Raw genomic sequence first — 140,712 nt, forward strand, 5'->3', positions numbered from 1 at the left:
GTAGCTGAAATGTAAGCCTCTCATCACTCTTCTATTTAAAATCTTCCAGTCTGCTGTATTAGCTAGCTATTTCTGCATAACAAATGACCCCAAAGTCTAGTGTTATAAAACAATGAACATTTATTATCTCACACAGTTTCATGGCTCTGGAAATGCTTCAGTGGGTGTTTCTGCCTCAGGATTTGCCCATAGCTGGTGCCAAGCGGCCCACTGGACTACAGTCATGGGACAGAGGCTGGCCTGGGACAGAGGTCCACACCGACCTCTCCGCAGCACTACTCCTAACATGGCGCTGGCTTCCCCCAGAAATAAGACAGCAACAAAGATGGGAGTCTTTCACAGCCTGCTTGGAGGTGCAGTCTGTGGCTTCTTCCCTATTCCAAGGGACAACGAGGGAGGGACTCCACCAGACGTGGTACCAGAAGGCAGGCTCACTGGAGGCCTTCTTGTAGGCCGGCCGCCACAGCTGGCTTTGCTCCCGCAGGTTCTTTACCACTAGTGCTACCTGGGGAACCAGCTTTGTTCATGGTTTCTTTCAGAAGAACTTTAGAGGCCTTAAACAAGTTTGCCTCTTCTCAATCCGAGCACTGATGTTCAGAGCGCTTACACTGCTCCCGTATTCATCCTCCTCGGGAGAAAAGACGGCGTTCTCTCACCTCCTATTCATCCTCCTCAGGAGAAAAGAAGGCCTTCTCTCACCTCCTTGGGCACAGCGTTTTCTTTGCGTTTGTCCTGCACACATTTACCATGGGCCAGGGAGAGAAACCAGGCTCCCCTTCTCCAGTACCTTCCTGACTCTTCTGGAAGCCCCTGGTTCTGCACCTTGTTTTGTGTCTGGTCATCTCACTGAAGTCTGCACCCTCTGGATCCCTAGGTAGGGGCTCTGCAGTCCTCAGTGGGGTTTTGACAACTGGACACCAAGATTAAATAGCCCTACAGCTGAGTGTGGCCTTGCGGGGCCAGCCATGGCAGTGGACACCTGCTTCCCACAGGTGAGTTTCTAGCGGGGTTCCAAGGTCACTGAGCAGCAGAATCACTTGGAACATCTTTTAAAAAACAAACTCGCTTTCTCTGGTCTAGCCCAGGCCAAGGGACTCAGGGTCCCTGGGGTGCTTTCAGGATACTGTGTATTTATAAGGAGGCCCCCAGGAAGCAGAGTGCCTGCAGAAGGGCATTTGGGGAGTCACCCGCGTGCCCAGCAGAGAGGTCCTTTCCCTGTGCTAGGCCTCACGCTGGGGTCTGAGCATCCCCCTACCTAACCCTGGAGGCCCGGTCATCCTGGAGTCCTGGATGCTCATGGGAACATGAGACTGGGGGCCGTGGAGGGCCTTGCCCAAGGCCACAGTGAGTGGGGGGGGGGTACCCCAACTTGGGTGTGCAGGCCTCCTGCTCATGGTCTCCTGAGCAGCCCTGGCCAGCAGGCCACCTCTGGGGCTGGGCTCTGAGTCTGCCGTCCACCCTGCTCCCGCCTCCTCGGACAACAGGGTCCTATGGGTGGTCCAGGGGAGGGAGACCTCAGAGCACCCAGCACCTTCTACCCCCCACCTCCAGGCTCACCCTGCGAGCCCGGGCAGCAGCAGCGTCCTGCGGACCAGCCCTTGTCTGGCTCCAAAGGTTGAGTTTCGGGGCCAAGAGCCAGGGCCTCAACGCTGGACGGGATGCTTGCAGCTGCCTGGGGCGAGGGCCATGCTCCTTAGCACAATACTGACGCGGCTAGAGAGCGTCACCATCATCCCAGGACAGAGACCCCCATGGGGGGCCTCAGTCCACCCTCGCCAGGACCCTGGGGATGGGCGGGTCAACACCACAACCCCATTTTGCAGATGAGGACATGGACGCTCTGTGAGGTAGGACGCTGACTCTGGGGCTTTGGCTGAGCTGAGCCCTGAGGTCTCGGTGTCACCCCCGGCAGGGCCCTCTCTGGGTTCAGGGGCAACAAGCACACACAGGAAGGCCGGCAGGAATGGGTCTTTATTTAGCAAACTCATGTCGGGTGTCGACCTTGCAGGAGGGCCTGGAGCCGGAACCCAGGCCAGCACTGCACCCTTGACCGCCCTGGGGAAGCCCCAACGGCCTGACACCCCTCATTTTATTTCTTCCTGAGCATCTCTCCCTGAGACGTCAAGCAGGCTGGCTGGGAGGACTCCCTGGTCCCCTACAGCTGACCTGAGCCCTCCAAGCTCTGCAGGCAGGGAGGGACAGGCAAGAGAGCTGTCCCGGAGGGCTTCTGCAGGGAGGTGAAGGCTGTGGAAGGTTCCTGAAAGGTTTTCCCCACTCCTGCTTGTGGGGCCATCGCACAGCTGCAGGACACCTCTCCCTGAAGCCCCCTAGGCACCGTGCCCTGACTTGGAGAATTCGGGAGAGAAGGCCAGTCTGACAGGAAGGCCTCCTGCCCGTCAGATCCTATTTTCCCAGCTCCTCCCTCACTTCACAGGTGGCGGAGGGAGCCATGGAGGGGGAGGGGGGCTGAAGAGTGGGAGGGCCACGACCCAAGGTCACCAGAAGGAATGGAGGCCCCACTGGAGGAGGGCAGACAGAGGCTCAGAATGTGACCAGAGCCACGGGCACGGGAGGAACTGAGAGACGGGATGTCCTGGAGACTCAGCAGGGGCTGGAGGACAGCCAGTGGGGAACAGGCTGACATCACAGGCTCCCAAGGGATGCGCAGGCCGAGGGCAGGGGCGGTGCCGGTGAGTCATCCGAGGGCAGGGCAACCAGGGTCCTGAGAGGGCTTCTTGGGTGCGGCGGTGACAAGGCGGGCTCTGAGCGCAGTATTGCAGCCTAGGAGGAGGCTGTCGGGGGGCAGACACAGAGGCGGCAACTAGCGCGCTGAGTCCCTGCCAGCCTGGCCTCAAGGCTCACCTGGCCACCAGGTGGGCGAAAAGGAAAAGAGAAGAGAAAAACCGAAACCACCCCAAACCCACTCTGGGAGGAAGGCAGGCCCATGTCACTCCCCAAAGCTGAACATCTCAGCTTCCTTCTCCTTCCAGAAGGCGAAGCTCCGGTCGATGTAGCCACAGATGTCCTCGCTGTTGAAGCTGCCCCGCTGGGGGCCAGACCCCAGCCTCTGCACTGCGGGCTCGGAGCTGCTGGGACTGGGGTGGGGCAGGGGCCCGAGCGGGGTCAGGCCCGACTTGCGGCCGGGCTCCGCGTCCCGGGCGGGACTGCGGCTGGAGCCAAAGAAGCGGGCTTTGATGTCCTCGAAGCCGTCGGTCCAGGCACGGCGGCCGGCAGCCACCTCGTCGGTCACGGCCTTGTGGAAGGCGCGGGCTGCTTCCCAGCCGTGGGCGCCCAGGTGCTCGAAGACCTCAAAGCACAGCAGGTGGCGCGTCTTGCGCTCCGCGGCCGGCAGGTCGCACTCCAGGAGCTGGAAGTAGCCCAGCATGAAGAGGTCCAGCGTGAGGCTGCCGTAGGGCATGGGCGCCCCGTCCACGTGGGGCAGGAACTGCTCGGGGGACAGGGGCCCGCAGGGCCGCCGGCTCAGCCGCCGCAGCTGCCGGGCGGGCACGTGGGCCAGGACGGCCTTCCAGTGGCCCAGCAGCTGGGTGATGACGCTGCGCTGCTGCCAGAGGCGGCCGGACCGCGGGCTCTCGCTGGGCAGTGGGGAGGGCGGCGGAGGGCCCCTGGCCGCCTCCTGCCCCCGCAGCCCCGTGCGCTGGGCCTCTAGGGTCCTGCAGGCCGCCGTCTTGAAAGCCGGCATGTAAGCCGACTTCTTCCAGTGGCTGAGGAAGAGGGTGACGATGCGCTCCTTGCGGAGGCTGGCCAGGTCCGGGCCCAGCACGGCGCCCACCTCCGATGGGGCCTCCTCGCAGCTGATGCCCGAGTCGCTGGCCTCCTCCGTGTCGCCCAGCCTGGGATTCCCTCTGATCGGGCCACCGCAGGGCGGGATGGGGGCAGGCCAGCAGCCCCTTGGGCACGACCCCGGCTGGGCCCCCACCTCGCAGGGGCCAGGGCTTGGGGTGCAGGGCCGGCCGGGGGCTGACTCGAAGTTGCCGCGGAGTGTCCGCACAGACACCCCACACTCTTGGATCTCACGCTGGGCCTCACTCCTTGGGGGGCTGGCCGGGGCTGGCCTGTGGGCCTTCCTTTGGACCTCCAGGGGGGCCCTCTCCTCGCCCTGCACCAGCCCGTTCACGCCCTTCAGGAGCAGGGACAGGCTACGCACCAGCCGGGCGACGTGGCTGCACCAGAAGGGCAGGGGTTGCCCACCGGGCATGGCCTGCAAGGCCCCTTCCTCAGAGCTCTGGGGCTCGGCCTCCGCGGCCTCCAGCCCGGGCCCCGGGGACAGGAAGCGGCTGTTGACGGTGATGCTGACCAGGGGCGCGGGCAGCAGGGCCTGCAACTCCGCTGCCAGCCGGCCCAGCTCGTTCTCATACTCCTGGCAGCGGCGCTGGAGCTGCAGGTTGGCAATCTGCTTCTCCAGGTACACCAGATCGTCCTCGGTCAGCAGCTCCCCAAAGGGGCCCAGGATGGCCTGGTGTGTCTGTGAGTACCGCCAGGCCGCCTGCTCCATGGGGTCTGCGCACCCGCTGTCGTCCTGGACACAGGGAAGACATGTCAGCGGGGACGCAGCCCATGTGGCGCGCTCCTGCCAGACACAAGCTCCCCTGGGTGGCCTGGCCCCAGGGAGCTCTGGGGACCCTGGCTGGACCCTGCCTGGGCTCAGAGAGTAAAGAAGCTGACAGGCCAACCCCAGCCCACAGCCCGAGGCTCAGGGCAGTTCTCACCCTGGGAAGAGCCAGGCTTGCCGTCAGAAGAGGCAGGGGTGCCTCTGCTCTGCCACCCCCGAGTCCTCCTCCTGTCCTCCGTGGTGAAGTCAAAGACTGTCCCCAGAACCCTCTGGATCCCTGCACAGGATGTCCTGTGGGTGTGCAGTGTCCCTGAGGAAGGGCAGCATCCGAGTTCCCATGGCGTGTTCACCCCAGAAAACCACCCCTCAGGGCTTCCCTGACACCAGGATACAACCTGATCCCCATGCTTGCAGTCTGTGGGAGACAGACACAGAGCCTCCCAGCTGGGGTCCCTCTGGGTGGCTCCGTGCCCACCCAGTCACTCCCCCGAGACCCCTGAGCAAGGTCCTATGTCTGCCCCATTTCACAGGTGAGGGGCGTGAGCTCCTGCCTGGTTGCCAAGAAGCCCAGGGTCATCTGGTGCAGGTGGGCACTCGGCACAATAAGCCCTCACGAGGCCCGGGGAAGAGAGGGGAGACTGGGGAGGTTTTGGACCACAAGCGTCAGGCCGGGAACTCACAGCCAATGGCCGGACTGTGCCCGAGCCCATCCCCTGCCCCTTCAGCCTGTTTTCTGTGTTTCCCTGAGTTCTTCACACACCCTTGGCTCTGCCCTATGGTCAGATTCTAAAGGGCCTCCTGGCTGTGGCAGGACGCCCCACCCCCAACCCCACAGGCATCCTGACAGCAAGGATGGGCTGGGCCATTAGACCAGAGTCGCCCAACACTTCTGAGATGAGGGGGAAGGCATGCCGAAAACCCTGCAGGAGCCATTCCTCAGAAGTGCAGCTAACTCAGGAGCAGGGGGTTTTATTTCATTTGAAATCCTTTAAATAGCCGCAGCTGCTGGGACAGATTGAAGGCAGGAGGAGAAGGGGACGACAGAGAATGAGACGGTTGGGTGACATCAGCGACTCAATGAACATGAGTTTGAGCAAGCTCCGGGAGTTGGTGATGGACAGGGAGGCCTGGTGTGCTGCAGTCCATGGGGTCACAAAGAGTCAAACAAGTTTGAGTGACTGAACTGAACTGAACTGAAATAGCCACAAATGGGTGGACTTATGGTACTGGCAGGGCAGCTCTAGACCAAGGGTTGCAGAATACATCATTCAAGAGAAAGCTGCACCCCTTCAGGGTACAACTCTAGAACAGCTGTCCACAGGGTGGCCGGAGGGAGCCTCTTAAAATCCAAGTCAGACCAGAGCCCTTCCTTGCTCAGATTCTCAAAGGCTCCCCAAAGGTCCTGTAATGCCTGCCTGTCCCCTCTCTGACCTCACCTCTGCACCACTTCCCCCTGCTCCCTGCTTGGGCCAGCCCACCCTGCCTTGGGACCTCTGTGCTCACTGTTGCCTCCACTCACAATTGCTTGTTCCTCATCCCTGGAGGGCTTGGCCCTCACTTCCGCCTGACTCCTGCTCAAGGACACTCTCCAGAGAGGCTGCCCCTGAGCACCCGGACAAAGCAGCCCCCTCCCCTTTCCACTGCCTTCTCTCTGTAGCAGTTGGACCCTCCCTCCCCTCCTACCCCCCCACACCCCCAGCACAGTTGCCCAGTCACCCCGCCTTCCCTGATGGAATGGAAGCATTAAGGGGCAGGGCTGGTCCCCTTCACTGCCCAGAACAGAGTCTGACATGCGGTGGGCACGACATACAAATCCTGAGATCAAAGAACACTTGGGCAACACATCCCCAAGGCAGGTGAAGGGGCACTGCTCACAATCCTCTGATCTGGTTCAACCTCATCGTCCGGCAGAAGAGGAAGCTGAGGCCACAGAGGGACACGCAGTAGGGTACCCGGGTTTCAGGACTCAAGGTGTGGGCTCAGGAACCCACCTTCCACGTCCACCTGCCTGTACTAAGCCTCCTGCCCCGCCTCTGCCTTCTACATCCAGGTCCCACTCGGGCCCCGCCCACCTCCGCGACGCCACGCCCCTTGTATGGCCACGCCCTACCCTGGCCCCGCCCCCACCTTGCCGGACCTGGGCCTCTGGCGCTGCTGGAGCTGTTCCCAGGCGCGCCTGCAGCTTCCGCACCATCACCTGTCGCTTCCACTCGGGGATGGGTCGGCCGCGCTCATCCCGCGTGGGCACCAGCCCATCGAGGTCGCCCAAGGGCATCCCGTCCAGCTGCAGCGCGACCAGGCTGTCCGGGGCGCCCCCCGCTGCCGTCTCTTCCCGCTGTGTGCATGCAGGCAGGTCATGGAGGAGGCCCATAGGAGCCTGCAGTCCAGGAGCGAGAGGAGGGGAGGGCCTGCCCGGAGGAGCGCAGCTGCGCGAGGAGGGGCGTGGGGGCTGACCACTAGCGCACCCCCAGCCTGTTCAAGTGTGAGGCTTCGGAGAGCAAGGGCCCCTGTCCCTGTAGGACCCTGGCATGTGTGGGGAGGCTTGCAGGCTGAGAGATTCCCCCTTCTTGGTACATGACTGACAAGAGATTGCTCAGAGCATGCCATGTGGATGGGGAAACTCATTTGGGGAACAGCTGCATAGACAAAGTCTGGTGGTCAATTGTGGACTGCAGAACTCGTCAGAGCCTTTAATGTGCTGTGTGCACTGTGACTGCACTTGCCAGACTTGCACAGAGCATCTGGGAGCTCTTAGCCCCCGTTCAGTGAAAGGGTGGCCTGGCGCAGAGAAAGGAGGAGGAGGAGGAGGTGTGGGCCAGTGGGAATCACCAGGGGGTGGGGGGGGCAGACAGCAATGGGCGCCAGGCCCAGCCTTCCCATGGACGGATGCTTTCCTGTATGGTGACAGCAGCATCTGTCAGGGTGAGGGGCTTGACCCACTGGGACCCCCCTGGGATCAGAGACAGTGGCACGTACACTCTGATGGGTGGACAGTTGCTTGTGGCCTTGAACTCCCATCTCCCCAGAAGCTGGGTGTGCCCCCCACCCCGGGCCAGCCAGTCACCCCAGGGACCTCCTGGGCTCCACCTGGAGGGAAGGGCCTGGCTGCCCCCAGAGTGACCTGGCCAGGGCCAGGTAGGAGACATGCTGAGAGGCCAGATGCGCTTGGGCTGGGGGCCTTGGAAGACAGCGACACGGCGAGGGCACTCACCGTGGGAACGACCGTGGCACTGGTGGTGACCCTTGGGGTGGCTGTGTGGGCTGTGTGCTCCATCGGAGGAGGCTGGTCTTGCTGGCCAGGCCAGGCTAGGCTGAGAGACGCTGCCGCTGGGAGGAAGCGGGAGCTGGTGTTGGAGAGGTGGGGGAAGGTGGGGCAGAGGACCCCAGACCTGGGCACAGCCAGCCTTCCTGAAGGACCACTGGCCTGGGAGCCAAAGGCCCAGCCAGCCCTCTGACCAAGTGCCTGGGCAAACTCACTCATCGCTGCGATCCCACAGGTGTCCATGGGGCCAGCTCCAAGCCTGGCCAGCTGGGGAGCCTGCATTTTACCCACCTCATCCCAGCCACGGCCTGTCCCCTCTCCCCAGCTGTCCTATGACCTGGAAGGAGCTAGAAAGGGTGTAGGGTTCGGTAGTCCGGGGACCAAAGGCAGCCCTATCAGACGGGAAACCTGTCCTTTTATGACTCCTCCCTCCACTGCACACACACACACACCCCCCCCCATGTGTGACTACATAACTACCACCCATTCCATGAAGCACATTTACCCTCACTATGCATGGGGCCTGCTGACATTTTTCCCGCTGTCCCATTCTACTTCATTTTGACAAATGCTGGTCACAGCCCCCATGGTGGGTGGTGACTGCAGTTTGAGGACCGCCCCCCTGCCTCCGGACAGAGCCGACCTCTGCGGTCCCTCCAGACGAGGCTGAGGCCCAGAGAAGGGTCGGGCTGCCAGGGACCCCAGGGGCAGGAAAGCTGGGCAGCGGGGGCTTGGAGCTCACAGAGAGGCTGGAGGACTGGGCCGGAGGCGGTTTGACTGTGGTCATGGAGTGCTCTGTCCTCACTTTAGCAGGGTGGCAGGATGGTAACGGGATCCTGGAAGAGCTGGGGGGCTGGCCCCAGCCCGGGCCTTGGGGCCCTCTGTGCCCAGCTGTCCAGCCTTGCTGCTCCCCGCACCTCAGGCCCCCTCGGAGGACCTCAGAGGGGAGGCCAGCAGGGCCCAGCCCCTGCACCCCTGGCCTGGGCCAGCCCCCCTGCCGGGGATGCGTGTACTCACGGGTGGGGTTCCCGAGGCCAGCGCCCCCACTGCTGCCGTCCTCCGGGGGATGTCTGGCTGCCGAGAGCGGAGGAGGGGGGAACGGCGGGGGCGGGGGGGCCATCAGGAGCGGCACCTGGGGGCGGACAGGCCTGGTCAGAGGGGGTGGGGGCGGGGGGCATCCAGCCCTGGGGTGGGGCTAGGAGAGGGAGGCATGTGGGGTCGAGGGGCGGTGCCCCTGGAGGTTATGCCCCCGTGTCTCTCTACCCTGGCGGGCACACACACCCACCCCCACTGGGCGAGCCCCATATCGAGGCCCACCCAGCTCGCGAGCTCCCTCTGGAGGCAGCTTGGCTCTGGGCTCCGGGCCAGGGGCTGGCGTCCCCCTCGTGCTCAGCACTCCTTGGCCTTACAGGGGACACGAGGACACACCCACACTTGCGGGCACACGTGCCCATTCACTTACACACACACACACCCCTACCCCTTGCCAACTGTCCCCTGATGGTGCTGAGACAGACTGCCCGGACCTGGGCCCGCACTCAGGCCTGGGCACGGCGTGAACCCCCGCGAACCTGGACGTGTCCTCAACCCTGCACCTCGGAGCAGTGGTGCAGTGCCCAGGACTCTCCCACAGTCTCGGGAGCCGGGGCCACGGAGGCCACGCCTGAGCTGCTGGGGCCCCCACACTGCAACCCCACGTCTGCCCCAGGTCTGGGACACCCCCACCACCCCCCTGCCCCCAACACTGACGGGTGGGCAACCAGGAAGAATGCTAGACCTGGAGGCGTCCGAACCCCGTCCCCCATCCCCAGCTCAGCCCTGCGAGGCCTCCACTCTGGCCTCTGACCAGCAGGAGCCAAGACGGCTAGCCAGGCCTGGCCAAGAAGAGACTGGGGCGCACAGGCTGCCACGTGTGGGACTGCCCTCACCTCCTGCCTTCCCAAGCCCACCTCCGGTGGCACAGAAGCTCTCCGCGAGGACGTGAGCCGTCCTCCAAGGACTCCAGAGCAAGGCTTGCTGCCTTTGGGTTTAAAGCTGAGCGTCGCAGGCGGGCCGACCCCGTCCTGCAGGTGGCTTGTCTCCCGGCTGCCCTGCTGGTTGCCCTGATGCCTGAAAGCACATGCCCACCCCAGCTCGGGGCTCCAGCAGAGAAGCCACCACTCATCCTTGGCTGTCAGGCCGAAGCGCCTGCTCCCTCCTGTGGGCAGCGATAGTGGACGAGGGCCTTGGGGGGCCCCCAGGCTGGCGCTGGAGAGAGCCCCGGGCAGGGCAGAGGAGCTGGATCAAACCTGCCCCACAGGGACGTGTGCTTTGGGCCCAGTGCTGGCCCCAGTGTCGAGTGGGCAGTTAGTGCCACAGCTCCATTCAAAATCCTTTCCTCTCCCTGTCCTGAAATCCTTGATCGGTTTCTAACAAGAAGCCCACGTGTCCGCTTTGCGCGGAGCCCTGCCCATGATGACATAGCTGGCGCTGCTGGGGTTAAGTCCCTCGGCCGCCTGAGTGTCCCCAGCTCCCGTGCAGGTGGGCCAGGTCCCTCCCGCCTGGGCGAGGAGGCGCAGGTGTCGGGTGGCTGCCCCGGCCTGGGGAAACCCCTCAGAAGAACCCCTGTGGCTATAGTCACTGCTGCAGGGCCCTCTGTCACATCCCAGGACCCTCTGCACTCCGGGGCCACCAGGAGGGGAGCCTGGGGCCCAAGCGCTTATCTGCCCGTCGCCGGCACCTCCTACCTCTCTCTGCAGAAACTGGTGCTAGGAGCCCAGGAGCCCAGCCTTGGCAGGAGCGTCCGCCAGCCCCCAGCCTGGGAGGACCCTTGAAAGCAGGCACTGGGCCGTGAGTGAGCACAGGGAGCTGAGCCGTCTGGAGCCATCGGGGGGTGTCACAGCACCCGCCCCCAGGATCAAGAGGCGTCACATTAATATTTGAAGGTGGAGGTGTCAGGTGGCCCGGCGGGCTTTGGGTTGTTGTGGGATCCTTTACCACCAGGCCTTAACCCTCCACCAGACAGGGGCTGGGGGAGCAGACCCTCCAGAGAGGGAGGGGAGACCAGAGCTCCTTGGTCACACAGAAGAGATCGTGGTCACACAAAAGAGATGACACAGAGGGGTCCCCCAGGGCAGCCCTCAGGCTCGGCTGGGGAAGCAGATTCAGGGAGGCAGGGCGCTTTCTCAGGGGCCCATGGCGGGGATGGGGCAGGGCTGGGACGAAAATTCTTCTTGAGACCACCGCCCCCGCTTAGCTCCTTCCAGGACCGAGCCCCTCTTGAGTCACTGCTCCTTCAGTCCAGGGCCACCAGCCACGGGGGGAGAGGCAGGCAGGGGGGCCTCTTGGGGAAGCCCGGCACCGGTGGGGTCCCTGATACCCCCACCAAGGATACCAAGCCCTGGCTGCTGCTGTTCGCCCACCTGCCTTGGCACAGGGGACCCAGAAGGAAGCCCAGGCTGCTCACGCTGACTACAAATTAGGGGGCCCCCGGCTCAGGGTTCTGGGCTGTGACACAGACCTGTGTGCAGCAGCCATCTGCACTGGGATCGGTCACCCCGGGACGTCGAGGGCGGGGTTCTGACAAAACACAACACCTGTTCCCTGCCGTGTGCCTCAGACCTGGGAATCTCCGGTCTTCCAGCATCCACAATGCAGGCATGAGGTGGCTTAGGAGCCTGAAGGAGGATCGAGTCAGACCCCAGACCCGACGGCTGGGAAACCCCCTGCTGATGGTCTGACGGACAGAGCGGGGCTGAACCCCAGGCGCTGAGCCTGACAGAGCCTCCCCGGCCGCCCCGCCTGGGAGCCCTCAGGGCTCACCATACCCCCGCACCCCCAGTTGAATCTGCTCGCCTGGGTGAGGGGAAAGGGCCTCCCATTCCTGGCAGAGTGCACGGCTCAGCTGGGGTGGAAGGAATAACGGAAAATGCAGGATGTTGGTCCAGGGCCCAGGGGAACGGACCTTGGCCCCAGACCACGGCACCTGCAGCCTAGGAGGCCGCACGCACGGGTCCCTGAGGCCAAATTTTGCTCCAGCTCTCCCCAAGGAGAAGCCCCGGGGAGTCACTCACTGTCCTGTGGGCCTGAGTTTCTCTGCTTACCAGGAGCCCCTGGCAGGCCTGGTGACCACGGCACACAGACCCCCTCGCTGCTGCTAGCACGGGGTCATGAGGATCTCTGAATTTTAACCAGCACAGGGGTCTGCTGAGGTGGCCACTGGTGACGGGAGGATCCAGGCCCCGGACATGAACCGAATCTACAGCGTCTGGGGGAGTGCTGCCGACCTCTGGGGTCCTGACAGCTGGGCACGTCCAAGATTGTTGGTCAGCCGGCCTTGGGTTGGTGACTTTCCCATGGTCCGGTGTCTCTTTTTCTGTGTTTCTGATGAGATTTGAGCAGCGCCATGCCTGCCATGCATTATACATCGAGGACAGCTGTGGCGAGCCGGGTTACAGGCCTGTAACGCCACCCGGGTCGAGAAAATCATGACCCACAGATGGGTGCTAGACACCCAGGCACCATGGCTGAGATTGGGTTACGGGCTGTCCTTCCCCCGGGGAAGCAGTCTGCCTCGGGGAGCCTCTTGCCCTCTCTGGGCCTCAGTTGCCCCATCTGAACAATGAAGGGGTCTGAAGGTCCCTCTGGACCCAGGGGAGCAATTAGCCACTAAACCAGGTGCTCAAGGCACACCTCTAACCCCAGTGAGGCTCCTCGGTTATGTCACACAGATGAGAAAACTGGGGCTCACGGGTGCTCAGGACTTGAGGGTGTCACTCAGCCAAGAAGGGTTGCTCCAGCTCTGGTGGGCGTGAGAACAGGGGTGGGGGCGGCGAGCTGAGAGGCTGGGCTCCCCCCACGTGGAGGGCTGTGCTCGCTGCCCTGGACGGCTGCTCCTAGCTGCGGCGGCCCGGCCCATGCCCTGGAGGTTTGGGGACAGGGGGCCCCCTCTAGCCACTGCCCAAGCCCTCCTCACTGTGCAGAGGTGACCCCAGGCCCAGGGAGGAGAAAGATGTGGCCAGGGTGGAGGTGGGGAGGTCCAGGCAGCGGGGGGGAGCACCTATCCAGCCTCACCTCCCAGGCTGCCTCTCCTTGGACCCACGAAGCCCTGGGGGCGGAGGTAGGTGCCGGGGCTGAGAGGAAAAGGGAGGCTTTCACCACCTCCTCTGAGCCCGACACGGGAAGAGGCCGCGCAGGCGACCTCTGGATATTGTGTTTCCATCAATATTGCATCAGTCCTCGCCTCCCCCAGCCCGGCGGCCCCAGCTGACGGCCTGCCCTTCTGCAGGGCCGAGACTGAATATGGGGGTCAGGGGTGACTCCAGCCAGTCCTGGGTGCAGCGGCTCATGGGGAGCTGGATGAGCCTGCCCCTCCGCCACACAGGCGGGAAAGGTGGATAGGCTGGACACTGCGGGCCTGCAGGCTGGGTGGGGAGGCTACACAGACTGCCAGGCTGGCGTGGGGAATCCCGAGCGGAGGGGCCGCTGCCTCGTATCCCGTGGTGACACCAGGGGAGACCGTCAGCCCCAAAAGGAACACCAGGAAACCTGACGTGGGCTGGTCCCCACAATCCCCAGTGGAGGGGTCAGCAGGGTGCCCAGAGTCCCCACCCCTAAGAGACCGGGCAGAGTGACCAGGAGGGGTGGGCTGGTGTGCCAGGGCCTGGGGAGGGGGGCCTGGGCACAAAGATCCTGCTCAGACAGAAGGCCTGGCCGTGGGCACTGCTGTGTGGGTTGGGGGCAAGCCAGGGACCCCAAGACAGGAGCCAGGAGGCACCTCCCTGCTAGCAGAGGGATCACCCAGCCCACCTCCAGGCCAGCCCCAGGGCCCATACAGAGGCCAGGGACCCGGGTGCCAGGCTGTCCCCAACCTGCAGACCACAGAGCTCCATCCACCACACCAGGTACCCGCAGAGTTCCCCCAACTTCTGGAACCCAAACTAGAAAGACAACTCTTGTCAAGCAATAGCCAATCAAAAGAAAGTATGAAAGTGAAAGTCGCTCAGTCATGCCCAACTCTTTGAGACCCCATGGACTATACAGTCCATGGAATTCTCCAGGCCAGATTACTGGAGTGGGTAGCCTTTCCCTTCTCCAGGGGATCTTCCCAACCCAGGAATCGAACCAGGGTCTCCATTGCAGGCAGATTCTTTACTAACTGAGCTATTAGGAAAGCCCAGAGCCAACTGAAGGGTCAGTAAGCCGTCTAGTCAAGGCTATGGTTTTTCCCGTGGTCATGTATGGATGTGAGAGTTGGATTATAAAGAAAGCTGGTCGCCGAAGAATTGATGCTTTTGAACTGGTGCTGTAGAAGACTCTTGAGAGTCCCTTGGACTGCAAGGCGATCCAACCAGTCCATTCTAAAGGAGATCAGTCCTGGGTGTTCATTGGAAGGACTGATGCTAAAGCTGAAACTCCAATACTTTGGCCACCTCATGCGACGAGTCGACTCACTGGAAAACCGTCTGATGCTAGGAGGGATTGGGGGTGGGAGGAGACGGGGACGACAGAGAATGAGATGGCTGGATGGCATCACCGACTCGATGGACATGAGTTTGAGTGAACTCCGGGAGTTGGTGATGGACAGGGAGGCCTGGCGTGCTGTGATTCATGGGGTCGCGGAGAGTTGGACACGACTGAGCGACTGAACTGAACTGACTGACTAAACAGTAAACAGATTGCTTCAAGCAGTGACTACAGTTCCCGTGTCTGAAACTAGGATACCGAGACAAACCAGGACCCCAACGCACGTGACCCGAAGCACCCCCAGCCTCCAGCCCCTGGCCGCCCCGGTGTGGGTGTTGGGCGGTGGAGACAGGCTCTCTCGTTGGTGACCGGGTGAGGACCATCCCACTGGCCCAGGGCTGGGGAGGAAGGTGGCTCTGCCTCCGTTGTCCTGGACACTCTGGGGGAAGACGCCCCGAGGGAAAGGGAGGTGCGGCAGCCCTGGGGTGGGACCCGGTGTGGGGGGCATGGTGCCCCCGTGGGCCTTAGTGTTCTCACCTGAGGGGGGTGCCAGCCGGTCCCAGGGACACCTTCCGAAGGGGTGGCCAATACAGAAGACTGAGGCAAAACCTGTGCAGGTTGGGATGAGTCGTCAGTCACCGCCCGGGGCCTTCGGGGGCAGGGGACTGATGGAGCAGGCCCGCCCCCTGCATGCCCACTGTTCCATTCATTCAGCAAACACACGTGGCCCGGCATGGGCTGGGGGGCCGGGCACATGGGGTTCCTGCCCTTGCAGAGGCGAGGCTGGTCGAGGTCACGTGCCCAGATGGGAGCCCGCCTGAAACTGTCCCCTTCTGGGCTGCGCAGGGCTGGCCCACCTCCTGGCGTCACACCTCCCTGAAGACCCGGGACCCCACTCCCACCCCCAAGGTGTCAGCCCGACCCAGCCATCTGGCCTGAGTATGAGCATAGGCTCTGTGGCCTGGGTGGCGGGCAGATCTCAGGGGAGCTCCAGCCGCGGCCCAGCCCTGGTCCCTTTGTAGTCCCGGTCCCGTCGCAGCCCGGGGCCAGGCCCTCCCGCCTCCCACCCCACCACGGGGTGTCTGGGTGAGTTCCCCAGCCGTCAGTGCAGGGGGCACCCGGGAGGGAAGGGGCCGCGAGGCTCACCGGCCGGCTGCTGTCCCGCAGGTACTGGGCACAGTGGCGGTGGCCGTGGTACTCCGCCAGCTCCGCGGCCGTGTAGCCGTCATCATCTCGCAGGGCAGGGTCCACGCGGTGGGACAGCAGGGTCTGGCAGCACTGCAGGAGGGGGGTGGACACACATGACCACCACCAGCTCCCGCATCCCCCAAGCTGAGACACTGGGGCCTGAGCCCCCGGGCCGCCCTGTCCTGGCAACTTGGGGTCCTGCAGGCACCAGCACCCCTAATCTGGGGTGGGAGCCCCAGGCGCTCTCACTCAGGGGCTCACTGAGGGCCCAGATGGTAAGCAGGTGGCACAGCGGGATCCCAGCCAGGCCACCCGACCCTGACTTTGCCCCTGTAGCCCAGGCCTCAGGTTTAAATACGGAGCCGGTTTCCATCTTTACAGCAGCTCCTGGAGGGGTGTCCATTCACACACTAAGAAACTGGGGTGCAGAGGCTAGAGAAGACGGCTCTGCCCACAGGTCTCCGGGCTGTACCCTCGCCCACCTCGCCCTGCCTGCTCCCTGGCCTTCCGGTCAGGCCTGGCGCTCAACGAGCCCCTCCTCTTGGCCCCAGGCCCGGGGTGAGCTCCGGGGGTCCTTACTCAATCCCCGATGTCTCTGTCTCTGAGCGCCCCGCTACTGCGCTGGCCTCACACGCCCCCCAGGCCGGCGCTGGGCCGCCAGTTTGCCTCCTGGCTGGGCCCCCGGGACCGGGAGGAGGGGAAGGCGGGAGGCTCAGCAGCAGGCGCAGAGGAGAGGCTGGAGCGGTGGAAAGCGTGAAGCAGAGTGGAGCGGGGGGCACTGGGGTGTGAGGCCTGACCCCAGATGGGTCCAGGGCGGCGGCCCTGGGGGTGGGAGCGGAGGACTTCAGCGCAGAGTGGCGGCGCCTGTGAGCGGGGGCGGGAAGGCGGAAGTGGACTCTAGGAGAGTGGTCTGTTCCAATGCCTCCGTTTTTCTACAAATCTGAAGCGATCCTAAATTCTTCTAAAATAAGAATTTATGTTAAAATACTGAGTGGTAATTATGAGAAAAATGCAAATCAAAGCCACCATGAGGTACCATCTCACGCCAGTCAGAATGGCTGCTATCCAAAAGTCTACAAGCAATAAATGCTGGAGAGGGTGCGGAGAAAAGGGAACCCTCTTACACTGTTGGTGGGAATGCAAACTAGTACAGCCACTATGGAGAACAGTGTGGAGATTCCTTAAAAAACTGGACATAGAACTGCCATATGGCCCAGCAATCCCACTGCTGGGCATACACCTCGAGGACACCAGAATTGAAAGAGACACGTGTACCCCAAAGTTCACCGCAGCACTGTTTACAATAGTCAGGACATGGAAGCAACCTAGATGTCCATCTGCAGACGAATGGATAAGAAAGCTTTGGTACATATACACAATGGAGTATTACTCAGCCATTTAAAAGAATGCATTTGAACCAGTTCTAATGAGGTGGACGAAACTGGAGCCTATTATACAGAGTGAAGTAAAGCAGAAAGAAAAACACCAATACAGTATACTAACGCAAATATATGGAATTTAGAAAGATGGTAATGATAACCCTGTATATGATACAGCAAAAGAGACACAGGTGTACAGAACAGACCTTTGGACTCTGTGGGAGCAGGCGAGGGTGGGATGATTTGGGAGAATGGCACTGAAACATGTATATTACCATATGTGAAACAGATCGCCAGTCCAGGTTCCATGCATGAGACAGGGTGCTCAGGGCTGGTGCACTGGGATGACCCTGAGGGATGGGACGGGGAGGGAGGTAGAAGGGGAGTTCAGGATGGGGAATACATGTCCACCTGTGGCTGATTTGTGTCAATGTGTGGCAAAAACCACTATAATAGTGTAAAGTAATTAGCCTCCAATTAGAGTAGATAAATTAATTTACAAAAAAAAAATTAAATACGGAGTGGCGTGGGGTGATCATGTTTACTGGATGATCATAATTTTCCAGAGCTGTTAACAAATTTAAGACCCAACAGGCAATCAATAATGTGTGGACTCTGCTTCTGTCCTGGTTACAGCACAACCAGAGACATGGACATGAGATGGATCTTAGACAGGCTGGATAGTAGATGGCTTGGAGAAGTTATTGTGGGACTTCCCTGGTGGTCCAGGGGTTATGAACCCACCTGCCAAGGCAGGGGGACATGGGTCCGATCCCCGGTCCGGGAAGACCCTTCATGTCCCAGGACAACTAAGCCTGTGCACCGCAAGTACTGAGCCCGTGTGCTGCCAGTACGGAAGCCTGCAAGCGCTAGAGCCCGGGCCCACAGCAGAGAAGCCACCGCGATGAGAAGTCCCTGCACCCCAACGAGGACCCGCTCCCACTTGCCACAAGCGGAGGAAGCCGGAGGGGTAGGGGGCAACAAGGAAGATGCAGCACAGCCAAGGGAGGAGGAACTTCCACAACACAAAGTCGGAAAAGGAGGGCGGTTCTCAGCTCTGAGGCCTGAGCTCCTTTCCTTTCCCACCGACGGGGGAGGGTGAGGAGCTCAGGGACCCTCAGCTTATCTGCTGAACCTCCTGGACTCCTATAGAATACTTCACTTGAAAAAAGATGTTGCTGCTTAAAAATAAAGTTGGCAGGGTGCTGCTCTGGCCACCCTCGGGATTGTGGAGGCCGTGGCTGGTGGGGGCAGGATGCTGTCTGAGCCACACTGCACTGGCTCAGGGCCCTTCCAGCCACCCGCGGCCTCCCACCCCAGGCCCCTCTGGACGCCACCCCCACCGCCTGCTTGGTGAGCCCACGGGGCTGAATGAATGCTGGCCTGCAGGGTGAACGGAGTGGGTGTGGCTTGGGGGTGGGGGAGCAGGAGGGGGCCCTCAGGGCTCCTGAGAGTCAGAAAAAAGTGTTCAGCCTTGCTGCTGGGTATGGGGGCATCATGCCTCTCTCTGATTTATCAAAAGGACCACATGCCTTCCCGGGACTCTGGGTGGCTGCCCTGTGCTGCTCGTGGGCCACCTGGGCCCAGGAACACTTGGGGTTCCAGCGGGAAACAGCTGTCCAGAACCGAAGTCCAAAATGGGATACCGGGCTGCACCTCAATAAAACACCCCCCCGCCCTCCCGACCAGCCTCTCTGGGGCCTGCGTGGATGGTGACCAGCCGTTCCAGGGGCCGTGGGAACGCCACGGGAAGGCCTGGGAGACGTCGCAGATGCACTGACCCACTTTGGAGCCCTGCCGGGTGGTTCTGGTAGGGGCGGGCAGAGGCGTCATCCCACCTGTTTGCCTCAGACGCACTTTGCTCAGACACGGCCTTGCCTTCGCAGGAGGTCTGTGGGCAGGTTGCGCCAGTGCAGGGCCAGCGGCTCACAGCCGGGTCCACTCCCAGGGCTGGACCTCAAGTATCGGAACACTGACCCTGCCTGCTCCAGGTTTCCGGATGCTGTTTCCTGGGTCACATGTGCCCCTAGGTTTATCTGGATCACAGCAAAGGGGCTGACCTCACACCCCCACAGGGCTCTGCTCCCAGGCCCCTCTGGCCTCGTATTGGCATGGGTCACGTGGCTGCCCTGTGGGCACGCGGTCCAGGCTCAGTTTGCCTGTCTGTAAAAGGGGCTAATGTGTATCCTACAGGGTTGTGTTGAGGGTTCGGTGGCTCACTCACAGGAAGCAGTCCAGGACTGCCAGCTCTCGGAGGCTCCCCTGCCCACCCCCCACCCCTAGCGCCTTACCTCCAGCTGCCCGTTCTCCGCTGCGTCGTGGAGGGGAGTCCCCCCCCAGGAGTCTCTCATGATGGGGGCGCCCATCAACAGGAGCCTGTCTAGGATGGGCGTGTGGCCTCCCCGAGCAGCGAAGTGCAGGACGGTGGCCCCCTCGTCATCCCGAGCTGTCAGGCCAACGTCCGTGAAGGTGACCTGCGGGCAGAGCAAGGGGGCCGGGCCAGCTGAGGCCGGATGGGGGTAGCCACACTCCCCTTCGGGCAGGGGGCCCTGGGGACAGGGCTGGCTCCTCTTGTGCACCCTGGGCAGCCTGGGGTGGGGGGCAGCAAGCTTGGTGGTTTTACTGCAAGATTCCACAGCCCCCAAACCTGTCCCAGCCCAGATCTTAAACTGAACACCCCCCGGGGTGTTCCCACTTCAAATAAAGAATGCCTTTGGGCAGCACCCCAGGGCCAGTAAACAGGTGTTTGCTGATGAAGGGAGGACCTCCTGGCACCAGGCCTGTTTGCATCTGACCATTACAGCTCCAGTGCCAAGATGCAGGGTGCTGGGGAGTGGGCCCTGTGCAGCCTTCCTCAGCACGTTGGATGCGAGCCTGGTCATCCGGTGGCCTGGGCCCCATCCCACTGGCAGCCTTCCGGCCAGTCCTCCTCACAACCCTTGTTGGCCCCGCTGTGAGGGCACCCATGGGCTCTGGCCCACGGCCCCCAGCCTGGACCGTGTGCTCACAGGGCAGCCATGTGACCCATGCCAACACGAGGCCAGAAGGGGCTCTTCTTCTGCCTTCCCGCTGGAAGGGCCGGTGCACGTGGGGTCACCCCCTTTGTCTCCCTCTTCCTACTTTGAACGTGGCCAACCTTCTCCATGAAGGCGAGGCCAGGAGAACAGCAAGGATGTGACCCAGTGTGAATGGCCTGCTGGTTTCCTATTTGGAAGGGATAACCTTTTGGTGGTTTAATTCCCAGGGCACTGCAGCCAAATGCTGGCTGATCCGACATTCAAACGTGTCTGTCGACAGCAAACTGGGAGAAGAGTACCTCCCATCAACCATCAGCCAGCTCCCCCAAGGGAGCAGGGCCCCAGCCCTGAGTGGGTCAGCCAGGCTGGACTCTGCCCCCTCTGCCCGTGGTCCATCCTGCAGAAGGCGGGCATGGGGAGTCCCCTGGAAGAGGCTTTCTGGCCCTGGACTCTGGGCCACAGCTGTTTCTTCCTGGGGTGAGCCCCCCATGGGGCTGCCCGGCTCTGGGTGGACGTTCTTTGTTCCTGCCCACCCTCCCCCGGCTCCCAGGCACCCCCACTGCTCTGAGACGCCACACATCCGCTGACTCACTCCCAACTTGTGTGTTGAGCACCTGCTGCCTTTGTGCCCCCACAGCCAGACCCGGCCAGGACTCAGGCTCCCGCAGGGCTGGGAGTCCAGGTCTGGGGACAGGCACCTTTCTGTCGTTCACCATCTGGTCTACAAGCAAGAGTATGGAAGCATAGCTCCACCCAAGGGCCAGGGTGGGGCTGACGCTGGGAGCTTTCTCCTACAAGTGGGGCTGGCCACATAGGAGTAGCTGCAGAAGGGTGGCTGGGGTGGGGGAGGGGGCACAACCAGTGCAAAGGTGGGTGCCGGCGGGTGCTCCAGGGGCGAAGGGCCAGCCTGGGAGAGGCGGTGGTGAAGGGAGGCTGGAGCCAACTGCTAGGGGCTTCTGAGGCCAAGGTGAGTGGCGGGAGGCCAGAGGAAATCACTTCTTCCTTCCTTCCCTCACGCAGCATCCCCACAGCCCTTACCATGTGCCAGACACAAGGAGTGGAGCAGCTGGACTGAGTCCCTCCACAGCCACCTCTTGCCCATCTGCCCCTCCCAAGAGAGACCTCCCCACTCTGACCCTCGACCAGGTAGTGGAGACCCTTTCCATAATGGAGACCCTCAGAGTGCCTGGACACCCCGCAGGCCTGGTTTTCCAGGGAAGGGGCGGAAGTCCCCAGCCCAGGAAAAAGTCTTTGAGATGGCATCCTCCCCCATCTAGGTCACTCTGTTCCTTCTGGAAAGAGGCCCAGATGGTGCCTCCATGGGTCCAGAAGGGAAGAAGAGTGGGGCTCGTGCGGCTACCCCGGAGGGTCTGGGAGCCCCACCCAGGGTCGGGTTAGCAGGGCATGGACAAGTAGCCAGACAGCAGGGCCAGGCACTGCCTGTGCCACCCACCCTGAGAACCCGGACACCCACCAGGACTCCTAGGGGAGGGGTCGGGAGAGCCCGCAGGGGATGCTGCACACCCCCAGGGTACTGCAGGGCCGGGTGCAGTCCACGGCCACCCCCAGCCAAAGCTCCCCACTGTGCCCTAGCCTGGCCTTGGCAAGTGGGTGCTCTAAGGCCAGGGCAGGCACATCTGATCCGCCTCCAACCCCGTGGTCTGTGAACTTCCTGTGGGTGATCCAAGACCCAGGGCGTGGTTTCTCCACCCGAGCCGGCCCGCTTGCTAGGCGGGAGCAGGTGCCAGCCTTCTAGGACGCCCCCACGTCCCGCGCGCGCACCCGGGCGCCCCCTTACCAGCCAGACGACGAGCGAGTAGTGACCGCGGGCGGCGGCGGCGTGCAGCGCGCTCATGCCATCGAGGGCGCGCAGATGCACGTCGGCGCCGCAGTCCTTCACCAGGAACTGCGCCAGGTGCAGGTGGCCTTCCTGGCAGGCCAGGTAGAGCGGGGAGGCGCCGCTGCGCGTCCGCCGGTTCACGCCGCTGCGGGGGAGGCCGGGCTTCAGAGCGCGCTCGGCCGGGGGGCGTGGGGAGCCGCTCCGGCCTAGGGCTCAGATCGGGGCGGGGTGGCCCGGCACCTGGCTCTTTGCGGCCACCCCCTTACCCGCTGAGGGGCCCAGCCGGCCACCCTCGGCGTGGCCCGGCTTGTGCGCACCCCAAGGAATCCAGCTCCCCCCACTCGCCGTCAAGCTGTGCGCGCCGCTGGGGGTTGGCCGTCAGGGGGCTCCTCTTAGGGTGACTGGCGCGGCGGGGCCCGCAGTGGGCGGCTCAGGGAACCTCCGGACTGGGGCTTGCTCCGTGCAAGGGGCCATTGTGAGCAGGACACTAGCGCTACTGGCGCTCGGCCGGCATCCGTCTTCCAGGCCCCCGTGTAGGCAGACTGGGGCAGGGCCGTCAGGTTTCCGTCCGGCCTCGCCTCCACGTGGTCACGGGGCCAGGCGAGCTCTGGGTGCCCTCTGAACCCCTGCAGGGAGCGGCAGCCCCTCCCCCAAACCGGGCCCCGCCCCTGTTGACGGGGACTCCTGCTCCGGCTCCTGCGGTCCCTGCGGTGGGCGTGTGGGGCCTGGGGTAGCGGACCGTCCCCACGCGTGTATGTGTTTTAATGTGAAATCACCCGGTTTTCAAATGACAGCAAGTACTTCTAAAGCTGCCAGTCTGAGGACACCCTGCGGCGGCCAGCTCAGGTGAGGGGTGGACACAGAGTCCTCCTCCCAGCCAGGACAGCCGTCCCGCGGACCGACGGCGGCGGCAGGCCACAGACGCCGCCCCCCAGACGGCCAGTTATACGCCCGGGTGTCTTCCGTGGGGCCAGGACCGCAGCCTGCTGGGCGGGCCCCCGCCCTGCCTATCCGCCGACTCGAGGCAGTGGGACCGCGCGTGTGGAGGGAGAATCCAGGCCCCCACCTGGGGGGCTCACTGCCCCCAAGCCCAGTGCTCACTCTGCTCCCTTCGGGACGCGTGAGCGACGACCTTCGCGGCCCAGCGGGGGACGTTAGGCCCTGAGACGCCCCCAGGCCACGGGAGCGGTCTGAGCCTGCAGGGGCTCTTCTGCTCCGGCTGCGGAAGCCGCTTCAGGGCTCTCACCGCCCGCTCCGGCGCGGAGCCCACCCGGGTCTGCTCTCCGCCGGCCCCTGGCTCCAGGCCCGTCCCTCCCCCTTCCCTCCCCGCTCCGCCCGCACGCGGGTCGCTCCAGCCCTCCCCCAGCCCTCCCCGCCTCCCCTTCCCCCACCCCGGCCGCCCACCCTCCCCTCGCCGGGCCCCCTCCCCGCAGCCCGCGCCCCCAGGACACCCCGCCAGGCGGCGCCGCAGCCCCTCACCTGCGGTGGGCGGCGGTCAGGAGCTTCAGGCAGGTCAGGTCCCCGCTGACCGCGGCGTGGTGCAGCGGCAAGGCCCCCTCCAGGGTCTCCAGCGTGGCCGCGTGGCCCTCGCGGAGCAGCCACTCCACCAGCGCCGGGTGTCCGAAGCGGGCGGCCAGGTGCAGCGGGGAGACGCCGGACGCGTCCTGGTCCTACAGGGGCGCAGGCGGCCGGTGAGCGGGCGGCGCGGGCCGGACTGCGCCTGCCGGGCAGCCGCCCGGGAGCACCGCGCGGACCCGCTGGAGAGCTCCCACCCCTCCACTTGGCTCCAACGCGGGGGTGCAGAGGGGTCTCCTGGACTGAGCCAGGCCGCCGACTCGGGGTCAGCGGCAGGGCCGGGACCAGTCAGGGCTTTTGGGTTCAAACCCCTGATCCTGCACACGCGAGCCCCCTCCGGGCTGCAGTCCTGCCCTTCCTGCTCTCTGCTTGCCGTCGGGGAAGCTCCACTAGCCCAGCTTGCTCACCCAGGGCTGGCAGCCAGTCCAGGGGTGGTCCAGGGGCCTCTGCCCCACCCTCACTGAGCGCCCACCCTGCACCCCGAATCCTCTTGCTGGGGCACTTCTCCACAGCGGGCGTGTGCACACCTGGGCCTTCTCCCAGGCTCTGGACCCGCCCTGCTCCCACCCTCGGGGCTGTGGGAAGAGCCGCTGAGGACAGTGGGGCTGCGGCTGTTGGACACTCAGGCTGTGTGACCCGTGGGTCTTCCCTATCCTGGGACCCAGCGCCTCTCTGGGCTCTGGGAGGACTTCCTCTCTCCATCAGAGCTGGCTTGCCCACACCCACTGGGCCGGCAGGAAGAGGGAGAGGCAGGCAGGAGAAATGTCCGTGGGAAGACCATCACTGAGCCCCGGAGCCCCCACCAGGGTCCCCCAGCCTCTGGGGTGGGCCAGCATCTCCTGAGCCCCAGTGCCTCCTGGGCTTCTGTTTGCCTGGACCCTTTTCTTGACCCTTTGGAAGCAGGCCCCACAAATCAGGCCTGATAAGGAGACCCTAGGAGACCCCCCACTGGCAAGGCCGGGTGCTCTTGGGGGGGGCGCCGGGGGGGGGGCGCCGTTGGGTGAAAGGTCGACAGGGGCCGCACTGTGCTGGGCATTGGGGAATACCAGGTGGTTCAGGGGGTGTCTGTGGCTTCCGAGGGCTTTGTTTGGGGCTGGGGAGCGGTGTGGGGTAGAGACATGCCACTGTGTGTGGCGTGGGAGTCGTGTGGCCATTCCCCCCAGAGCAGCAGCCTAGGGCCCTGGGGAAGCCCAGGGCTCCAGACCTGGCTCTCGGCTCCCGCTTCCCCATGGACGTAGGCCCCACACCCTGCAGCTGCCGTTGCTGTGCCCCGCTCACCTGCAGACCGCAGCCGCCGTGGCGCACCAGCCAGCACAGCTCGGCCAGGCTGCCGGTGGCTGCAGCATCGTGCGCGGGGGTGGCCCCATTGTGGGCCCGCTGGTTGCCGGGCAGCTTGGCCCGCTGCACCAGGAACCTGACGCAGGCCAGGTGGCCGGCCCGGGAGGCATGGTGCACCAGGCCGGCTCCCAGGGCATCGGTGACACACGGGCCCAGGGCGCCCGCCTCCAGCAGCTGCTCCAGGGTGGCCAGGTCCCCGTCCTTGGCGGCCGCGAGCGCCCGCTGTTCCTCCATCCTCCGCCCCGGCCGCCCGGCCGGCTCTCTGAGGCTCACGCAGGCCCGGGCTTCCTGTTTCAGGATGGGACGCAGCTCGCAGCTCCGGTTACCCGATAAGCACACTCAGGGCAGATGGGAGGCGGTGGGAGTGGGAGGGGGGACAGGCCTCGGGGACCGGGCCTTGCAGCCCTGGCCCAGCCGCTCCCGGGGCACCCAGAGCAGAGGAAGGGCCTGCATCAGGTTCGGGTAGGAGGTGGGCACTGCCTTGTGGCTGGATCATGCCTGCCTGTCACGTGGATCGAGGGCTGGGATGGACTACCCACATCGAGTAGGTATTCACAGTTAGTGTCCTTTCCAGGAAGCAGTCAGCTCCCGAGAGTCTGCTTCTTCCGGGCGGGGGACAGCCTCCGAGGGCCGTGGTGGGCTGTGTGGTGGCTGCCTGGGAGACCCTCCTCCCGGGAGGGCAGACCTGTCCAAGAGAAGCCCTTTCTGGACGTCTTATACCAGGTGCTGGAGTCTAAGTGTTTGGGCCGTGTCACCCATGGGCATCTGGGGCCCACTTCCCCCTGGGAACGCTCTCCTGGAGCCTGGCCTTGGCTGGCACTGGGGGCTCCATGCACCCCTGGGTGGCAGTGACTCTGCAGACCAGTGATGGGCACAGGGACTGGCACTGGACAGGAAGGCCTCTGAGAGGAGGGTGAGGGTCTCAGGTACCCTCCCCAGCCCACCCTCCAACCACAGGGACTGGAGTTCATGGTCCCAAGCTCATTTTTCAGAGCTGCCCAGCGTCTCTTCCCAGGCTGTTATCTGCAGTGGGGCTGGACACCCACAGTGCTTGCTGGCAAACTCGGGGTGCCCCGGCCACTGCCTGGAGCCTGCTGGATGCTCACTCATGTCCGGGAGCTGCTTTGTAGGGCTCCCGCAGACACGGTCTCAAGCTGAAGTCCTGGAGATCACGTAGGATTACTCAGTGACCGGTTGGTCTGACCCCACCCCTGCAGCAGGCACAGACACCTGTGCCCCCAACAAAGCGAAAACTAGGAAAACCACAAAACGCCCCAAACCGGCATCGACATCTTTTATTAGTTCATCTTGTCTCTGACAGCTGTTTTCTCAGTGTCATCGTGAAGTTTTCTGTCCTTTTTCAATCACACGTTAAATGTGTTGTTCAATTAAAAAAATCACTCCTATGTAAATGTCTCCACAGACGACATCTGACGTGAGTCAGACACCCCAGAGCATCTGTGGGGTCTGAGAGTCCTCCAGAATACACCTGCGAGGGAAGGGGCGTGAGGGATGGAGGCTTGCCCACCCCGAGGATGATCCGACCACAGGGCACCTGCGCTGACGGAGACAAACCCCTGAGTGCGTGATCAGGGGGAAGGGGCAGCAGGGACCCGGGGCTGGTGGGGAGGCACCCAGGGGCCGACGGCTGAGGGACCGGCAGGTGACCAGGGGGATGGGCAGGGCGGGAAGTGCGGGATGCCCCGTGGGGAGGGGGCCTGGCCGCAGCAGCCCCCACCTCTGGAAAGGCCTTGAGGAGGGCCCGGGAGTGAGGCGACACTGACCTCTCTGCAGACAAGTGCAGGGAGGCCAGGATGGCCCCTGAAAGTCAAGTTTCCTATTTTCATGGTAGCAGCTGGTGATAAACGCTAGGATTTTATCTTTCGGATAAAAATGCCACCTTCCAGGAAGGGGGTGCCCGTGACAAACTCGCCCTTCTTCCCAGAGGGGAGCAGGGAGGCGGCCACTGCATTTCCCCTTCCTTGTGTGCTGAGGGGCGGCGGTGATGGTGCCAGTTCCGTGGGGGCTCCGCGTCCCGGGCCCTCAGCACAGGGAGGGGGCTCCCATGGGCACTAGGCCTGGCCCTCCAGCCGCGCCACTGCCTGCTTCAGGTCCTGCACGACAAGGTCCACCTCGGCCCGGGTGCTGCTGCGGCCCACGCTCAGCCGGATGGCGTTCCTGGCCACGTCGAAGGGGACACCGCAGCTCAGCAGCACCGGGGATGGCCTGCGGGCAGGAGCTGGTCAGCCCACGGGACTCAGCTCTCCGTGCTGCAGGGGTGGGGGGTGGAAGCCCCCTGGTCTGCAGCCACAGGCCCCTCTCTTGGAGGCAGGGATGTAGCCCCATACCCCTCCCTGGAAGAGGCCTCCCGTCCTGCGGAGTTTAATGGGCTCGGTTCTCAGAGGGGCTGCGCGGCCACTGCTGAGGCTGGGGGCTGGCCTTCTGCACCGCGGAGGCTGCAGCCCCTGGTCAGTGCTGTGTGGCCTCCCACGGCCCCGGCACCCCGGCCTCCCTCGAGTGAGGGCCCCTGCTCATCAGGACCCCAGCCTGCTCTCTCCAGAGCCCAGGCCACCTTGTCCGGCTCCCCTCCCACTTGCAGGCACCACCCCCCCAAGAAAGCAGACCCCCTTCCCTTCCTCCCACCAGGCTGCTTCCAGGGCCTGAGCCCCCACAGCGGCCCCTCCTGCCTCCGCTTGCTCCTGGCAGGGGGAGCGATCGAACTCAAATCTGTTCCAGATTGTCTTGAGGCCCTGGGCCTCCAGCCCGCCCCTGCCCCACGCTGAGATGCTGCCCCATCTCCAGGGCCAGACCCAGCCCGCCCAGGCCACAGCTCCCGCCGCCCTCTGGAGCGCTTGCAGTGCCCCCCTCACCGCCCCCCCCCACACCCTGGTCCCTGCCAGGCCGCAGAGCTCCCTGGCGCCTGGAGCAGGGACGTACCCCGGACGCCGCGGCCCTGTCCGTGCGGAGCACTCACCGCTCTCCGAGGTCCGAGTGGCAGGCGGCCCCCACGCTGGCCAGCAGCGTCCGGCACTGAGCCAGCACCGCGCGGCCTGTGGAGACAGAGCGCAGGTCGCTGAGGGCAGGCCAGGTGGTGGCCGCCTCTCATCCCTGCTGCCAGTTTGGGGGCCCCTCCCTGGTGCCACCTGGCAAATCCCAGGACACAGGTCCCTCTGACCACAGGTGGGAGACCACCGCGGGACCCAGGGGAAGCGCTTCCTCCTGCCTCCTCCTGTCTCCTGAAGCCGGCGTCAAGGCCGCGGTGCCCTGACAAGGCTAGCATCCCTACCAGCTGCCTACTGGGCACTGTGTTGTCCTGGTAAGAATGTCCATCCTGACGTCTCTGTGTGTTAACAGTAGAGACACCGGGAGCTCCCTTTGTTACAGCTTTGTTAAGCCTTCTTCCTTCACAAGCATGGAGATTTAAAAAAAAAAACCACACTGATGGAATTTTCCAGCGGTCCAGTGGGTAGGACCCCATGCTTTCCCTGCCAGGGCTCGGGTTCGATCCCTGGTTGGGGACCTAAGTTCTCAAAAGCTGCACAGTGTGGCCAAAAAAACCACACCGGTGTCGGCTGATTTAATCAGAACAAGGAGCCTGTGTCATTTAAATTAACACGGGCCCTCAGGGATTATAAAGTCTGCCCCAGAAAAGGGGGAAAGGTACTTGAGGAACTCCCCTCCCATAGCCTCCCTCCCAGAGAGAACGCGTTCAGTCTAGTGATGGCTGCCCCAGGGCTCCTTCGTGGTCTGAACACGCTGCCCCGTTCCCCGGAGTGACCCAGGAGACCTTCAAGGCGATGACCTCGTCCAAGAAGTGAAAACTGAGCTGCAGTTCGGCACCTCCGTGTTCTCCGGGCCCCTGGAACCCCTTCCCAGACAAACGGGATGCTCAGCGCCCTGGACTCCAGCCTCAGGGACTCGGGCGTCTAGAGGACGAGTCATCTGAACCTGAACCTGAGCTCCAGGGTTTCTGGCCCGGGAGGCGGCGATGGCAGGAACTGGGGAAGCCCACACACCTGCACTTCAGCCTCACTCCCAGCCGGGGTTTAGTAGGTCACCTCTCCTTCCCTGACCCTGACACAGCGTTCTGTAAAAACTGCGGACAGAGCTGGGCCCAGTGGCCTAACTTTTCGCTCATCTGACCTTCCCTTCCATCTTTGGCGTGGGCCCCTGTGCGTGCTGAGCGCCTCTGTGTCCGCGGTCTCAGCGCCCTGAGCGGGTCAGCAGCTATGATCAGAGCCCCTCGGACAGTGCCTGGGGGGCTGATCCTGCCCTCAGCCCCTGACCAGGCCCCCGATGGCCTGAGCCAGGCCTGGTGCAGCCCTGCCTGCCCCCTCCTCACCTTGGAGGTGGGGTCCTCGGATGGAGAAGTTACAGGTATTGGGAAGCCGCTTGGCGCCTGGAAACTGGCTGTTCAGATGGAGTCTCTTACCAAATTCAGCCTGAAAAATGCAAAAAATGTGTCATGTCTTCAAAGCCCCCCTCCTCACAACTGTTTGCACTTCAGACTTTCTGGAAAACAAAGCCTCACCCTCAACACATAGAATGATTGTTTTTTCTTGTTTAGTAGCTAGGTCCTCTCCGACTCTGTGCGACCCCATGGACTGTAGCCCGCCAGGCTCCTCTGTCCCTGGGAGTCTCCAGGCAAGGATACTGGGGTGGGTTGCCATTTCCTTCTCCAGGGGGTCTTCCCAACCCGGGGATGGAACCCACGTCTCCCGCACTGGCAGGCGGGTTCTTTACCATGGAGCCCCAGGGGAGCCCCACAGAATTATTATTTTATCCGTAGGTGTCTCCTTATGATGCTCAGGGAATGTGGAAGGCAAGGTAAACTGGAAGAGAAAGCCTCTGAGCGCACTTGGGTCTTCACGGGAGCACCAGGTGTCTTGTCCCTGGTCTGTTTCGGCCCGTGTCCACGCCCCCAGGGTCCAGGCCCGGCCTGCCCCGGCTCGGGGCATGGGCACTCACCGCCAGCCTCTCCTCCAGGTAGTCGCGCACGCCCCGCATGTGGGCCTCGTAGGCCTCGCAGTTCTCCGCCACCAGCTCGGCTGCCTGCGGACACAGGAGGGTGCGGGTGAAGATGCGGCGGGGGCAGGGTGTGCAGAGAGCAGTGGAGGTGCTGCTTCCTGAGGGCAGAGGTGACGTTGGCTCCGACTGCTCCTTCCCCGGGACCTCACGGACGCGCTGCGCGTGCCAACTGCCTGCCCTTCGCTTGTCGATTGGCATCTGACAGCTGTCAGGCTTCCTGACGCCCGGGGCCCTGCGGAGTGCCCAGTCGGTGACCAGAGGCTCTCCCGGTCCACTCTAGAGACAGACAGACAGACAGGACGGAGGAAGAGGCAGCCGTGTCTGCCCTCGGGTGGGTGCCGAGAAAAGAGCGCGGAGCCCGGGGAAGGGCGTTCGAGGAGGCGGCCCAAGGAGGGACGGGTGAGCACTCCTGGAACGGCGTGAGCGAGAGGACGGTGCACGGAGGCCAAGCAACGACAGGCTCTGAGCCGAAACTTGGATGCTGGATCGGGGTCTGAGCCACCTGATCTGTGCGTTCAAAGCTGGACGCGGTGTGGAGCATGCACGAGGCACCCACACAAAAGGTGGGGGAGGCCTGGCCTAGGCTCAGTGGAGATGGACAAGGGGCAGGTCTTCATCTGTGGCAGAGGCTGGATGGACGGGGCCGGCTGCTGCCTCAGGTGCAGGGGGCAAGGATGGGGAGCAACAAGGGCACCTCCTGTGTTTCTCAGCAAGAGCCCGGGTGGCAGGGGGCACCCCGGGGAGAGAGACCAGGACACGTTGAGGGCCGAGGAAGCAGGTGGGGACCTGGGTCTCCCTGGAGGTCAGGGTCTGCCCTGCGATGGCAGGTGGAAGACCGGAGCCCAGGCCAGCGTCAGAGCCCCCAGGGTGCGGGGGATAAGCAGCAGGCCGGGAGAGGAGGCTGACTGGAGAGGAAGCAGAGAAGGCGCCTGGCTGGGGCGGGGGCGGAGAACTGTTTATCACTTTATCCCCCATCCTCTGGAAATCACAGGGCAAATGGGGACCTTCTCTGAGGCTTCAGGGGAGCAGAGCAAGCAGCAGACCTCAGAAGGAGCAGGGGGACTCACGCAGGTCACTCCACGGGGCGGAGGACACAGGGAGAGGAACGCAAGGATGTGGAGGGGTGGGAAGGGGGCGACGGCAGGAGGGGCCTGCCTTCAGCCATACAGGGAAGCAGCAGAGAGCAGCCAGGAGACCTGGACTTGGCCTTGGTGGGTGAGGACACACCACCTCCCGGGGAAGGTGAGCAGTGTGCGGGGCGGGGGTCCTGGCCAGAGTGCACCGAGGGGGTCCAGGCTGAACGAGGGGGCAATGATGGTGGGCCCCCTGCCCCGAGTGACAGCAGGATCAGAGGGGCTGGGTGCAGAGGTGACCCAGGAGCCAGGGAGGGGCCATGGCTGCTGCTGGGCCGCCGTCTGGTCCTCGGAAGGAGCCTCTTTAAGAGGCTGTACTGTGTCCCCGTCTTCGGGGAAGGGGCAACCAGGCTCAGGCGTGGGGTGGGTGGCGACTGGACTCGGGGAGGAGCAAACCTGCGGGAATGATATCACTGTTTCTTATATTAGAAGACTCAAAAAGAGAGCCTTTTCAAATGCTAGGCACATGAAACCTACTCCACGGATCCTGAAAAGCATGTCTCCAGGTTGATAAATCCGAGGTTTCTCTTATTAATACATTGGTCCATTTATTGGGGTCATGAACATGACCTCCTCTGAAGCCCAGGCCGCCTATTGGAGCGGCTGGGAAACTGCTGTGAGCCCACAGAACACACCCAGTGATCTGCCCTGGCCCTGCACAGAGACGGAGACCCGGGAGTTTCCCGAGTCATCTCGGCACGAGGGGGCCGCCATTATTCTAATTCTTGGCCTTGGACTCTGGTTCCCAATGCCGAGCTCCCAAGTCCCTTGGAGTTTCCTGGATGACAGGAATGCTTCCCACTCTAATGAGGTGACTCTGGGTGGGCTTCTAGGTGTGGGCTGGTCACAGACCCAGGATTAGAAGCATGGGGTTTTCAACGCCCTGGCCCCACCTCCAGAGAGTGGAGAGGGGCTGGAAACGGAGTTACTGATTGAATGAAGCCTCCAGTAAAACCCCAGGCGGATGGCTTTGGAGAGCTTCCAGGTTGCTGAACACAGAGGTCCTGGGAGGGGGGTGCTGGTGAGGGCATGGACGCCCCTTCCCACATCCCCTGCCCTTCTGGGTGTCCACCTGTGTCCTTTATCACACCCTTTCATGGTAAACTGTTTACTGGGGTCAGTGGTCTAGTTCCTCTGAGTTCTGTGAGCTGTTCTAGCAGACTCACTGAACTCGAGGAGCGGGTCGTGGGAACCTCTGATTCACAGCCAGTTGGTCACAAGCACAGGTGACAACTGTCATCTGAGGTTGTCGGGGGTGGGGGGTGTTGTGGGACCGAGCCCTCATCCTGAGGGTGGAGAGTGTCAGGACGGAGCTGAATTGCCGGACCCCCCGCTGGTGCCACAGGTCCGCCCGGTGGGGACCCCGCCCCTGCACATGGGGTGAGAGAGGAAGAAGCACAGGACGAAGACTGAGGTTCCCCTGTACGCTGATGGACAAAGTGAGCTGCATCCGTCCGAGGTCCCTTGGGCTTACCTTCCCAAGGCCGGCAATCATTGGGGTGTTCTCTGTCCTGTAAGAGATAAGGGATTCAGTCCCGTTTCCATGCAGAGTAATCAACCAACACCCCTGGAAGAAATCCCAGCCATATGAAAGTCAAGTGTTTAAGTAAAGACAGTCATGCCAACATCTTTCCTAAATGAGGGCAACTGCCAGCCCCCCCAAACCCTCTGTGGTCGTGGCCCCAGGGAGAGCAGATGTGGTGCACTCTGGGCAGTCTGCACTGGCTGGCCAACTGACAGTTCTGTCTGGACCCTTCCCCTCCCACAAGAAACCCCTGCTCCGGCCACAGGCCCCAGAGCCCATCTCTTCGGTCTCCCTGCCAAACCCGGCCAAGGTCCAGGGACTCAGTACCCTCCCTGCTCCCTGCAGTCTCTCAGCTGTAATATGGGGGTGGATCTTTGGTGACTAGAGATTTGGGGTGTTGTGTGTGTGTGTACACATGTGTGCACATGCATGGTTGTGCAGGAGGGGACAGGACAACCCCTGATGACCAGTGGTTCCCACGTGCTGATCTAACAAACTAAAACTACAACGGTTCATTCTATTTCAGGAAAAACCAAAGCAGTAACTTAACTTTCCGTTTTGGCTAAATAAAGTTCTCCTAAACCTCTGAAGCTGTTTCCTGCTCGTTTACTAACAAGGAGCAAGATAAAGGAACTCAGATGAACAGCACAGACAGTACAGGAAACAAGGTCCCACTGACCTTGCCTGGACAAGGTTACTGGTCAGGTCTGTCCCCGAGATGGGTTCTGACATCTGGAGGGGGTGGGGTGGACAGGGAAGAGCCAGGGGCTCTGGGCTCCGTCTGGCGCTGTGAGACCTCTAACGTCACCCTCCTCTGTAGGAGGACACAGTCGGACCTGATGCATCACTCAAGGTCTGTGACCTGGGACGAGCCCAGCCCTGCCCCCGCCCCTCCCAGCCCTCCACCGCCACCCAGAGTCATGCAAATCTGCCCCCACACCTGTCCGTCCATGGAGCTGCCCTATGGCTCTGGCACAGCTGCTGTCCCACCTCTTCTCCCTCCCCACCTACTCCCTAGTATTTGGCAGTGTCAGACCTTCCTTGTGGCATGTGGGATCTTTGTGGCGTGCGGGCTTAGCGGCCCTGTGGCGCGTGAGATCTCAGTGCCCACCAGGGGTCGAGCCCACATCCCCCACATTGCGAGGCGGAGCCTTAGCCTCTGGACCCCCAGGGGTGTCCCTCTTCTTCCTTTCTTTGCCCCCCCTCCCTCCTGCCTTTCTCTTTCCGTCAATCTGTTCGTTCTGAGAGAACACAGACTCGCATGTCATTGGAAAGCCGGCACAGAGGCACCCTGTGTGTCCCGTACTCGGTCTCTAACACTGCAGGCCAGAGCCCCAGCCTGGACCCTGACGAGACACAGACACGGCCGCCGCCACAAGACCCTCCTGCCGGCCTTCCGCGGCCACGCCCACTCTGCGTCACCCACGCCCTCAGCCCCACTCACTCCCTGGCCCCGGCGGAAGCTTCAAATTCTGTCATGTAAGTGATATCACAGAGTTCATAACTTGGAGGGCTTGGCTCTCTTCCTTCGCCAAAATCCTCTGGAGGTTCTTCTGGGCTGTTGTGTGTGTCCGTGTTTCCTTCCTCCTCATCCCTGATGGAGTTCCATAGCACGCATGTGCCCCTGCTTGTTTAACTGCTTGCTTGTGAAAGGATATCTGGGTGGCTTGCAGTTCGTGGCTGTGATGAATTAAGCTGCTCAACACTTTTGGGTACAGGCTTTGCTTGTGAATACAAGTCTTCATTTCTCTGGGATAAATGTCCAGGAATGAAACTCCTAGGTTGAACAGTAGTTGCATATTTAGTTTTTTGTTTATGTATTCTAGGTACCAGCCCTTTAGCAGATCTGTCATTTGAAAACATTTTTTCCTAATGTGTAGCTTGTCTTTTTATCCTCTTAACAAAGCCTTCTTCAGGGCAAAAGTTTAGATGAAGTTCATCAACTTTTCCTTTTATGGATGCTTGTGGTGTGGAGTCCAACAACTCTTTGCTTAGCTCTAGGTTCTGATTTTCTCCTAAAATTTTTACGGTTTTATGTTTTACATTTCAGTTTATGATCTATTTTCAGTTACATTCTATAAGGTGTGAGACTTGGGCTGATGTCTGTCTTTACCTGTGGATGTCTAAGTGTCCCAGCACCAAACGTTGAAAGGCTACCTCATATTAGGGGAATTACGGTAGCTTATATATTTTTGATGAAGTAGCCCACTCTTCATATCACATTCATGTATGTGGGGTCCTTTGTAGCATTCCATTATTCTTTCGGATGTTTGCAGGGCCTACAGTGATATCTTGTTTCATTCTTGATAATGGCAATTTGTTTCTTCTTGTTTTGGTCAGTCTTGCTAAACGTGTCAATTTTATCGATGTTTTCAAAGAGCCAGATAGATCTTCAATTCATTGATTTTTAAAAGTGATTTTTGTTCATGATTTCACCGATTTCTGTTCACATCTTTATCATTTAATTCTTCCTGTCTGCTTTGGGTTTATTTTGCTCTACGTTTTCTAGGTTCTTCAGATGGGAGCTCACTGATCTGAGATTCTTCGCTTTATCTAACATAGGCATTTAGTGATGTAAGTTTCCTCTCAGCCGTGCTTTAACTGTGTCTCACAGATTTTGGTAAGTGTATTTTCATTCATTTCAGTAATTTGCCCCCTGGATAACTCATAAGTGTGTTGTTTCTAAGTGTTTGGAGATTTTCTTATTATCTTCCTGTTATTGATTTCTAGTTTGATTCCACTGTGGTTAAGGTAAACACTCTGCATAATTTCAGTTCTTTAAATGTGCTGAGGTTTGTTTGATGGTACAGAATATGATTTATCTTAGTGTATATCCCATGGCACTTGAAAAGAATGGGTATCTTACTGTTGTTGGGTGGAGAGTTCCAAACACGTTGATTAGATCCTGTTGATAGGTGTATTGAGTTCTTCTGTATCCTGGCCAATTTTTGTCTAGTTGTTCTATCCATTGTTGAGGGATGGGTGTTGAAGTGTCCATCTATAATTGTGGATTTGTCTACTTTTCCTTTTAGTTCAGGTTTTGTTTTCTCACGTATTTTGAAGCTGTACTATTTAGTGCATCCACATTAGGATTGCCACGTCTTCTTGGTGAACTGACTCTATTCCTTTCACCCTCTTTGCTCTGGAGTCTCCTTTATCTAATGTTATGTAGACAGGCTTGCTTTCCTTAGATTAAGATTAATGTGATACACTTTTCCCCAACTTGCTATATTTGAAGTGAGTTTCTTAGAGACAGCATATGGTTAGATCAGTTTTCAAAAATTTATTCTGCCAACCTCTGCCTTTTAATTGATACACTTATTTCATTTACATTTAATGTAATAGTTGATGTTCAGGCTTAAGTCTGCTGTTTTATTTTTTTAGTTTGTTCTATTTTTTTCTGTTCTCTTTTTTCTACTTTTCTGTGGGTTACTTGAACAGTTTTCAGAAGTTCAAGTAAAGAATAGAAAACATACTTCTTTATACATCCGTTTTTCTTCCCATTCATAAAATAATCATCATGAATATTTTTTCCACTTACATTTAAAAAAATTTATTTGTTTTTGACTGTGTCAGGTCTCTATTGCTGCACAGGGGCTCTTCTCCAGCTGCAGCAAGCAGGGGCTGCGCTCTGCCGCAGCGCCTGGGCTTCTCACTGGGCGGTTGCTCTTGCTGTGGAGCAGGGCTCTGGGGTGTGCGGGCTCATGAGTTGTGGCGCAGGGGTTAGCTGCCCCACAAACACATGCCCCTGCACTGGCAGGTGGACTCCTAACCACTGGACCACTAGCAAAGCCCCCTGCACATACATTCTGAACCGCATCAGCCAGTGCTATGAAACATAATTTAGAAAACCCAAGCGGAGAAGGAAAGTCTATTTTATTTACCTATATTCTTGCTTATCATGCTCTTTTCTCTCTGTTCCAGGTTTCCTTCTTTTACTGTTTCCTTTCTGTGTAAAGAACTTCTTTAGTCATTTTTAGCATAGGTTTTCTGGTGACAAATTCTGTTAGTTTTCTCTTTCATCTGGAAACATCTTGATTCCTTCTTTGGTCCTGGAGGATATTTCTGCTGTGTTTATGACTCTGGATTGACAGGTCTTTTCTTTGAGCACTTGGAAAATTTTGCCTTACTTCCTTGGGCCTCAGTGGTTTCTGATGAGTAATCCACTGTCATTTGAATTATTTTTTCCCTATAGGTAAGGAGTTGTTTATTTTTCCCTCTGGCTGCATTCAGGATTTTTCCTTTGTCTTTCATTTATGGAAGTTTATTTTTTATGTCTTAGATTTCTTTTGGTTTACCCTGGTTGGGTTTTGTTCAGCTTCTTGAATCTGTGAGCTTGTCTCTTACCAATTTGTCTCTTTGTTCTCTTTCATCCCATCCTCCTTCTCCTTGCCCTCTCTGACCTCAATGAAATGAATGTAAGATCTTCTATTGGCCCCACAGGTCCCTGAGGCTCTGCTCAATTTTTTCCAGTCTACTTGTTTTGTTTTTTATATCGGTTAATTCTGTTCTTTCAGTTCACTGAGTCTTTCTTCTGTTGCCCCTATTCTGCTGGTGAGCCTGTCCATGGCCTTTTTACTTTGGTTGCTGAAATTGTTCTAAAATTTCAGTTTAGCTCTTCTCTACATCTTCTTTGCTAACACTTTCTATTTCTTCTGTTTCAAGTATGTTCATAATTGGTCATTAAAGCATTTTTATTGTTTTTGCCTTAAAATCTCTTGTCAGACAGTTCAAATATCTTTGTCACCTCAGTGTTGGCATTTATTGATAGTTTCTTTTCTCTGGTTTAAGATCTTTCTGGTTCTCAGTACGATGGACAATTTTTAATGGAAATCTGAATGTCTGCATGTTATTTTATGATTCTTGATATTTGTTAGCCCTTCTGTAGTAGCTGGCGTTTTCTGACTCTGCTCATCACTGCCAGGCAGGGGCAGACATCTGGGCTCCCAGCTCAGTCCGAGTCAGCACCGGAGAGGAGCAAGCACCTTGCTGGTGACGGGTGTGGGCTGAGGCCCCACACGGTCCCCGCTGACAGTGGGTGGGGATGCATCGCTGTGGCGGGGCAGATGTCCTGAGTCCTCAATGGGCCCCGTCTGGCACTGGAGGGTGTGGGCTGAGGCCCAGGGTCCCCATGCGGTCCCCTCTGACAGTGGATAGGGGCACATCACTATGGCAGAGCAGACGTCCTGGCTCCTCACTGGGCCCCGTCTGGCACTGGAGGGTATGGGCTGAGGCCCAGGGTCCCCACGTGATCCCTGCTGACAGCAGGTGGGGGTGCATCGCTGTGGTGGGGCAGATGTCCTGGTTCCTTACTGGGCCCCCTCTGGCACTGGAGCATGTGGGCTGAGGCCCAGGGTCCCCACGCTGTCCCCACTGACAGCAGGTGGGGGCACATCGCTGTGGTGGGGCAGATGTCTTGGTTCCTTACTGGGCCCCCTCTGGCACTGGAGCATGTGGGCTGAGGCCCAGGGTCCCCACGTGATCCCTGCTGACAGTGGGTGGGGGTGCATCGCTGTGGCGGGGCAGACGTCCTGGCTCCTCACTGGGCCCCGTCTGGCACTGGAGGCTGTAGGCTCCTGTCACAGCGTGTGGGCATATGTCTGGGCCCCTAGCACCTCCATGGTGTGGGGGCGGGTGGAGGCAGGTGCCCATGGTGACGGCTGGAGGATGGCGCGCGTTGTCAAGAAGCCCTCTATCTTAATAGGGTGTTCTTTCCCTGCCCCCAGCTGGAGAGCGGGCTCGTTGGGCTTTCTTCATCAGCCCTTACTGGTGTTTCTGAGTCGCTGGCTTCTTCTGCTCTAGTTCTGGAATAAAGGAGGCAAAAGAAACCCCAGGGACCCAGCGCATGTCCGGTCTCTCCCTCTTGTTATCACATTTCTGACAACATGTGTGGTGCTGGCCCCGCCTCCATGGCCTGCAAGTTGTGAGGACACAGGAGCTTTTGGAGAGGAAGCCAGCTGCTCCCACGTGGCCTTGTGCACCCCCACAGTCAGCGGGGCAGCACATCTCAGCCAGTGCTGGGGGGCCTCAGCGGCCCCTCTACTGTCGGCCGGGCCCAAACAACAGAAGGAGCTGGACGTGCAGATTCCTTCATCTGCTTTGAACCCTCCCTAGCGAGACGGCGTGTGCGTGGGTCCCAAGTGCAGAGTCAGCCAGTGGAGCCACATCAGACTCAGCGGAGGGTCTATCACAGTGCTTCTGAGAGGCGGAAGGGCAGACGCATGGCTGTGGCCAGTGGTCAGACAGCTCATTCACCTCCTGCCTTACCCTGGCCTGAAGTTCCGCTCTTGTCCACCTCCAAACAGCATCGGGTACAGAGGGGTGAATTCACCGAGCCCTCGGACATAGAGCGCTCCGATCCTCGGGCCGTAGAACTGAAAGGAAAAGCCAGTCACTCATCCAACAAGAACCTTCGGGGACCTTCTCTTGCACGTGCTGAGAGGGACATGGGGATGCTCTGTAACGTGAGGGCCCTGCTCTCTGCGGTCTCGTGGCCAGGACAGGTCCAGACACAGGTGTGGGGCAGGCACTGGACGCTGGGCCCCAGCTCAGGGTCAGAGGGCACCTGCCTGCCACGGGGGAGGCTGATGGACGGACTAGAGCCAGAGGTGGCTGAGGGCTATCCTGTGGGCGGCTCCTGCTCTCATAGCCTCATTAGGGAGAAGTTTTACGTGCCGGCATGTCAGGTGGGCACACTCACTCCCTTGGGAACCAGCTAGGAAGAAAATACTAAAAATACTCCCGGTTCTCTTGGCTGCTGGAGAGAGACACAAGAGCTTCAGAAGGGTCTTCACTGCTAACTTAGTATTTCCCCAGCACAGCCTAGAGCTGAGGGTCACTAAAACCACACCTTCACTGTCTGAGCTGCCCTGTAAGTCAGGTTAGACAAGCCCTCACTGTTGAGCTCTGTGTCTTCCGTCCCTGGGTGGGGGTGGGGGTGGGCTGGGAGTGTAGAGAACACTCTGCAGCTGCTCAGGCATCCAGCCGTGTCTGACTCTGTGATCCCACGGACTGCAGCCTGCCTGGCTCCTCTGGGATTCTCCAGGCAAGAATACTGGAGTGGGCTGCCATGCCCTCCTCCAGGGGATCTTCCCGACCCAGGGACTGAACCCGCGTCTCTTACGTCTCCTGCACTGGCAGGCAGGTTCTTTACCACTTGTGCTACCTGGATAGCTGCAGAGAACACTCACTCCCGGGCTAAGCCCACCTGAGACCACGCCTCCACCTCTCCTTCCCTACCTCCCTCCCTCCACCCACTCCACAGCCTTGCCTGGCCACAGGGCCACAGTCCGCCTGGCACCTTGACCCAGGGCCTTTCTGGTTGGGCACAGCGGGCACGCTAGGTGAGGGAGGGTGAGTGGTGCCCTGGGCTCTGCTTAGGGGTGAGCCTCACAGGTGTCAAGCAGCCTCCCTGCGGGAGGGCAGGGGGGCAGGTGGACCCACCTTGTGCCCCACGATGGTCAAGAAGTCCACGCCCAGGTCCCGCACGTCCACACGCCGCTTCCCCAGGGCCTGGGCAGCGTCTGTGTGCAGGAGCACCGCCGGCAGCCCCACCGCCACCCGCCGCTGGTTCAGGGCTCGGACTTGCCGGCTGATCTCAGGCACGGGCTGGAGAGGAAAGAGCAGACAGTGGGCTGGGTCACTGATTCCACGGAAACGGAGTCAAAGAAATGAGGAGCCGTGAGCAAGGGTGTGGCGGAAGTTCCCAGACTAAAGAACGGAGGAAAGGCAGAGGCTGGGCCAGAAGCCTGCGTCTCCATCGGTCTCCCCAGGAGGACAGCGACTCACCATGACGACGCCCGTCTCGTTGTTGGCCAGCATGATGGTCACCAGGCACGTGGCCGGGCGGACAGCCGCCAGGATGTCCTCAGCCTCCACCTGCCCATTCACCTTGGACACAGGGACAAAGGTGACCTCTGAGGAGTAAGACACAAATTTGAGGTCAGCCCAACAAGGTCTCCTCTCTGGAACGGGACACAGTGAAAAAGCAATTTATTGTGAAGGTTCAGAAGACTCTGAAGGAATATGAGCCACCCTTTGTCACCAGGCCCACAGACAATGGCGTGCACTTCACCAATGAGCCTTGGTGTTGGGGTCTCTCTGGGGACCCTGTGTTTTCCGCTGAGGGGCCTGTGAGCAGCTGAGACATCTTAGTTCACAAGAGCATCTTGAGGTGCCAGCAACGTGACCTTCACTCACTCGGCACTGACCCAGCCCTGCCCGCACTTAGACCCCTGCTACTGCAGGTGGAAGACAGGCCGGATGACTAAGCCCAGGTTTCACGTGCGAAATGCTGACGACAACACACCCGCTTTCCCCTCAAGGTCCCACTGGAATGAGAGAACAGATACATTTCTCAACACAGGCAGCACCCTGTGGACGAGGAATTCCGAGCCATGCCCAGAATACACAGAGATGGTTGCATCAGATCAATGCCAACAGGGAAACCCCACCCGGGGTGCAGACAGGAGAAAACTAACTCCACAGAGAGTAGGGAGGACCCAGAGGCCAGCTGAGTTCCGGGTGCGCATGCGGACAGCGGGGCAGGGGGCGCTGGCTGCGGAGGCGGGCAGAGCACCAGGTTCTGACACCCGAGGGCCCCACCCCACTCCCAGAAGTGGGCGGCAGAGGCGCTGGCCTGGCCAGCAGGCCCAGGCGGGCTCCCGGGGTAGGGGTGGGAGGGGGCAGGGGGGGCAGTAGGAGACGGCGCTGCTGGTGCCTCCACTGTGGGACTCAAAAGGCTACTCCAGCTGGAAGTTTTGTCTCTTTATTACGTACATGAGCACCTGTTCATCATCATCAGCCCTCAGGGAGATGCAGATCAAAACCCGCCCACCAATTAGAGCCGCCTGATACCTGCCAGACAGATGGTGGCAAGGACCCGGAGAAATCGGAAGCCCACCCCCACCCCAGGCACCAGCGGTGGGAATGTAAAATGGGGCAACTCCTGTGGAATACAAAGGTTAGGGTTAAACAAGTAGAGCCTTCGAAAGATGAAACACAGAATTACCACGTGACCCAGCAGTTCCACTACTGGTAGATACTCAAGAGAAATAAAAACACACATCCAGACAAACACTTCTACACAAATACTCCCAATGGCATTACTCATAATATTAACATCAAATGTTCATCAACCAGCGAACAGATAAAATGTGAATATCATTCAACCATCAAAAAGGGATGAAATATTGGCACAGGCTATGATGTGGATGAACCTTGAAGACACAGTGCTAAGTGAAAGAAGCCAATGACAAAGACCACATATCCGATGATTCCCTTCACACAGAGGTCAGAATGGGCAAATCTCCAGAGACGACTCTATGGACCAGCTTGCCCAGGGGTGAGGGAAACAGAGTTACAGCTACAGGTAGCAAGGTCCTTTGTGGGAACACGAACGGCATCATAACTGACCGTGGTGATGGTCACACAACTCTGAACACACTTTAAAGCAACTGAAATGTATACTTCAAATGGGTTCAGGATATAGTATGTGAGTTCCATCTCCATAAAGCGGACATTCACAAAAACCCACCCACTTGGACAGTGGAGGTGCAGGGGTGGGAGACAGGCAAGGTCAGGTCCCTGTTTCACACCAGGGAGTCAACAGACAGGTGCTTGAGTGATAAACCAAGAAATGGAGATTATGTTTATAAGCGAGTAAGTATTAAAGTGGAAGCAGCTAAAATGATAATACTGAGTGGGAGAAAGCACTGAAGGCAAACTTGAGGGCGGCTGCCTTAGGACTAGGGCTGTTGGGGAAGAACCTCTGCTTTTCCTTGAAGCCTTTCTGCAGATCTTTACATTATTTCCATCCCTGCGTGTCTATACTTTGCAAAAACTTGTGTAATTTTAAACAAGGTAACATGTAACAGTAACTAATGACAATGTATTACATTGCCTTTCCCTGTACAAGTGAGACAGGGATGAAAAGGAACTACAGTTTAAAAAAGAAAGTCAGACCTGACTTGTTTTAGTTAAAGTGGTCCACTCAGGAAAGATCACAAACAGAAAAACCTTTCCAGTAGTTGAACGGGAAAACCAGTAACAAGGCTCACAGTCAGTCTGAGCAATTTGGTCCCACTCCTTGTCCTTAAGATAAAAACACTTTCCCTGCTTCCCCCGGGGTTTCCAGGCAGATCAGGTAATAAGGCGAACACTGAACAGAAAAGCACTGCCTTATTCCAAGCAGAGTTCAACCTCTACTGTTCTGAAAACGATGACTTCTAAAAACTGGTTTTGAAAAACTAGTATTGACACCTTATGTCTCAGGATGCCACATCACAGGAAAAGTGAAGGAAAGACTGGAAGTGACCAGGGCCACTGCCACTGCTCGGCAAGCCCTACCTGCCCTCAGACCCCCTGGGCAAGGGCACCTCCTGGGGGGCCCCAGGCCACCCCTGCCCCTCACCTGGGAGGCCCGAGCCTCCTCTGTGCCAAGAGAAGGGCTCCCAGCAGGAGTGCACTTGTTCTTACCACCAGAAGTCATATCTCTTGGATCCTTTTCCTTTCTACCAGAGGGAGGGAAGCCAAGATTTAATGATTAAAATCAAAGAATGAAAATCGCGTTTATAGACGTGCTACTACATATGCATTTGCTTATCTCACACAAAGGGCTCCCTGCTGGCTTGGCGGGAAAGAATCTGCCTGCGATGCAGCAGGTGCAAATTTGATCCCTAAGTCAGGAAAACCCCCTGGAGGAGGAAATGGCAGCCCATTCCAGTATTCTTGCCAAGAGAATTCCACAGACAGAGGAGCCTAAGACAATCCATGGGGTTGCAAAGAGTTGGACACCACCACCACAGCATGTAAAGACGCAGAGTCCACGGTGAGCTGGGCTCTGGATTGAGCAAAGTGGTCATTCTTTCCAGGTCTTCAGGTCTTATGAGGCACTGGACTATGGGAGAGTAAGCAAGTTGGCAACCAGGAGATGGTGCGTGTGTGTGTGATCATACACAAGAGTCCAGGTATCATTTGGTGATAAATGACCAGTTCCACACACCGATTATCGTGGTGTGTGTGTGTGTGCTCATACACAAGAGTCTGCATCATTCAGTGATAAATGACCTGTTCCACACACTGATTATGGTGGTGTGTGTGTGTGAGATCATACACAAGAGTCTGCATCCTTCAGTGATAAATTGGTGATAAATGACCTGTTCCACACACTGATTATGGTGGTGTGTGTGTGTGTGATCATACACAAGAGTCTGCATCACTCGGTGATAAATGACCAGTTCCACACACTGATTATGGTGGGGTGTGTGTGTGTGTGTGTGTGTGTGTGTGTGTGTGATATCATACACAAGAGTCTGCATCACTCGGTGATAAATGACCAGTTCCACACACTGATTATGGTGGGGTGTGTGTGTGTGTGTGTGATATCATACACAAGAGTCTGCATCACTCGGTGATAAATGACCTGTTCCACACACTGATTATGGTGGTGTGTGTGTGTGTGTGTGTGTGTGTGTGAGATCATACACAAGAGTCTGCATCACTCGGTGATAAATGACCTGTTCCACACACTGATTATGGTAGTGTGTGTGTGTGTGAGATCATACACAAGAGTCTGCATCACTCGGTGATAAATGACCAGTCCTACACACTGATCATCGATTTGTCCCTCAGGGAAAATCTGGAAGACGCACAAGCCGTGGAAGTGTCGCATGGCAGCATAGCCCGGCGGGCGGGTGCTGGAGGGCAAGTGGTCCATGTGGCCCCGGCCAGCCAGTGGTCACTCACCGGCAGCGCGCTCCTCCCCCAGGTGCTCCAGTGGCAGGCGGATGGAGTCGTGCTCCACGGTGCAGGTTATGATGTGGGGAAGGGCCCCGTCCACCGGGCTGGGACGCCCGCCCGTGTCCCCGTTGGCGGTGTGGACTTTGCGGAAGTGCTTCACCATGGACTGGATCACTAAATTATTTGACTGCAGAGACAGAGAGGAAAGGTCACTTACAATAACCACCCAAGGGGAGCCATCGAGTAACAGTCGCTCTCATTTGTAGCTTCTTCTCCGGTTAACGTGGAAAAAATGGTCTCAAAGAAGTTCAGCTCCTGAGCTTGCCTTCTGAAAGACCCAACTACAAAGATCTGGGGGTTTTCAATTTTCAGAAATGTCAGAATTCACTTATGGTGAATTCTGATTTTTGTTATTGTTGTTAAGCAACATTATACATTAAAAATTTTCTAAATCTGTTAAAAAAGCATATTTTGCCCAGGCACCCATCACTGGTGGGAGTGTGAACTGGTGCAACCCCTGTTAAGGGCCACCTGGTGCATCTATCAAATAAGCCCTCCAATCCAGGAGGTCTACTTCCTGGACTTGATCCTACAGCTCCGCTTGCACAGAAGCAAAGTGATGGACGTGAAGTTGATCAAGTGTACAAAGATGAAGCAGCAAAATCTTAGAAGCCCTTCAATGTCTATCAATAAGGGGACTTGCTAAATAATTATACATTGCTTAGTGGACACCAAGCAGATGTAACATGGGACCACTGCACAGGCTGATGCCAAAGATCTCAAAGGCATTTGCTAAATGAAAGAAGGTAGCATGCACTGGACGCAGCATCCTGCAGCCTGAATAAAAAGGGCAAGACACATACACATTCACACATACACCCCTCCCCACCACATCCTTCCTTGAAGAGGTAAAAAGGGAAGGGGAGAAGATAAGAATTATCTACACCCTTAGCTGCTTTTAAGGCAAAGACTGTCTCTGCAGGACTTGACAGAAACTAACGGTACTGGTCTCCTGTAGGGACAGGAAGTGGATAACTGAGGGGATGGGGTGGGAGATTTTTGTCTTAAATCTTTTTCTCTTATTATTGTTTCACTTATTATTATTATAACAGTATTATTATTATTGTTCTCTTATTATATATGGGCTTCCCTGGTAGCTTAGCTGGTAAAGAACCCGCCTGCAGTGCAGGAGACCCCGGTTCGGTTCCTGGCTTGGGAAGATCTGCTGGAGAAGACAGGCTACCCACTCCAGGATTCTTGGGCTTCCCTGGTGGCTCAGCTGATAAAGAATCCACCTGCAATGCGGGAGACATGGGTTCAATCCCTGGGTTGGGAAGATCCCCAAGAGATGGAAACGGCTACCCATTGCAGTATTCTGGCCCGGAGAATTCCATGGACTGTATAGGCCATGGGGTCACAAAGAGTTGGACACGACTGAGCAACTTTCACTTCACTCTTGTTATTAAGTATAACATACATACAGAAGAGCATAGAAATGTAATTTAATGAGAAAGTACGGCAGTGAACATCTGAGTAACAGCGAGCTGGATCAAGACGAAAAGCACAGCTCCCCCTCAGGGACCCCCAGCTGCTCTCATCACTGCCCCCCCACCCCAGCTAACCGCCACCCTGGTCTGTATGGTAGTCATTTCCCTGCTTGTCTCTACAAGTTTCCTTCCTGTGGAAGCATTCCTAGCTGACTTTGCTTATTTTGCTTCTTTCCGACCTTCTTGTGAATGGAACTGAACTGAAATGATCTTTTTCTCAACTGAACATCCAACCTATTGAGGTATCCGAAGGCACCACCTGCGGGAAGGCAGAGGCTGTGCTTGCTTGGTGGCGAGGAGTCTGCACAGTCACCCAGCGGGGACTGAAAAGGCTCTGAGAGTGTAAATAGGGAGCCCTGGGGGAGAACGAGGCAGTCAATGCAGGGACCCCAAGACCCGAGACACATCAACCTGGGTGACAGGGAGGAGAGCGTCAGGATGGACGGCTTGGATGCACTTCTTTGAGTGGCGGATGGTTCTTTATAGAGTCCACCTCTTTCTGAGAACAGTGCTGCCTGCACAGTGACTCCTGGTCCAGAAAGGGGGGCCCTTGGGGGCTGCACACCTCAGGTCAGAGCTGATCCGACCCACCGAGAACAGAAAAAGGTGCCGGGCCACCTCCACCTGCAGGTACTGAGGGGCACAGGACCCCATGCTGAGTGCCCTGGAGGCACTGGGAACACGGCAGCCCCTGTGGGAAGCAGTCGGTCACAACTAAAAACGCGCCGCGTGCCCTCAGGTCCACAGGCTGCTTGCTGGCCATCAGGAGTCTGGACCTGGTGTATGGGGGTGGTCACTGCCCAGGGGCCTGTCAGCAGCCCCCCACCCCTAACCCGGCCCCTCTGGCGGGGGTCAGCTTAGTCTTAGGCTGGCACCCTCTGATCCACACCTGGGAGTGCTGTGGCTGCTGCAGGGCACCAGCTGGTACCCTCCACCTGGGACCGCCCCAGAGACGTGAGCACCCGTCTGTGCTGTTTGGAGGGACGTGTGGTCCATCCCTAGTCTCCAACTGTCACGAAGGCGGCACGAGCGGCCTCACCTGCCCCTAGTGTCCACACGCCCCGTTCCTCTTGGGCATGTCCCCGGGTGGAGCAGCTGGCTGACAGGCGACATGGCCTCGGCTTCGCCAGGCGGTGCCCGCCCGCCTTCCAGTGTGGTTTCCAGCCTGCACCCCCACCTGCCCTGTGCTCGATACCTCCTGCCATTGGACGTCTTACTCCTTCCATCCTGACGGGTGGGCAGAGGCGCCCCTGTTGCTGTTTACCTTTGATCCTGAACACTTGTGAGGCTGAGAACCTTTTCCCGTGTAGAAACCACAGGGGCGTCTCCTCAGTGCAGGGTTTAATGCGTTTCTTGCCTATTTTCTACTGGGTTGTCTGCAGGTATGTTCTGGATGTGAGTGTTTTCTCAGTTAATTGCTGCAAACATCTTTTCCCAATGCCTGGCTGGTCTTCTGATTTCCCTCAGGGTTTACCGATGAATTATAGTTTGTTTTGTGGTGGTGGGAGAATTTATCAATCTTTCATGGTTAAAGGTTTCTGTTTTTTATTTAGGAAATCCATCACTCTTCAGCATCACAAGGGCCAGGGCTCGTCACGTGACTAGGGCCCATTCAGGTATGGCTGTTTCTGGCCTGGTGTCTCTCATTGCCCTAAGACCATCTGTCTTAATTCATAGAGCAATTCACTGCATTCTCAATCTTCAAAAAGTCCTGGCTATTCTTGGCATTTTGTATTTCCATATGGTGAGGCGCCATGAAAAAAGGAGTCAGAATTCTGACCGACATTGCACTGAATCCACAGATCTAAAGAGCTGACACTTACACTGAGTCTTCCCATCTGTGAACATGATACACGCTCCAGTTATTCAGAACTTCTTTGAAGGCTCTCGGTAATAAGTTCTATTCCTTTCCCAGTGTGTGTGTGTATTGGGGCAGGGAGTGATTTACAAAATCTTTTTTACTAGATTTATTTCCTAAGTATTTGATATTTTTTGGTACTCTGATAAACATGCGCTGTTGCTGATACATAAAAATACACTTGATTTTCTTAATCTAACAACTTTGTTAGATTTACTTACTAATAATCTGGCTGCAGATTCTTTTTTTTTTAGTGTGGACAGCCACGTCACCTGTGAAAGACTTTCCTTTCCAATAAGGAAATGGGATGGTAAGAAGGACTGAGTGGAGGACTTGGTGCCCTCGCACTGTCACTGAGTCTTCCATCAGTTAAAACAGAAGTACCTTTCCAAGGGGTCAAGCCTCACATTCCTTTGTTTTCAGAATCGGAGGATGGCTGACTTACAATGTTGTGTTCGTTTCAGGTGTACAGCAAAGTGATTCTGTTATATATACATCCTTTTCCATTACAAGTTATTACCGGATGTTGAACATAGCCCCCTGTGCTGTGCAACAGGTCTTTGTTGTTTATCTGTTTTATATATAATAGTGTGTATATGTTAATCCCAAATTCCTGATTCATCTCTCCTTGCCCCCGCTTCCCCTTTGGTAACCATAGCTTCTTTTCAAGTCCGTGACTCTCCTTCTGTTTTATAAATCAGTTCATTTGGATCATTTTTTTTAAAGAGTCCATGTATGAGATATCATGTAATACTTGTCTTTCTCTGAGTTACTTCACTCAGCATGTATTATATTTATGTACCGTATCTTCTTTATGCACTCATCTGTTGATGGACATTTAGGCTACTTCCACTGCTGTGAACACTGGGGTGCACGTATCTTTCTGAATTAGGGTTTTCAGCTTTTCTGGGTATATGCCCAAGAGTGAGATTGATGAATCATATGGTAACTCTATTTTTAATTTTTAAGGCACCTCCATAGGGCTTCCTTGGTGGCTCAGATGGTAAAGAATCCGCCTGCAACGCGAAAGACCTGGGTTTAATCCCTGAGTCAGGAAGATCTTCTGGAGAAAGGAATGGCTATCCAGTATCCTTGCCTGGAGGATTCTATGGACAGAATCCTGGCGGGCTACAGTCCATGGGGTCCCAAAGAGTCAGATATGACCGAGTGACCAAGCACATACATACTGTTCTCCATAGTGGCTGCATCAATTTACGTTCCCACCAACAATGTCGGAGGGTTCCTTTTCTCCATAACCTCTCCAGCATTTGTTGTTTATAGATGTTTTGATGATGGCCATTCTGACTGCAAATCTCTTAATAAGGTAAACTTGGGGATATAAAGGAAAGATTCTAGGGCAAAATGATGGAAAAACTCTCTTTATTGAGAAAGCAATGCAAAGCAAGTTAATTCATACATTAGGTAACAAATATCCTATCAGACCCCTGGAATTCACTTATAGGATAAATGCTGCCTAATAATATCAGGCTAATTTGCAAAATACCAGGACAAAGCATTACTCTTTCTTTAAAAGACAATAATACCAAGAGGGCACCACCTCATACTTTTAATAACTGACAGCGAAAAGAACATGAGACTTTGGACTATTTACCTCGGTGCCCCCCGAAGTGAAGATCACATCCTGAGGCTGCCCACCTATCATCTTGGCAAGGTTCTCCCGGGCCGTGTTGATAATCTCCTTGGCCTTCCTACCTGGAGGAACCAAAGTGGAAATTCAGTAACTTTGCTGCACCAAATACAATCAACACACATTTAAAGGAACAACCAGTCATGAGGGAGCGGGAGGGCCGAGTGGGCGGTTCTAGGACAACACATGTTCACTAACATGAGTGACAGCCTAGATATCACGTGGTGAAGGGACAGTGGGAAGAGGCCAGCAAATCAGGGGAAACTACTGAGATTCAAGGAACTTGGGAGGAGCGAGAAACAGCCGGGGGAGGAGGCGGGAGCCCTAAAATTCTGAGACGTGGCTTTCTTCTTACCCGATGCTACGAGAGGATCTGTGGCCATCTGCCCTGCTTCCCATTCGGGAAGATGGGAGAAGGAAAGGGTGGAGTAATAGAGCACACTGCAAAACAACAAAAATAAGCAGAAATAGAACCCACGACTGCTCGACACAAAGTCCAGTGCCATATGTCACAGTGCAGGTCCCCTTGGTCACTAGAGACGTCACCGCCCCAGGGATACATTTGCTTTCAAACCTGGGCTCGGAGCCGTTATCCCTAGTTTCACGGGAGAGCAAGAAGCAGGAACTGAGCTTCATGTGGTGGAGAAAGAAGGACTCAGGGCAGGAATTCTGGAGATGTCATGACCATTCATACTGCGACTACAGACCAGTAGCCTCCAGACCTTTTGACCATTCAGTCCTATTTATAAAAATACTTTTTTGAGTGGCTCAGAGGTTAAAGCATCTGCCTCCAATGCGGGAGACCTGGGTTCGATCCCTGGACTGGGAAGATCCCTGGAGAAGGAAATGGCAACCCACTTTACTACTCTTGCCTGGAGAATCCCATGGATGGAGGGGCCTGGTAGGCTACAGTCCACGGGGTCGCAAAGAGTCAGATACGACTGAGCAACTTCACTCACTCACTCACCACTATAATAAATATGTAAATAAGAAAACACACATAAAAATAGAAATGTAAAAAGATGCGGTAAAAATACATATACGAAGTCATCCGCACACTTCCTAAGACTAGGGCGTTAAGTTTTCATTACAAGTTAGGAAGGTGTGCGGTGTCTAGGAGACCGTCAGTTCAGCTAGTGATACTTGAAAGACTGTGATCATTGTCAGTCAACGTGGGCAGGAGCTCCGCGGGACACACTGTGAGCTCCTCGGGCATGCCTCTCAGGCCCATCCACCGCTCCCTCCCTATCCAGCCCCAGGATTCTGTTGAGAAGCCCCTCAGAGGAGCCTCTGGGCTGATCCTCTGCCCACCCCGCCTTCCCTCCCCACATGGTGTGAGGCAGCCTGCAGCCTTTCCCCTAGCACTGACAGACCTTCGTCTAGGCGTGTTTTTTCCCTTTTCAGAAGTGGGTTACATAATTTACATGCTGGTTTGCAAAAACTACCCCTTCCACTCCTTAACACAGTCCTGGAGACCCTTCTTCGTAAGGATTAGTGGGGCTAGCTCTCTACCGTCATGTGCCTATTAGAACAGCAGAAATGAGAAGACTGGCCAGTCCAAGTGGTCAGGAGGTGGTGGAGGAAATGCAGCTCTCATCACGCCAGTGGGAACACAAAATGGTACAAGCGCTCTGGAGAGAGGGCAGCCGTTTCTTAAGAAGTATAATCTCCACTTCCCATCTGAGCTCATCATTCTGCTCCTAGGTGTTTATGGTAAACACTGTTTACCCATGAAAATAGAGGCAATGACCATGATGTGTACATCGACATTCACAGTAGTGTCATTTGCAATTGCCAAGAACCGGGAACAGCTCACACACCCATCAGCAGATGAGAGCATGAACACAGCATAATAGAACACCACTTGGCAGGGAAGATGAACCAGCCGCTGACAATCACACAGGTCAGCCTCGAGGTAACTATGCTGACCGAAAGAAGCCAGATGAAAAACTAGTAAGATTCCATTTTCATACAAACACAGAAAATGCCCACCGCTCACAGGGCAGGACGAGAGCCTCTTCCTGAGGGTTATTCCTAAACTTCTTCATGACAAATGCTTTTTATTAGCACTCAATTGTTTTCCACATTCTCCAGTTTTATGAATCAGAAAGTTCAATTTCTCTAGAGGAAAGATTAGCTACAAGGCAAAGTCCAAAAGATTAACCAGAATACAAGTACAAAATAAACCAACAATGAAGTTAATGAATGACTAGTATCTGATTTTGAAAACACTTTTAGTTACTAAGTTTACTAAGCAAATGGACATGAAAACCCACAAAAGCCTTTAAATCTGTACACAAGTATTGCTAAGTCAGAGGCTTCCCTGGTGGCTCAGCAGTAAAGAACCTGTCTGCCAATGCAGGAGACCCAGGTCCCATCCCTGGGTCAGGAAGATCTCCTGGAAAAGGAAATGGCAACCCACTCCGGGATTCTTGCCTGAAAAATTTCATGGACTGAGGAGCCTTGCCGGCTACAGCCCATGGAGTTGCAAAGAGTCGGACATGACTTAGTGACTAAAACAACACTGCTAAGTCAGTTCTAAAGGAAACCAATCCTAAATATTCACTGGAGGGACTGACGCTGAAGATGAAGCTCCAATACTTTGGCCTCCTGATGTGAAGAGCTGACTCAATGGAAAAGACTCTGAAGCTGGGAAAGATTGAAGGCAAAAGGAGAAGGGGACGACAGAGGCTGAGATGGTTGGATGGCATCACTGACTCAGTGGACATGAATTTGAGCAAACTCCGGGAGACAGTGGCTTCCCTGATAGCTCAGCTGGTAAAGAATCTGCCTGCAATGTGGGAGACCTGGGTTCCATCCCTGGGTTGGGAAGACCCCCTGGAGAAGGGGAAGGCTACCCACTCCAGTATTCTGGCCTGGAGAATCCCACTGACTGCATAGTATGCAGTCCATCAGTCCATGAGGTCGCAAAGAGTTGGACACGACTTACCAACTGAACAACAACAACAACAATTGTTAAACCCTATCCTATGAACCGAGGAGCCTGGCGGGCTATAGTCCATGGGGTCACAAAGAGTCGGACACTCTGAGCAACTTAGCACGCACGCAGCATGCATCCCTGATAAAACTTTAAATAATAAGGCACAGCTTCAGCTCACCATCTGCAAGATACAACATGACTCAGCCAAGTAACTACTGATCTAAAGCGAATTATTTTGCAGGATCTCCAACTTAAAGCTCTACATGGAAACAACAATAAATGAGAAACATTTTTCCAACAGACTGTGGAAAATTCTTAAATGGGAATACCAGACCACCTGATCTGCCTCCTGAGAAATCTGTATTCAGGTCAGGAAGCAACAGTTACAACTGGACATGGAACAACAAACTGGTTCCAAATCGGGAAAGGAGTACATTAACGCTGTATATTGTCACCCTGCTTATTTAACTTATATGCAGAGTACATCATGAGAAATGCCAGGCTGGATGAAGCACATGCTGGAATCAAGATTGCCGGGAGAAATATCAATAACCTCAGATATGCAGATGACACCACCTTTATGGCAGAAAGCGAAGAACTAAAGAGCCTCTTGATGAAAGTGAAAGAGGAGAGTGAAAAAGTTGGCTTAAAACTCAACATTCAGAAAATTAAGATCATGGCACCCAGTCCCATCACTTTATGGCAAATAGATGGGGAAACAATGGAAACAGTGCCAGACTTTATTTTTTGGGGGCTCTAAAATCACTGCGGATGGTGACAGCAGCCATGAAATTAAAAGATGCTTGCTTCTTGGAGGAAAAGTTACAACCAACCTAGACAGCATTCTAAAAAGCAGAGACATTACTTTGCCAACAAAGGTCCGTCTAGTCAAGGCTATGGTTTTTCCAGTGGTCATGTATGGATGTGAGAGTTGAACTGTAAAGAAAGCTGAGTGCCAAAGAATTGATGCTTTTGAACTGTGGTGTTGGAGAAGACTCTTAAGAGTCCCTTGGACTGCAAGGAGATCCAACCAGTCAATCCTAAAGATCAGTGCTGAATATTCATTGAGAGAACTGATGCTGAAGCTGAAACTCCAATACTTTGGCCATCTGATGCTAAGAATGGACTCGTTGGAAAAGACCCTGATGCTGGGAAAGACTGATGGCAGGAGAAGGGGACGACAGAGGATGAGATAGTTGGATGGCATCACCAACTCAGTGGACATGAGTTTGAATAGGCCCCAGGAGCTGGTGATGGACAGGGAGGCCTGGAGTGCTGCAGTCCATGAGGTCGCAAAGAGTCGGACGTGACTGAGCGACTGAACTGAACTGAAAGAACTTTAAAATAATTTTTATTTTTAAAACAGGAGGCCAGGATTCTATGTGACCCTGATTATGTAAAGATCTAGTTTGCAAATTTTGTGAGGATCGACAGAGACACATACGTGACAGGGTCTTAATAAGCACTGTTATTACAAACAACTTTTTTTTTTCGATTGCGCCTTGCAGCAAACAGGGTCTTAGTTCCCTGACCAGGAATCAAACCCATGCCTGCCCCCTGCATTGGGAGTACAGTCTTAACCAGTGGATTACCAGGGAAGTGCCCTACAGGTAGCTCTTAATAAGACATCTTTTTCATCTGGGAAAGAGGGACAGGAGAGCATGTTAAAGATGAAAGATTATGGTATCAACAAAGCTCAAATTTCATCTTTTCAGGAAAAAAAAACTATACAGAATTACAGCTAAAGACGTGCGATTAACAGAAAATCCACTCAAAACCGAGTCATGCCATGTGGTGTAGAGTTCCTGCAAGAGTTCCCCTGCCTCTCATCTCAGATCTGGGCACGTCTTCTAGAATTACCTGCTGGGTAAGAGCTACTGGGATTTCCCCAGGCTTCCAGCATGGCCTCTGTCATGGCCTCAATCACTTCTGGCTCCAGGGGAGTGGTTGCATTATAGTCCATATACACTTTCCTGCTGGAGAGAAAACAAAGATGTGCCTCTTAAGGACAAGAAGATGAAATGTGGAAAAACAGCTGTACTCAGTCTGTGCCGTCAGCAAGAGCAAATAATGTCAAGGTTGGGGGCTTTTCTGCAATTACACTGTGCACTTAGGAATGCCCACATCTGCATCACTTATGGAAAATGTATACGTGATTTCTGATTATCTAGCATTCTTGCCTGGAGAATCCCATGGACAGAGGAGTCTGGTGGGCTACAGTTCGTAGTGTCGCAGAGTCAGACATGACTGAAATAGCTTTTAGGAGGAGGAGTATTTGCTAGTTCATTTATCACTGCTAGAAGACTCTTTCCACCCCGCGCTGCTTCCTTCTGATGGAAGGCAGGAACCTAGCAGGCCCAGGGAGTCGCACATTCCTGAGGGTGTTTCTCCTGGTGTTTGAACTTCACCACTTCACTGGCAGCTTTCCTGTATTTCCCGGTGGTGTCTGTGACGGCCGTGAGGCTTGGGTAACCTAGGCTCCCACGGTTCCTCTCGTGGCCCGTGTCCCCCGCACTGCAGTCTCAGGGGCTCCTCTCTTTGCGTTTTCCATTTTCTTTGCCTGTAATGAGGATGCCCTCCACCAGTGCCTTACTTTTTAGGTCTTTGCTCAACTTGACCTTATGAGGCTAGTTTCTAAATGAAACTGCAGCCACCCCTGCCCTCCTCCCCAGGGCTCTGTATCCCCTGCTTCTCTGCAACACCCCATCATCTAACACATGAGACTTCCCCCTGTTAATTCTCTGCCTTGATAGAATGTAACTGAACAGCAGCTCCATGCACTCCCACATTCCTCCCAGGTGTGTCGCCAACACTGAGGACAACGGCTGGCACACAGTAGGGGCTTGACCTATAAGGTGACAAATGTCATAGGAAAGTGCACAGCCCCTGAAAGATTCCTAGGTGAAATTTACCTGTGTGTGTGTGTGTGAGTATATATATGTATATCAGATATGTATCAGATATGTATATCAGAATCAAAAACTTTCAAGCACAGGGAACTCTCCTTAATACTCTGTAATGTCTTATATGGGAAAAGAACCTTAAAAAAAAAAGGAATGAACACATGTATATAGATAACTGATTCATGTTGCTGTACACATGAAACTAACACAGTATTGACAATCAACCCAAATAAAAATTTCTTAAAAATCTCAGAAACGTTCATGAATGTATATAGCAGACAATCCTGTCAGATACTATTCATTATTTTACCTGATTTTTAAGTCAACAATAGTGTTTAAGCCAATTCACATGAAAATTCAAATAGTTACCAATGGTGGCTGCTAAACACATTTTTTTAAATCCATGGAAGTTTGAATGCAACATCTTGTCTCTAAGATGCCCAAGTACAGGGCTTTGGGGCTTGGGAAATCTGACCAGCATTCCTTGACCACCCTGGGATTAGGAATCCCTGCTGCTGAGAATTAAATTTGCTTGTGTCCCTAACTCTGCTCTCACTTCCGGTAAGTATTTTGAAGTTCCTCAAACTAGGAGTGACCACAGCTCTTCAATCTTCTGCTTGGCTGAGTTAATTCACAGCTTGAATTTCAGAGGAACACATCACAGATTACTCTGCCCCAGTATATGCTGCTTCCTTAAAGTGTTATCAATATTGCATGGGAAAAGTAAACTTTATTAGATTCATAACTGAAAAACGAAAAGGCATCGTGAATCTCTGCCTGCAGTCAGGACGTTTTCCTTCCTAGCTCCCTTTTCTCCGTCCCAGGCAAATGAAACTGAAAGAGCAGTCGGATTTAGGCCTAGACCCAAATGTTAAAGATACACGCCCATTTCTCACATTCTGGTAGAGAGGATTACCCCTTCCCCCGCAAAAGTATTTAACAAATTCCTGGATTGAGGGTGAAGACTCTCTCAAACACACACCCAAAGCATTTCCCGCCGCGCCGCACCCCCACCCAGGGGAAGAAGGTCCCAGCATCGGTGGACTGAAGTATCTCCCAGTCTTGCTCACCACTCTACCAGCTGCTCAAGCCTGGCAGCTTCCTTCTTCACACTCCCACCCCCGACTCCTTCCCTCACCCCTCCTCACCCCACCCCCCGCTTCGAGCAAGCATCAGCAAGTCTGGCAGGTTTTGTCAGGTACATTCGCTTCTCCGCCACGCCTGCGCCCGCTGAGGTCCACACCACCTCTCCCTCCCAGATGACTGCAAAGGATTCCTAACGGGTTTTCCTGATTGCTGCAAACCCTGACTCCCTACCAAGCAGCCAGAAGGAGTCCTGTAAAATATACAACAGCAACCTATAATTAAATTACATCGCTTCCCTTATAATTAAATTACGGCTGCTCAAACCTCCAGAAGACCCATCGCAGTGAGAATACGCCCCAAGATCCCCCCCCCGGGTTCTGCCGGTGGACAGCTGCCCCAGGCCCTGCGTCCGCGGCCCGCGCTCGGCGGTCCCCGCCGCCCGGGACCTCGCGGGCAGAACTCGTGCTGCGGACTCCTGGGCGTCCCTGGGGTTTTCGGCCCGGGCGTCACCTCCCCGGAGCCCTTCCCAGGCCCCGCCGTGCGCCGCTCGTCCTCCCGGAGGTCTTCGCCGCATCCCGCGCGGACCCTCCCGCGCGCGAGTGACCGGCCAGCTGGCGCCCCGCTCCCCAGGAAAGCCCCGTTCCGCCGAGAGCGGCCGCCAGCCGCCCCAGCGTCCCTCGGGGAATGACCACCCGCCGGCCGCCACCCGCCGCCACCGCCACGCAGCGCCTGGAGGGCTTCTTGGAGGAGCGCGCCGACGGCTCTCCCCACCTTCCCCTCTAGGAGCGCACCTCTCGGGCGGGCTCTTCTCCGCTCGGCCCCGCGAGTCCCTGCTCCGCGCCCCGGCCGCCTCCATCCCGACCCCACCGCGGCCCGCTTCCAGCCCGCCAGTCACCTCCGGCGAGGCCCAGACCGGCGGAGCCTGTCACGCTAAGGAGCGCCTCCGGGAGGGGGCGGGGCTGCGGGCGCCGGGGCGCATGCGGATTGGCTGAGCCGAGCAGCTCGGCCAATCCTCGCGCTGCAGCGGCGCTCCGCGGGGAGGCAGGGTCCCCGGTCGCGCGCGCTGAGACGGGCTGGGGGCGGGGCTTCAAGCGCATCACGGGAGCGTGGTCACGTTGGCGGCGCGCGGGCGGGAGGGCGGGCGCGCGGCGCGCTAGGGGGAGGTGCTCCGCCGGGAGACGGGGCCCCGGTCGCGCGCGCTGAGGAGACGGGCTGGGGGCGGGGCTTCAAGCGCGTCACGGGGGCGTGGTCACAGCGGCGGCGCGCAAGGAGGAGGTGCCCGACCCGGGCCAGCTGCGCTCCGGTCGCCGGTCCGACTACGTCTGCTCGGCTGGAGCTGGATCCGCGGTCTGCCGAGGCCGGTAGGCCGCACCCTGCGCCTCCACCGTGAACCGACCCTCTGCGCGGGTGACTTCGGGCTCGTCTCGCAAGGGTGGGACTGAGGGGCTAGGTGAGACCGGAGGAACACCGCGCGGGGCGCGGGGCAGGGGGTCTGGCGGGCCTCGGGAGCGGGGGCGCCGCTGGGCACGCGGGAGCGCGGGGAGCAGTAGCGCCGGTACCCGGACCGGAAGGCGCCCCGGCCGGCGGCGCACGACCTATCGGATGGGAGTGTCTAGCGTTTGTGCATCCTTCCGAGTGGGCTGGTCACACACGCAGCAGATGGCCTGCAGAGGGTAATTATGAAATCAGTGTCCAGGAAAGATCAAATATTTGAGGAAATGCCATCTCCGTGGCAGTGAAATAGTAAATGCAGCAAACAGAGCTCACACCTAAGGGGAAAAAGTCATAAAGCAGAGTAAGTCCTCAGAGAGCAAAGGTCTATAAGGAGTCAGTTCAGTTAGTTCAGTCACTCAGTCATGTCCAACTCTTTGCAACCCCATGGACTGCAGCACGCCAGGCTTCCGTGTCCATCACCAACTCCCAGAACTTACTCAAACTCATGTCCATTGAGTCGGTGATGCCATCCAAGCATCTAATCCTCTGTTGTCCCCTTCAAGGAGTTAAGGGAGCATCTTACTTCTTTAAAAAGGCAGTCATAAGAACAAGCAACAGTTAAAAAAAAACAAGTGGATGAAAGCTATAATAATTGAGTTTTAAAAGCTCAATAGAGGGGACTTCCTTGATGGTTCAGTGGTTAAGAATCCACCTTGCAATGCAGAGGATGTGAGTCTGATCGCTGGTGGGGAAACTGGGACCCCACATGCAGTGGAGCCACTAGGGCCGAGCTCTGCAACTGCTGAGCCCACGTGCCACAACAGGAGATCCTGTGTGAGGCAACACGGATCTCGGACTACAGCTAAGACCTGACAGAGTCACACAAATAAATACAAATTTTAAAAAAGAAAGTGTGAAACAAACCACTCAGTAGAGTTGCCAGGGATAGGGAGTCGGACAAGCAGGAACAGGCAGAGCACAGAGAAAGCTCAGGGCAGTGAACCCACTGTAAATGACACTATAACAACAGATGCGCGTCATCACGCATTTGTGGAGACTCATGTGACGTCAGACACCAAGAGTGGGCCCCGAGTCAGCTCGGGACTGGATGACAGTGATGTGTCCATGTAGGCTCAGTGGTTGTTAATGTCTTACATCTGTGTGACGTCAGTAGCAGAGGAAGTAGACGTGTAGGGGACAGGGTGATAGGGGAACTCTGTTCTGCTCAGTTTCTCTGGGAACCTTTAAAATTGCTCTGAAAGATAAAGTCAGTTTTTTAAAAGATCGATAAGTAGGCTGAAAAGAACAGGCATAAAGAGTGAATTAATGTGTTACATGCCCAAGCAGAGGAATTCTCTCAGATCATTGGTCAAAAACACAGAGATGCAAAATACGAAAGGTGATTCTCAACCAGGAGTGATTTTTTTTTTCCCTCTAGGGGACATTTCAGTTCAGTTCAGTTCAGTCGCTCAGTCGTGTCCGACTCTCCGCGACCTTATGAATCACAGCACGCCAGGCCTCCCTGTCCATCACCAACTCCCGGAGTTCACTCAAACTCATGTCCACAGAGTCGGTGATCCCATCCAGCCATCTCATCCTCTGTCGTCCCCTTCTCCTCCCGCCCCCAACCTTTCCCAGCATCAGACTCTTTTCTAGTGAGTCAACTCATCGAATGAGGTGGCCAAAGTATTGCAGTTTCAGCTTTAGCATCAGTCCTTCCAATGAACACCCAGGATCGATCTCCCTTAGAATGGACTGGTTGGATCTCCTTGCGGTACAAGGGACTCTCAAGAGTCTTCTCCAACACCACAGTTCAAAAGCATCAGTTCTTTGGCGATCAGCTTTCTTCACAGTCCAACTCTCACATCCATACACGACCACGGGAAAAACCATAGCCTTGACTAGACGGACCTTGGTTGGCAAAGTAATGTCTCTGCTTTTTAATATATTATCAAGGTTGGTCATAACTTTCCTTCCAAGGAGTAAGTGTCTTTTAATTTCATGGCTGCAGTCAGCATCTGCAGTGATTTTGGAACCCAAAAAAATAAAGTCTGACACTGTTTCCACTGTTTTTCCATCTATTTCCCATGAAGTGATGGGACCAGATGCCATTGTCTTTGTTTTCTGAATGTTGAGCTTCAAGCCAACCTTTTCACTCTCCTCTTTCACTTTCATCAAAAGGCTTTTGAGTTCCTCTTCACTTTCTGCCATAAGGGTAGTGTCATCTGCATATCTGAGGTTATTGATATTTCTCCCAGCAATCTTGATTCCAGCTTCTGCTTCTTCCAGCCCAGCGTTCCTCATGATGTACTCTGCATAGAAGTTAAATAAGCAAGGTGACAATATACAGCCTTGACGCACTCCTTTTCCTATTTGGAACCAGTCTGTTGTTCCATGTACAGTTCTGACTGTTGCTTCCTGACCTGCATACAGATTTCTCAAGAGGCAGGTCAGGGGGTCTGGTATTCCCATCTCTTTCAGAATGTTCCACAGTTTATTGTGATCCACACAGTCAAAGGCTTTGGCATAGTCAATGAAGCAGAAATAGATGCTCTTCTGGAACTCTCTTGCTTTCTCCATGATCCAGCGGATGTTGGCAATTTGATCTCTGGTGCCTCTGCCTTTTCTAAAACCTGCTTGAACATCTGGGAGTTCACGGTTCACATATTGCTGAAGCCTGGCTTGGAGAATTTTGAGCATAACTTTACTAGCGTGTGAGATGAGTGCAATTGTGCAGTAGTTTGAGCATTCTTTGGCATTGTCCTTCTTTGGAATTGGAATAAAGACTGACCTTTTCCAGTCCTGTGGCCACTGCTGAGTTTTCCAAATTTGCTGGCATATTGGGTGCAGCACTTTCACAGCATCATCTTTCAAGATTTGAAATAGCTCAACTGGAATTTCATCACCACCACTAGCTTTGTTTGTAGTGATGCTTTCTAAGGCCCACTTGACTTCACATTTCAAGATGTCTGGCTCTAGGTCAGTGATCACGTTATCGTGAATATCTTGGTCGTGAAGAACAATGTCTAAAATGTTAGCTGTCCCCCATCACTGTGGTTGGTGCTTCTGGGATCTGTTAATAGCTTGTAAGGCCATATATGCGTTAACCACCCTGCAATGCACTGGACAGTCCAACTGGGAGCCACATCTGGCCTAAGCGTCAACTTAGTGTTGAGGTTGAGAAACCCTGATGTGGTTCCATATTCCCACTTGATATCATGTCTGAGGACTTTGTTCAAAGTTCCTTGCAGTGTTCATCTGCTGGCATGACTTTCAGCTTTTGTATGTATGAGAAACATCTTTATTTTGCCTTCAGCTTTGATACCTTCCCCAGATACAGAATTCTTGCTTGGGATTTTGCTTTCAATAAAGTTTTTTTCTTTCTTTCTCCACCATTTCCTTGCTCACATTCGTTCCAACAGGAAACGTGCAACCACCCTTTTCTGCATTCCTTTATACATTATGTGTCTTTATTTCTTGACTTGCTTTTAACATTTTTGCTCTGGTACTGATTTTAAGCAATGTAGAATGTGATTTGATGTAATTTTCCTCACGTTCTTGTGCTTTGAAGTTGTTGACCTGGTATCCGTGGGCTTGGAGCATTTATCAATTTGGAAATCTTTTAGTAATTAAATCTTCAAATAATTTTCTCTCTCCCCTACTCCTTTGGGAACTCCAATTACAAGTTTATTGGGCTGCATGAAGTTTGCCCACAGCTCACCCAAGTTCTGAGTGTTTTTTCCTTAGATATACTGCCACCCACCGTTTTTCATTTTTTTATTGCTGTCTTCCAGTTCATGAATCTTTTCTTCAGCAATATGTAACCTGTTGTTAAACCCATCCAGTATACTTTTCATCACGTCTGTGTTTTTCTTCAGGAAACTGAATTTGTGTCTTATATTTTCCACATTTCTACTTAACACGAGTAGTCTTTTCTTTATCATCTTGAGTTGTTTTAACACTGATGTATTAATGCTATCATATTTGATAGGCTCTGTTTCTATAGACTGATTTTTTTTCTCCCCTCTGACCGTGGCTGTTATTTACTTGCTTCTTGCATACCTTGAAGTTTTGTGTTGAATACTAGGCATTGTAAATTTTACCTTCTTGGGTGTTGGGTGTATAGTTTACTTAAAAATTTTATTGGGACCCTTATAGGTTTACATGCAGTTGTAAAAATGATACAAAGTCCTTTACTCAGTTCTCAACAATGGTAACATTTCCCCAAACCAGAGTAATCCACTCTGCAAATCTTTGTCTTTTAGTGTACTAGACCATTTACATATAATTATTAAATGGTAATAAGTCTTAAATCTACCATTTTATTATTTATTTTCTATTTGTTTCATCTGGTTCTCAACTCTTTGCTTGTCTTCCTGTGGAAAATTTGACCATTTTCCAGTATTACACCTTCATTTCTTCATAATGTTTAAAAACAGATATGATTTATACACCATAAAATTAACCCTTTTAAAGTGTATGGTATTCATATGTTATGGAACTAAGTACATCTAATCCCAGCACATTTTCATCACCCCCAACAAGAAACACTGTACTCATTAGCAGTCAGTCTCCATTTCCTCTTCCCCATAGCCCTAGCAGCAACTCACTACTTTCTGTCTCTATGGATTTGCCTTGTCTGGGTGTTTCATATAAACGGAACCCTAAAGCACGTGGCCTTTTGTGTCTAGCTTTGTTCAGTTAGGGTACTGTTTTCAAGGTTTCAGCACATGTTGCAGCTGTTGCTGCTGAGTCCCTTCAGTCGTGTCCGACTCTGTGCGACCCCATAGACGGAAGCCCACCAGGCTCCGCCGTCCCTGGGATTCTCCAGACAAGAAGAGTGGAGTGGGTTGCCATTTCCTTCTCCAATGTGTGAAAGTGAAAAGGGAAAGTGAAGTCGCTCAGTCGTGTCCGACTCTTAGCGACCCCGTGGACTGCAGCCTGTATCAGTAATTCCTTGTTGTTGATGTTCACTGTTCCTTTGCCTGGCTGGTCCACATTTCCTTTTCCCATTCATCACTTGATGGGCATTTGCACTGTATCCAGTGCAATGATATGATTGACTATGATAAATTGTTGTGGTGCATGGGCTTTCTCTAGTTGCTACGCTCAGGCTCTAGAGCATGCAGGCTCAGTGGTTCCCTTACAGCTTTTGTTGCCCCTTGGCATGTGGGATCTTAGTTCCCCAACCTGGGATCAAACCTGAGACCCCTGCACTGACAGGCACATTCTTCACCACTGGGCCACCAGGGAAGTCACAAGTGTGGTTCCTGTATATTTACTGAAGAACTTCCAGAATATTTTAAAAGGAACTGCCCCATTTGCCATTCTCATCAGCAGTGTATGAGGATTCCGATTTCTCAACATCCCCAGCAACATCTGATGTCTGTTTTTTAAATTTTATTTTAGCTTTCCTCATGGGTGTGAAGTGGCCCTGATTTGCATCTCCCTAATGACTAAGTGCATTCAGATGCTTATATCTTTCCTTTTCTCCTTTGCTTTTCGCTTCTCTTCTTTTCACAGCTATTTGTAAGGCCTCCTCAGACAGCCATTTTGGTTTTTTGCATTTCTTTTCCATGGGGATGGTCTTGGTCCCTGTCTCCTGTACAATATCACGAACATCCATCCATAGTTCATCAGGCACTCTATCGGATCTAGTCCCTTAAATCTATTTCTCACTTCCACTGTATAATCATAAGGGATTTGACTTAGGTCATATCTGAATGGTCTAGTGGTTTTCCCTACTTTCTTCAATTTAAGTCTGAATTTGGCAATAAGGAGTTCATGATCTGAACCACAGTCAGCTCCTGGTCTTGTTTTTGCTAACTGTATACAGCTACCCCTTCTTTGGCTGCAAAGAATATAATCAATCTGGTTTCAGTGTTGACCATCTGGTGATGTCCATGTGTAGAGTCTTCTCTTGTGTTGTTGGAAGACGGTGTTTGCTATGACCAGTGAGTTCTCTGGGCAAAACTCTATTAGCCTTTGCCCTGCTTCATTCCGTGCTCCGAGGCCAAATTTGCCTGTTACTCCAGGTGTTTCTTGACTTCCTACTTTTGCATTCCAGTCCCTTATAATGAAAGGGACATCTTTTTTGGGTGTTACTTCTAAACGGTCTTGTAGATCTTCATAGAACCATTCAACTTCGGCTTCTTCAGCGTTACTGGTTGGGGCATAGACCTGGATTACTGTAATATTGAATGGTTTGCCTTGGAAACGAACAGAGATGATTCTGTCATTTTTGAGATTGCATCCAAGTACTGCATTTTGGACTCTTTTGTTGACCATGATGGCTACTCCATTTCTTCTAAGGGATTCCTGCCCACAGTAGTAGATATAGTGGTCATCTGAGTTAAATTCACCCATGACAGTCCATTTTAGTTCACTGATTCCTAGAATGTCGACGTTCACTCTGGTCATCTCCTGTGTGACCACTTCCAATTCGCCTTGATTCATGGACCTAGCATTCCAGGTTCCTACGCAATATTGCTCTTTACAGCATCGGACCTTGCTTCTATCACCAGTCACATCCACAACTGGGTATTGTTTTTGCTTTGGCTCCATCCCTTCATTCTTTCTGGAGTTATTTCTCCACTGATCTCCAGTAGCATACTGGGCACTTACCGACCTGGGTGCAGAGTTCCAAAGAATAGCAAAGAGAGATAAGAAAGCCTTCCTCAGCAATCAGTGCAAAGAGATGGAGGAAAACAACAGAATAGGAAAGACAAGAGATCTCTTCAAGAAAATTAGAGATACCAAGGGAACATTTCATGCAAAGATGGGCTCGATAAAGGACAGAAATGGTATGGACCTCACAGAAGCAGAAGATATTAAGAAGAGGTGGCAAGAATACACGGAAGAACTGTACAAAAAAGATCTTCACGACCAAGATAATCACGATGGAGTGATCACTCACCTGGAGCCAGACATCTTGGAATGTGAAGTCAAGTGGGCCTTAGAAAGAATCACTACGAGCAAAGCTAGTGGAGGTGATGGAATTCCAGTTGAGCTATTTCAAATCCTGAAAGATGATGCTATGAAAGTGCTGCACTCAATAGGCCAGCAAATTTGGAAAACTTAGCAGTGGCCACAGGACTGGAAGAGGTCAGTCTTCATTCCAATCCCAAAGAAGGCCAATGCCAAAGAATGCTCAAACTACCGCACAAGTGCACTCATCTCACATGCTAGTAAAGTTATACTCAAAATTCTCCAAGCCAGGCTTTAGCAATACGTGAACCGTGAACTTCCAGATGTTCAAGCTGGTTTTAGAAAAGGGAGAGGAACCAGGGATCAAATTGCCAACATCCGCTGGATTATGGAAAAAGCAAGAGAGTTCCAGAAAAACATTTATTTCTGCTTCATTGACTATGCCAAAGCCTTTGACTGTGTGGATCACAATAAACTGTGGAAAATTCTGAATGGGAATACCAGACCACCTGACCTGCCTCTTGAGAAACTTGTATGCAGGTAAGGAAGCAACAGTTAGAACTGGACATGGAACAACAGACTGGTTCCAAATAGGAAAAAGAGTACATCAAGGCTGTATATTGTCACCCTGCTTATTTAACTCATATGCAGAGTATATCATGAGGAACGCTGGGCTGGAAGAAGCAGAAGCTTGAATCAAGATTGCTGGGAGAAATATCAATAACCTCAGATATGCAAATAACACCACCCTTATGGCAGAAAGTGAAGAAGAACTAAAGAGCCTCTTGATGAAAGTGAAAGAGGAGAGTGAAAAGGTTGGCTTAAAGCTCAACATGCAGAAAACTAAGATCGTGGCATCTGGTCCCATCACTTCCTGGGAAATAGATGGGGAAACAGTGGAAACAGTGTCAGACTTTATTTTTTTGGTCTCCAAAATCACTGCGGATGCTGATTGCAGCCATGAAATTAAAAAACGCTTACTCCTTGGAAGGAAAGTTATGACCAACCTAGACAGCATATTAAAAAGCAGAGACATTACTTTGCCAACCAAGGTCCGTCTAGTCAAGGCTATGGTTTTTCCTGTGGTCATGTATGGATGTGAGAGTTTGGACTGTGAAGAAAGCTGATGGCCAAAGAATTGATGCTTTTGAACTGTGGTGCTGGAGAAGACTCTTGAGAGTCCCTTGGACTGCACGGAGATCCAACCAGTCCATTCTAAAGGAGATCAGTCCTGGGTGTTCATTGGAAGGACTGATGCTAAAGCTGAAACTCCAATACTTTGGCCACCTCATGCAGAGTTGACTCACTGGAAAAGACTCTGATGCAGGGAGGGATTGGGGGAAGGAGGAGAAGGGGACGACAGAGAATAAGATGGCTGGATGGCATCACCGACTCGATGGACATGAGTTTGAGTGAACTCCGGGAGTTGGTGATGGACAGGGAGGCCTGGCATGCTGTGATTCATGGGGTCGCAGAGAGTCGGACACGACTGAGCGACTGAACTGAAGTGAATGACTAACTGAGATACTGTGATTTATGGTAAGGAATGTATTTTTGACATTTGTCCCTGTTCCTGGCACAGAGAGGTTAATCCATCTTAGCCACATGGACAAGTCCCCTCTGCCGTTGTCCTCTGTGCTGATGACTTTTGTCTCTGTGTTGTCCTTTCCTGGAGAGTTAACTAAGTTTGTCTCGACATCACTGATCATTGATCTATTTTCCTAGCATCAATCTGCCGTGTACTGTTGTGCGTTTATTATTACTTTTTAAAGAATCTATTTTTGACTGTGCTGGGTGTTTGTTGCTGCATGTGGGCTTTCTCTAGTTGCAGTGAGCGGACGCTGCTCTGTTGCAGTGTGCAGGCTTCTCCCTGCAGTGGCTTTTCTTGTGGAACACTGGCTCTAGGCGTGCGAGCTTTAGTAGTTGCGGTACATGGGCTCAGTAGCTGTGGTTTGCGGGCCCTGGAGCACTGGCTTGTTATTTGTGGGGCAAGGGTTGAGTTGCTCGGCTGCATGTAGAAGATTGCCAGATTGGAGATTGAACCTGTGTCCCCTGCACTCACAAGTTGATTCTTAACCACTTGGCCGCCTTAGGACTTTTTGATTTGGGGTCAAAGATGCGATTTACTGCATTTTCCTAAGCAGGTGGATTTTTTTGCCCCCTGGAAGAGTTTCTTTAAATCGTACACTTGGTTCCCAGTACCATGTTTATCCCGAGTCTGCTGGATATTATTCCTTCTCAGCAGGATTTTTCCAGAGGCCCATTTATTTACTCAAGCAAAGCAGACTGTTGAGATGCGGCGCCTGTCACTGAAGGGTGGGGGGTCTGTTGGCCCGGGTGGGCTGGACTGGCCAGCGTTTCCCTCCCCCAGGCAGGGGCCTGTCCAGAGTAGGCTTGACTCTGGCGGACTCATGCTCTCAAGCTCCCGCTGCACCTACCTAGCATCATCACATCGTAAGAACTGAGTCAGTTCCTGCCTGCAGTGAAGATGAGGCCTGTGCTCCAGGCACTGACCGGTGCCCGGACAGGCAGAGATAGACACGCAGGCAGGTGCACACCTCCCCTGGCGCTTCTGGCAGCCTGGGAGAGGCGAGGACAACGCAGGACCGCCCGCCGGCCACACGGGGGCGCCACCTGCAGTGAATGCAGAAGGAAGCCCCGGGTGAGGGCGCTGAGGCCGGGGGCGGGGCAGGCCTCCCCGTGGCAGGAACGCTGGGCGCTGCGGCTGGCGGGGAGGACAGGCCGGCGGCCGCGGGCTCCGGGTGCCAGGCCGGGGCCGCCTCTGGAGGCGCAGGACGGCTGTAGGAAGCCCCAGTGGCCGTGCTTGGGGAGCGTGTGGGCGGCTGCCCTGTATCAGCGGGGGGGACTGCGGTCTGTGTCACACGCTGGTCACTGGTCCAGCCAGACACGTGGCAGTGACACTGCTCACCCAGGACACAGGCACCATTTCTCAGACTCTTAACTTGAGGCCGAAGCCGTGTAGAAGCAGGAAGCAAGGCTCTTTCTTCCAAGCACTGCACCCAGCTCATGGCACCCACCCTCATCCAGGTGAGGGGACGGGAGGACGCAGATGAACAGGGCTATTGACATTGGAGTAAATTCTATTTTTTTTTTTTTTATTTGGCTGCACTGGGTCCTAGCTGCAGTGCGTGGGATCTCTAATCTTCACTGCAGCATGCAGGACCTTTGGTTGCAGCATGTGGGATCTAGTTCCCTGAGCAGGGATCAAACCCATGTCCCCTGCACTGGGAGCATGGAGTCGTCACCACTGGAGCACCAAGGAATTCCTGGAATACATTTCAGAAAGAGCTGTCGGATAACGAATGCTTTAAGCAAAATGATCTTTCACCATCAAGCACCATGCCTGGCCTGTGGGAATGACTGCAGGGCCTCCCCGGGGTCACGCAGAGGTGAACATCCCAGGCCATGAGCTGTGGGGATGCCGACCCTCTCCCCAGGCCCCCGACCACCAACTGGCCCAGTCTGCAGAGCACAGGCCTGTCTGTAGTCTCTCCTCCAGCACTGGGAACACTTGCAACACTGATGATTTCTTACAACTGCCCATTAGTTTAAAAAAAGACAAAAAACCAAAACACCAGTGAATTTACCAGAACTCTGGCCCAGTGTGACTGGTGACAAAAGTGAAAGAGCCCTAAGGTGAATTTTAAAAAAGAGATGATAATTCAGTTCTTTACACAGCTTGACAGGAGGAAACAGATATTCTTAACGGTGCAAGGTCCCCAAATGCCTCTATCTCTGGGTTTTTTGAAGAACATTTGCCCAACCACAATGCTTTTGGTAATTCATTTTGGTAACTTGTGGAACCCCAGGGCATGAGTGAGAACTTCAGCAGGTGATGTGGATTCCTTTGAACCGGCCCCTCCAATCTGCTGGATTTGTTTGCGGCAGGGCTGTAGGAGCAGGGAAGGAGAGGTGTGACCGGCTTTCCCATTTTCCAAGTTCTCCGGCAAAGGAAAAGGAAAGCGTTATTTTACTATGTGTCAACAGCGTTTTACTACACACACTGTATGGAGAAAATGAACCTGTAGCAAACCTGACCTTCCAAGATTAAACACTGTTAAGTGGATGGAAGTGAAATGACCCTGGAACAGACTGTACCAGCTGCAAAAGGATCCTGTTAAAGCTGCAGTTGTTGGTTAACACCTTGTTGGACTTCTTATATGAAAAAAATTCTGCTTGACTTGATCATCAAATCAGCAAAAGGTCCGATGGCAACAGGAATTTTTTTTCCACAGCAGTTCAAGAAACAAAGAAGGGTGGGGTAACAGAGCAACCCAGGCTTGTCCCCTGAAGACACATGACGCATCATGGTGGTCACCACCGCCTGGGAGTTTGGCTTCTGAGATAATTTTGCTAAGCTTCAGAGCCCAGCAAGTCAGTTCAGTCTGTTTCTGGTGCCTCTGCCACCAGATGTCCTGAGAGCCGACTTGAGACTCTGCTGCTGCTGGCCTGGCTGCGGCCACACCGTGGGGAAGGCCTGCTACCTCCTGGAGCCGTGATGTCTTCCTGTGAGTCCCCAGGAATGGAACAAGGGCAGAGGAAAATATGCATGGAACACTGAGACTGGCAAATATGAAGGGACACGTTCCTTTCAAAGACGACATTCAGAGTGTTAGCTACTGCAAACAGTCTGAATAGCAGTCTTCCCACACATCTCGTACTGCAGACTTCTCCGCATGTGCACCACCCAGCTTAGTCTGAGTGCCAGAGGTCAGACAGGCAGGCCTCTGGGGCTTTCAGGGCTTGGAGACGAGGGCAGGTAAAGCAGGGCGTCTCGTGAAGTGTGACCCAAGACCCTGCTCCCTGAGGCTGGCACTGGGCAGCACAGCGCTGAAAAGCACTCCAGGACACGCGACGTCCCAGGCTGCAGGGAGAGACACAGCCAGGAGGTCAGTGCTCCGCACCTGAGTAACGCTGGCCCCGGCTCCTCCCAGAGGCAGCTTGCAGGCGGTCTGTCCAAGGGAAGGGAAGAGGGGAGATGCGAGCTTCTCCTCCTGCCAGGGCTACCCTAGAGCCATCTCCACCTAAAGTGTTCTTGAAAACCACGCAGCTGATGCGCGCGATTCTAAGCAGCAGCGGCATGGGGACACAGCACCACCCCAGCTGGCTCCAGGGCCGTTGGGGTGCCCAGAGGCCCAGCAGCCCCACCCCTGGCAGATCAGACATCACCAACTGTCCTGGGTTGGCAGGCAAAGGCACTACGGCCAGAAATGTTACTGTGGCCTAAGAGTGCAAAAAGACCCAAGCCAAAGTCCCAGAGGTCAGTGTCCCACAGGCACCAAAGGCTACTGTGGGGCCCGCTGGGCAGGCACCCAGAACGGCACCACGGGCCACGGGCCCAGCTGGGCGAGCTCCCTAACAAGATGGGGTGGGGTTGGGGGCAGGATGCCTCTGCGGGAGGGCCACTGGACAGAAAGGGGTGATCCCGAACGTGGGAGTGTCACTTCTGAAGAACTGCCTGATCCCCGATGAGCAGAGACCTGTGTGTGAGGTCAGAACTGACAGGGAGCCTTATCCCTTTCACTCTGTCCAGTGAGTAGTCTTTGCTCGCATTATCCATGTTTCATTTCTTCCACCTCCATCTGCACCACCCGGCGGGCTGCCTGGACAGCTAGGGGGTGTGACCTAGGGAGTCGAGCGGGAGCTGGCAGGAGGCAGTGTGCCCTGGGGCATGTGGACCACCAGCTGCTGCTCTCCTGATCCACCTAGCAGAGGGTGGCTCTGTGGTCTGTGGGGGAGTTCCCGTGACACTTTGACACTGCGCTCCAGTTAGAAGTATGTGACTAGGGTGCCTCTCCCAGGACGCTTATCCTCACAGGCCTGGTCAGAGATGCCAACCCCCCACCCCCTGCTCCATGCACCAGACACAGCGGCCCAGTAGCTGGGTCACCCTCCTGTCTAATGGGCAGGGTTCCTAATGACCAGTGGGAACTGTGGCCCCAATTCCTTCCTGGACAGACATCTCATAATCAGAGACAATGCTATAAACTAAGAGGAACCAACCAGACCGGGCAGATGGGGCAGTCCAAAGCCTGAGGAAGCTGTCAGTTAAACCTGAGCGTGTCAGGCAGGCAGCAGAGGGAACTATTTGATTCCAGTGGTCCCGATGTCTAATGCCATAGTAAACCCACTCACCTCTCTTCCCTGTTCTTACTCTGAAGTGTGCCGCCTCTGACTCCTGGTCCGCCAAGGCTTAGGAGACCTGCCCCAGAGACCCAGAGGCCTGGGAGCAGGGGAATACAGCCATATACCGCCAATAGCTTGGAGGGCCACAGGCGCGGTGTCAGGGCCTCAGGCTGCTGCCCAAGGTCTCCCTCCAGCCCCAGAACTTAAGGCTCCCTGCACACTGGCTCACAGGCGTGTCACCACGCAGAAGCACCTAGTCCCCGGGTGAGCTGGGCTGCAGCCAGTGTCCTCCGGGCAGCACATGACCTTGCTTTTCTTTTAAATCTTAAAGATCTAGGTGCAAGGGCTCCTGAAGCTTCTTTGCCCCATCTGGACCTGGAAACGAGCTGATTTTCTTAAAACCCAGATTCCTGGTGTATTTGGACACAATGAATACTGTGCCTTTCATATTTTCTTTGTATTTCTCAATAGTTGCTTGACCCAACATCTTTCTGTCTGCTCTATACAATGAAAATACAAACTAAATGAGAATAGAAAAAAATAATTAAAGCATTAAATTGTACAAATTACAAATCTGTTCCAAAATATACTTACATTAAATAAAATACGCATTTCAGTAAGAGATCTACAGTGAATGACTCCGCATTCTGGGAAGCTTCACGACACCTAGGCAGGGCCGACATTCGTGGGAGGAGCTAAGAGACTTCGCACCAATCACAGTTTGTAGCGGGCTTCTGACGGCCAATCTGCGGGCTACACTGAGCATCAGCATCACCTGCGAGGGACTGACGGGGGAGGGGAGAAGCAGCTCTAGCCTCGACGCTGAGTTCATTCTCATCAACAGCCTATACAGTACAGTTTCAAAAAAGTAAACATGTTAAGGTAAGCAGACAACTCTTTAGAACCCCAGACACATTTTCTGGCTGTATTTATGTGGAACTCTCCGGCTACAATGGGCGGTCGTGAAGAGGTTCTTCCTCAGGACAACACGGTCACAGGACTCGGACGAGCCGGCGGGACTGAGGGGAGCCGAGGACCGGGGAGAGGTTCCTCTGGTTGCGGGTGGAGCCCATCTTCTCACGCACAGTCCGCGGCCCCGCAGTCCTCTCCCCGTATCATCTGGCGTAGCGCTTAATGTAGTCCTCCACTTTACTCCGGAAGTCCTCCTGCGGGGTGGGGATCGGGGCCATGAGTCATGAAGGAGCGACTCTCTGGGGACAAGTGGGGCTCCCCCGAGCCAAGGGCCCCCGTGAGCGCTGGGGAGTGTGTGGAGGGCCCAGCCTCATCCCCTAGTAACCAAGGAGCAGGACGCGCAGAGACCCGCGGGCCGAGTGCCACCTCCCTGCCACTCGGGGTGCCAGGGTGGGGATGCCAACACACTCTGGGCGTAAGGGAACTGAACACCGTTCGTTCTGCAGACGGGAGATGCCCAGTGCTGTCAAGGTCCCCACGTGGGTCAGGCCAGTGCTCTGGACCACAAAGGGGTCCCGCCTGCTGCTCTCAGGAAGGTCCTGTGTCCAGATCCGCCTTCCCGGGACCCTGCTACCTACGACCCAGGTGCAGCGGGCCATCAGAGTGCCCACCCTGCCCGAGAGGAGAGGTGAGCTGCCTCCTTGGGCAACAAGCAAAAGCTACCTGGCGCCTGGCTGATCCCTCAGGTGAAAAAAGGCCGTATGGATGCAGGTCCCTCCCAGGCCAGCAGGAGCAGGAAAGCTATCTCCCATCTGGGCCAATGACCCAAGTGTGTCCCTAGGTCTTTTCTCTCTAAGCTTAGGAGGAGAATTCCCCGGCCATGCAGGACTGGGAAGGGCCCCAGGACTGTCTGAGCCACAAGAGTGCTTGGAGCTCGTCCACCTCTGAAGACCTGCCCGTTTTGGTGGGGCAGCGTGTGAGCTGAAGGTGGGTTCCCAGCACTGCTGCCCACAGGGTGCCCTCCTTCACCCGCATCCAGGAACACACGCAGTCCGGGGCCTGATGTGCGCCCTCTACTGGTGACCGGGAGGCCTCCACAAGGGCCACTAGGGAGGCCGGGGGCAGAACCACACTGAATTCACTCTGCGGGGCAGGGTGGGGGCGGCGGGCGGGGCGGGCTCTGGGCTGAGAAAAGGGAGAGCTGTGACCGCCGCCAGCTGGCCCAGGGCTGTGCACAGAGCCCCTCACCTGATCCCTGCCCACAGCCAACACGGGCTGCACGGAAGCCCTGGCCGCCTTCAGCAAAACTCACAAGGTCATGTCCACAGCGCCCCGAAGCCCACAGTACCATTGCCTCCCGGGGCTAAAGCTCTCCGGGGTGGAGTGACGATCCCACCAGCAGCCCCGCCCCCAGTGTGACCCCAGGAGCACAGGTGCCCCGGCTGAGCCTGAGTCCCCTCTGGTCTCCACGCCCCTCCAGAAGGTGAGCAGGCCTCCCCAACAGGCCCTGCAGCCCCCCTCGCTCCTCCATCTGAGGCCGCCTGAGAAGACCAGGAACTCCGGGCTGAAGTCCCAAGCTCTGCCCCCTCCTGGCGGGTCTTCTCCCTTCTTGGTGGCCCTGCTTCCTTGCAGCAAATGAGGGACAAGGTGAGCCCCTCCTGTGTGGAGCCGTGAGCAGAATGAATGGGTCCTGGGGCAGGCGGGACACAGCCTGCGGTGTGGGGGCTGGGGGCCGCCTCCACCCTCCTGCCTGCACTCCTACACGGTCATGGGGTGAAGCGAGAGTTGCCTACTGTCAATCACTCACACTGAACTCTGCTAGGAAATCATACCTTATAGGAACATCCCTGTCTGAGCTGGGGTCAAACACTTTCCTGAGACCACGCGCGCTGACTATAACACGTCAATTATAAATGCTTTAAGCGCCAGTCCTGGGTTATACCTTTCTCAATTTCATCCTTATCTACTCAAGGGGCAGTAATTGTCTTTTTAGGCTTCCCAGGTGGCACCAGGTAAAGAACCCGCCTGCCAGTGCAGGAGATTCAGGTTTGATCTCTGGGTCGGGAAAATCCCCTGGAGAAGGAAATGGCAACCCACGCAGTATTCTTTCCTGGAGAATCCAATGGACAGAGGAGCCTGGAGGGCTACAGTCCATGGGGTCACAAAGTCAGATACAACTGAGCGTACACGCGCACACACAATTATATTTTCACCAAACACATCAACCTAGAATGTTCTGTGAATAGCTTACCTTGTCTCGCAAATGATGTTCCGCAGCTTCAATATTCAGTGGATCATCAAAATTCAACAGATCCTTAAAAAGAAAGTCAGAGTCAACAGTGGAAACAACCTGTTTTTCTGCTGTTACCCAGTCTTCATTTTATGAAACAGGCAACAGAAATTTAATCAGCAAATGTTAGAGTGACCCAGAGAGTTGAGAAAATTGCCGAGAAATAAAGTTCTCTTGATGCAGGAGCATTGAATGGGAGACATTTTTTTCAAAACGGTGATTCATGGTTGACTGAGAGAAGGGTGGAATGTGTGTACAGATGACCTTCCAGTTTGGTTAGAAAATAGCAGTCACATTAATTTCTAATGCTATTTCTTATAACTGGGGAATGACAAACCACTCTCAATATGAGCATTTATAAATAAAAATTCTACTTTTCCTTAGAAACTCATTTTCTCCTTGATTTTGTGATTAACAACTGTGCCTTCTATGCTTTCATTCTCGTCTTGCCTGGGCTTCCCCTTCACCTTTAACTCATCTCCACAAGCACTGCATTCACAGCCCAGGAGGAATGATGTCTGAACCCAAACTGAACGAAGGACAGTGCCATTAGGTCAGAGTTCCCCGGCCTGAGGAGGAAGCACCTTCCCGCCTCAGAAAAGCCCTGGGAGGGCTCCCCTACTCTCGTCCTTCCACCCCCAACTTCTCCACCAAGAATAAGCACAGATCTCAGATCGGGGCCACATCTTATCTTCATACTATCTACTCCTCTTCTTAAAGACCAGGGTAGAAAGATTTGTCCTTATGATGAATCATTGCTTTCCAAAGCCATCAAGATCATTGTAAAGTGTATTTCTCTTCAGCAGAAATGTTTAATCTGGGGACTGTATTCCTGATTTGGAAATAAATAGGGCAGTGACCAATATGTCACAAATAGAGCAAGGAAAATCTGTAACTCTCTATGATCATTTACAGCTGGGAAATTAGATTTCAAGTCCTAGAAACAGGCAAAAGTATGAAGCACATGTAATAGGAGACTACACCAAACACACAGAATTCTTCGTCTTCTCGACCGTGTATTAGTATCTGACCTAAAGTGAATGTGTGAGGGATGGAAGAGTCTTGTGAGGCTCTGCGAGTTTTATTTGCTGAAGGTGTCAGGGCAAGGAAGCAGGGGGCTGTCCAGGATGGGCTCATTTTCCTGGAGGGACCTGAGGTTTTACTCAAAGTAGCACAGCTTTTTCTTGCCCAAGGACAGGTCCTTGAAGTTTATTTGGGGTCGCAAAGAGTCGGACACGACTGAGCGACTGAACTGAACTGATGATCAAATATATTTAACTTATATGCAGAGTACATCATATGAAATGCTGGGCTGGATGAAGCACAAGCTGGAATCAAGGTTGCTGGTAGAAACATCAATAACCTCAGATATGCAAATGATACCCTTATGACAGAAAGAGAAAAACTAAAGAGCCTCTTGATGAAGGTGAAAGAGGAGAGTGAAAAGGCTGGCTTAAAACTCAACATTCAGAAAACTAAGATCATGGCATCCAGTCCCATCACTTCATGGCAAAGAGATGGGCAAACAATGGAAACAGTAAGAGACTTTATTTTTTTGGGTTCCAAAATCACTGCAGATGGTGACTGCAGCCATGAAATTAAGACGCTTGCTCCTTGGAAGAAAACTATGACGAATCTAGACAGCGTTCTAAAAAACAGAGACATTACTTTGCTGACAAAGATCTATCTAGTCAAAGCTATGTTTTCTCCAGTAGTCATGTATGGATGTGAGAGTTGGACTATAAAGAAAGCTGAGCACCAAAGAATTGATGCTCTGAACTGTGGTGTTGGAGAAGACTCTTGAGAGTCCCTTGGACTGCAAGGAGATCCAACCAGTCCATCCTAAAGCAAATCAGTCCTGAATATTCATGGGAAGGACTGATGCTGAAGCTGAAACTCCAGTCCTTTGGCCACCTGATGGGAAGAACTGACTCCTTGGAAAAGACCCTGATGCTGGGAAAGATTGAGAGCAAGAGAAGGCGACGACAGAGGATGAGATGGCTGGATGGCATCACTGCCTCGACGGACCTAAGTCTGAGTAAGCTCCAGGAGTTGGTGATAGACAAGGAAGCCTGGTGTGCTGCAGCCCATGGGGTCACAAAGAGTCGGACACGACTGAGTGACTGAACTGAAATGATGATCAAAAAGTCAAAACTCAAAGGAACAGCTAATTGTGAAAAGCCTAAAGGTTGGTGACTACATGTTCCTTCATCCAAACCAGGGCACCTGGCAGTGAAGCAGAGCAGAGTGTGGGGCGGCCAGGCCCCCAGGGGAGCCTAACCCAGTGAAGGAGACCACAGAACACGGAGCTGGCCCGTGCTGCCCCCGAGGCAGTGGGGATGCTTTCCTCTCCCCTCCCCCCTCTCTCTTCCCACCTGTTCCCCTGACCTCCCCATGGGTCACTCCAACGTATCCTCAGTTCTTAACTCACTGTTCTTCTGACTCACAAAAGTGCCAAAGAAGAGAGGGGTTCAGTAATTCCCTTGTGTTATACTTAATGCTATCTTTAAAACAAGCAGAGAGAGGAATTTAAAAAAATTTGGAATTTTGGTCAACATACTTACAGTAAACAAAGAGTTTAATCCCCAAACAACATCCTGAAATGAGAAATAAACAAGTTTCAGGTGAGGGTGGTCTCCAAGAGATGAACCAGTACTCAGCATATTATGAAGGTTAGTTTTTTCAAAGTTATTTTAAAAGGCAGGGCCTAGAGAGTTAATCAGCAAAGAACCGTGGGGAAATGGAGCCTGCACGCAGGTCCAGTCCTGTCAGGCCCACCCTCGCCACCCAGGGACAGCAGCCAATGCAGCAGCTCCACAACCACTGCTGCCCACTTCTTGTGACCTTGGCGCAGACTGAGGCCTCTGAGCGGTTCCAGTGAGGACGGCTTTTATCGTCCACACCTGACTGAGCCAAGGTGCCGTGTGTGAAAATGTTACAGGAGAGAGAGGCAGGGAGACAGTGTGTGTGCTACGCAGGCAGCCCAGAGCCTCAGATGGGCCAACGTGCTGACCGCGGCCCTTCAGGTTAAGAGGGGGACGGTCACCATGAAAACAGCCTTGCTCAGAAGGCCACACCTCTATGCTGAAGCGAAGGGCAGGCCGGGAGCACCACTGCCCCCAGATCCAGTCTGAGGCGAGTGCTCCTCTGGGCAGGACCGACCCCACAGCAGACAGGCAAGGGCTGTGACACCATGGAGCCACTTCACTACTTGGCAGAAGTCAGGTAGCTGCTTGCCACTCACTGAACACTGGTCAAAAGCCGGGACGCTTCTGATAAGCGTCAGGGAAGAAAGTCAGGGGGCCCGGGGGCAGCAGCATGGGAGAGCCCGGTGATGACACACAGCCCGTGGCGCCATGCGGGCGCCCAGGACACATCCCCTGAAGCCCACTCGAGCCATGCTGGCAAAACACCTGGGGCCGGTTCCTGAGTCCCTGTGGCTCCCCAATCACCCCCCGCCCCAGAGAGGTGCCCGCTCCAGCACATCTGGCCATGTGCGCCAACCCCCTCTGTCCGAGGTGACTCAGAGCAGACACGGGACCCCCAGCCGCCCCCTCCTCTGTCCCTGCCCACTGCTGGCAAGCCTGCGCTGAGTCAGGGGAGACCACTGTGCAAGCCTGGGGAACAGCGGGACGAGCAGGAACAGTGAAGCACTGCAGCGCCCGTGGCGGAGGGCAGAGGGCAGAGAGGACCTGATGCCCCTCAACCCGCTCAGGGAACCAGGGTGGCGGAGCCCCAGGAGGGCCGGCAGACGGTGAGGGCAGCAGGAGCGGGGTGGGTGGTCAGCCGTGTGGATGGGACAGTGTGCACACTGCTGTCCTCCCAGAGGCTGGCTCCCAGATGGGGAGGCCCCGGGCAGAGGCCCGCACTTCACCTTCAGCGTCCTTGTGGGGGCCCAGCCGGTGCCGTCAATCGAGTGTTCTCTCAGTAAGCTGAAACAGACGGAAAAGCGGAGCGGTGAGTGAGGACTGGCCAAGAGGCCCGCGAGCGGCAGTTGCGCAGCTGGGCACAGCAGCACGGAGAGGCTCCTGTCCGCCAGGCCCTTGAACTTTCCTCTGCGGTTTGCAGTCTCCTTATGGCGGAAGGACCAGGGAAAGGTGTACAGATACAAGCACCCTCCAGTGGAACAGGAGCCTGTCCACACACATACATGCTCGCACGCTTTGCTGTCTGCTAGCCTGAGAAGTGGCGAGCAACCTCCCCTTGCTTCCACGCGCTCCTCTTCTATCACCACGGAGACCAAGCACCCCCAAACGCATTCAGCCCACTGTGTGCCTCCTCCTATGAATCCCCTACTTGGAGCCGAAGCTCATTTTTCCACTGGGGGGTCCCATCTTTTTCGTATCGATTGAAAGCACTGTTTACATAAAAGGGGTGCATTCCTGCTGATACTTTCTCTTTCAAATTGTGTGTTTTTAAATTTTAACATGGCTAAATCTATCAACTGTTTTCCTTCATGGTTTCGAGCTTTTGTAGCAGGCAACCATCTGTTAAATTCCTATTATATTTTGTTAATAATCTGATTTCTCAGAAGATGGCAGAAGTGACCAGAGAAATGCCCTCTCTGGACCCACCCTGACTGGAGGAGGGGAGACAAGACACTTAGGATCTGACACTGAAGATCACAGATTTCTAAAGTTTCAACACTTAAAGGGCAGATAGTTACAAGGGAAGATACCTTTAAAAAAAAATACACTCTTATAAAATGTATTTTTCACTATCAAAAGCCAAAGTGGATGTGAAAGTGGGTATCCTTGTGCTTGCAGGGAGGATGGTTAGAGTTTGCAGATGGCCTTTCACAGGTGCCGGGTTTCTCTGCGGGGAGAAGAGGGTGGGAGGATAAGACCCAGAGGCAGGGCCTGAGGACGAGATCACAGCAAGGGAGTACACAGCACACCGGAGACATGCTCTACATGGAGTCGCCGGGCTCCCCAGGTCACACGGCTGCCAGGGGTGGGCCAGGACTCGGCCAGGGAGCCAGCACCAGAGCCGTGCAAGCTGCCCTCACTGCCCTGCCAGAGAACGTGTGGGGACACAAGACAGACACAGCACACAGGCTAAACTGACTTGAAAACCACCTCCACCACCACCCTACACAACCTCTCCGGTTCTCTACGTTAGTGACCAGCAAGCTCTAGAAGCAGGAAATGGCTGGTTCCTGGCCATCTGCCCCTGGAAGTGCAGGGCCTGGGGCACCAAGGATTAAAAGCTCCAGGCACACACTCCTGCACACATTGAGACCGTTTTGGTAAAGAGGATGCTGAGGGATCTGCCTGGCGGTCCAGTGGTTAGGACTCTGCACTTTCACTGCCAGGGACTGGGACTGATCCTGGCCAGGGAACTAAGATCCCATAAGCCACGTGCGTGTAGCCAAAAAAGTAGAAAAGAAAAACGACGAGAGGACATTTAAATGTTAAGTGGGGCGGTCTTCTGAAGCCTGCCATCCACATTATCCTCCCACCGTGAATTCCATTAATCATAGTTTCCCCTTTTATTTAAAATCAACCACGTGCCAGGAGCATGCCTCATTAAGATAAGAGGGGACAGGGTAAAGGTCCTTAAAGGGGCGTCCTCGGTGGATTGCAGAGGCCAGGCTGGGATGGGGAAGCCGAGAGACCACGCCAAAGCCTCCCGACTCTGGGCCTAGCCTCAGAGTGTCCTCTCGGAGGAGGTAATGGGCGGGAAGCCCAGCCTCAGGCAGCACTCAGAGCACAGGAGACGGGAGCGGACAGAACTCACCTGAGACATATCTCACCGGTCTCGGTGATGTTGGGGTGCCAGATCCTGGTCAAGCATTTCACTTTGGGAGGCTGCAACACAGAAGGAAGAGATCACAGGCGCTCCAGAGCCTTCTGCGTCCCTCATTCAGCGCTGTTTTACCGCGCACTCCCGGCCCGTCAGGCAGTGGCCCTGGACCCTGCGGCAGTGTCTGCACACCGCGTGCAGCGCTGGTCTTGCTGGGGGGGGTGTGCTGCTGCCCCCACACAGGACCCCTCCACACCCCGGGGCTGACGGCAGACGGTACTGGCCGCCGGGCTCCTGCCCCCTGCCCCTCCCCGGGCCCCGGCTGTGGAGGAGCAGCTGCGGAGGCCTGGGGAAGGAGCTCTGCACCCCCAGACCCCGCTGTGAACCAGGAGCCCCTAGACTCTTTCACGCTATGTGGCTGAGCAGCTGAAGTGCTGCTCCCCACAGCAGCGCTGGTGCCCTTTGTGGGTGCTTCTGAAGACGCTGCTGTCATTTACCTTGTCTAGATGCAAGTCCTAGTCCACTTAATACTTAAAGAGGGAGAGAGAACGAAAAAGATCACGTGGGAATAAGACACATCAACATCACTTAGGATGGAGCGTGTTTGGATAACGTTCTTTTAATCTTACTCTATTTTAAAACCAATCACACTCATCTAAAAAAAAAAAACAAAAACAAAAAGCAAAGATACTAGTAAGTGTGTAGACAGAGATATAGCACTCTACCCAGGATAATTTCTATTAATATGTGATGCACATTTTGGAGCCTCTTTTCGAGGCCATACACACAGGTGTGTGTGATGCACAGTAATTTTCCTTTATAGAAATAGGGAAACGTGCTGTACATTTTTCACATTTTTTCTTGTCATCATCTCAGATGCCTTTGGGTGTCCATGCATTCCATGGCACAAACACTAGCATTTAGCAAGCCAGTCCCCTGTGACCAGACACTTAGGTTCTTCCCACTTCTACTACAAAACTGCTAAATCAACGCTATGTTCACTCACATTGGAGTGAAATACTTCACTGGGATGAAGACCAGGAACTGGGCAGGGGGTTCTGGCCAGAGCGCTGCTGCGGATTCAGTGCCAAGCACTCTCACCTCCAGGAAGGTCACACACCCACCCTCGCCTGCAGTGGGTAGCCCCTTCCCCAGGCCCAGTCCACTGCAAGGTCACCTTGGTTTGAGGAGTATGACAGTCGTCTCTCAGAATCTCACCAGACAGCTCATCTCACAGATACAAAATCTTTGTAATGAAAATTTTTATTTTTGAGACCAAATCTAGGGAATATGCCACCATCCAAATCTTCTGTACTTTTTCTAGTACTCTAATAGTTTCACCTTTTGAATCTGTGTAAAACAAACATTTTTAAACACTTTTTTCAGTACCCTCATTAAATTTTCTTCTTGATTTCAATGTAACATGATGTCAACAGATTCCCCTGAATGATTAGTCCAACCAAGTAGAACTGGGTATCTGAGGATTACAAAATTTAGGATCAGCGGGAGCTGAAATCAATCTGAGTATCTCTAACTTGGTTTTCTGCAGATAAATAGGAATGCATTTGACAGAACAAATACTAGCAGAGCTGGAACTCTCAGCAAGACCTTCAGACACAAGAGGAAGATGAGCCCTACTGGCCCTGCCTATGTGGCACATCCACTGAACACAGTACCCTGCAGGATAGACTGCACCGCTGGCTCAGCATCTGGAAGGACTGAAGGCCCCTCCCTCCTCTGAAGCCCCGACGCACAGCCACCTGCCTGCTGTCCCTGTAGCTCCAAGTGTGGGGCCGCACCTGCCCTCTGCTCCTCATCCCCTCACACCTTTCACAGCTGGAGGCTGTCGATGGCTCTCTTGACAGCAGCGCCTCAGAGAGAGAGCAGACCTGTGCACCACAACTAGGGACCTGATTCTGACACACATTTTTCACACTTTTTCACTTTTCAACAGTCTGTGAACTATTCTCAGACCACCTCCAAAGCCAGACAAACAAGATGCATCCAGCTCCAGCTCCTACCTCAGGGGCTGGCATCACTAGCCATCCTGTCACACAGCTCAGGGTTTGTACATGACAAAGGCCATACTGCAAATCAGTGGGGACAGGGGTACTTCAGGGGTTAACTATTCAGAAAAGTACAGTCAGATGCTCGCTGAGAGCTTTACATAACATAAACAACACAGAACTCTAAGAGTACTAGAAAAAAAACAGATGAGTTACCTTGGGGTCTGAAGGCCTGTTATAAGCATTCCACAACATGAAAAATTCAAGAAGGAAAAGTAGATTTGGCTACACCTTAAAACAAAAAGCCACAAGTTTCTACAGAACAACAAAAAGACAAATGAAAACACAAAAATGTTTATGACACAGCTAATTAAACTAAGAAAAAAGTTTCACATAATTTCTATATAGGAACGCTTATAATGAGAAAAACAAACACGACAGAAAGAAAAAAGGGCTAAGCACATAATAACAGCCCACAGAAGACATAAACAGTTAGTAAGGAGGAAAAAAATTAGCATCCTATTTAAGAGATGAAAATTCAAATGGCATTTAGATATTATTTCTTTCTTTCCAAAAGAGCAAAAAGAAAACAATAATGAAAACGTCCCATGTTGGTCAAGGTTTAGGAAAAACAATCTTCACACACTGACGGTGGAGACGCCAAATGGAAATTCTCTGGAAGGTAACTGAATCGTATTGATTAAAAAGCCTTAACATCAGCATCAGCGACTCAATACCTGTAACTGCACTTCTAAGAATTTATCCAAAGGCAGCAAGCAGCAGGCAGGCATGTACTGCTGTCCAGGACCTGCGTCACAGCACTGCTTATTCCAGGGGTCAGCAAACTACAACCCGCAGACCAGATAAGCCCAAGTTTGAGTTCAACTGGTCTATGATCTAAGTACAGCCTTTATATTTTTAAAGGGTGTTTTGTTTTTTTTTTAAAAAAAGAATATATGACAGAAACCATATATAGTCCACAAGGCCTAAAATATTTACTGTTTGGCCCTTTACAAAAGTTTGGCTCATATTATCAAACATTGGTCACCCAGTGATCAACCATAAAGGATTAGTTTAAAACCATGATACATCACACAATTAAGTGCTCCTACTAAGGATGATATATACTAATGGACAAGAGAGCATATGTTCTTATGATATGATGATATATTGTATTATGCTGCTGCTGCTGTGACTCTATGACCCCATGGACTGTAGCCCACCAGGGTCCTCTGTCCATGGGATTTCCCAGGCAACGACACTGGAGTGGGTTGCCATTACCTTCTCCAGGGGATCTTCACTATCCAAGGAGCAAACCTGCATCTCCTGCATTAGCAAGTGGATGCTTTACGGCTGAGTCACCAGGGAAGCCCACACTGCACTGTACTGTAATGGTAAAAACCCCCAGGTCACCAAGCTATGTGCAGCATGATGGCACTTGTATGCATGGTTAGATATCGTGCATAACATCCATCAGAAAGTTAGTGGTGATCACTTCTGATGCTGGAGAGAGACAACAGACGACTAATGTTCTATTTTTGCATAGTGATTTTTTTTCTCAATTTTCCATGCAGTATAATAAATTACCCTAAAAAGAAGAGGGGCCAGTGGGCATTCAGGTGTTACTGGTGGTACCTCCTGCTCTCCTTCTGGAAATGTGGCAGGACCGCCCTTCCTGACCCCTTTAGGACTGCTCACAATCATGTGGCCTGATGTGGTTTCATCACATAACCTCACTTCCACGAAGAGAGAAAAGCCACATTCCTGTCTCCTGCTCCAGCACACGGTTTCCTCCCACAGCTCAGGTGACACGCCGGGGGAGCCGCGTGAGGCCGGAGCGTGTGAGGCTGCAGCCAAGCTGCTATCTGCTCCCAGGCCTCCTCCTGCTCTGCACGTCCCCACACTCTGGGGTGTCACCATCGCCGCATCACCACCCTGGCTTGTCACCATTTCTGTATCCAGAGGCTGAGCTTCTTCAAGGCCGCCTGACTTCTCACCTCCAGCCCACAAGGCCTGACACAGAACCCAGAGCATTTTAGGAGCTAGTTAAACGTCACTCCATCCTTACAGCCAACTTCTAGGACTGAGAGAGACTGCGAAGCAGCAGGAGACTGTGACATAAAGATCAGGGATCAAAGGACAAAGAACCAAAGGAAATATCTGCATTTTAGCTGCTGGGGTGGAGGGCTGCAGGGTGGGGGGGTGGTGAGGGGTGAGGGGATACCAAATAGGTGTTTTCTTTTTTAAAAAGTTTATTCTAAAATAATGATTTATTGATGCTTAACTGATTAAAAAAGCTTCATTTACAATCTTAAAAACTGACTTTGATTGCAGAAACCATAAGCGTAAGGGGTTTTAAAGAAAAAAAGTCCTGACAAAGTACAGAAATCCTATAAACTGTGATGTAAAAGCAAATGAGTTCTGAGAAAGCTCCACAAAGCCCTTTCAGTCTGACTTGCTGAAAACCGACTGTCTCAGCTGAAAGTCTGCTCTCAGAATCGCTACTCCACATGCCTGGAACCTCTATATTTTCAAATGCTGGTTTATTTTCCACACCACAAATTTCTTGGGGGCAGAGAACGTACCAACCACTGGACAAATGTGAGCCACAAGCCTGGTGTGGCCACCCCCGCCCCCCAGTGGAAATACAGTGAGACCAAGGCACCCCCAGACGCCTCCTTCGGGGAGCAGACAGTCCAGTGAAGAGAGACAGTGAGAACTACACAAAGATGAACTACCAACAAGGGGAACACCACCACCTTTGTGTCTGCGAAGTACACCTCATGTCTCCGGGGATAGGGCCGCCCTCTTTGCCCTGCCGTGAGCTCATGGCTCTGGCTGGCCCCTGCCTGCAGACAGGTAGACAGAACACACAGAGGCCCTCCCGGCAGCAGGGTGGGGTCTGGATACACCCGGAAGGCCTGGCCTCTCAGTACTTCCTGGCTGGAGAACATGGGTTTTGTTCCCAATGAAAGAGGACTAGCCCTGTCACTTGGAAATTTTCCAAAGGAGGCAGAAACTAAAATAGAAAAATGTGAGATCTTTATAAGCCACCAGTTACTAGAGGGACTGTGTCTTTAAGGCTATATGGTTTTCTATTCGCTACTTATTTCAGAAATCTGACTTCATTTCTTAAAGAAGTCACAGGGACAGGGGAGTATGAAAAACACTTCTCACTACAAAGCGGCCTCCAGGTGTGCTGGGAAGGGCACACGTTAGGAAGGCGGGCAGCTCTCGACAAGAATCGGCTTTGGCAATGGAGACACCGAGACCAGCGGCCAGCTAGGTAAGTTCTTACCTTTCCTTTCTGAGCCCCAGCTTCCTGATGGGTAAACACAGGAATACTGAGGTCAGCCAAACGACTGGAGTGTGACCCAAGCAAAATGAGTGGGAGCACCTGACTCATGGAAGCCCGAGACACACCTCTGTCCCTCCCTTCCTGTCCTGACTTTGCTCTCTCCTTACACTGGGAAGAAGACACTCTGCCACCAAATGATGCCCAATGCACGCCAACAGCAGTTCTCAGCTTCCTCGAGGCTTGTTTGGAAAGTTCACCAGCTTATGCTAAACCCTGTGATCTACCCTCCTCCCCTGAAATTCCCTGCTTTTCTGAAGGCGGTATCGTAAACCTATGACCTTTACCTCTCTTCAGAGAGAGGGTGTGTGTCCAGGAAGCTAGAGCCTACAGTTTTAAGTACTGCATGTCTGGTTATTTCCAGAAACCATCAAAATAGCCCCACATTCTAAACACAGTGCCTATAAAGCAAGTTCTCACACTGCTCTTGCCTGAGAGGGTACCGGTTCCCCTGTCAGTGATCAGGGCAACAGGAAAAGTCTCAGCGGGCAGCTGGATAGATGGGTCGACAAAGACCTGAACACATATCTTCCTGTCTTTGTTTAACATTTAAATTTCCTTTTTCTTTTTCTTAGATTGCCAACTCTTTCACATCCTCCAAAAGGGCTTTGAACATAGTAGCCCAGTAGAGATCAATTTCCATACAGAAAAGTTTGGCTTTAAATAGACAAGTGTTAGAGCCACTGAACTAGACAGCCGGGACTGGGGGCCGGGGGCGGGGAGGAAGCGCGAGAGGAGGGGGACAACCCTACTTGTCAGAGAGGAGGGGGCTGTCGCTGAGGGGAGCAAGGGCCCGAGTGGGGCCACTTCCCTCAGCCTCGGGCTCACAGGAGGCTGAATTTTACCATCAGATTTTTCTTTCCTGCTCAACAGGCCTAGAGAATGTGAAGAAACATGGCAGGAAGTAGACATATCAATATGCAAAATCTGTAAAATCGGTAGAGCTGGCCATGTGCCAACCTGGAGGTGCAGGGCCTGGGCGTACCGCACACTCTCCTCGCCCCTGCTCAGGGGTGTGGGGTTGCTCAGAGCCCTCATGGGTTTCTCAATGCTGGAGTGAAAACACCCCGCAAACCCCACATCTGGGTTTTCTCACTTCTCCACTATCTCCTGACCCCAAGTCTTCCTCAAGTCGGCCTGGTCAACCTGCCCTGTACACAGGCTGCCGGTTCTCATTCCCACAGCTGTCAGCACAGCAGGAGATGTGTCTCGTCACCCGAACCCCTGCCCCAGTTGTGCTCGAGCCGACCCAATTCTAGCTCTCCTCAGACCCTTAACTGACCCTGACCACTTTCCAAACGCGACCTTCTTTCTTCCTTCTCTGAATTCTCCAGTTCCCTATCGTTCACCGATTATCATTGTCTGCTACTTACCACGTTCAGCACTTTATGATTAAGTTTCTACCCTTTCTCTCACTTTCCTACTTGGTCAGCACGTTCCTAAAAGCAAAGACAAAATGTAACCGCACAGGGCACAGCTACAACTGGAGGGTCCTTGAAGGATCCGACATGTTTACAGGGGTGTAAACAAACACTCATGTTTAAAACCATGGGTTGGTATCCTTTTCCAAAAATCTATAATACGTTTTATACGCTTCTCAAATTTTGGTGTTATACTATAAACAAATGTACAGTTTTAAATAAAATGCTCTTTCCTCCAGTGTCAGAATTTAACAAGATTTACATGAAATATACAGGCAGATCCCTGTGAACGTGTGGCCTCAGGACAGTAATTCCAGTCTCAGCAGAGCTGCACCCCGGCACAGACTGCCTGGCACACACAACTTGCAAATGTGCGCTGAGAAATGAACCTCTCTACTGAACTCTAAATACTGCTGGTGAGGGGCATTCACCGCACAAGGACCGGCCGCTTCATACTCAGTCCCAGGACTGGGGCAGCATGTGGACATGATGCAGGGGAGGGGACCGCCAGGCCCTGTGACAGCCAACCGCCAAGCGAAGGGGGAACAAAGACTCAAGTGCAGGCTACTCACCACCATGTTGTACGCGTCAGGAACTTCAGTTTCAAACTGAAATTTTCCACCCTGGTAGTAACCCTCATCTATCAAAAAACACAAAACAAAACAAAAAAATCCTTTAAATTAAAAAAAAGAAAAGTGAACAAAAGGCAAGCACTATTTTAGGATATGGCATATACAGAGAATTAAGAGTTTAAAGAGGACTGTCAGGCTCCTTTGTTACTGTACCAAGCTCGCCCCTGAGTTGATGGTACTGGCGGGCCCGCTCTCCTCCTGGCGGGCAGCACCCTTGGGAAAGGGGAGGCATCTTCTGGGAGCCTGGCTCCCCTCCTCCTCCGTCCCTGGAGCAGCCCAGCCCTAACCTGGCCCATCCCAGCCCGAACAGCAGTGCGCGGGGCCTCCCCTTAAGCCTCGGGCACATCTCATGGCAGGCTGCTGCCCTGCCTTGGCTCTTGGTCATCTGTCTGCTGCTGGTCTCCCCATGAGAAGTCAGTTCCAAGGGGCAGGAGGGCAGACAGCCGTGTCCCCTCCCACCTTCCTTTCACGACCTTTCTCCCACTCAAAAGAGAAGGCACGCTGCTCATCCAGCCTCTTCCTGGGGTATGCTGCGCCAGGGGTGATGCAGCCCACAGCGGAGCACCCTGAATCCAGGCCCAGTGTGGGCTTGTGCTTCTCTCCATCCCACACCCACTTCTGTTCGGGGCACAGCACGGGACTACAGATAGAATGTCATGGTTCACACTGGAATGTTTTGAATTCACACATTGTGGAGCCTGATGGCAGGGATGGTTAAATTTCATGTAGTCACTTCAATCTTAAGACTGCTGTAAAAGAAAGCATCACCCCTGTGAGGAGCAGCAAAAAGGGCGCCAAGGAGCACAGAGAGGCGCCTTCCTCCACATGGTGACCAGCTCCACACCTCACCTCTCAACTAGGAACTGATTTTGGAAATGGGATGGCTGTCAGATGCACACCTTAAAGTTTTTAAAAAGTTAAGGCCTCACCCGAGAGAGAGTGGTTTGACAGAACTGGTTCTGTCTATTGATGCAGATGTTTCTGATAAACTGAATGAGCTAAATCTGCAGCCATGAGCTTTTGTAAGGACCAGGTGTTTAATATTGTAAGGGAATGATAATACTGTAAGGGTATGATAATACTGTAAGGGTATGATAGATAATACTGTAAGGGTATGATAGATAATACTGTAAGGGTATGATAAAATTAATATCACAATTTTCTCAGTGCTTCCTAGTATTTCATGTACAATGAGAGGCTGTCAAGTGAAGAAGGACTGGTATGATGAACCGTCAGCCAGCTGGTGTCAGGAAACTGGTTTTGGGGCAACCTCAGAAAATATGACACAAAGGGACTCCAGTGATCAGGTTTGTAAAGCCATTTCCAACCAGCTGGTTTTCAGCTCTTTGCCATCAACACAACACAAGGAACCTAACCTAGCTGTCAGCTGAAAAATGATGACTTATCAAACCCCTTACATGACTTCTGGCCCCTGACCCTGAAGCCCAGTGGCACGCCGACAGTGACAACAGTCTCCCACGCCTGCCTACTTATTCACCTGAACAGTTTTCAGCGGCTACACCTAGAAAGACAAAAGGAAGAAAACTGACAGTGAGTGAACCCTTCTTTCTAGCATTAAGTGATACCGTTCACAAACACCTAACTGAATCAGAGGAAAATGCTAACAGTAACCTTGTCATTCTCAGATACATTTCAGACAAACTGCTATTTGGTTTAATAACTATCAAAGCTTACAACATATTGTTTAAAGTCATTATTTATCCAACAACATTGAGGAGTGCCTACTGTGTCAGGTACTGTTCTAGACAAGGGTTGACACACCAGGAAGAGACCTTCCTGGCCTCGTGAAGCTTATACTCCAGAGGAAGGGAGACACAGTAAATAAGTAAATCATACAATCAGTCAGTTCAGTTCAGTTCAGTCGCTCAGTCGTGTCCGACTCTCCGCGACCCCATGAATCACAGCACGCCAGGCCTCCCTGTCCATCACCAACTCCCGGAGTACACTCAAACTCATGTCCACAGAGTCGGTGATGGCATCCAGCCATCTCATTCTCCGTCGTCCCCTTCTCCTCCAGCCCCCAACCTTTCCCAGCATCAGAGTCTTTTCCAGTGAGTCAACTCGTCGCATGAGGTGGCCAAAGTATTGCAGTTTCAGCTTTAGCATCAGTCCCTCCAATGAACACCCAGGATTGATCTCCTTTAGAATGGACTGGTTGGATCTCCTTGCAGTATAAGGGACTCTCAAGAGTGTTCTCCAACACCACACAATAGAAAGTGAAAAATAGCTAAGGGGCTAGGTGGGAGGAACTACACTTTTAATAGGACCTGAAAGTGAAGGCTTAAAGGAGGAGGAGGAAGGAAAGCAAGGTGAGACTCCTGAGAGGGCTTGATGCATTCCAGGGCCTTGGCAGAGGCCAGAAGGCGAGGCAGGAAGGAGGAGCCGAGGCTGGAGAAGCAGCAGGCCTGCCCGCAGGCCACTGTTAAGCACACCAGCTTTCATTCAAAGTGAGGCTGCAGGGGTGCTTGGGCAGAGGAGGGGCAGAACCACAGCAACTGTCCAGGTGAGACTGTGCTGGTTAAGACCAGGTGAGAGCCACTGAAGTAGAGGTCCCGCGAGAGCGACACCACCAGGATCTGCGGAAAGAGGAGAGTGGGCAGGGAAGGAAGGAGCCAAAGTGCCGGATCTGAGTGTGACGGAGAAGGGCAGAGCTGCCACCTCAGAGACAGACAGCCTGTGGAGGGCACAGCTGTGAGACTTAACACTGGATGTGAGATCCGTCTGAGACTGCAAGTCCACATCCAGGTGGAGACACTGATGGGAGTGCTGGGGAGAATCCGGGGCTGCAGAAGCACGGCTGGGGGCTGTGCATGGATGCAGCCAGACTTCATGAGCTGGCGAGGTCCTCAGGGGCCTGACTATGGTGGACCAAGGACAGGACGAAGCCCTGAGGGGCCCCCTGCCTAGAGGGGTCAGAAGGCAGGACAAGAAGGGCAGTAGTGGCAATAGAGGAAAACCAGGATCTAGGAGCTGGTACAGACAACTGCAACAATCAGTCACAAGATCAGGCTCAACTCCCAAGGGTCTTACATTATAGAACTTCTTAAATAACTGAATTTAATAGTTACAAAAGAGAATGACAGGGTGAAAAAATTCTTACAGGCAGAAAAAAGTTTACTTCAGGATAAAATTCTGTGAGTATGTGCTGAGTCACTCAGTCCTATCGGGCTCTTTGCGACCCCACTGACTGCAGCCCGCCAGGCTTCTCTGTCCATGGGATTCTCCAAGCCAGAATACTGGAGTGGGTTGCCATTTCCTTCTCCAAGGGATCTTCCCAACCCAGGGATTGAACCCAGGTCTCCCGCACTGCAGGCAGTTTGTTTACAGTCTGAGCTACGAGGGAAGCCCAAAATTCTGTGAGACAAGAGAAATAAAAATATGAGTGCATGGAGAAAAAGTAGCAATGAACATCTCCCAATGATTAAAGTACAGCTTGTTCATGTGCTTTTAAAATGCATGATGTTAGGTATGCTGCTGCTGCTAAGTCACTTCAGTCGTGTCCAACTCTGTGTGCCCCACAGACGGAAGCCCACCAGGCTCCCCCGTCCCTGGGATTCTCCAGGCAAGAACACTGGAGTGGGTTGCCATTTCCTTCTCCAATGTGTGAAAGTGAAAAGTGAAAGTGAAGTCGCTCAGTCGTGTCCGACCCTTAGCGACCCCACAGACTGCAGCCAACCAGGCTCCTCCATCCATGGGATTTTCTAGGCATGGTATTTAGACTCCACTGGAAATATTTTAAAGAGTAACACAAGACTTTTTCCCCTCTTTAAATGTCAATATTTACAGCACACTGGAATCAAATGCTATGCAAATTTTAAACTCGAAGGAAAAATACAATCCCTGCCAACATGAGCCTGTAGATAGGAGGTCAGCAATCTCTCTGTGAAGGGCAAGGCCCTGTAAACTTTGGGTAGAAATAGAGAAGATCCACAGTGAAGCACACAGAGAAAAGTAAACAGAACCATGTGGCCCACAGTTCACACGTAGAGGGTATATATAGGCAAGATATTACCATTCATATACAAAATTGAAGTCCCATAAACGGCTTATAGATAAAATATTTAAAGAAATGTTGGTCAGTTATTTCTAAATTTGATGAAAACTGTAACTCACGGATCCGAAAAGATCAATAAACCCCAAGTGAGATAAACGGGAAAAAAAAAAAAATCACGTCATAATAAAACTGCCAAAAACTGCGACAAAGAGACAATGCACATCATAGAAAATAAAACAAAGAATCACCACTAACTTCTTAAAAGAGGAAAAAGAGCAAGTCAGAAGGCAGAGGAATGACATCCTTAAAATGCTGATACTGTCAACTTAAGAATTCAACACTCAGCAAATCTGGCAGAATTCATCATCAGCAAATCTGCATTACCAAAAAAAAAAAAAAAATTAAGGAGGTTCTTCAGGCAGAAGGAAATAACAGATGGGAACTCAGAACTACAAAAGGAATGAAAGCTGTAAATGGTAAATATGTCAATAAATATATAAAGAGAATATAATTATCTAAAACAAAGGTAATTACATTTGTTATAACCCAGAATACACTGTTAAGTAAATGTGACTATAAAATAAAGGTCTGAATGGGGAAGTGGAAATTCACTATTAACCTGGCTAAACTTCCACCTTAAAAAAATAGAAAAAGAACAGCAAATTAAACTGAAAAAAGGACATATGAGCAGAAAACTAAAAAATATTAGAAGAGAATCAATGAAACCAAACACTGGTTCTTGCAGAGATCAATAAAATTGATAACCTCTAGCTAACTGGATCAAGAAAACAGAAATTTTCAACGCCAGGAATTAAGGAAGGTATATCAACACAGATTCTATAGAACTTAAAGGGGTCAGAAGATATTAAGAGCAACCTTACATCAATAAATTCAAAATGCAGATGATATGAACAAATTTTTGAAGGATACAAATCACCAAAGCTCACCCCAAAATAAGAAATCCAAGTAACTCATACCTTTTATATTCATACTTAAATTCCCACCACAAAAACAAATCAACAAAATGGTAGACATAGGTGGTTTTACTGGTGAATTCTATCATGTAATAAAGAATTATAGTAACTCAACATAAAACTCTTCCAGCAAACAGAAAGGAACACTTCCCCATTCATTCCAGGAAGAGTAAGGAGGGGAGGGAAAGAAACTAGAGCCTTATCTTGCACCACATGCAAAAATTCACTCAAAATGGTTCACAGACCTGACTTTAAAACCCAAAGCCAAAAAACTACCTTTTTTTTTTTTTAAAAAAAAAAGGGAAAACCTGCATTTCTTAGACAAAGATTTCTTAGGACACAAAAAGTACTGTGTTTGCACTGTTCCTGTAATAAATTAGTAAATAAAGTATTATAAACTCAGCAGCTTAAACAATAAAAACTTATTATCTTTTGTAGGTCAGAAGTCTGAAACCAGTCCCAGCAGCTAAGAGATGGCAGGGCTGCAGCTCTTTCTGGTGGCTCGAGGAAAAATATATTCCTTCACGCTCCAGCTTTAGGCAGCCACCTGTGCTCCTTGGCCCAGGGCCTCTTCCTCCACCTACAAAGTCACCGATGGCCAGTGGAAGTTAATACTACAGATAACAATGTGGATGTGTAAGTGAAAGAAGCCATGAGCAAAATGCTACATCCTGGTTGGGGCCACTTATGTGACTTTCTGGAAAAGACAAACAGCAGGGCAGAAATCAGATCACAGACCACCAGGGGCTGGGGGCAGGGAGAGGAAGCTCACTAACAAGGGGCCCGAGTTCTGAGCTGATGGACACGCTCTACGTACATCTCAGCTGTGCTGGTGGCTACACAACTAGTATGTATTTGTCATAATGCAGAGGATGCTACACCTAAGAATGGTGAATTTACTGTCTGTAAAATTACGCCTCACTAAACATGATGTTTGAAAAGATAAAGCCTGCTGCATGGAAGGCACTACCAGGTGGCAAAGGAAGATGAGAGCGTGCTGGCAATTTTTACAACGCCAGAAAGCTTAACATGGAAACAGCGTGTCCACTCAAAAACATGTTATATACAATAACCATCAGAATACATGTTTAACTACGGTAATAATGGCTTTTAAAACAGTATGTCAGACATTTAAATTCAAACTCACTCCTGAAAATCTGAGCATCCCAAGAGAGAATCTGCCTCAGAGTTTTACGTGCGAGGCAGAGGGCAGAAATCAGTGTGAGCACAGTGGATACCAGACAACACATCCCCTGCTCAGCAGGATCTAAGCAAAGACAAGGAGGAGGGCAGTGAACATTTCCCTAACAAACGTTAGCTGGTGCTAAGGGAGGTAACTGGTCGTCTCGAGCGCTGACACCACATTTCTACTACATATGAAAGGAGAGTAATTGCCACTGTATTTCTAGGGTTATTTGAAAGAAAAGACTCCATCAGGAAAAAAGTCTCTTCCTCTTCAAATTTTTCTCCTTGCAATGGTTCCCAGAAAGCTAAAAATCAACCTAGAAAAAACCAGGGAGGAGCGTACACATTCTGTGTGTCTGAAACCTTGACAGAGTAACATTAAACTACACTCCAGCTACCAGGAGACCAGGGTGGTGGTCAAGCCAGAGGTCTGCTTCAGTGCTCTGATCCATTTTCATGTCTTTAAACATGTTCATGATCATTTAAATGTTGCTCCAAAATGTTCACGTGTGGGACCAAACCTATGCCTCAGGCTTACTAACTACACTTCTCTGCTGAGAAATTGGGCTCTTACTTTATTTCACATTTAGAAGCTTTTCCTTCTATAACTCCAAAGCTGTGAAACAAAGCTAAGAATAACTAAGAACCAAACATCACGGGGTGACAATTTAAATTTCACGACTCAGTGTAGGGTGCACTTTTGATTATCAAGCTCATCAGTTAGGGAGCTTTTTATAAATTATATGTTCAAATTAAGAAAACATGACTAATCTGATAATCACATTTAAAATACATTTAGGTGAATATATACCTAGATATACAAGATTTACAACATAACTATGTAATTCCCTAATCAGAACTTTTATCATACGTAACAATTAAAAAAAAAGGATATTATTCACCATTAAAAAAACCTCCCGCATTTCTAATAAAAAACATATACCCAGAGGATGAGATGGTTGGATGGCATCACCGTCTTGATGGACATGAGTCTGAGCAAGCTCTGGGAGTTGGTGATGGACAGGGAAGCCTGGTGTGCTACAGTCCACGGGGTTGCAAAGAGTCAGACACAACTGAGTAACTGAACTGAACCTAGGTACATAAATCTCGCAACTCAATAATGAGACAAGCAATCCAATTTTTAAATGGGTAAAAAATTTGAACAAAGAAGACATAAACAGAGCAAACAAGCTCAGGAAAAGATGCTCAATATCTTTTAGTCATTAGGAAAATGGAAATCAAAGTCACAATGAGATACATACACATTGGAATGGCTAAAATTGAAAAAAGTGATAACACTAGCTGTTGGCAAGAACGTAGGTTAACTGGAATTCTCATTCACTGCTAGCAGGAATGCAACGTACTTTCTTTTTGGAAAATAGTACACCAGTATTTCATAAAGCTAAACTTATTCTTACCATCACTAATTATTCAGTTCAGTTCAGTTCAGTCGCTCAGTTGTGTCCGACTCTCCGCGACCCCATGAATCACAGCACGCCAGGCCTCCCTGTCCATCACCAACTCCTGGAGTTCACTCAAACTCATGTCCACAGAGTCGGTGATGCCATCCAGCCATCTCACTCTCTGTCGTCCCCTTCTCCTCCTGCCCCCAACCTTTCCCAGCATCAGAGTCTTTTCCAGTGAGTCAACTCGTCGCATGAGGTGGCCAAAGTATTGCAGTTTCAGCTTTAGCATCAGCACTAATTATTAGAGACATGCAAATCAAAACTACAATGAGGTGTCACCTCACACCAGTCAGTATGGCAATCATCAAAAAAATCTATCAACAATAAATGCTGGAGAGGATGTGGAGAATAGGGGACTGTTGGTGGGAGTGTAAACGGATACAGCCATTATGGAAAACAGTATGGAGATTCCTTACAAAACTAGGAATAAATCTATCATATGACCCAGCAACCCCATTACTGGGCATATACTCTGAGGAAAACCATAACTGAAAAAGACACATGCACCCCAATGTTCACAGCAGCCCTGTTTACAACAGCCAGGAGAACATGGAAGCAACCCAGAAGCTCACTGACGGATGAGTGGATAAAGAAGCTGCGGCACATGTATACAATGGAGTACTTCTCAGCCATGAGATGAATGAATCTGAGTTCCAGTGAGGTGGAGGAACCTAGGGCCTGTTATACAGAGTGAAATAAGTCAGAAAGAGAAAAACAAATACAATATATTAATGCATATGTATGGAATCTAGAAAAATAATACCAACGAACCTATTCGCAAGAAAGACGCAGGTGTAGAGAATGGACCTGTGGACACAGTGGGGGAGGGAGAGAGTGGGACAAATGGGAAAAGTGGCATCAACATATACACACTATCGGGGAAGAGATGGATGGCTGATGAGAAGACGCTGTGTAGCACAGGGAGCCCACCTGGTGCTCTGCGATGGCCTGGCGGTGGGGGCGGGATGTAAGCATAATTATGGCTGATTTGCACTGTTGAATGGTAGAAACCAACACAACATTGTAGAAATTAAAATAAAATTAAAAAAAACCACTGGCAAAGGAAGACCTGCACACAAAAGCTTATAGCAGCTTTTACGCATGATGGCCCCAAAGTGGGAACAGCACAAAGGTTCATCAGTAACCTGGTATAAATACTGGTATACATACCCACACAACAGAATAAAATTCATCAGTAAAAAGACACAAAACACAACACAGGTGAAACTCAAAAGCATTATGCCAAGTAAAATAATGTAACTTATACCTCATACTTATAAAGAACTGTTTAAAAATCAAGCTACATTTCCACCTTAAGAAGGTAGAAAAAGAAAAGCAATTTAAACCCAAAGTATAAGGAAGGAAATAATAAAAAGCAGAAATCAACAAAATGGACAGACAACTCAGAAAAACAAATGCTTGCTTTTTCCAAAAAAATAAACTGGATAAACCACAAGCTAACACAATCAAGGGAAAAAACAGAAGATCCAAATAAACCAACAACAGGAATAAAAGCAGGGATGTCAGGACAGATCCCACAGATACCAGCAGACTAATAAGAAAATATTCTGAACAAATCGGGATGGTGTGAAAATGCCAAGAGCAGTCTTGCTCATAATAGCCAAAAGCTGGAAAGAATTAAAATGCCCATCAACATGAAAATAACTATATTCATCATATTCATACAACAAATACTGCTATCCACAATAACATATGCATTTTAAAACATGTTAACAAGAAAGAAGTAGGAGACTAACAGTACATAGTACAATTCCATTTAAATGAAATTCAAGAACTCAAGGCATTTAAGGACTACAATAAGAGAAATCAGAAGGCCATTCTGGGGAGGTGGCAGGGGGTGAGGGACGGACTGACTGCAAAGAGGAAAAGGGAACTCTGGGAACGCTGCAGAGTCTTTACTGGGGTTTCAGTTACACACGGGTACGTGTCCATTCTGCAAAACTAGTTATGCTCTGCAGTTCAAATTAGCACACTTTATTGCTAATAATTTTATACTTTAGTAAAATTTATTTAAAAAGTAAAACCTGGAAAAAAACTATCTATGGTCCCCTCTGCCTACAAGTCACCATACCACAATGGGAGCAGGCTGGGGGGACCTCCACAAGTCAGCAGGCCGTTTTTCAAACCATCCCTCTGACTTCACAGATGACACCACGGGGTATTTCAGCCAGTCTTCAGATTTTTGCTTTGTTTCATTTCCCTTTCTAGTATTGTTTCTTGTTTTGTGAGTTAATGTGGAGATTTTTTTTTCTTCCAAATTTGGTTCTTTTCCTTTCTTCCATCACCTAGTCACATTTCCATCTTTTCTCGGAAGCGTGCATTTATTCCCAAGCATGAGGGATATTCCAAAAACAAACAAAACTATAAAAATTGTACCAAGTACAAACAGAGACTATCCTGCCAGGAGCCAGAGAAAGAAGAGATTTGAGCTTCAAGTGCAGATGCAACTCTTCCCCCCAACCACCTAAATATCTAGATCCTGTATGTTACTTAGTTTTCATCCCCAAGATTACTGGCCAAAATGAGCCAGTTTCAAAACCACCTGTTCCATACACTGCTAAAACACTGTTACTACTCGGGCCTATCTCTATAGTTCCTCTTCAATACTAAAGACAGAATGACTCCAAAAAGTTTTTATAAAAAACCAGGATACTGGGTAAGCTTTTGGGGTTGGCAGATGTCTGTGATGCTTCTCTAAATAATCCAGGGCAAAAGAAACAGCAGCTTCCTGCCCCAATGACACCACAAAACACGAGCATACCACACACAGCTCCACGTGCGCACGTCCACAGATATGAACACTCAAGTACCAGGCAATTACAGGCACCAAAACACAAGTTACTTTTTTACCTGATGGAACAGTAAACACAAAAACTAACAGTTGTGCTACAGCTCCAAGAATAATAAGAACATCGAAGAGTGTCAGAGACATAACCTTAGTGAGGACGTTCACGTCATTCAGTAAAAACATTCAGTTGAAAAAACAAAGAAAAAAAACAAAACAAAACACTTATCCAGAGGTTGGACTCGACACATGTAAGAGAGCAACAAGCCTGGCAAAGCAAACAAGGTCTGAAGAGCTGAGAACCACAGAGCCCAGGCCTGGGCAGAACAGCAGAATCCATGAGAGCCACTGAAAATGCTTAAAAAGGCAGAGGGAAGAAAATATTTTCACTACAAACACACAAGAGTGAGACTACTTAGTAGACAGAGAACCAATCTTAATCACCACAATCATTTTTGAAAATACCTTGCAGTGCTTAACAGTAATGATGATGTTCATAATGGGGACCTCTGGACACCAGGAAAGATTAGAGTGTGCTCAGTACCTCTCGCTAAACAACAGCAAACCTGCGACATCTTTGTGAAGGCGGCCAGAGGATGGTTAGAGACTCCCTCGCTTCACAGGTCAAAGTCCTCTCTGGAGGTCAGGCCCATTTCTGATGACAGTGTCCTGGTGCTAGGATCTGTACCCTGGTGCTTGCTCAACTTAGAAAATGGAGATGGTACCAGACTGAACTTATGGATATATTCCAGAGCCGCCTGCAGAAGCACCACACAGATTACATGAAATTTTTAAAGATTTCAAGCACATTTTGAAAGTAGGGTTTCTCCTGTTGTCATACATCACCTCCCATCCTACCTGCAGGCAGACAACGCAAGGGCTTATTTGCGGGTTCATTATCACCCACTGAAATTCTGCATTCTCCTTCACTGTTTAATTAGCTAGTGACTCATGATTCCCAGTTTCCCACTTGCTTTCCACCTGCCAAATAAAACACCACCCTCTACTGCCTCCACAGTACTCCTTCCCTTGCTTAATCCTCTCTGCTCTGCTCTCCTCTCCCCAGCCAGCCCGCCACGGCACAGCACCCTGTCAACATGAACTCTGGCGGGCTGCAATGCTGGAAGCTGCACTCCCCCAACCGCACCGCCAACTAGGAGAGACCCACACCCTCTCTGCAGCTGCTCAGCATGACCAAGGAGAAATATCTGCTAGCTTGGACGCCTATCAGGGCTAACGAGGACAGCTGGTTATCTGCTAGTTTCCTCTGCTAGACCTGGGCTGAAGTGCTTCACACACATTATCTACTTAATCCTCACAAGTGTCCCAGGAGATAGGTTCTATTTGATCCCCGCTTTGCAGCTGGGTGGGCTGTAGCTGAGAGAGGTTGCTGAACCATTTAGGCACGGCTGCGCTGCTGCCAGTCGGCAGAGCAGGGTCTGAACCAGTCACGGCCTCAGGGCCCGTGCTCTTCACTCTGCGCCAGCAGCCTCCGCGGTCATCCCCTCGGGCTGTTAAAGCCTGTACCAGTTCCTAGAGTACATGCCGCACACCTCAGATCACTTCAGGATGCTTTATCTGACCACATGGCATGCATCTCCTCTTCATCTGGAATGGTCACTGCTGTTATAACTTACAAAAAGTTAGAGGACAAATCAAACCAAAGATTATAGACTTGGGAAATCTTTAGAATTTGCTCTCTGAAAATCACTTTAACACTTACACATGTAAGAATATTACCTGGGGTGACAGTTAGCTGAAAGCAATGAAGCTTGTTTGGATCAGGAAAATGCACTTTACACGTACCTGCAAAAGAAACAGCTCGTCAGGAAGGCTAGCGGCAGTCCTTATGTTGAGTCAAACCTCAAAATTACATGGAAAGTTTAACGCTGCTGAGGCGCTGACAGGCTAAACCAGTAGATCTCCTCTATTTGGTAATAAACGTGCCAATGTGCTCAAATTGCAAACCACTGATACTTGTCAAGTGTTTTCCTCCTTACAGGTTTTTTTTTTTTCTTTTATTTCGGCCTCAGTCCGTTCTCAGAACACGCTCCATCACCTAGCTCCCAGAACTCAAGATTGTGCAGTGGTCAGTCACGTCATCATTGACCAGGGCTTGCAGAGTGGCAGGGGCCACCCTAACGTCACCCAAACCTTAGCCTACCTGCCGCCCCCTAACCTCCCAGCCTCCGGGTCCCTGGCCCCATTTTGCCTGGCACGTTTTTATAATCTTCTCAGGCTCTGGGCCGGCGGCACCGCCAGCCATGGGGCCCGATCATATAAGGAAAATACTGCGGCCTCATCCGGGGGCTGCATCGTGGACCTGGGGGCAACCCTGTCCCCTACGCCACTCGCTACACCCCACAGCCGCCTACCTCTCTGCCCCACTTCGCGTGCCCGGGCCTCCCCCTGGGCCGTTCTCCTTACAGGTTTTTATTAGTTAATTCCAAATTGACCATGTTATCTTTCACCCTTTAAATGGTTCCTAAAAACAGAGCTCTTTCCATTAATGTCAAGACTGGTTCTACTTTACTTTGAGAAGTCACACCTCAGGGAGATTAATGTATGTGGGTAAAGGCGAGCTAAACATAGAAAAAGCAGGAAAAGAGCCCAGGCCACACTCTGGGCTGTACCCACCACATTACACAGAAGTTACAAAGAACTGTGCCAGCTGAGGAAGCGCACACCCAGGCCACGGCATTTAAAAATTTTTCCCTAACATCCTCAGAACACAACCGGTAACTCCGCTTGGTTTGCTGGTAGAATGAGGCTCGGCTGACTCAGATGGTGACACTCGGCCCACGAGAGCCACACCAGAAGGGTGTGGATTAGGAGACCCCGCGGAGAGCCCCCTGGAGAGTGCTGCTGCGGTGGGGTGGACAGGGTAAGGTGGCCACAGCCGACATCTGCCGCCTTCAAACAAATAACACACGAGAAGAGCAAATACCCAAAGGATTAAATAAAGAAGGAAGACGGAGGGAATATAGGTAAAAATTGTATTTTATAAACCTGGAAAATATTATGCTAAACTCCTTGAGTCGTCCACTGACAACTTCTTACAAGTCCTACTGAAAACATCTGTCTAGTTTCACACGGTATGAATTTTCATCCAAAAAAGAAAGATTCAACTTTATCCTGGGACCCAGCCTTAGAGACCATCTAGTCCGACATCGATAGTGAGAGATGACACAAAGGCCCGAGAGGCTCAGTGGCCGGCCCAAGGCCACGCAGGTTACCAAACAGAGGAAGTTTACTCCAAAGTAAAGCTGGTTTATGCCTCATTCCATTGCTCCATGGACACGCCAGATATGACGCACAATGCAGAACTGTTTGTGGGTTTTTTTTTGTTGGACCAATCCTTCAGAAAAATCAATGCAGAGTGAAAGGTAACTCAGTCTAGAAAAGCAGAACAGGGTCTCAGAGATCACACTGTCATTTTCTTTGGTTTTGAAACAAAGAAACCAGGGACTGAAGAATCCAAGGTTTTCACCCAAGACACACATTTGAACTATGCGTAGTAGTTTAAATGGGTTTTGTTTTTCCTAATTTAACTTGAAAAGATAAATGCCATTTTTCTAGTGAAATATATGTAACAAAACCATATGACACAGGTGTGGGAAATGCTTCATTAATTAGATAAAGTTGGTACCATCCATTTGTCTTTACTGCTTCATATTCTCGTTTAATAAAGGGACAGATATAGACATCAATCCCTCTAATACAGACTGTCCCACCAAGAATAAAGAAATCATCAAGATGGGTTAAAAAACAAAAACAAAGACAGTAAAACCCCTAAAAGGAACCAAATCTTTTAAAGCTAAGGAGAAGTCTTAAGTTCCTACAACGACAACAAAAAGTTAGTCAGGTTTTTGTTTTAGTTCAGGTTTTGCTTTAGTTCAGTGTAGGGGCTTTATTAAACTGGAGAAGGGAACGGCAAACCATTAATTATTAAAACTCCAGAATTAAGCTTTTTCTCTGTCTGTAGACATAGGCTAGGACTTTCATAATATTTCCATCTAATTGAAAGAGATGTTTTTTATTTTTTGCAAACAGAGAAACCTCTATAAACTTGCAGGTACAGAGTTCCAAACTAGTTCTGAATTATTTCTAAGCAGCATTGCTCTATAGCAAGTTATTTTGTTTGCCTTAATGTTTTAGAAAGATTATGAATTAGACAGGAAAGATCTGTTCTTTTATGGCTTCTTGTTTCCTCTTTAGAATGAGCTATGTACTTGTGGAAAGCCTGGCTGTCCGTATAAACTGATTTATACTGTGTCCACTGAGACTGGGAAAGCAGGCAGGAAGCAGAGAGAAGAGAAGCACGCAGCGTGTAGTTTGTTTAATCTGACATCACACCTGTACGGCCTGGGAAGATACGTCACACCTTTTTCAAGCCTAAAATATCCAGTTAAAATCTGGTTTGAAAGCCAATTATAGTTTCATTGTTTTCAAACTAACCTTCTAGATAAAGCTAAACTATACTCTATGCGTTCAGTTCAGTTCAGTTCAGTCGCTCAGTCGTGTCTGACTCTCCGTGACCCCATGAATCACAGCACGCCAGGCCTCCCTGTCCATCACCAACTCCCGGAGTTCACTCAAAATCATGTCCACAGAGTCGGTGATGCCATCCAGCCATTTCGTTCTCTGTCGTCCCCTTCTCCTCCCGCCCCCAACCTTTCCCAGCATCAGAGTCTTTTCCAGTGAGTCAACTCGTCGCACTCTATGGGTTACTAACCGACAATCTCTGGGTTTTATGGTCTTTGATTAAATGTCTGTATGAGTATATACGTTCAAGTTGGGGGGTCAGTGGGAAGACATGATGGGGGCTGAGAACAGAAGGACCACATTTTTCTCTTTAATTGGATTTTACTAGATTATTACATAATCTGAAAAGAAGAGGGGAAAAAGAGTGAGAACACTGTAACACAGCCATCACCCAGCTTCAGGATTTCACTGACCTTGCTTCCCTGTCCCACCCACACACAGTTGTTTGCCTGTTCTCCTAGAACGTTTTAAAGCAAACCATTTGTAAATACTTCCGTAGGTGGAAAGACAACCTTTTCATAGAATCCCAAAGTATTTCCTTCTTGTTCTGTTTGGAAGGAACTTTGAAGTCAAGCAATCCAGTCACTTTTAAGACATTCTTGACCAACACTAAGAAATATATTTTAGCACAATCCACTATACTCATATATAAATGTTATATATTTAAAAGAATTTTTCAAGGAGTATGTACTGACTCTTACATACTGGTTGCACAACCACTGAAGCACTGCACCCCACAAGGACCTTTCCAACTTTCGGTGGGGTTGGAGAAGGCCCTCTCTCACCCTGTGTGAGACAGGCCTCCGTATCAAGCTCTCCCGAGCATCTGCCCGGACTAGGAGACCCACATATAAACTATTTCACCAAAATCGTAGATGTCCTCAGCCTTAACCAAGTGTAATGATAAAAAGTTCTAATTCCAAACAACACTACAGTGGTGACAGCATTCAGACTCTGATGGTCGTGCACGAGAAGGCACCGATGACACGTGTCGCAGGAGTGAACGCTGGGTGGGCGAGCCTGCTCACGAGCGAGGCCCTCAGTCAGGCCCATGTGTCAGGCGGGAAGGACCAAGCAAGGGGAGGGGACCTGGAGACACGAAGGCAGCACAGCTGTCCAACCTTGGGCACAGGGCCTAGTCACAAATAGGCACTTTCTGGACCGAAGCGTTGGCGCCGCCACTAACAAAAATAGGGCTGTCCACCGATTCACGTGTCTCTTCACTGGGAGGGGACATGGGACGGGACGTGTGCACGGCGGGTGAGCCCTAACCAATGACTCCTGTGGCAGTAAGGAGAGGGGGTGCTGTTGGCTACCTTCTCCTTCCCAGGGCCTTGAAAAAACCCTGCTACCTGTTTGCACAGAGTGCATGCTTATTCCTAATACACACATAAAATAGGCTTTTTGCTATGTAGAGTTATTAAAACATAAAACAAGCTTCTCCATGCAAATTTATTTTATAGCATTTAATGTTTGGTTGGGGATGCTATACTTACAAGGTAAATTAGCTTCAAGTTCTGCAACCTCTGTGGAAACAAAGAGATTACTGTTAATATTAGTTAATGACTCCACATAAAATCACCTGCTCTAAATTGGCAATTCCCTCCAAAACACTGAAAGAAAAAAAAAAAGAATTAACCAAAATCTACACTTGGGTCTGACGCTTAAGACTTTAAGCCATGAAGTTGCTTTCAAATACACACAGTGACTTCAGGATGCCAACAAATGCAGTCAAAGGCCCTTGAAATTTTACTTTAGTACAAATGAGAATTGTTCAAAATGAACAGAAATTACCTATGGGTAAACAGTCACTAAAGCGGTTTTGAAAATCTCGTTCCCCCAAGTAGTGGAACTACTGCCCTCAAAATCTGATTTATATTTATAACTCTGCCTCTTCCAGTTTTTCCAGGTTCGTCTTCCCACGAGGGCTCACCCAGTTTGCGCTCAAACTTTTGCAGTGAGAGAAAACATTCTGCTTCCCGCTAGGCCCGTGCACTGGCCTGCCATCTGTGGGTGAGCTCACACCCAAGGGGGCCTCCCCCCGGGGTGGCGCGCCTCAGCCCCAGCGCTCTCCTCGGGGCTCTCCATCAGGCACGCACTCGGTGCTCAGGCCCAGCACTGCTCTGCCAGCATGAAGCTGCAAAGCCCCCACCAACCGGGCAGGCAAGCCAGGCAAGTTACCTGCGCCTCTGACATATCTGAAGCTTTGCCTCAAGGGCACAGCTTTAGAAAGGGCAAAGCAGGGGCCAGGGCACCTGTGAGGTGGGTGCTCCTGACAGGCAGGCCCGGAAAGCAGGCCCAGAAGTGAGGTGGATGGAAGGATGGGCCAACGGTGTGGGGCACAGCTGGGGGCCACTGAGGGGAGGGCGACAGAGGTGGGACGGAGGGAGTGAAGTCTGGGTTCATGACCAGGGCTGGGAGCCCCTGCAGTCACGCAACCTGACAGCATGAGACCCACGGAGGGGAGAGGCTGGTGAGAAGACAGACCTCCAGCAGAAAGTGGAGGACAGGAGCAGGGACGGTCACCAGCGGAAACACAGGAGCGATTCAGCAGAGAGGGCACACTGGTCCGGTGGTACGAGGGGGATGAAGCCCGAGGGAGAGCCCGGGATGTGGGTCAGACCCTGTGGAGTGCATCCAAACCAGCAGGAAGGTAAGTGGAAAGATGGAAACCAGACTACAAAACATGAGGAGCAAATAACTCCTTCAAGTGAGGAGGTGGGAGGGGACGGGTGGGGAGGGAGGGGCCCCGATGTCTGCAGAGTTGAGTGCAGTTGTGGGAAGACCTGTTCAGTTGCTAAGTCAAGTCTGAGTCTTTGCGAACCCATGGACCACAGCATGCCAGACTTCCCTGTTCTTCATCATCTCTGAAGTTTACTCACATTCACACCCACTGAGTCGGTGATGTCATCCAACCATGTCATTCTGAGGCCGAGGGTTTAGGGAAGAGCCAGACCTCTGGTTTCAGCTAGTTGATAATCTGGGTAGAGACAGTTGGCCCACTAGACGTATTAACTCTGGGGTCCAGGCATTTGGGATATGTAACCAGAAAAGTGAGGTGGGGCAGGGGAGGGAGGAGTCAAGAAATGAAAAAAGGGCAGTCTGTGATCAAATGCCAGCCTGGGGTCTATCCTCTGGACAGTCCTATGCTGTGGTGCATTAGAATATACACACTTAAAACAAAATGATGCTGATCCTCTAAGGTTCACTAGCACCATCCTTATAAGGACTCCAAGGACCTTTCTTTCTGATTGGTCCACTCTAGCCCTTCCATGGGCTTCCCTGGGAGCTCAGCCGGTAACAAATCTGCCTGCAATGCAGGAGACTCCGGTTTGATTCCTGGGTCAGGAAGATCCCCTGGAGAAGGGACAGGCTATCCACTCCAAGCCTTCCACAGAGCAGGGCACTGAGCAAAGGAACACTGACACGGCTCACACGGACCTTCCAAACAGGATGGGGTCAAGGACCTGGCTCTGCTCCAACAGTGCACACAGGGCATTCATTTTATCAAAAAAGTACACATCTTACCAAATGAGTTATGCATATTAATCACGTCTAAATAAACATCATCCATATAATGAAACCTATATGGTTTTAAGGTATATACTATTTACATATTTATTATACTATTAGCTTTCGGTTGATAAGAATTTACAAGAAACCCTTCTTGAGGACCCTTTGGAGAAACCAATGCTGCCCCGTGGGACCCAGTTTTCTCTGGCAGGCCTATTCTGACTGCTGTCATAAGCGCTCTGGTCGTGCAGTTTTACAAAAGCCCAGTGAAACAGAAAACGTGCCCAGAAGACATGAAAGGGGCCACATGACAGAAGGGAAATGCTTGAGAAGACAGGCTGGCACCAAGGAAGAGGGAAGAGGTGAGGTCTGGGCGCAGGAGGGCAGAGAGGCGCTGACCAGGGCATCGTGTTGACCAAGCGACAGAACGGACCCTGCGCACAGGGACGGGGTGGGGGGACAAGAGGCTCTTGGCCGAGGACGCCTCATGCAGGGCAGGGATTCTCCTACCTGACTGCACATAATCATCGGGGGCATACAATCCACGTAGTGTAAACAGACCAACCTCAAGTGTACAGTTCAGTGACTCAGTAAAATCTGGAGCTGTGCAGCCATCCCCAATCTAGTACCTGCTGAGCAACCCTTCTCCCCTCATCCAGACCAATTACACTGAAAAGTCTGGATGGGGCCAAGGCCCGTGAATCTTATTATTCTCTCCAAGTGTAAGAAACCACTGTAGGCTATTCTGACAAGCTAAAACATCTACACACAGCTATTTTTATAGATGGATTTAATAATTTCACATTGTGGTCTAGAATCAAACTCCGAAGAAGAGTGTTACGCCTGCACTTCCCCGTTCAGTGTAACTCCCTCGGGGAAGGAAGTTGAGGGCCAGGGAGGGCAGCCCCCAGACCCAGTCCAGTGATGAACACAACCACAGTCAGGGCCTCTGGTCCAAGAACCAGTGCATGCAAGAAATCTGACCTTAGAGGCAGAGGGTTTCATTATAGAAGCTTGACACTTTGGTCCAGCCCAGTACAGAAGATAAACGAACTACAACACAGTGTTCCTCTCAGGGAGGGGTCACAAATGACACCTGTACACTTCAAATGAGGGCAAATAGTAATTCACTAACAGCAACAGCAATTAACTCAGAAAGTGCTGAGTCTCTAAGTTGTGTCCAACTCTTTTTCAACCCCACGGACTGTAACCCACCAGGCTCCTCTCTCCATGCAATTTCCCAGGCAAGAATACTGGTGCAAGTTGCCATTTCCTTCTCCAGGGGATCTTCCCAACCCAGGGATTGAACCTGAGTTTCCTGCACTGCAGGCGGATTCTTTACTGCTGAGCCAGCAGGGAAGCCCAATTAACTCAGAATCCACGTACAAAAAGACTACGACCAAAGAAACGAGCGATCTGCTTTACATGCCTGAGAGGCCGCTTGTCAGAGCAGTCCTGTCCTGCTTGAAGGACACTCCCTACCCCCACCTGGAAGGTACCAAGAAGTTAGATTATTTTTAAACTGCCAAAGTCTTGCCTATTCCAAAGATGCTAACACCTCTCTGGCTCACCAGCCCAGCCTTTGGAGAGATACCCGGCACTTTGCACAACTAAGTGGCTGCACAACTTCCTTCTGAGAAATTAAGACTCTCTTCCTTTCTAACTAAAGAGCAAACCACAGAGCCCACTTGAAGCACGACTGCACTGAAATGTCACAGTACAAAATCCACCCATCACCACAGCCCCGCAGCGAGGACCCTGCTCCTGCTGTGGGCTGCTCACAGCGCAGTGCTCCAGCTGCTTCCGCACTGCCCGTCCCTGGAGCCTGCATATGGTCCATGGTGGGGGCTATACATCCTGATCCAGCCCTGGGACCCCAGTCCCTGGGCCTGAGCTTGGCACACATGGAGTGCTTGGAAAGTGCTTGACAAACAGCACACTTGCCAGCAGAGTGGCAGTACTTGCAGTGTGGACACCCTGAGACATGAGGAGCCTTGTTCCTGATGCAGTTGGTGACCAAGGCATTCCAAAGGTGTAGTGATTGAACTGAGTCCTCTGCCCAAGTTCATATGTTGAAGCCCTAAACTCACGTGATGTATAAGGTGGGGCCTCTGGGATGTAATTAGGGTTAAATGAGGTCATGAGGGTGGGGCCCTCCTGATAAGATTAGTGCCCTATGGGAAAAGACCCAGGTGCTTACAAGCCAGGAAGCCCTCCCTAGGAACTGAATCTGCCAATGCCTTGGCCTTCCCTGTGTCCAGCCCCTGCCCCCGCAATGTCTGTGGTGTTCTATCATGGTAGCCTGAGCTGACTAAGACCAAGCCCAATCAGAAACGCCAATGGTTCTGCACAGGAGCCAGTTCCGAGCCCCGTCAGGAAACCCAGGCAAGACAGCTGTGCCCTCTGACCCAGGCAGAGCTGGCAGCTGCTGCCCAGAAGACTTGATTACCTCTTCTTACCTCAATTACCCCTACTTCTTAGGTTTCTCAACTAGAACTTCATCTCTTAGCTTCCTGTCTTTAAGCCTTGAGTGCCTCTTCCGCACTGCCAGTGTCCACGAACAGTGCCCTTATGGGGAGACACCCGTCCCAAGAGCATCATCCCACTCCCAGCGACCGCAATGCTTCAGCTGAGGCCAAGCCCCCACCGAGCCACTGCCACTCAGCCTAAGGGCCTTCCAGCAGTACACTGCAGGAAGCAGGCCCACAGGAGAGGAGTCAGGGCCGCGCCACACTCTGGGGCAGCAAGGATGTAACCCCGAAAGCCAGCAGAGTCTGCAGCAGAGAGTGCTCTGGATGGGGGTGGAGCCCCACGCCATCCGACCACCCACTCTCAACATGAGCAAACAAAGCTGACTGGAACCTTCGTTCCTCTTGCACAGATCCTCCCCGCCCCCGCCGGCCCCGCCTCCCCCAGATCTGGGGCTATTTGGCAAGCCCGAGGGGGCTACCACATTCCCAGGTGGTTTCACTGGTGTTTAAAACCCTGTAAGAAAGCATTAAAGGGGAGCCGTGGGCCACCACCTTACTCCACATCAGTAGGGCTCCTCCTCTCTGGGCCACTGCCCTAGTTTTTTTTTAAACACATTTTGTAACACATAGCCCACAACTTCACACGCTACTAAATGCTCTGGACACTCTGCCAGCGTGGCCAGCCAACCCTGAGCCCACCTCCAGAGTCCTGGGCAGGGCTGGCAAGGACAAAAAAGCTCTGGAGAACAACAAATTCTTCTCTCTCGCCCATTCTTCCAGGAAGCACCCTGGACCAGAGCCCTCCTTGCACCACCATAGCACTGGACTGCCCCGGTGGGCACAGAAGTGCTCAACCAGGGAGGCCACATATGGCCCCTTGTGGGGACACCCACACCTCGGATGTTGGAAAGCCCACACAGGGGGGCAGCCAGGCCTCTTGGCTTGGTAAACCAGGCCAGGAGCACAGAGCCACCACAGCCACGGAAATAAGACCACCAACGGCCACGGGGGCACAGGGGCTGAGGGGACGACGGCTGCAGAATCAGTCCCTGTAGTTCCTGACCCCAGACCTGGCCCTGAACCCAGTCAGCTCAACTCCAAATCTCCACATTTAGCAAACGCTTCCGGCCAGCCTGCCTGGAGCCCCAAGAGGTCTTCAGGGGTCACTAACAGGAGGCTGGCACACAGAGGCTGGCACACACCGGGCACTAAAATCTTTGTCAAGTGAATAAGTCAAAGGACAGGGAGACACACTGACATGTTCCCATTATGTGAAAAGTAAGCTTCAGAAAGACAAGAAAGTAGACCATTCTGCCCAGAGGCTTTTTTGGCAGGTGTGGAGCACCATCAGACTCAGAACTAATGGACTCAGCGGAACCACAAAGGCCCACCAGAAAGCAGCGCCCCTGCCCTGTGGCTAAGAACACAGGGGACGGCTCCCAGCCAGGCCCAGACCTGAGCTGGGGCCAACAGGGAATGCAGACCCAACACTCTCCCCCCAGGAGCCCCCCCAGCTCCCCAGGACTCAGGACAGACAGACAGTCTTTGCCCAGAAACACTCAACTGCTCTACCTCAGGGACTGCCGTTACAAGCACCTCTCCAGTCCCAGCCTGGACGATGTCCTTGAGGGTGACCTCAGGGGTGCAAATGAAAAGCTGCTGTGGCCCAGGGGCCAGCATGACAGAGGCCTCATGCTGGCCAGCTCCTCCAAGGCAGGCCCCTGTGCTTCCAGGGGCAGCTGGCTACACCTGTCACCTTCGGAACCAGGCCCACAATTCTTCGGTTGTGCAGCCACCACTGGCCCTCACCACTGGGGACGAATGTCCCTGTCAACCTCCCATGTTAACCCCACGGATATCTGCACAGAGCCAGATCCCCTACCGTGGAAGGTCATCCAAGCACGACAACAGACCAGCTAAAAAAATATTTTTGCCTGGAAGCGTCTGTGGTCTTTCCTCTGGGATATGGGGCGCATGGCCCAGATGCCCTCTCAGTGAGGGCTGACAGTAGACGGCCTTCTGCTCTCAGTCTTTCTGGGAACCGTAAGCTGCACAGAGCCCCTGCCTCAGGCCAGACTGGTTGACAGGCCTGACCGTCTCACCGGACTGGGGTCCGCTCCGAAGGGCTGAGCTTGCCCTGGAGCAGAGGGGCAGGAGCAGACAGACAGGCCCTTGTCTGTCCTGGGGCCTTCGTCAGAGCTCTCCCGCCCCCTGCTCCAACACCCTCCAGAGAGATCAGTCCCAGGGACCCTCTTTAATAACTTCATGGCACACCAAACTCCCCACTTCTGGGAACTCAGCACATACCACTGAGTCCCAAAGACACATTAACACACTTTTCTACAACTTATTGATCCTCATGAGTAACACTTTCACATGAGCCAGAGGCAAAGCCACAGCCCTGGGTGACTGTCCTGACTGCAGCAATCGACTGACTATCCTGAACGCAGACAGCCAACCTACTTTTTTCCAAAAGAGGAGTTTCACCTAGAAGGGATTCCTGCAATTATCCCTCCAAGGGCCTTACCAGGCCCACAGGAGTCAGGGACTCCACCAGACTTCACTTCCACCATCAGAAATCCCCAGAATGAAGGCTGCAGCCACATCCAACCAGGAGAAGCAGTGCTTCAGGTGTGGACCAAGCACTCATCACCCATCAGAGCATCCTCTATCAGGCACCTCTTGCCACAGCTTCCTCTCTCAGGACAGGCCCACCCTTCCTCTCCACCTACCCTCCCAATCAGAAGCCCAAACTACTCACCACTCAGTCAGCCTGGTCCCCCCTGGTCTGGCTGCCCCCGAGACTGAGGGAGAGAGCAGACCACACGAGGGCCACGTTACTCTGAGCCCTGTTGCACAAACACCCATCAACTGCAAGTGCTTTGGGGCCCAGAACCCTAATAACCCCCAGTGTTTCTGGGAGAATGGACTGGTGGCTTCACAAGGAGGTTCCGCACCTCTCCCTGATGAGGCTCACACGAAAGGACCTCAACCCAGCATGTTAACCCAGCCAAAGATATCTCCTCTCCTAGGACCTGGGGCAGAGTCCAGTGCTATGGGCCTCAATGGGCTCCCTTGGGCTGTGTCAGGCCCTGGAGGCACCTGAGGGTTCCCAGGGGAATTCCTGAGCATGAGGAGGTGTGGTGGAGACTTTGTGCCTCCCTGAATTCTCTTTTCTGTGGACTCGTACTTCTGATCCTTCAGGTTCTGCTCCCCAAGTGCCTGCCATACCCCAAAATGTGGGTCTGGCTGTCTTGCTACAATAAAGCTGAAACCTGGGCAAGTTTTTGAACCCTCTCTAAGCTTCAGTTCTTCAGTTGTGAAATGAACCACTCACCTGTCAAGGCTTAGCAAAAGTCAAACAAGAACTGCCCTATAAAGTTCCCAACAGAGGGCCTGGCCCCAAGTGCTCAGTGGTCAGCAGCTGCCGTCAGCCATGACGAGGAGGTGGAAAGAAGGTGGCACTGTTTATTGTGCCAGTGTCCCACCCGCAACTACTCAGCTACAACCCCCCCCGATATCAATTCCCTGGCATTAGAACACCCTCCCCTTGAAGGACCATAAACTCAAGCATCAAACCCCTTCCCTGGCTTGTTTGTCTGGCTCCTTGCTTCCTCTATAGATGGAACCCTAGAGCCAGCAGCCAGGAAAGTCTTACCAGGCCTTCCAAGTAAGGGGCTACAGCCAGGCCCCACTCTCAGTTCCCATAGGGTCAACTTCCTGCACTGTGACAGACTGAATGCAGTCCATGCACTCCCTGACGGAGCAGTACTGTCAAAATGTCAAAAACGATCCTCACTCCATCTTTAGCCCATCATCCCTCAGGCTGAGAGAACCAGAGCTCAGTCAGAACTCAGAGGCAGAGAGAAAGCAGGGACGAGGGCACCACCTATCTCCCAGAACCTGACGCCTCTGTTCACAGTGGTGCTTTGTTTCTGAGAAGGCCCAGCACGGGGCACTCATACATGCCAGGTCTCCCCCATCAGATCTGTTCCTGGACATGCAAACGCCAGGCACCCCCACCATAGTGTCCACCTAATACAAAATTAAACAGGTAGTTCTAACAAGTTACTTAACACTCTGTGCTTCCTGGAGCCTTACACTTTCAAAATGTAAACATGTGTCTTAAAGTGAAAAGCACTGCCAGCTAACAGATCCTTCAAAGAAGAAACCATTTCTTCTTCTTCTGTGGGCCTCACGACTCTGGGAAACTGCCTGTTGCACTCAAGAGCTGCAACTCTGTTCAATCACTAACTGCACAAGTTTCTCACATACACACACATCCACCCACACACACACACACCCCACACTACATAACCCTTCTCCAAACACTCCACAGCTCTAGGACACCTTTATTAATTCTGTGAAGAAATCAATTTTGCACAAGGCTCTCCTAACGCTGTGATTTGAATGAGAGAGAGAAAGACCCTAAGAAATTACCCTCCCTCTATAGATGAGATCCTCTGGTGCCGAGGAGTCCGGGAGAAAGGATGAAGCACCCCCACACCTAAGACAGCACTGAGACCAGTCATGGGTCTGCTGTCCCTGGAGCCTTACTCCTTCCACGAGCACCCTGGTGGCCCCAACAGAGAGCACCCTGAGTCTGTAAGATACACCACAGTTCTAATACCATTTTCCTGCCATTGGTGTGTGCACAGTGCAGAGTCCTTCTGTTGTAAGTGATGAGGAATTATATTTAAAAATAGTTTCACACAGGTCTTTCTATTTAGCAGGAACAAGCTGCTTCATATTCCCAAAGAGCCACGGGCCAGACATTGTTTTGTTGTGGGATATAAGAACAGCTCACCCGGGTGGCCCTTACCTTTAACAAGCAGCCTGTCCCTCACAGACACCCGCCGAGTGGAGTCAGAGGCTGTGGCTGACGCCCGGGACCCTTTGAGACCATCATCCCGCTTCAGCTTGCTTGCCAGCGTCAGCATCACTGCTGCCTTTTTCCTGAAAGGCCAAAGGCAGGTTAAGCGCTCATCTCCAGACACTGAGGCAATGATGTACGGTGATTTTTAATTTTTCCCCATAATTTAGTTGTAGGAAGATGTAGCATGTAAGACAGATTAACAAGACTGCATTCCTCCAAGATGAATCTGGGTAATCTCTATGCCTCTCTCAATCTAATTTTTAAAAGTATGAATGAAAAATTTAAAAGGAGAGCCAAGCATTTAACACTCACTGAGCAGCAGGCCCTGGGATGTGGAGCTCATGTCTAGGGCAGCCTCCACTGACGGGTTCCACGTGGGCCCACCACTGTTCACTGCTCTCCCCTGCTGCGGCGACCGGGCCTCTGAGGGTGTGGCCCCAGTGCGCCTCTGAGGGTGTGGCCCCAGTGTCTGGCACTTCGCAGACAGAGGGGGGCGTCAGCCCCTGGTGAGGAGGGAGCACCGCGATGCTTTCCTCCCTCCTTTAATAAAAGTGTGGCTAGAACCTTAATAGGCGTCTTCACATTTGTGTATGTTGTGCTGCACTCACAATGGAAGGCAACGGCAACTTAATCAAATTATAATTAATGCCCCAAACTAGATCCTTTTCACTTGACTGCTTCCAGCCCACTTGTGTTTCAGGTTCCCTCCCCAACAGCTCACTGGGAAGGACAATAAAAACCAAGCACGGGTGATGCACCTGACTGCTTGGGAGAAAGGACTTAAGTGTCAGCAGTGTTTATAGACAGAACTGTCCTCCAGCACCGTCTTCTTTATGTACACAAACCGCCATTCCTGACGGGCGGCCTGATTCCTCCTGCATGCTTTACCAGTCGGAGAGGAATTCTGGAACGTCTGACCGAGGACAAAAATTGATCACCAGCTCAGTATTTTCATAATTTCCTTTGTTGTTTTAATATCATTTCCTTGCAATGTCACTCTGATCATTTTCAAGAAAAAATAATCCAGAATTTCCAGATGAAAAATTTAAACCTACGTAAGGAAAGAACTTTTAGTTTGAGGCCAAGATCCTGAAAGCCAAACTATAAGAATAACTCTCTCCCTCCAAAAGAGGTATCTTTTGGAGAAGGAAATGGCAACCCACTCCAGTATCTTTGCCTGGAAAATCTCATGGACACAGGAGCCTGGTAGGCTGCAGTCCATGGGGTCACAAAGAGTCCGGCATGACTGAGCAACTAACACTTAAGTAATATCTTGAGCCATTTTAATCCAGTCCCTCACTTTTCACACCATCATCTGTGTATCTCCCCATCCCACAAAGACTGTAAGATTTTATTTTCTATTATGAAAACAATATATTGAATATGCTCTTCTGAACTACACAGGACCTATCACTCACCTAATCCCTTTAGGAACCATTGGTCTCAATGCTTCAAGAGACATTCTATTACACATCAGTACTCACGAGCTCCTAGAATGTCAGCTCTAGGATGGACCCTTTCCCCTGACACCCACTTTTTCATGGGTGTGGATTCTGGGACAGCTGGGGACCACGATCTGGATTGTGTGAGGCCACTCAACTGCTAGAAGAGGTCACCATAGAAACACTGGTTTCCCCCGAGTAGATGATGGTGCTGTTTCTATCCTGAAGGTGGTGATGGTTCCAGGGCTATATACACACATCAAGACTGATCAAATCACATGATTTAAACACGTACAGTGTAGTGTACTTCAGTTGTACCTCAATAAAATTAGTCAAAATTTTACCAAGCCATCACTAGTTTCCTTATTCCCACTGTACCGTGCCGTCTCCTCAGGTGGACCTACAGAGAGGACATAACCATTTAACACATCTCAGCTTCACCCAGCGTGGGGGACTATCACTTCAGCTCACCAAGCAATCTCACGAGGGAGGGCTGGGGTGGCGTCAGAATACCTGTGGGCCCCAGCCCACAAGCTACCAGGGACAGCAGCACCATCTACAGCTTGGGGCTCCTGCTCACCCCCACCCCCCCCAGTCCCATTCCAGGGAGCCTGTCATTAATCCCTCAAGCAAATCTGGATCCCAAAGCAGTGTCTGCCTCCCGACCAAACCCACTGTCAGGCACCCAGACTTGAGGACATGAGCCTTGCCACATCGACAGGGCGGCTTGATGATGCGCCAAGACCTTCATCTATCACAAAGTCCACTTGGTTTTTAAACTCTAGCTGACCCTGGAAACACAAACATGGCAAACAATAAAAGCATAGCCTGTGTAAAGAGAGTTCGGTAGGCAGTACCCTCAGTTCAGTTCAGTCACTCAGTCGTGTCCGACTCTTTGCGACCCCATGAATCACAGCATGCCAGGCCTCCCTGTCCATCACCAACTCCTGGAGTTCACTCAAACTCATGTCCATCGAGTCGGTGATGCCATCCAGCCATCTCATTCTCTGTCGTCCCCTTCTCTTCCCGCCCCCAATCCTTCCCAGCAGTACCCTAGGAAAGTCATAATAAAGAGCCCAGTGGAAGAGTGGGTCCCAGGGCACATGACTGACCCACACCCAGCTCCCTGCAGACCTGCACTGAAGGGGCTGCTCAGAGGGTCCCGGCAAGACCAACTGACACAAAGAAAGGCTCACACCAAGATGCTTCTGTGTTGCTGCAGCCTATGGACTCTGCTTAATCATCTTACACTCTTACCCCACACTAAATTCATCTCTGTGGGCAGAGTATGCCCCATACGCAATGCCATTTGGAATTAGATTCCTGGTTTTCGATATTCAACAAGTTTGCGACCCTTGATAAAAGACACTAAGCAAGATATAAAACACAGTGATGTTCTGTTTTTCCATAGAAGACAAAACATACTCTGAACATTCTAAGAAATCTAATTATATAATGACCACCTATTTCTCCATCATCTGCATCATTTTCATACACCACTTTAGGGATAAACCAAAGGTCTAATTTGGGCATGTTCCATAGCTGTTAATTTAACTCTGTGCAAAAAGAATGAATGAAAATAAATTATTCAAGCTGTCAGGTTAACTGAACACCTGTGGTCTGCTTCAGAATTCTCTTTTCCTTCGTCGATATGCTTCACCCTTTGAAGACCTGGTTTAAAACTAAAATTTCCCTTTTATCAAAAATTACACTTTGACCACGGCAGCATTTTCAGTAACAAATAAATTATACTGACTAGCACACTCAGTCTCTAAATTCCTTAAGTTGTAACTGGCCCATTTAAGTTCTTCCTCTGGGTGGGACTTTATTGCAACTGTTCAAAGATTTATGTGCTACTTACTGTGGTTGAGTTGCTAAGTTGTATCTGACTCTTTAGCAACCCCAGGGACTGTACCGGTCAGGCTCCTCCATCCATGGGATTTCCCAAGGCAAGAATACCGGAGTAGGTTGCCATTTCCTTCTCCAGGGGATCCTCCCAACCCAGGGATCAAACCTGAGTCTCCTCCATTGAAGGCATTTTCTTTACCACTGAGACATCAGGGAAGCCCCTGTGCTGTTTACTAGGCTCATCATCAAGAAGTATTTACTCAGCGTTCTGGCCTGCAGTGGCAAAATCAGACCAGGCCACCTGTACAGGGGCCATTCTGCTCCTGGGGTGGGGTACTCCTTAGTTACAATTCTTCCTGCTTTGGCAGAGTCCCAATCTAAGTGTAAAAGGTGGAACCACATGTCACTAGGGGTCAACCAACTCCACAGTCAAAAACGGGCCCACATCAGGACATAAAGTCCACACCCCATCCTCCTGCTTCGGAAGGCCAGCCTCAGTGGTTGACTGCCTGATGACCTTTGGACCCCAACCCTTTTATCTGGCGCTGTAAACCTGCCTCCCCCTACCCTGCCTACTACCTGAGGGGCAGTTTGTCCAGGTGGAGGTCCTCAAGCCCCGTACCAGTTAACCTGCTGGTGATTCTTGGAACATCTACCCCACGTGGGCCCTTCCCCTGCCTCATCCCCTTACCAGCCTGGAACCTTCCCTACAAGGTAGATGGGCCTCCTTCCTGTTCCTCAGCGACACCTCGCTCATTTCTGGAAGCTTCTGCTCAATCTGACATCCAGGTCTGGACGCCCTGCCTCCTCTCGCCACCCATCCTGCTTCTTCCTTCGGATAACCGATGACTATGCGGCAGATTCCTGCACCTCCTCCAGGAAGCCTTCTCCCGCCACTAGGAAACCGTCCCGACCCCACTCGGGAGCTGGCGGGAAGGCAGAGGGGCGGGCCCGATCCCGCGTATGACAGATGAGGGAACCGAGACCCGGGGAGGGGAGGGCCACACCCAAGACTCCGCAGCAGCCGGGACTCGGCGGCCTTAGGGATGGGTCCAAGATGTCCTCCCCCCATCCTCTGCCCCGGGAAGACCCTGCAAACCCGCCCCAGTCGCCCCCGGTGGGGAGCCGCAGGCACGCCGGCGAGGCGGCCGCCCGGCTCCTCCGCACCCCCAGGGGCGCCCCCCCACTCCCCGGCCTAGCCCGATTCCCCCGGCCAGGAGTCCGGCTGCCTGCGTCCGAGCCCCGCCGCCTCCAGCCCCTCTGGACCGGTGACCTTGAGCCCGCTGGGCGCTGCGTTTCCTCGCGGACAGTGAGGCTCGCAGCTTCCCCCCCGAAACGGCGGGCGAGAGAGGGGGGCGCGGCGTGCCCCCGCAGCCCGGGCTCGGGCGGGCCTGTCCGCGGAGCCCGGAGGCGGCCAGCGCCCCGGCCCCGCACTCCCCGGCCCGCGCCCCGCGGCGCCCGCCGGCCCTCCGGCCCCCACCGCGCCCGTCCGCGAGGAGAGGAGCGGCGCGGCCTGAGGCGGCCGCCCGCCGGCTGCACCGGCGCCGAGGGAGCCAAGCCGCCCTCCCGCGGCCGCCGGCCGCCCGCCGCAGGGCCGCGCTCTTCTCACCTGGGCACCCCGAGACAGGCGAGGCGGGCCCGGCGCCCAACACCATGCCCTAGCCGGCCGGCGGCAGCGAGACGCGGCCCCTCACAGCCAGCACCGGCTCGGGGCGGCGGGACCGGAAGTGGCGGGGCGGGGACTCGGCTGCTCTCGCCTGAGGCGGCGGCGGCGGCGACTGCAGCGGGCGCTTTAAAAAAAAAATTCAAAGGCCCGAAGAACTTTATTTGGAGCCTGACACACGAACAGCAGTGTGCACCGGGAAAGGGGGCTGGATTCGCGGCCGGCCGCTGGGGCCTCGCTTATTGGCTGCGGGGCGGGCACGGATCTTGCGGCCCTCGCTGATTGGCCAGTGGCGACAGGGCAGCGACTGGGGGCGAGTCGCCCAGTCAGTTCCCGGGCCTGCGCGCCAGAGCTCCTGGGGCTCCGAGCTGTGTTCCTGCCTCTATTCATTTGGTCCTGTGCTGGGTCAGGGCCTGCGGCTCCGGATTGTCACGCGGCGTGGTCCGCGGTGGGCAGCCAGGCTGATGCTGACTGCTCGGTGGATGGGGCGCCCATCATCGCGCTCAGAATGCAGAGGAGCGGCTCAAAGCCCGCACGGTCGGGAGTGACCCGGGGCGCGGCTGTCAGACCTGCAGCCTCCAAACTCCCCGGCGTGCTTGCGGGACCCGCAGTAGAATCGGTGGGCCCTTTCCTGTTGCTCTACGTTTTTTATTCCTTCTTTCATCGCTTATTCTTTTGTAAAGTACCTACTTTTAAAAATCTGTTTCAAATTGTTCTAATTTCTAGCTTCTTCAGTCGTTCAGTCGTGTCCGACTCTTTGCGACCCCCATGGACTGCAGCACGCCAGGCCACCCTGTCCATCGCCAACTCCCGAAGCTTACTCAAACTCATGTCCATCGAGTCGGTGATGCCATCCAACCATCTCATCCTTTGTCGTCCCCTTCTCCTCCTGCCCTCAATCTTTTCCAGCATCAGGGTCTTTTCCAATGAGTCAGTTCTTCACATCAGGTGGCCAAAGTATTGGAACTTCAGCTTCAGCATCAGTCCTTCCCATGAATATTCAGGACTGATTTCCTTTAGAATGGACTGGTTGGATCTCCTTGCAATCCAAGGGACTCTCAAGCTTCTTGAGTACACACTATTTTCCTGTCCCTTCGCGTCCTGGTGTAGTTGGTAACAGGCACTCTGGCAGAGTTGTACAGGGCTCCTGGAGGAGAGAGCCATCTGACAGAAGAGGTTCACCTCGTGGACAGGGAAGAATCGGCCAAGAAGTTAAAATTTTATTTTCAGAAGCCCCATTGAGAGGTGTTGGAGGGTGGTGTGACAATATCAAGTTTCCTTTCTAAGAGAGGCTTCTGGTTCTAAGAGCTCGTGGAAGAGGGGACAGGCAAAGAGGAAACCCCGATCAGCAAGACCAGTCAAGAACAAAATTCATGGTGTTACTTCTGTTTGGGGACAGTTTCCTCCTTCTTTACCCTAAATTATTTTAAGCTTAGACATCACTTTCTCAGAGAGGGCTGAAAGCTGGGGAGGTGCAAGTGCCCCTCTGTGACTTTGATGAAGCTCTGAGCTTCCTTCTTCCTGGTGGAAAGGGCCAGGGCCTGTCTCCATCAGCTCCTCTTTTGTGTTTCCCATCGTCTGACCCTCCTCCCCCATCCTGACATGTACCAGGTGCCAGATAAATACTACCCGAGCCTGTTGAAGGAGCCCTGGAAAGAAGATAAGGCCTTGAAGCAAGGCAGCAAGTGAAGGTGCAGTGCGCTGGCCTGGGTACTTGTCTTGCTGAGGAGCAGTCTGCAGGGCAGCCTGAGCACGCACAGGCCAGTGGTGGCCACACCTCACCAATGCGGGTAAATGAAGCCATTCCTAGCTCCATCCCATGAGGCAGCCTCATGGCTTCATCTGAGCCTTAGTTAGGGACTTGGGTGATTCCTAGACTCTTCACAACAAGCTAACGAAACAGGTGCTTTATTATCTCTGCTTCGTTGATGAGGAAACAGACACAGACGCCATCTGCCTGCCCAGGTGGAGCTGGGGGTCTGCCCTCAACCCGTGCACCGTGTCCCTTAGGTGACTGGTGCCGCCATTGGCCAAGAGAAGGGCGACGCTGGCCCTCCTGCTTCCTAGGGAAGCAATTGGTTTTCATCCATAATCCCTTCAGAACCAAACTTTCACTAACTTAAGTGCAAAAGACTTAGAAAACAAGATATACATGTAGAATCAATCTGAGGAGGAAACTGGGAGCCTGGCTTCCAGCCCTCAGTGGCTCCGAGTCTTGGCCTCTGGGGACTGGCCTTGTCCTACCAGTTGCTTCTGTGTAGCTGGGGCCTGGCCTCAGATACATCTTTACAATCCAGGCCGTGGAGGGGCAGTCACTTCCCTCCCAGCCTCCCATGTGTGTGTGCATATGTGCTCATGCCCATGTATGTGTGTGCATGTGGGCATGCCTGCGTATATGTGTGCACACATGTGCACATGCCCGAGTGTACATGCGCGTGTGTGCAATTGCCTGTGTGTGCTTATGCCCGTGCACCTATCTGTAAGGGCGGAAGGGGTAGAGAACCAGTTGTGAGCCTCTGTGCAGCAGGCAGCATGAGCTTGGACTCGGTAACAATCCTCTGAGAATAGCACGGTGCCCAAGGACGAGCAGGTGGACATAATTCATCGGGTGTCCTTCCCATCTCCTTCATCCCTACCCTGAGAAGCTCAGCCCAGGGCTGAAGCACGGAAGGGGAGATGTCCTCTATCTTTTTAGCCATCCTGGACTCTGGACACAACTGTACAGGCTGCCCCAGAAGCTGTCCTGGCCGGTCTGGGACTCACTTTCCTGGTGACATGGTACCACCAAGGTCTGGACTGACCAGGGCTCTGGGCACTCTTCAGCCTGGGGCATCCTGCAAACTGGTTAATATCACCTGAGACAAGGGCCCAGGTGCCTGTTGGGTTAAGGCCGGGCCTCCTGGGCAGGAAAAGCCTAGGGGATGCCTAACGGGGGGTGCTTTCCTTAGCCATTCACTCTCTCTTCCCTCCCACACACTCTGTGGATGGAGCAGAGCTCTCTCATGCCAGCAGCACCCCATCAGGGTAGACATTCCTGGCTCCCGGCTTCATTGGAGGATTGCTCTGCCCACCCTGTTCTGTGGACTCCAATCCTTTGCCAGAGCAGGACCTCAGCGGTGTTCCCAGCCCAGCCCCTTGTGTGGATTGGAACACAGCCCTGGCAACACTGGATGCTGAGGAGACACGGGTGGAAGGGTCCACCCTGGCTCTCCGCTGGTGTCTGCTCCAACCTGTTTGGTGGTTATTCCAGGGGGTGCATCCTTTCCTCCAAGCAGGCCCGTTCTCCTAGGAAGCAAGATCCAGGGCACTAACGAGCAGGCCTGGACACACACAGTCCCGTGTCCCTACAGGGTCTCCTGAAATCTATCTCCGTAAGTCAAGAACTGTGTGATGCGCTTCCCTAGTGCCTCAGCGTGTGAGAATATGCCTGCCAGTGCAGGGGACCCAAGTTTAATCCCTGGTCCAGGACGATCCCACATGCCGAGAGCAATTAAGTCCATGAGCCACAACTACTGCGCCCACGTGGCGCAGCCACTGAGACCTGCGCGCCCTGGACCCCGGGCTCCACAAGAAGAGAAGCCGTCGTGATGAGAAGCTGGGACCCCTCCCCGTAGTCTCTGCTCGCTGGCCGCACACAGGAAAAGCCCCACACCCAGCAACAAAGATCTAGCACACCCAGTAAATACATAAATTAATTAAGTTAAAAAGGAAAAGAACTGTACACTGAGCATCTGTCAAGTGCTGACTGCCGGAAGGAGACAGAGTGTTTAAAACGCAGACCCTGTCCTCCGAAACCATGAGCTCCGTGGAGAACTAGTCCTGGTAAATCACTGTAGGATGGTGGGTACAACTGTAACTCGAGGTTGCCCCCCACACAGGAGGTCAGAGTCTCTGCAGTCTCACTTGGGAGACTGCTGGAGGGAGGATGAAGGCAGGACGCTGTGCTGACCACAGCCCTGGCCTTAGAGTCCAACCGGGGAGGCTGAACACAAACGTGCAAGAGCCGGGGTCCTCCTGGTGCTTTCTGTTGTTGAAAGTGGAGGCGGCACATTGTAATGGCTAGAAAAGATTGATTGGGCCTTTTAGAGTAAAGGGCACTGTGCTAGTTTGGAGAGGGGAGGAGGAAGCGAAGATTAAACCAGACAGTGGCCAGCAGTGCTTCCAGTGTCCTGGCAGGGAGGTTGTCTTAACCAAGAGCCGTCAGCATGCTCAGTCAACCAGCTCTGGGATCCTGAGTAACACGAGGGAGGCACAGGCCCCTTGTGTAATAGTTGGGCCAGCCCAGGGTGTGGCTGATGACTGTGGTGCTGCTGCTAATGGAAGTAGCTATCCAGGCAGCAGACAGTTGGACTCTTAAGTAGTGTGACTTTAATTACATATTGAGTATAATTAACTTTTGACTGGCCCCCAAGGAAAGCATCTTGTTTCCTTTTATTCCTTTAAAATAATAATGAAATGAGCTTTGACAGCTTTCCTGAAAAGGGGCTGAATCTAAGTGATGTTTTAAGTATTACAGGACTGAGATTTTCTCACTCACCCCAAAGCCACACTGGGCACATTTTAACAAGAGCTGCGCTTTGTAAATGGAGTGCAGATGTCTGCCCAGTCAGCGCCCCATGGTCCCCGCCCCCCTGCCTGCAGGCTGCACTTCTGTGCTCCTTCCCATCAGATCAGGCCCCCATGTGACAAAGCCCTGAGTGAACGTTACACAGGAGAGAAGCCGCCTTCCTCTGAGCCTTTTGCTCTTGCTTTCGTAGGGAAATACACTAAAATCATCTGCCTTTGTCACACTCCTGTTTTGCATTGCATATTCTTTAGTATGACTCACTGACTAAGGCCCATTCATCTTTTCAGGTGTTTTTATGCTACTGATGAAAAATGTTTTATAGTTTAGTTCTTGACAGGGGATGTAAATAGTATGGATGTGTGTGACCACACGTGAAAGGCTGAATAAATAGCCCCTTGAAGATATCCTTGAACTAATTATTGGAACCCGTGAATATGTTACTTTACATGGTAAAATGGACTTTGCAGGTATGACTAAGTTAAGAATTTTTAAGATGGGGAATGCTATAGATGGAATGTTTATGTCTCCTCATGTAGTGAGATCCTAGCCCTCAGAGTGATGATGTTAGTTTAGGATGTGGGGATGTTGGGAGGTGATGAGATCGTGGGGGTGGAGCCCTCAAGAATGGGATTAGTGCCCTCATAAAAGACTCAGACAACTCCCCTGTCCATTCTGCCATGGGAGAACACAGAGAGAAGGTGGCCATCTCTGAATCAGAAAGTGGAACCCATTACCAAATCTGCTGACACCTTTACCTTGGACTTCCAGCCTCCGGAACAATGAGAAATACATTTCTGCTGTGTATACCCACCCAGGCTCTGGTGTCTTGTTCCTGCAGCCTAAATGGACTAAGATGGGGAGAGGGTCCTGGATTACGCAGGGAGGCCGTCCCAATCACAAGGTCCTTACAGGAGACTCAGGACATCAGAGTCAGTGGTGGCGGATGTGACAGTGGAAGCAGAGGCGGGAGTGACTGAGGACGGGGCCTGAGCCAAGCAGTATGAGTGGCCTCTAGAAGCTGGGAAAGGCAGGAACACGAGTGCCCTGAATCCTCTGAAAGCAACGGGGCCCTGTCAACCTGCTGACCTTCGATTTCTGACTTCAGAATCGTGAGAGAATACATACATGTTTTAAACCCCCGTTGGTTATGGCACCCATAGGAAGCTGATGCACAGCACCTCCAGGAAACATGCCAGGAATGGCGGCGGGGGGCCTCAAGGGCAGCCTGGGATCTGGGCATTCAGGAAAACTTCCTGGAGGACTTGGCAGGCGCCATCAGCCCAGGCATGTTCACAGGGATGCAGGATGCTCCACCTGTGCTTGAGGGAGGTACTGCTGCCTGTGTTATATATGCTGCGTGTACCCATAGTTTTCACTGTTCTAAGTATCTGACCATGTGCACTTCAGTGAGTGCTATGAGGAAAAAAAGAGCCACAAAACACTGTTTTCCCTTAAAAAAAAAAAAGAAACAAAACCATGGCTGAACATGTATATCCATGAGAGTTTATGTAAACACTCGAGGGAAGACGGCAGGAACGTAATCCGGAGTGACCACACTGTGTTCTGAGCAACTGTAACAGTCCAAGGTGATGTCCATTGGTCTGTGTTTTGGGCTTCACCCTGCCCCCCACCTCGGGACCACACTGGGGTCACCTGGCTCATCAGGGCAGTCCCACCTCCAGGGACAGACAGTCCCCTGCAGCCATGGCTCTCTCACTAGAGACTGGGGTGAAGAACCAACATTCCAGGAACTCCTCTGCACACCCTCATGACTGACGTCTGATGACAGAACTCCAGTGACGGCCACGCTGAGGTTCCTTTTTCTGAAGAGGAGGAACCTCCGTTCAGAGCGGACCTGGGCCACTGCTTGCTCTGCTGGCATTAGGTGACCCAGCACAGTCCTTACCCAGCACAGCCCTTACCCAGCACAGCCCTTTGCTGCTGCTGCTGCTAAGTCACTTCAGTTGTGTCCGACTCTGTGTGACCCCGCAGACGGAAGCCCACCAGGCTCCCCCGTCCCTGGGATTCTCCAGGCAAGAACACTGGAGTGGGTTGCCATTTCCTTCTCCAATGTGTGAAAGTGAAAAGTGAAAGTGAAGTCGCTCAGTCTTTTCCGACCCTTAGCGACCCCACGGACTGCAGCCTACCAGGCTCCTCCATCCACAGCCCTTTAGTAGGGCAAAAAAAGATCCTAAAAGCCTTCAGATCTTTTGACCCAGTAATTCCACTGCAGGGACTGACCTGGTGAGTAATCCAAAAGCAGAAAAAGCCCTGGCAAAAAAATATCCATTGTTACAGAACTTGGAAGCAACCTCAAGCTCAGTATTGGGGGAAGGGTAACTAAATGACCGCTCATTTGCTTACAAGAATATGACATTGTGATTACGCTTGATTGTTAGGCAGATTATGTAGAACCTGAACATACTTATTAAATTAAATAAGCAATCAACATTCAGATTGTATAAATTCAATGACTATCATTCTGGAAAACCAACAAATGGGTAGACTGGAACTAAATGAACAAAAGTGAATATAATTTTTGTGTCAGACTGGTAGGATTTTGAGTGAATTTTCCTCATTTTTTCCTTCCAAACTTTATTTTGTCTTCAGGACAATACAAAGGTCTCTTCTAAACATGATTGACCCTTACCCTGAGCACAGGTTGTGTGTCAAATAAAGTGATTTTAATGCTGCTACTCACTAGAGAAATAAATATGAAGCAGCATAAGGCTTCCTTGAACAGATGGTTTAAAAAAACAGGCAATGCAGAGACTTTCCTGGTGATCCATGGTTAAGACTCTGTGCTCCCAATAGAGGGGGCACAGGGTCAATCCCTGATTGGGGAACTAAGATCCCACATGCTGAGCCCAAAAATAAATAAAGAAGACAGAGAGATTGTTTTGAAGTAGATGGTAACTAGTAGAGATCATATATTAGTTTTATGTCAAGTCTGCATGGCTGTATGAATGCTCCTCCTCCATCTGCTATGCATATAGTACGGTCAAGTCCAACAGAATTCTGAACATAAGGTTTTCTACAAGAAAAGACAGTCTGCCTCACGGCAGTCCCCAAACACACACTGCAGGGAAAAGTGAGAGGCCAGGAGAAAGACCCAGGGAGCACTGGGGCGGGTTACAATGAAGAGGGAGGAGGGAGAGGACACAGGATGAAGGCAGGATGAAGAAAGACGCAGAGACACCCACGCCCACCATCAGTATCACCTAACGTTATTCTGGACGTTCTGCCTGACTCAGTAAGGCATGTGCCAGAAACAGAAGACGAGCGATAGAAGGGACCAGGCAACATGATCAGACCACGTGCTCAGCTCCCTAGAACAGATTCTGGCAGCTGAAAACTGTAAACAAGTAAAACTGAGCACACCGATTTGTATGAAAAAAATCAATAGGTATGTTTTATGTACCAACACCAGCTGAGAAGTTATCAAGAAGTCCTTTCCGCAATATCATGGGGAAGGGGCAAGGAGAAAGACATGTGAAATATTTAAATAAGCTTAATGGCCAAGAGGCACAACTTGGGTAAAGGAAATTACAAACTTTCTGCCTCTCAGAATGTAGACGTCTGGATCAGGGAAGGGTTCAAAGACCTGGTCTGCACAGAAAAGCCCACCTTGCTAGAAGGAACCATCAAGAACCAGCTACCAGGGAGAGGGACACCCAAGGCTGGTCAGAGGCTGCACAGGATGTCAGATGGAGAACAGGTTAATATCACCCCATCCCTGCTCGCCTGTTTTCAGCAACATCAGCCTGGACGCCACCCAAGTCTCCACCCACAGGTCCTCGAGGAAATAGGGGACGTCAGCGGGCCAGCCTGGGCAGCTGCTCACAGAACCAGCAGACAGGCACCTCCTGGCAGGGAAAAGCGTCCATTGTCTGTCACAAAATGGAAAACGTAGTGGCGTAATTGCCTGAATAGTATAATGACGTTGTGTCAAAATGGTCTGTTTAGATAGAGATAAGTTTATGGACTAGCCTGGAAAATCCCATGGGTGGAGGACCCTGGTATGTTGCAGTCCATGGGGTCGCTAAGAGTTGGACACGACTGAGTGACTTCACTTTCATGCATTGGAGAAGGAAATGGCAACCCACTCCAGTACTCTTGCCTGGAGAATCCCAGGAATGGGGTAGCCTGGTGGGCTGCTGTCTATGGGATCGCACAGAGTCGGACACGACTGAAACGACATAGCAGAAGCAGCAGCAGAAAGTATTCAGAAGCATATTGTATTAGTTTTTCTAGAGCTATGAAACAAAGTACTGTAAAAGGAGTGGCTTAAACAGAAGAAATTCATTGTCTCCCAGCTGGGAGCCTGGAAGCCTGAGATTCAGGGCGTTGGCAGAGTCGGTTGCCTCTCTCCCAGCTTGTCTCCTCCCCGTGTCCTCCCATCATCCCTCTGTGCCCAGATGTCCCCTCCTTACAGGGACACCAAGCACGCTGGGCTGGGCCCCGCCCTAGTGACCTCATACTATTTCAACTAGCTCTGTAAAAGCCCTATCTCTAAGGTCACATTGTGAGGCTCCAGGGGCGTTAGGGCTCAACATGAATTTGGAGGGGACACAATCCCACTCATGACACTCACACACCAACGGTTGCTCTGGGCTCCAGTGTTAGGGGGAACACACCGACTAAAACCGCCCCACCCTGGCCAGGCACCATAGGAACCATTTGCGTGAGTTATTTTACGACAGGGGCTGCTGGTAAGGAACACGGAACTAACAAGCCACCACTAACTGGAAGAGTTCAGGAAAGGTCAAAAGGAGACACCACGTGTCTGACCACTTCTCAGAATCCTTATCACTGGCTTCCATCTTGGCTGAGCAATGCGTGCGCCACCAGGAAGGACTCTGAGTCAGAATGATTGACCAAAGACAACCAAGGGGATGACAGAGGATGAGGTGGCTGGATGGCATCACTGACTCAATGGACACGAGTTTGAGCAAACTCCGGGAGAGAGTGAAAGACAGGGAAGCCTGGCGTGCTGCAGTCCACGGGGTCACAAAGACGTGACTGAGTGACTGAACAAGGAGGCGGGCAGAGTCCTCGGAGGCAGGCCATTATGTACGATTAGAATGCTGCTACTAAGTCGCTTCAGTCGTGTCCAACTCTGTGCGACCCCACAGACGGCAGCCCACCAGGCGCCTCTGTCCCTGGGATTCTCCAGGCAAGAATACGGGAGTGGGTTGCCATTTCCTTCTCCAATGATTAGAATAACAAAACAAAAACAATGAAAAGCCAGTTAAAGGAACAGTTTCAGCATGGAGTCAGAATCGGCTTCTTCTCTGTGCTTAACCTCTAAAGCACAGTCCACTAATAAAATGAGCATTCTCCATGCCTTTTAAAAACGAATATTGTAGGTCACTGGGCAGAAAATCGAGAGAGGAACTCTGAAATTCTGCTGCTTCTAAAGACAGCAAAAAATCGGGCCAGTCACAGTCCACTTTTCGAGACTCTGGAGATTAAGCGAAGGCTGGCAACAAGTCTGAACAAGGCTCAAGAACAACAAAGCGACAAGTTGGGAAGCACCGATCCCAGGGAACAGGTGAGTCTCAATGAGCACAGCTGGACTTGTGTCGCCAGTGTGTGCTGGTCCCATCCCCTGCTCCCCAGCCCCGCAGTAGCTGGGAAACTAGAGAAACTGAAACATAAGCAGAAAATGGGCAGCCTGTGTACAAAAACAGAACTCTGGCCACAACCTGTAGCGGCGGCCCAGGACCCGGACCCTCTCCCCACAATACACGGCCCAGGAAACAGTCTGCTCTAAGTCAGACATGCAAGGAATGGGATTGTTTTCATTCTGGGAATCTAAACAATTACTTCTGTAACAATCTGCCTCAAATGGCTAGGACCGGATAAATAACTGACAGCTTCCCTAAATTTTGTCCCCACATCCAGTTCAGGACCAATCAGAGAAAGCCAAATACACTCATCACGTGGGCCACCCCAGGCCCGCGGCCCCAGCAGGCACTCTGGAGGCTTCCTGTCTCCCACCAGAAAGCCCTCTCTCCTCTGCCTGCCTTTGTGTGTGTGTTTGTGCATGCTTGTGTGTGCACATTCAGTCGCGTCCAACTCTTTGTGACCCCATGGACTGCAGCCCACCAGGCTCCTCTGTCCATGGAATTTTCCAGGCAAGAATACTGGAGCAAGTTGCCATTGCCATCTCCAGGGGATCTTCCTGACCCAGGGATCCAACCTGTGTCTCCTGCATTGGCAAGCAGGTTCTTTGTCAGCTGAGCCACCTGGGAAGCCCTGCCTGCCTTTGAGTCTCTGCCAAACACAAGTAATGGCAGCTGGCCCTCTTGCTACAGCGAGCTCTGAGTAGGTAGGTTGTTTTTTTTTTTTAGAGATGTTTAAAACATAACAACTTGCACTTAAGGACTTCCCTTGAGATCCAGGGGTTAGGACTCCACGTTTCCAGTGCATGGGGTGCGGGTTTGATTCCTGACTGGGGACAAAGATCCCACAAGCCTCTCAGAATGGGCAAAAAAAAAAAAAACAAAAAAAACACACCTTACACTTATTAATAATTACACTACCTATTCCTAAATATAGCTGAATGTAATTAATACTGTGGAATGGACATATGTGTATGTGTGTCTGTTATTATCTGTCTATACTATCTACTTATTGTATACTTTAATGGATATGAATGGATAGGCTTTGCTCTTCTCATTGGTTGGTCTTTCTTGATTTCCATAAAAATAACAGCCCATGTTCCTGGCAGGGGAAGAACAGATCTTCATAAAGAATTGTCATCATTTGACCTGTCTGGTAACTAACTCCCTGAAAGACAAGCTCAAATGGTTTATCCTTATTTCCTGACTTGCACCTTGGCCCCGGGGCTTAAGCCACCATGGAGGGGGCATTTGTCAAAAATATTCACAGACAAATTGTTGCTGCATAAGGCTGAATGGCATCACCGACTCTGTGGACATGAGTTTGAGTGAACTCCGGGAGTTAGTGATGGACAGGGAGGCCTGGCGTGCTGTGATTCATGGGGTCACGGAGAGTCGGACACTACTGAGCAACTGAACTGAACTGAAGGCAATAGTTAACACCTGGGGCAAAGGATGTGTGTGCTAAATCATTTCAGTCATGTCTGACTCTGTGGGACCCTATGCACTGTAGCCTGTCAGGCTCCTCTGTCCATGGGTTTCTCCAGGCAAGAATACTGCAGTGGGTGCCATGCCCTCCTCCAGGGGATCTTCCCAACCCAGGGATCAAACCCGCACCTCATATGTCTCCTGCATTGGCAGGCATGTTCTTTACCACCAATGCCGCCAACCAAAAAGCTTTCTTCCTTTTCTTGGAGAATGGTATTAGAGATCAACATCTGGGTGCTGGGCATGTCCGTCACTACTGGGGTTTGGCCCTGGCTGGAGAAGTTGCAGGTGCAGTCCACTGGATACCGGACAGGTTTGCTGGTTTCTCCTTGTCAGAACTGGTCTGTGGTCACAGGGCTAGCAGGATGCTATCCTCCAGAGGTCTGGCTGAGAATAGGTAGCCATCAGCTACGAATGGCCAGGCACACAGAGCGAGTGGGGCTGGCGGGAATCCTCCAGGGTGCAGGTGGACCCAGGTAAGACCTGGTGAAGGACCAGAAGGTGAGAAGAAGGAATCAGCGTGCTGGTGGGCCAGGGGGCCTGGAGAGCGTGGTGTCTGTACCAGGGGGACCACAGGGAAACTGTCACCGGGTCAGCCTGCAAAGCTGTTGAGCAGCCGTGAGTTCTCAGTACACAGGGGACAGAACACCACCCTACCAACCCATCAAACAGCCATGGCAGGCAGGCGAGCTACTCTTCATGTGTCCCCATAGCACCCTCTACTGGGGGACTTGACACTGTGTTCACTGGTAGAGGTGAAAGGCTTCAGGAATTCTTCCACCACCACAGAGCCAGTACTGAAGGGTGAATTTGGAGCTGGGAGGGGATAAATGGATCACTGGCATCAATCAGGACAACTCTCTAAATATTCCTGCCTATTAATTCTAACACGAGCATCAACTCTCCGTCAGTTTCAATTCGTTGGTTTTGTTCACATCAGGGTCATATTTTCTTGTTTCTCTGCATCCCTGGTAATATTTGCTTGGATGCCTGATACTGTGAATTTCAAGCTGTCAAGTGGTAGATACTCTGTAGTCCTAGAAATATCCTTAGCTTTGTTCCGGGATGCACTTACACCCCGTGTTGGAAACAGATAGATTCTCCTGGGTCTTGCTTTTAAGACTGTTAGACTGGATCAGGGGGCTTCCCAGGTGGTGCTAGTGGTAAAGAATCCACCTGCCGATGCAGGAGATACAAGAGATGCAAGTTCAATTCCTGGGTTGGGAAGATCCCCTGGAGAAGGAAATCTCCAGTATCCTCGCCTGGAGAATCCCGTGGACAGAGGAGCCTGGCGGGCTACGGTCCATAGGGTCGCAAAGAGTCAGACATGACTGAAGCAACTTAGCATGCGGACTGGACCAGAGCCATGCTCAGACCAGGGTGATCAGACTGGACCAGGGCCACGCTCAGATCAGTGTGATTATTCCATCACCGAGCTAAACCCTCCGTGTGCTCTACCCAGTGTCCCAGGAGCCACAACGTCTCCTGGGTTTGGCTGGTGGGAACTGGCGATTCCCAGGTTGACGTGAGCTCCAGGCACCATTCCCCGTTTGGCTGGTTCAGCTCTGGGGGCTTCCCCACACCCGTGTGCTAGTCAGTGCTCTGCAGAACGCTCTGTAGGTCTCCGAGCCTTCCTCTGCGCTCTCCCCTCCCCAGGGCTCTGTCCTGAGCGCTCCGGTCTCCCTGGACTCTCGGCTCCATCTCCTCAGCTCCGGGTCCATTGGGCTCTGCTTCAGTCTTCCTCCCTGTGCTGCAAGTGGAAACCCTTCAAGCAGAGAGCCAGGGCCATGGTGGGGGTCCCCTCTCTCGTCACCCACCTCTCAGAGGCTACTGTCCCCGTTGTCTGGCATGCAGCGTCTTGAAAACTATCTTTCATATTGCATATATTTTGTCTGGTTTTATCTGTGATGTTCCAGGTGGCTGTGTAAATCTGGTCCCTGTAACTGCATTGTGGTTGGTTGGAGTCTCCTGAGAAGCCCAGCAAACACCCAAGTGGAGATACTGAGGCCACAGTTAGACATATGTATTTGGAGTTGAAGAAAGATGTTCAAGATGGAAGAATAAATTTGGGAATCTTTTAGAAATAGATGGTATTTAGATCCGTGAGAGTGCTTCCCAGGTGGCTCTAGTGGTAAAGAACAAGCCTGCCAATGAAGGAGATGTAAGAGACGAGAGTTTAATCCCTGGATCAGGAAGATCCCCTGGAGGAGGGAATGGCAATCCACTCCGGTATTCTTGCCTGGAGAATCCCACGGACAGAGGAGCCTGGCGGACTACAGTCCAGAGGGCCGCAAAGAGCTGGACACGACTGAGGGACTTAGCATCATGCGTGCAGATCTGTGAAAACAACAGGGCTCACCATGGACTGAGTGCAGAGCCACAAGGGGATAAGAACGAAGCCTTGGGTCACTGCAAAGCTCGGAAGGTGGTGAGATGGGGAAGGCCCAGGAGAGGAGACTGAGAGGGAGTGACCAGTGAAGCAGGAGGAGAAACGAGAGGCCACGGCGCCTTGGAAGCTCCACAGAGGCAAGAAAACTGCATTGGAAGTCTCTGATTGGTCGAGTTAGGTGATGTCATAATTGACCACAATGAAACCACTGGTGTCCCTGCAGGAACTATTTCAGAGGAGTGGTGGAGATGCAAGCCTGCCTTGGGTGGCTTCAAGAGAAAAAGGGTAAGGAGTTGGGGACAGTCAGGTTAGAAAAAGCTTCAGAGGAATTTTCCATAAAGGATAGTGGAGGTCTAAGGTAACCAAAGGGAGACATAGGGGGTTTTCTAAGGAGGGTTTGTTAAGGGTGGGAGGTTTTGCAGTTTATTTGTAGGATATCAGTAGGAACTGTCCCATTAGAGAGAGAAACACTGGGGGTGCCAGAGAGAAGCAGAGGGTCATTGCTTATGGGATGTCCTTAACAGGAGAAGGTGAGGCTTTACACAGAAGCATGGCCAGCCCACTGCAGTGCTGGGGAAGGCAGGGCACGTGGCAAATGCAGGTGGACCTGTGTGGGGCCTGTGAATGTTCCCTGCGTGTGTCAGTGACCAGGAAGCGAGTCATCAGCTGAGCATGAGGAGGGGGTTTGGGGAGCGCAGGGAGAAGCAGGGCTGAAGAATTCAAGGGCACCCAAGACAGGGCTGGTCCCCCGACCATGGCCCTGGAAGGCACAAAGGGCCCTTGTGGGATAAGGGGTTTGTAGGACTGGGCATGTGGTCTTTTGTGGGATCACGGGTTTGTGGAACTGGACACGTGGCCCTTCGTGGGACCAGGGGTTTGTGGGACTGGACATGTGGTCCTTTGTGGGATCAGGGGTTTGTGGGACTGGACACGTGGCCCTTCGTGGTATCATGGGTTTGTAGGACTGGACACATGGCCCTTTGTAGGATCAAGGGTTTGTGGGACTGGACACATGGTCCTTTGTGGGATCAGGGGTTTGTGGGACTAGACACGTGACCCTTTGTGGGATCACGGGTTTGTAGGACTGGACATGCGGTGAGAAGTTTTGAGCAAGAGAATGCATTTCTTCTCTAAGGCCAGGGCTCAAGGAATTGAGTCTTTTGGCTCCTGACCTTTCTGAAATGAACCCCAACACAGGGGGCCAGGCTTCCCAACAGCCACACTCCCGCACCCGCCCCTGCCTCTGCCAGAGGCGCTGAAAGCAGGTAGTTTCTTGATCTTCTATGCTTGTAAGTGTCCCCTGCTCCTCAGAAGCAGGACAAGCAAGAGTGGATGGAGGCCAAGGGTTGGGTAGGTTTGCAGACCCAGGAGAGGGCACAGTGCCCATGCCAGGAGGAGGAAACCATAGGAGGGGGCACATGGTGGGGGTAGTGCCCTCGGCCAGCAGGTCCCCTGTCCTGGGTCAAAGGTGGCCGTGTGAAAGCTATAGAAGAGCAGGACGCCGTGTAAGCAAAGTCACAGTGGAAATTTTGCTTGGGAAATTGAGAGCAACTTTTTACCTCAGTCTGTTTTCATTTGGCATCACGTATGTCAAAGAAAAAGTTAAAGCTGGCAGAAATCATTGCACCAGGGAGCGCAAAGCAGGTGCTATAAATCCACCATGAAAACCAAAGGAGTCCCGCCTGGTTTCCCACCCGCTGCTGATGGGCCGTATGCAAGTCCCGGTGGCCCACGCTCATGCAGGTTGGAGAGAGGAATGTCAGCATTAACCAGAGGATGAAGGGAACCCCGGGGTGCTGCCCATGTGGGTCCGGGTGAGGGACTGCACTCATAACACACAGGTATGGCTGTCCCGCAGGTGGAGCAGGCCCTGCGCCAGGCAGACCTCGCTGACCCAACTCAACCTTCCCTTCACAAGGGTCTGAGCCTGTCCAAGCCAAAGTCTGTTGCCTTTTCATCTGTGAATTGGTATTTATAATAGTAGCTGCCTTAAGTGAAAAGTGAAAGTGAAGTCGTTCAGTCGTGTTTGACTCTTTGCCACCTCATGGACTGTAGCCCACCAGGCTCCTCCATCCATGGGATTTTCCAGGCAACAATACTGGAGTGGGTTGCCATTTCCTCCTCCAGGGGATCTTTCCAACCCAGGGATCGAACCCGGGTCTCCTGCACTGCAGACAGAGGCTTTGACATCTGAGCCCCCTGCCTTAGAGGACCGTGGGGGAAACACGGAAAACACGGTAAGTGCTCCGTAAGCAGGCAGCACTGCCGTGAATTACAAGGATTAAGGATGCCACAAGAAAAAGGGCTGCTGTCCTGAAATTCAGTTTATTGTTCATTGAAAAGCAGTCTTGGGTTGTGCCCAAGATGTTTGGGGGGTTCCCAGGTGGCTCAGGGGCAAAGAATCTGCCTGCCAATGCAGGAGAGGCAAGTTTGATCCCTGGGTCAGGAAGGTCCGCTGAAGAAGGAAACGGCAACCCACTCCAGTATTCTTGCCTGGGAAATCCCATGGACAGAGGAGCCTGGTGGGCTACAGTCCATGGGGTCGCGAAGAGTCGGACACGACTGAGACACCAAACAGCAACAGCAAAGACGTCTGGGCGTTAATTTAACAGTTTGAGGGTTTATGTCATAGTTTATGTCAAATGTGACACTGCAGCTGAAGCGCTTCATGAGGGTGGGCCGTCCCCACCATGACGATCGTTGCTCTGGAGACATCAGGGTTTTCAATGGAGACTCCAACTCACTCATGGATGCTCCATTTCTAGAGACCGACCCAGCAGTGTGAGAAAATAAACAAACTCCCAGAAGCTGTGAGTTTTGGATCGCCTTGGGTGAAAACAGTCAAAAGCTCCAGAGAAAATATTTCAAGCTTTCTGGCTGTGTTGGAGGAATAGAAACGTCAAGGACTAGCTGGGAAGGAGGGTGTAGTGTTAAGTAAACTCAGCTGCACAGACATGTGGTCCGTTGGTGGAACTGGAGTCAGACCAGATATTAGCCCTCAGTGAGGTGCAGCTCTGAGTGAGCCTCGCATCTCCAGGTGTGATTCAGGGCCGCCAAGGACAGTTGCGCAGGTGTGCGCCGCACAACTCAGGGCCACCGTGAATCTTGCACACGATCACGCGTGGCAAAAGCTTGGGCTCTGGTGCAGCTTTTTGATCTTACCACGACAAATGTCTTTTGCCTTTCTGGGCAAAGTGACTATGAATCTGAGAGCCTTCCAGGGCACAAACCCTGCAAGTCTCCCCTGATCCTGACAGGGTGGCACCCCAGAACTCTTCCCCAAGGGTCCTCCCTGCAACAGATTCAGAATCTCCTTGTGGGGAATGTGGCAGGCAGACCCTAGTGCACCTCAAGTTCATGCCTTGTTTGAACTTGAGAATGGGTAGAGTTTGTGGCTTGCTTAGAACCCACAGAATATAGGGAAGGGGTGGGGTGTTACCCCCATGACTACAGTAGGATGTGTGTCTAAGACTGTCTTACTAGCACACACTAGAGCGTCTCTCCTTGCTGGCTTGATAAATAAGGAGCTGCATTGTGGAAGTTCACCTAGCAAGGAACCTAGCAAGGACCTGAGGGGGGCCTCCAGTCGACAGTCAGCAAAATGCAGCATCTTCAGTCCCTCAGCGGAAAGGAGATGAATTCTGCCAACAGTCTGGATGAGCTTAGAAGTGGGTCCTACCCCAGTTAAGCCTCTGATTGAGAAGGCAGCCCAGCTGACACCTAGATTCCAGGCCAGTGAGATGCTGCAGCCTCAGAAACCCCAGGGGTGTCACGCCTGGACTGTGACCTGGTGAGAAACGTCTATTGTTTTCATTGCTGAATTGCAGGCGCTTTGTTACACAGCATTAGATAGCTGATGCAGAGGGTCTGTGCAACACAGTTCAACTGGAATCAGAAAATAGGTGAAAGAGGGGAGAGCGTGGGATGGTTGGGAGACTGGGATTGACGTGCACACACCAGTGTGTATAAGATAGGTAACCAGTGAGAACCGACTGCGGAGCACTGAGAGCTCCCTTCAGCGCTCTGTGCCGGCCTAAATGGGAAGGGAGTCCAAAACAGAGGCGACACGTGTATATGGAGAGCTGATTCACTTCGCTGTACAGCAGAAATGAACACACCATTCTAAAGCAATAAAAGTTAGTTTAAAAAGTAAAGAAAATAGGCGAAAGACACCAGGAGGAAACTTTCTTCAGTTGGTAAACATGCTATTTTTTTTGTTCAATTGTCTGTTTATTTGGAGTGGTGTTGCAGCGAGGATGGAATTGTGGTAGGTCAGGTCCCTGTGGGCCACCCTGGGACTCAGAACTGGGTCCAGGAACCTGGAGGAGGGGGAGATGGAGCTGGAACCTGGCTTGTGGATAAGGGTATTTGACTGGTGCATTCTTGTACCATTAACTGATGTGAAAAGGGTTGTTGGTATCATTTTTACCTTTTGGACCCAGTTTGGTTTGGTTTGCTGCTGCTGTTGTTTGGTTGCCATGTTGTGTCTGACTCTCTGTGACCCCACGGACTGCAGCACGCCAGGATTCCCTGTTCTTCATTAGCTCCCTGAGCTTACTCAAATTCATGTCCACTGAGTCAGTGACACCATCCAACCAACTCATCCTCTGCTGCCTCCTTCTCTGTTTGCCCTCAATCTTTCCCAGCATCAGGGTTTTTTCCAGTGAGTCAGTTCTTCACATCAGCTGTCCAAAGTATTGGAGCGTCAGCTTCAGCATCATTCCTTCCAAAGAATGTTCCGGACTGATCTCCTTTAGGATGGACTGGTTGGATCTCTTTGCAGTCCAGGGGACTCTCCAGAACCTTCTCCAGCACCACAGTTCAGAAGCATCAGTTCTTCGGTGCTCAGTCTTCTTTGTGGTCCACGTCTCAGCGCCAGAGCTGGTTCTGTGTAAGACCAGGGCTAGGTGGTGGGAAGTGGGGGCTGGGGGATCTTGCTGCTTGCACACAGGGGACTGCCCCATCCTTCCACCCATCTCTCCCCAACCCCAAGCACAAGCGCACGCACACACACGCACACACACGCACACACACGCACACACACACACACACTTGTCCAGCCCCTTCCCTGCTTCAGGTGTGGGGCCCCCCTGCCACCCACCCCAGGAGAGCCTTAAGAGGCACGACAACAAAATGTCATGTAGTGTCCTAGGTGGGATCTTGACTATAAAGAGGACTTAGAGGGAAACCAAGGAGATGTGAATGAAGTATGCTGTTAAGTCACTTCAGTCGTGTCCGACTCTTAGCGACCCCATGGACTGCAGCCCACCAGGCTTTTCCGACCGTGGGATTTTAACTTTAGTTAATAACAGTTTGTATCCATACTGGCTGTGAGGTCTGTGTTCTTCAAGTTGTGGCTCTATATTTGGAGCCTGGCGCTGTCCTGGAGCTGTGGAGGCCTGGGGCCCTGGGGTGCTTCCTCACCCCTCCCGAGGAGCCCAGGGTGGCTTTCGGGGACCCAGGCTGCCGGGCCATCATGGGCTGAGCTCCAAGGGCAACTCCAAGGGAACTCTTAGAGCAAAGATCCCATCACGCATGGACTGGGTCTCAGCAGCCATGAGGTGAGCTAGCCTGATGTGACGTCCCACGCAGTGGGCTTGACTTTCCCAGGACAGAGGGGCATGTTTGCAAAACCTCTCCATCAGTTTTCCCAGCGCCTCTCTCAGACCTTTGATATTTAAGTCATCCTCTTGAACCGCCTCCACACTCATTTTTGCATGGTTTGTAAATTGCTGTGTCAGATATTTCCATTTGACAATCTACAGGGATGATGACTCACAAAGAATGGTGGGAGAGGGCCAGCCAGTGTTTCTGTGTTTTTCTAAATAAATGTTTTTACTTCAAGATAGGTTTAATTTTACAGAACAGCTACAAAGAGAATGCAGAGTTTCCACAGAGCCTGCACCATCAGTACTAGTTTTAAAACCTTACATCAGTGTGGCACCTTTGTTAGAATCAATGAGCCAGTATGGATACACATCATTATTAACTAACGTTTACACTTTATTCAGATTTCCTTGGTTTTCCGCTACGTTCATTTGTATAATTTTTTTTAGATTCCATATATAAGAGGGGTGTGTGTGTGTGTGTGTGTATTAGTCTCTTGGTCGTGTCCAACTCTTTGTGACCCCATGGACTATACAGTCCATGGAATTCTCCAGGTCAGAATACTGGAGTGGTAGCCTTTCCCTTCTCCAGGGGATCTTCCCAACCCAGGAAATGAACGCAGGTCTCCCACATGGCAGGTGGATTCTTTACCAGCTGAGCCGCAAGGGAAGCCCTTTGAGAAGTGTGAACACACTCGAATTAGGCAAGCAGAGTGCTACTGTGGCGCGTAATCTATAAATGGGTAAAGCACCTGGGCGGCGATTTGCTCCACAAGACTCCTGTGGGCAGTATCCGCACAAGAGGCTGGCCTCGAGGGAACCAGACACCAACACCAACAACAGTACATGCGAATGGAGACTCCGCTAGATGCTGGCGAGTGGGTGGTGCAAAGGTTCGGAACGGATCTAGCAATATTCACAGAAAGCTTGCCTCCTCTTGCCCCGCAAATTCTATTTCTAAACATTTGTTTTAAGGACTAGAATAGGGACATGCACATCAGAACACTGCTTATAAATATCTATAAACAAAACAGACAACACCCCTGCCTGTAGAAACTTGTAACTGTGTAGTCATTTTGTTAAATAACATCTTAAAAATTGGAGACTTCACTTACAAAACCGTACGGGGCCTTTTTTTTTGGTTTATCTATCATCCATTTGCTCAGTCACATCCGACTCTTTGTGGCCCCATGAACTATAGCCCTCCAGGCTCCTCTGTCCACGGGATTCTCCAGGCAAGAGTACTGGAGTGGGTTGCCATTTCCTTCTCCAGGGGATCTTTGGACCTCAGGGACTGGAACTGTGTCACCTGTCCTGCATTGGCAGGTGGGTTCTTTACCACTAGTGCCACCTGGGAAACCTACCATCCATGTATCTAAGTACAAATTGAAGTTTGGAAGATTATATGCAAAACCTGTGTTAAAATTACCTGAATGGTAAGAATAAAGGCTATTTTTCTTTTGTTTACCTGTATTTTCTACAATGTACAGATGACTTCCATGATAAAAGTGATTTATTACTGGCACGACAATGTGAAATAGAGGGATACTGCTAAACTGTTAAACGCCTAACAGTACAAGACTGGCTGATGAGGTTGTGATTCACTGTTACTAATCCAGTTCAGTTCAGTTCAGTCGCTCAGTCATGTCTGTCTCTTTGCAATCCCATGGACTGCAGCACGCCAGGCCTCCCTGTCCATCATCAACTCCCGGAGCATGCTCAAACTCACATCCACAGAGTTGGTGATGCCATCCAACCATCTCACCCTCTGTTGCCCCCTTCTCCTCCCGCTCTCAAGAGTCTTCTCCAACACCACAATTCAAAAGCATCAATTCTTCGGTGCTCAGCTTTCTTATAGTTTAATTCTCACATCCATACATGGCTACTGGAAAAACCATAACTTTGACTAGATGGACCTTTGTTGGTAAAGTAATGTCTCTGCTTTTTAATATGCTGTCTAGGTTGGTCATAGCTTTGTCCAAGGAGCAAGCATCTTTTAGTTTCATGGCTTCAGTCACCATCTGCAGTGATTTTGGAGCCTAAAAAAATAAAGTCTTTCACTATTTCCATTGTTTCCCCATCTATTTCCCATGAAGTGATGGGACCAGATGCCATGATCTTAGTTTTCTGAATGTTGAGCTTTAAGCCAACTTTTTCACTCTTCTCTTTCGTTTTCATCAAGAGGCTCTTTAGTTCTCTTTCTGCCATAAGGGTGGTATTTGTTACCAATTACTGTTACTAATTCAGTTCAATTCAGTTGCTCAGTTGTGTCTGACTCTCCGCGACCCCATGAACCGCAGCAGCACGCCAGGCCTCCCTGTCCATCACCAACTCCCGGAGTTCACCCAAACCCATGTCCATTGTGTCGGTGATGTTATTAATTACAGTGAGTCAATTGGATATGTATGTTTTGAGTGCCGACCATTTGCTGGGCACTGTTTTAAATACTAGGAAATTCTTTAGCTGTTCTTTGCTGTACATGTGACTGAGCCTTTAGTTAAAAAAGAAAGGGGTTGCAATAAGTGAGAAAAAGTAAGAAGGGGTCCTGGGCAGATGGCAGGCGCTGTGACTCAGGACGGGTGGCTTCCTGTCTTGCCCCTACTCTCCCCCGCCGCGCGGCTTCCGACTCGCTAGCGCCTCTAGCGGTAGGCTGGACACTCGCGGCAGCGTTTCTTCCCTTTGTTAAACCAGGCCACCGCCAGCCAGGCATGGTCTCAACAGCAACCGTTTTCTTTACAGTCCCTGGCCCTCCAGCGAGCCACGTCAGGACACAGTCAGTGGCAGCTAGGTGTCCTTCAGGCCAATGAATGGGCAGGAAAGACGCCCAGGCACAGGTCGCAGTTAGGTGGGTGCTGATCCAGCCTGTCTCTCCTGATCTGTTCAATCATTTTCAGGCTGTGCGTGACCTTCTGCAGGGCCAGGATTTGAAAACTAGAAAGCAGTTATCTTCTTAAAATCACAAGGAAGGAAACAATGGATTATGAAAGTCCTCCATCCAAACCCTACAGAAATTCACTGTTTTATTGGTACCAGTTTTGGCTCGGGGGTGGGGGGGATTGCTTTAATTGAAAATTGGAGATTGAGAAGAAGGGTGATGGAAAGGACTTGGGTTTGGATGAGAGGCTGGGGGGCCTAATAGGATGTGGGGGCTGAGTGAGGCAGCAAGGGGTAGGGGGCTGTGGGAGGGGGTCTGCCTGGCCCCTGACTCCTGGGGCTACACAGACATTCCTCCCTTGGACATGCTGCCTTATGTTCCCAAAGTTTAAGGACAGCTTGTTCTGGTTGAGGGGCCAAGCAGTCATCCTTCCTGGAGGCACAGGCGGATGAGAGGCAGGGAGACT

General features: G+C 52.5%; 3 protein-coding genes, 1 long non-coding RNA gene and 2 other non-coding genes across 15 annotated transcripts; 1 reads left to right on the top strand and 5 right to left on the bottom strand.

Moving 5' to 3' along the window:
• Positions 1–1,998: 1,998 nt before the first annotated feature.
• ESPNL (espin like) lies at positions 1,999–24,847 on the bottom strand. 3 transcript variants are annotated; one of them, XM_088834818.1, is made up of 10 exons: positions 24,554–24,847; positions 23,180–23,370; positions 21,659–21,845; positions 19,135–19,317; positions 15,423–15,554; positions 14,814–14,885; positions 8,850–8,964; positions 7,782–7,897; positions 6,708–6,905; positions 1,999–4,537 (listed from the first exon to the last, which is right to left on the bottom strand). In XM_088834818.1, the coding sequence occupies exons 1-10, from the start codon at positions 24,845–24,847 to the stop codon at positions 2,948–2,950; spliced, it is 3,078 nt and encodes a 1,025-aa protein (XP_088690944.1). In that variant the 3' UTR covers positions 1,999–2,947. The 3 variants fall into 3 exon arrangements, with proteins under 3 accessions (XP_088690944.1, XP_088690945.1, XP_055259350.2); XM_088834819.1 differs by lacking the exon at positions 14,814–14,885 and having other exon boundaries at positions 7,782–7,891; XM_055403375.2 differs by lacking the exon at positions 14,814–14,885.
• Positions 24,848–25,892: 1,045 nt separating this feature from the next.
• SCLY (selenocysteine lyase) lies at positions 25,893–56,960 on the bottom strand. 4 transcript variants are annotated; one of them, XM_055402699.2, is made up of 13 exons: positions 56,917–56,934; positions 53,893–54,008; positions 49,447–49,532; positions 49,056–49,156; positions 44,045–44,225; positions 40,088–40,215; positions 39,743–39,907; positions 38,567–38,673; positions 32,249–32,285; positions 29,582–29,665; positions 28,956–29,055; positions 27,588–27,663; positions 25,893–26,839 (listed from the first exon to the last, which is right to left on the bottom strand). In XM_055402699.2, the coding sequence occupies exons 3-13, from the start codon at positions 49,472–49,474 to the stop codon at positions 26,686–26,688; spliced, it is 1,161 nt and encodes a 386-aa protein (XP_055258674.2). In that variant the 5' UTR covers positions 49,475–49,532; positions 53,893–54,008; positions 56,917–56,934; the 3' UTR covers positions 25,893–26,685. The 4 variants fall into 4 exon arrangements, with proteins under 4 accessions (XP_055258674.2, XP_055258673.2, XP_055258671.2 ...); XM_055402698.2 differs by lacking the exon at positions 49,447–49,532 and having other exon boundaries at positions 25,893–26,102; positions 56,813–56,960; XM_055402696.2 differs by lacking the exon at positions 49,447–49,532 and having other exon boundaries at positions 56,813–56,960.
• A 342-nt stretch (positions 56,961–57,302) lies between these two features.
• Positions 57,303–71,145, top strand: LOC129540519 (uncharacterized). Its single transcript, XR_008682671.2, has 2 exons — positions 57,303–57,471; positions 67,523–71,145. It is a non-coding gene; the product is annotated as an uncharacterized LOC129540519 (long non-coding RNA).
• Positions 71,146–71,387: 242 nt separating this feature from the next.
• UBE2F (ubiquitin conjugating enzyme E2 F (putative)) lies at positions 71,388–117,817 on the bottom strand. Of its 5 annotated transcripts, none has more exons than XM_055401567.2 (10): positions 117,641–117,797; positions 112,688–112,821; positions 103,378–103,407; positions 99,077–99,142; positions 86,831–86,898; positions 79,471–79,541; positions 77,606–77,663; positions 76,296–76,328; positions 73,693–73,755; positions 71,388–71,695 (listed from the first exon to the last, which is right to left on the bottom strand). In XM_055401567.2, exons 2-10 carry the CDS (start codon positions 112,803–112,805, stop codon positions 71,645–71,647), a joined length of 558 nt encoding a protein of 185 aa, XP_055257542.1. In that variant the 5' UTR covers positions 112,806–112,821; positions 117,641–117,797; the 3' UTR covers positions 71,388–71,644. The 5 variants fall into 5 exon arrangements, with proteins under 5 accessions (XP_055257542.1, XP_088691199.1, XP_055257543.1 ...); XM_088835073.1 differs by lacking the exon at positions 117,641–117,797 and adding an exon at positions 116,743–116,939; XM_055401568.2 differs by lacking the exon at positions 117,641–117,797 and adding an exon at positions 116,723–116,938.
• On the bottom strand, positions 99,361–99,448 carry LOC129541887 (small Cajal body-specific RNA 18). Its single transcript, XR_008682940.1, has one exon.
• Positions 99,524–99,666, bottom strand: LOC129541897 (small Cajal body-specific RNA 17). Its single transcript, XR_008682950.2, has one exon.
• Positions 117,818–140,712: the final 22,895 nt, after the last annotated feature.

The sequence above is a fragment of the Moschus berezovskii genome, chromosome 4 (genome assembly GCF_049115385.1).
Source record: "Moschus berezovskii isolate FMDL1 chromosome 4, NW_MosBer_1.0, whole genome shotgun sequence".
In the NCBI taxonomy this organism is placed as follows: Eukaryota; Metazoa; Chordata; class Mammalia; order Artiodactyla; family Moschidae; genus Moschus; species Moschus berezovskii.

Excerpts from the sequence above, each read along its gene's own strand:
- ESPNL (XM_088834818.1), bottom strand. The coding sequence starts at position 24,847 with ATGGAGGAACAGCGGGCGCTCGCGGCCGCCAAGGACGGGGACCTGGCC. Across the intron at positions 23,371-24,553 it reads ACGGCGGCTGCGGTCTGCAG|GACCAGGACGCGTCCGGCGT; the intron begins GTGAGCGGGGCA and ends GCGCCCCTGTAG. Across the intron at positions 6,906-7,781 it reads GTGCCACGGTCGTTCCCACG|CGGGAAGAGACGGCAGCGGG; the intron begins GTGAGTGCCCTC and ends GCATGCACACAG.
- SCLY (XM_055402696.2), bottom strand. The coding sequence starts at position 56,877 with ATGGAGGCGGCCGGGGCGCGGAGCAGGGACTCGCGGGGCCGAGCGGAG. Across the intron at positions 54,009-56,812 it reads GAGAAGAGCCCGCCCGAGAG|CAGGAAAGTGTATATGGACT; the intron begins GTGCGCTCCTAG and ends TTTTCTCTCCAG. Across the intron at positions 49,157-53,892 it reads CAGTAGCTCTTACCCAGCAG|GTAGGAAGGCCAAGGAGATT; the intron begins GTAATTCTAGAA and ends TGGTTCCTCCAG.
- UBE2F (XM_055401567.2), bottom strand. The coding sequence starts at position 112,805 with ATGCTGACGCTGGCAAGCAAGCTGAAGCGGGATGATGGTCTCAAAGGG. Across the intron at positions 99,143-103,377 it reads ACTTGAAGCTAATTTACCTT|GTACGTGTAAAGTGCATTTT; the intron begins GTAAGTATAGCA and ends TTTCTTTTGCAG. Across the intron at positions 71,696-73,692 it reads AACATCATTTGCGAGACAAG|GAGGACTTCCGGAGTAAAGT; the intron begins GTAAGCTATTCA and ends CCCACCCCGCAG.